Source organism: Malaclemys terrapin, chromosome 10 (genome assembly GCF_027887155.1).
Source record: "Malaclemys terrapin pileata isolate rMalTer1 chromosome 10, rMalTer1.hap1, whole genome shotgun sequence".
NCBI classification, from domain to species: Eukaryota; Metazoa; Chordata; order Testudines; family Emydidae; genus Malaclemys; species Malaclemys terrapin.
In genome coordinates this window covers 34,066,669-34,210,847 of record NC_071514.1, presented here as the reverse complement: position 1 = coordinate 34,210,847, position 144,179 = coordinate 34,066,669, and the positions used below count along the sequence as shown (strand labels likewise).

General features: G+C 42.8%; 4 protein-coding genes across 9 annotated transcripts in view; 1 reads left to right on the top strand and 3 right to left on the bottom strand.

The window, feature by feature from the left end:
* Nucleotides 1-39,073, top strand: part of CA12 (carbonic anhydrase 12) — a 43,464-nt gene extending 4,391 nt beyond the window's left edge. Inside the window, exons 3-12 of one of the 3 annotated variants that reach the window (XM_054041041.1) lie at nt 8,303-8,339; nt 10,214-10,393; nt 12,101-12,243; nt 20,536-20,631; nt 23,702-23,765; nt 24,980-25,137; nt 32,322-32,448; nt 34,815-34,841; nt 36,514-36,598; nt 37,547-39,073. In XM_054041041.1, the coding sequence (XP_053897016.1) occupies nt 8,303-8,339; nt 10,214-10,393; nt 12,101-12,243; nt 20,536-20,631; nt 23,702-23,765; nt 24,980-25,137; nt 32,322-32,448; nt 34,815-34,841; nt 36,514-36,598; nt 37,547-37,631 (1,002 nt within the window). In that variant the 3' untranslated portion in view covers nt 37,632-39,073. The remainder of the gene's footprint in view (nt 1-8,302; nt 8,340-10,213; nt 10,394-12,100; nt 12,244-20,535; nt 20,632-23,701; nt 23,766-24,979; nt 25,138-32,321; nt 32,449-34,814; nt 34,842-36,513; nt 36,599-37,546) is intronic. The other 2 variants (XM_054041039.1, XM_054041040.1) reach the window with 2 other exon arrangements.
* On the bottom strand, nt 30,088-32,338 carry LOC128843908 (myb/SANT-like DNA-binding domain-containing protein 2). The gene is made up of 3 exons (XM_054041042.1): nt 32,274-32,338; nt 31,323-31,894; nt 30,088-30,412 (listed from the first exon to the last, which is right to left on the bottom strand). Exons 2-3 carry the CDS (start codon nt 31,849-31,851, stop codon nt 30,327-30,329), a joined length of 615 nt encoding a protein of 204 aa, XP_053897017.1. The 5' UTR covers nt 31,852-31,894; nt 32,274-32,338; the 3' UTR covers nt 30,088-30,326.
* A 13,733-nt stretch (nt 39,074-52,806) lies between the features above and the next one.
* APH1B (aph-1 homolog B, gamma-secretase subunit) lies at nt 52,807-75,130 on the bottom strand. Of its 4 annotated transcripts, none has more exons than XM_054041810.1 (6): nt 74,819-75,119; nt 73,298-73,468; nt 71,252-71,325; nt 69,851-69,973; nt 59,289-59,416; nt 52,807-58,754 (listed from the first exon to the last, which is right to left on the bottom strand). In XM_054041810.1, the coding sequence occupies exons 1-6, from the start codon at nt 74,929-74,931 to the stop codon at nt 58,587-58,589; spliced, it is 777 nt and encodes a 258-aa protein (XP_053897785.1). In that variant the 5' UTR covers nt 74,932-75,119; the 3' UTR covers nt 52,807-58,586. The 4 variants fall into 4 exon arrangements, with proteins under 4 accessions (XP_053897785.1, XP_053897786.1, XP_053897788.1 ...); XM_054041813.1 differs by having other exon boundaries at nt 58,633-58,754; nt 59,294-59,416; nt 74,819-75,123; XM_054041811.1 differs by lacking the exon at nt 69,851-69,973 and having other exon boundaries at nt 74,819-75,121.
* A 12,308-nt stretch (nt 75,131-87,438) lies between these two features.
* RAB8B (RAB8B, member RAS oncogene family) lies at nt 87,439-130,068 on the bottom strand. Its single transcript, XM_054041761.1, has 8 exons — nt 129,904-130,068; nt 107,342-107,402; nt 101,867-101,927; nt 100,583-100,660; nt 99,438-99,527; nt 95,956-96,021; nt 93,397-93,447; nt 87,439-91,737 (listed from the first exon to the last, which is right to left on the bottom strand). Exons 1-8 carry the CDS (start codon nt 130,025-130,027, stop codon nt 91,645-91,647), a joined length of 624 nt encoding a protein of 207 aa, XP_053897736.1. The 5' UTR covers nt 130,028-130,068; the 3' UTR covers nt 87,439-91,644.
* Nucleotides 130,069-144,179: the final 14,111 nt, after the last annotated feature.

The following is a 144,179-nucleotide window of genomic DNA, read 5'->3' as shown; positions in this document are numbered from 1 at the left end:
GAAATTTAATTCTGTATTTTGTACTTGAAGGAAAACAGGCCAAATTCAACCTGGCAACACCACACTGGAATCCGTGTAGTTATAACAGGGTTGAATTGGGCCCATTGTCTAGCAACCTCCTACTTAGATGTCAGGGTTCGGCATTGGGAAGGATTGCTTAGCAATATTCACAAATGCCAGCTAGAGGGATCTGTGTTAACCTGCAAAATGACAAGAACTGCAGATGTTCCCCGAAGGTGCTGTCTTCATACCATTTACAAGTCTCCCTGTAGGGCTGTGGACAAACCTCTTATTCTCCAATCCAAACCCTAACACGTACTGGAGGAGAATTTTCAAGCTAAAGATATTTTTAAAATGTTATTAATCTAATGACTTTTTATTTTAAGGTAAAGAAGGCATTGTAAAACCAATTTTAAAGACTGGGATTAGTAGGGTTACCATATTTAGAGTGTCCAAAAAGAGGACACTCCACGGGGCCCCGGCCCCAGCCCCGCCCCAACTCCGCCCCCTCCCCTGCTTCCCGCGAACATTTGATTCGCGGGAAGCCTGAAGCAGGTAAGGTGGGGGGTGGGGGAAGGAGGCGCGGCCCAGTCTGGCCCCCCCAGTGTCTCCAGCCTGGGTCGGCTCGGGCCCTGGGGTGCCGGCCGCGGCCCGGCACCGCCGGCCCGGCCCCCCCGGCTTGGCACCGCCGGCCCGGCCCCGGCCCCCGGCTCGGCACTGCCAGCCCCCGCCGGCCCCCTGGGCCCCGGCTCGGCCCCCCCAGCCCGGCCCCGGCCCCCCCGGCTCGGCACCGCCGGCCCCCGCCGGCCCCCGGCCCCGCCCCGCTGGCCCCCGGCTCGGCACCGCCGGCCCCGCATGTCCCGATTTTCCCGGACATGTCTGGCTTTTTGGGATTTCCCCCCGGACAGGGATTTGAAGCCCAAAAAGCCGGACATGTCCGGGAAAATCCGGACGTATGGTAACCCTAGGATTAGCATAAAATATTAGAGTAGAAACTTTAATTTGTGATGAAATTTCATTTGAATGCAACTGCAGTAAAACCTGGTTAGAACACTGCTTACTGTGTTGTATGGAAAACAACACTATATCTATGTGACCCACATCAAAACAGTAAAGCATGTCTTCTGTGTGCTGGAAGCAGGGCCGGCTCTAGGTTTTTTGCTGCCCCAAGCAAAAAAAATTTTAGCTGCCCCTCCCCCTGCCAGCCCTGGGCTCTCTCTCCCCCCCGCCCCACCAACTGCCACCTCCTGCCGACCCAGCCCTAGGTCACTGGTAACTCGCTCCCAGGGCAGGTCATTCAGCAGGAATTTTGGATGTGCACAGAACACAGACAGGATTGGTTCCCATATGGTTACAGAACTGCAGTAAAGTGGAACAATTTTCAGCTTGTGTGATTGAAGGATATCTGGATGCATATTATAAGACTGTCCTATATAAATGAGGAAAAGTTGAGGTGCCTTTATTATTCTTTTGTTCCATCTTTGTTTCTATGGGGAATTTGCCAATGCAATATCACTGTCTTCCTTTTAAACAAATAAAACTAAAAAAAAAAAAAAAAGCAATGGCTGTTGAAAATAGCAATTCCATTCCTAATAACCACTGGGAAGCATTTCTTGCTCAATTTATTCTACTTTTTCTACAGCAAGTTACAGTGGATCAGTATATTTGATTTGGGAGAAATGAAGTAACAGCTGCCCAAATTGAGCTTGAGCACTCCTGAATTTTGAGGGTGTTCAAATCCGGAAGGCAGGTGCTAGATTCCCTTTCTGAATATTAGCTAAATCTGGAAAAGAAAAGTCAATTTCTGCTTCCATGGCTCAGAAGTGTAAATCCTCCTACGTTCCTGGTACTATATCTAAAGCTGCCCAGGTCCTAGTAGAGCCTCCCCTCCCTTACTTTTCATTTTAAATTCTAGTGGGATCCATGTACCTCCCTTGCTAGGCTTCAGATAGAGAGGTGCACTGTCCATTTAGTCCACCCAATTCTTTCTTTGGGGGAGAGCCCAGGGCTGGGGCGGCAGGAGGTGCGGGGAGGGAGAGGGGACCCCAGGGCTGGGGCGGCAGGAGGTGCAGGTGGGGGCCAAAGCTGGAGCAGCAGGGGGTGTGTGTGTGGGGGGGAGAAGAGCCCAGGGCTGGGGTGGCAAGAGATGCGGATGGGGGGAGAGCCCAGGGCTGGGGCAGCAGGGGGGTGCAGGTGGGGGCCAGAGCTGGGGCAGCAGGGGGTGTGGGTGGGGGAGAGTCCAGGGCTGGGGCAACACGGGGTGCGGGGGGAGCCCAGGGCTGAGGTGGGGGGGCGGCAAAAAACCTAGAGCTGGCTCTGTCCCTACCATTCACAGCAAGCTGCAGTGTGAGGTTTCAGTTCCACACTCCTTCCCCTTCCCTTTCCTGTTAATTGCGGCCAAGGGAATACTGGGAAATGTAGTTCTTTCCCTGCTTCAGGGCTGGCACTATAGGCAGCGAGCTAACCAAGGAACTACAGATCCCGGGGCTCCCTGTTGGTTCTCAGCTCCCATGCTGGATTCTTGCGCCCCTGCAAATTTGCCGCCCCAAGCAACTGCTTGCTTTGCTGGTACCTAGAGCTGGCCCTGGCTGGAAGGCATCTCCCTCCATCTCCGTCACTCTATCGCCTTTCACTATGTCAGACACTAAAATGAAGTCAGCAGCAAGAGAAAGGAAAGCAGTGCCATTATACCCACTCATGGTGATGGAGATGAGCATGCAGTTATAGGGGCAAGGGAAAAAACCATGAGAGCCATGAGCAGTGCTAGAGCTAGAGCTGCTATTAGTGACCAAAATCACTGTTTGTTAAATGAACACTGGATGGGACTGAATGCTGCCATTGCTACACCACTAGTGACATTAGAGCCCAGGGCTGTATCACAGGATACCATTGCATTTGACAAAGCATCACTTTCCAGAACAAACTGTGAACCTGACAGAACTAGGTACTTGTCTTGGATACAAATGGAACCTGCTGTATTTCATACAGTATCCTTAAAGGCAAAATTGTTCTACTATCTGCACTGTTCTTGTATAAAAGTGTAGCTCAACTGTGTTCTGTACAGCAGTCTTGTTGACATCATTAAGAATCGTATACGGTGTGATAGCAGAACATGCCTATTTGTGTAGGAACCAGTGCGGCTGAATGGATCACACGCTGAACTGGGACTTGGACCTGTGTTCCACTCCCAGCTCTGCCTATGGTCTGCTCTGTGACTTTTGGCAAGTTACTGCACCTCAGAGAGTTCCCCATCTGTAAAGTGGTCATAATGATACTTAATGACACACTTCTTTGTAGTGACTGGTCCCTGCAGGTGATGTTAGGGGGGAGCTAGTGTTCTCACCTATGTGCAGGGGAGTAGAAGAACAGAGATAGACTCCTGGTACCTTCCATCCTCTTTTGGCCCTGCACAGAGGTCTGGCACAGTCTAGCCAAGGGAACAGACATGTGCCTTTGGCCTTGTCTATACTGCCACTTACAGCACTGAAACTTTCTTCACTCAGGGGGGTGAAAAAACACCCCCCTGAGTGATGCAAGTTTCAGCACTGTAAAGTGGCAGTGTAGACAGTGCTCCCAGTGCTGGTAGCTATTCCCCTCGTGGAGGTGGTTTTATTACAGCGTTGGAAGAGCTCTCTCCCAGCGCTGGAGCCACGACTACACAGCCATGTTAAAAAGCTGTCACGGCAGCACTTCAGTGTCGGCTGTGTAGACATATCCTTTGTTACATACACAGAGGATATGTCTACACTGCAATTAAAAACCCGCAGCTGACCCCTGCCAGCTGACTCGGGATCGGGGGCTGTTTAATTGTGTGTAGATGTTCAGGTTGGGCTCTGCAGCCTGAGCCTGAACATCTACACCGCAGTTAAACAGCCCCGCAGCCCTGCCAGCCCAAGTCAGCTGGCACAGGCCTCCATGGGTGTCTAATTGCAATGTAGACATACCCTGTCACTTTTCTGCCCTAGTCCTACTGGGCTTCTGCACTGCCCAGCACTCTGCATAGCCAGACCTAAAGTCCCAAGAGTGGTCAGTTTTACACAGCATTGAGGTCTGAAGCTAGGGATAGACTGATTTGAGCAGCAAATTTGTGTTTCTCTCTGCTACACAGATTAAGCCTTATTATCCAAAAACCATTTCCCATTAGTGCTTATGTGTTTGCCTTTCCTTGACCACTTCTCTTTCCATGGTAAAGGTCAGAGAGTTAAGAGAAGAACTAGAAGTGTCAGCTACAAAAACAGTTTCAACTTCAGCTAGAAAACTGGAATTACAGGGCTGATTTAATCAGTGATAGTTTCCATCCCCAGCCCTGGAAAGAGGTGTTTTTATAGGACCTCTTTGTCAGCAGTGCAGTTTGGCCACGGTTTAAGTAACTGTTTCAATTCTTCTGCAGCTCCTCACTAGAAGCTGAAAGTCAATTGACCCAGTGCTCTTTGTATGCTGGCCCTCTACCTCCTTAATCATGAGTACTGGATATAAATTGAACATACAGAATTACTACTTTAAGGTGAAAAGAACAGGAGTACTTGCGGCACCTTAGAGACTAACAAATTTATTAGAGGATAAGCTTTTGTGGCCTACAGCCCATAAGATTCTTTCTGCGGATACAGACTAACACGGCTGCTACTCTGAAACCTACTTTAAGGTGGACAGCTGGCTAGAATGCAGAAAGTTAGCTGGTGTTCCACAAGAGTATTAAAGAAGAATCCCAGCAAGGTTATTAATGCACTTTAGTGCATCTATGTGGAGGGGAAGTGGGTACCACTGCAAGTAACCTTAAGTGTCATAAATTAACAACACTTTAATTAAAGCTGAACAATCTTTAGTTTTATTGTTGCCATATGTTTACTTCAGTTCAGCAAGGTGCACAGAAGCCTATGCTAAGAACTCTCACCTCAAGTGGGGAATGTGCAACTTTGATAACCTTGTTAGAATATTCCTAAAGTTTCCAGCACAATTATTAGGCCTTTAGTTAAAGGCTGTTTTTGGCAGTTCCCCAAGATGACCACTTAACAGGTTTCTCTCTCTACATAATGCCCATCACTGAGCTTCTGCATGTAACCACATTTATGACTGCAGCTTGGCTTTTTGGGTCTCGTTGCTACAATTGTATGCATGCAGGTCACAAGGTGGGGGCAGGGAGATGGCACAACCCCAACATGCAGCCCCAGTTTTGGGGTGTGCATTGCTCAGCTCATTACAAAGCTGTGCATCAGTATAGTTTCAAGTAATTTTTATTAATCATAATATTTTACTTACACGCTTCTCTTGTAATGCAGCCATGAGGGCAAAGTCAGATCTCCTTACGCTCATTCACTCAGGACTACTTACAGCATGTGAGGAAATGCATGACCAGGAGCTAGAAGTTATACATTAGAACAGGAGGTGGTCTATAGGACAGGTGGTCTACAGTAATCTGGGGTCCTAAAGACACCATGACAGGGAGACCCCATGGCCTCACCCTCCAGCACCTGGAACTGTGGAGGCAGGGGTCCCTTCTCCTCCCACAGAAGCAGAGGCAGCAGCAAGGGGCCTCCTTTCTCACATGGTAACAGCACCCTGCCTTCCTCTGGTAGATGAGATATGTTTTTGGGTGGGTAGTCCAGGATCATTGCACTCTTCTTCCACACGCAGAGTCCTCTGCGATCATAGTATATATCATATCATAGGTAGGGAGCAGTGACTTGTGGATAATCATCCATTGAGATGCATGGGACAGCTCACTCTTCCTGATCTATCTTTTGGCTGCAGCTGTCACTACATTGATTACACTTGTCATGTTTTGAAGTTTTCTTCACAACTATGAGCGCTAGAAACTTTCTATTTGGAAAACTACAATTTTACTGTAATAGCACAACCCCAGGAGTTGGGGCTCTCAGCACGAACCAGTAGTACCTATGCCTTAATCTCACCCTAACTTATATTGCAACTTCTTACACTCTGCTGTTAGTTGCTTTTCTTTCCCTGCTGTAGTGCTCACAGACACCCTTGATCAGTGGACTAAGGGTTGTGTGTACAAATGGGCTTGAACCTGAGTAGATTTAAGTCAGTCACACTAGGCCTTCTAGGGGCCTTGTCCACATTATAGAATCTTACATTTGAACACAATTGGCAGTATTAGGAGACAATGCTGAGCACAGCTTGTGCAGGTCCACCATGACTGCAAAGCCCTGGACAGTATGTCATCTAATTTGAGGGTTCTCCATTTTCAAACATAAGATTTTTTTTTTTTTTTTGCTGTAGACAAGTGCTAAATCAGTTTAAGTTTATGCAACATACATGTTGAGAGGATCTGGAAAAAAGGGTAAGTTCCAATACAGGCTCCCTAGATTTACCTCTGAATTTGACCCTTGTTCTGCAACATAGGACTCCTATTTCCATAGCAATCCATTCCCACTCTGTTGCTACCTATTCTTCATATCCATTGCACCAGAAGGAAGAGTACTAAAACAGCAGAGCTGTTCTGCAATGTCTGGCATTTAAATACCATGTAAACTTATCACTCATTCCTTGAGTCCATCCCTGATGTCCCTTTTGCAACAGCAAACTGCACTGAACCCTAGTACCATAATTTCATAACTGCCAAAGTGTGACAAGAGTCCAGCTCTTTCAAGTGAGTTCTGGTGCACTAAAACAAGGACGGCTACATGACAATATGCAGGGTTCTTGCAATGCCTGGAAAAACTGGTTATGGACAAGGAAACAAATTGATGAGTTAGCTGAAACTGATGTGGGGAAATAGACAAGAATCTCTGTAGTTTAATCCCCATTGGCTGTCATTCTCTTTGCTTACCAGAAATGTGCACATCCACCCTGATGTCATTGATGTGCCTAAAAATCTCAGTAATTGGCATATTTTACAAGAAAAAGAATTATCTCCAATCTCAACTGCTGACCAATTACTAATCTCCAGTAACCCAATCCCTCCAAAAAAGTAGGTCTGAAAAAGTGTATTGCACTTCATGATGTGGTTTCCAATGGCTGAAGTCAGATTTCTGTTTTACTAATCTTTAAAGACTAGCCATTTAGCAATCACGCGACTGCCATAATCTTTTTGGTACAAGATATTAATGTCTTCCTGGAAACCCTATACCTTAGCAAGATGCAGTCAGAGTTTGGGCCAGGCTTCTTGGGTTAAGACTGGGGCAACCCTTCCTCCCCTTTCCCAGCTCCACACAGAAATATAGTCCCTGATTCAAAGAAGCAGACATCCCTTTTTACCCCGCCTGCTGGGCCCTAACTGACTGCTGCCTGGTCCTAGCTCATCTAGCTGCTTGAGGACTGATTTTCATTGGTTCCACCTGCAATTGATCCTTGGTGGCCTCTCTAGGCAGCTCAGGAAGGTGCCTAAACTTGGTGCTCTTTTTCCCCAAAAGGACACCTCCTTCAGGCAGGGTGCACCAAGATGGTAGGGCCTCCAGCAGAAGCCAACAAATGCCTGGTACACTCTGTCAGTCATTAAACTACAGCTGCACTGGTGCTGGAAAACAGGTATGAAGTTTTGTAGTGTAGAGGCAAGGGAGAACCCTGGAAGTTTTGTCTGAATAGTGACTACAGGATCAGGCCCATGCCATCTGAAGTGCATGAATAAGATAGAAAGGGCTGAATTCTACTCTGTTAGACTAAAAGAACTTGTATTGAAGTGAAAGGGACGGCACTTGAGGATAGAATTAGTGTAAGTGCTTTAGGTGATGTCATACATTTGCGGGAGAGAGACAAACTAAACAGATTTTGTAGTATATTTGCCACTGTCAAATCTAACAAAAGTTGAAATACAGGTTTCACTTCTTGCACTAAAGCTTAATAAAGACTTGCACATCAAGTCTCAACCTCAAGAGGCCAATTGTTCTCATTTCCTGATGAGCTGGGTTATATCCTCAAAGTGTGTGTATTCCCATAACCCAGTGCCAAAACAAATAGTACATAGTTCAGATTTCTGGTCTATGTTCTGATGAATGGGTCAGTGTTTTGCTAAAACACATGCAAGACGGATAGCATTCACCTTTCAACAGTTTCGGTGTACCATTTATTAGCTCTCAAACCCACTAAAGAGAATTTAAATGCTGTTTAAGATATGCCATGAAAATCTGGGAGATAAAGAATCAAAGGGATTTGCAGTCAAATGGAAGCTAAGATAGAAGCTACTCCAGCACTAAGTGAGATCCAATTTAGATTATATTTGTGGAAGACAAGCTCCCAGATCACTGAACCTTAACAACATCAGCATCTATCAATAATTTTCATATTCATTAGTTTTCTTTTTTAAAACATTTGAACTAGTTTTGACATCAATTTTCTGATCTAGGGCAGATTTTGGCACCCACAGTTCAAGAAGGATATTGGTAAGTTGGTGAGGGATCAGAGAAGCGCCACAAGAATGATTAAAGGATTGGAAATCATGTTTTGTAGTGATAGTCAAGCAGCTCACTCTGTTTAGCTTAACAAAGAGAGGATTAACAAAGAGAGGTGACTTATTCACAGTCTATAAGTACCAATATGGGGAACAAAAATTTGGTAATAGAGGGCTCTTCGATTTAGCAGATAAAGGTACAACAAGATTCAGTGGGTGGACACTAAAGTGGAGAAAATTAAAATATAACATATCTGGTAAAAAATATACTCTGTTAGGGCCCAAACTTGCCAACATGTATGTAAGTGATTTGATTTGGTAGCTAATGGTGGTGCTTCAGTGAATAAACATTTTTAGCACTTCTTTTTAAAGTGTCATTGCAATTGCCTGGCTACAACACAAAATGATAAGACAAGACAACTAAAATCAGTGCATATCATCAAATCAGCTTTCTGTAAGAGTTTCAGACATTTTGGAGAACTCTAGTAAAATATTCCAGGCCCTTGGACCCACTGCCTGAACACCTGCCTTGATCAAGAGTCTGTGAGTGTGTCTGCTGTGCTTTCCCTTTTAGCTACAAGATTTTTCCCAGTCTTTTTGTTCTGTGATTACTTCATATATCTTTTCCTAGTGAGCCAAGGAAAAGAGTGTAGCATCAGGCACCCTTGGAGCTTCAAAAGCAACCCCATTTTGATGACTCTCAGGAAGGATATACCCACCAAATCAAGCTGACTCTCACACTTCATGTGTCTATCTCTTGATGCCATTTTAGTTACCTAAAAATAGATATTCAGTCTAGAATACAACAATGGCATGGAGTACAAAGTATGAGTTCTAATGCAATGGCTCAACTAAGAGACTACTTTTATAGCATTTAGAGAAGAGGTGTTTACTTGTAAAAATGAAATGTTTTTAATCAAACAGTAGAGCATGTTTGAAAGAGATCATCAAAATTATTATGACAGATTATGTCTGAGACAAATCAAGTAGTTTGAGGCTATTCAACCCAGGCATACGGCCTCTTCTGGGCAGCATCTGTGTGGATCCCCAAGAGTATAAGAGGCGCCCCTCTGCCACCACACATCCCAGCAGCAGCTAGCCAGATTCCACACCAGAAGTGTAGTTCTTGTCTCTCTCCTTCTGCCCATTGGTGCCTAGGTGTCTGAAACGGGCCAGGGAGGGTCCATAGCTGACCTTCCCCATAGTAGCCACTGGATGAGTACACTGCACCCTCTGCTACGGGAGGTGCAGTTCCTGGGAGCCCAGATTTCTTTCTGCAGATGCCAGCTGGTGGCATGGCACCTTTAGTTCTCACATTGCCTATGATAAATCCTATCCCTCAGAAAAAGGGCTGTTTTTATAGATAGTTTATTTCTATGGAAGTGAATCATTTACATATATACGTCAAGTTCTCTGAAGGCTTTTCCTGTTTGAGGGTGGAGATGACTAGATGCGAGTTCATGTATGTAGTGACTAATAAAATCATAGATTAATGTATATTTACCATTAGGATTAAATGAATTTGAGTCTTAATATATAAGCATTTTTTGCACCACAATTTCTTAGTAATGATGGGTCAAACTCAAACTACTCAGTCAAGGAAGTTACATGAACAGCTTTGATTGCAGGAATTTGGCCCACTCCTTCCAGTAATAGACTGAATGTATGAAACTGAGAAACAGTTTATCTCACCATTTTAAATAGAGAAAAGGACAGTTAGAGTCTGTTCTGGGTTTTGGGTGAATATTCAGGGAAACAGGGGAGTTCTTATATTATCCAAACCAGTTGTTACTAGCATGTAGGGAAAGTACCAATGAAGACGACAACAAAGATTGATAAACCTGTCTCTTCTGTTAACATTCCCAGGTCCTGATGGAGAGAAAACTTGGCCCAAGAAGTATCCATTTTGTGGAGGAGTATTCCAGTCTCCAATAGATTTTCATAATGATATTCTCCAATATGATACCACTCTCTTACCTTTAGAGCTTGTAGGCTACAATGTGTCCTCCACTGACCACTTCATGTTGACCAATAATGGTCATTCAGGTAAGGAAACTAAATGTGCAGCAAGAGAATTTGAAAGAAAGAGTTTCTGGACTTATATTTCATTTCTTATATTATTGGCAGTGATCGACCAAGCCCTTGCAATAGAATACAAACATCTTGGATAACTATCTAAAGAAACTTGTAATTATAAAACACACATCAGTATACCATAAATATAGCTGTTGCACTTTAGATTAACTTACGCTTGTGAAAAGTTTTTCTTATTAATTTGGTTAAAATACTCAGAAATAGGAACAGAATTTGCAGCTTTGTTTAGAAAGAAGTGAAAAGTCAGTAAATCTGGATGAAGTCACCCTTAATAGATATTGTAATCAACTGGAAAGATAAAAAGTGGTTCACTGAATTTAAGACAAAAATCAAGCAAACCTGGGAGTTTCAGCAAATGCCTCTACTACTTGAATGAAGATAGAGAACTTCCTTAAGTGTGAGACAGAAAGACATATATAACCATTAGGATCAGCTTACACACACGCCTAGCGCCCTCCACTGTAGCATCAAGGCAAGATACCCTACCAACAACAACAGGGATGAGAACAGAGATGAAGCAATCTCTTAAAACCTCAGAATATTTCAATGCCACAAAGTAGAATACTTATAAGCCAATTCCCCACAATTTTTTCTAGAAACAACTTAAAGACTTACAAACGAGAACAGCAGCAAGGCTCTCCTGCAGCACATCCTTCTCCAGTACGGCCAAAGCGTCAAAAAACCCTGCATTATAAAATACCTCAGACTTCACCCCTTCCCAGCATGCTTTGTTAAAAGGAGCTTGACAGGCAAGCCTCTCTTTTCTCACTGTTTCTGTGGGATAAACATGCTCTGTACCATACCCGTAAATAGCCAGGTCCCCCAAGGAACTGTACTGGAATCAGTTCTGTTCAACATATTCATAAATGACCTGGAAAAAGGGGTAAACAGTGAGATGGCAAAGTTTGCAGATGATATGAAATTCCTCAGGATAGTTAAATACAAAGCAGACTGTGAACAGTTACAAAGGGATCTCACAAAATTGGGTGACTGGGCAACAAAACGGCAGATGAAATTCATTGTTGTTAAATGCAAAGTAATACACATTGCTAAACATAATCCCAACTATACATACAAAATGATGGGGTCTAAATTTGCAATTATCACTTAAGAAAGAGATCTTGGAGTCATTGGGGATAGTTTTCTGAAAACAGCTGCTCACACAACTCTCCCAGTCAATTCACATTCCATGTATTAAATTCTACAAGAATATAGGGGGGAAATGTTCTAGACCAGGGATCGGCAACCTTTGGCAGGCTGAGGGATGTGCTGGCCACTGCTTCCCACCGCCCGCATTGGCCTGGAGCGGTGAACTGCGGCCAGTGGGAACCACGATCAGCCCAACCTGCGGATGCGGCAGGTAAACAAACCAACCCGTCCTGCCAGGGTGCTTACCCTTGCGGGCTGTGTGCCAAAGGTTGCCGATCCCTGTTCTAGACTCCCTTAAATTGCCTAGAGAGTTCCAAAGACTGCTAAAAATGATAATCTTCCAGATACTATAACATATGGCATGTGCTGGATTCCGGGTTAAGAGCCTGAATGGTTTATTCTGCTATTCTAATTCTCTGTATCCAATAAAGTCAGACACACTAGTTCTGTGAACCAAGTGCATCAACACAGCAATATAATCTTCTCCCATATTTTTTGGTCTACTTGCAGTAAGAATGAGTCTGTTTCCTACCATGCACATCAAAAACCTCCCTTTCCAATACACTGCAACTCAGCTTCACCTACACTGGGGAAACAGGAACAAGCCAGAAGGCTCGGAGCACACAGTCAGTGGAAGGCATTTTGCAGCAGAGGTAAGATGGTCTCAAGTCAGAGAAATCTGGAAGGGAAAGTTAGACAGTTCCCACTATTTCAAAGCTAAAATTTGTATAGGCAGTGGTTCATGTATTCACCACTTGTGTATAAGAACATTCTGCCAAAGAAGGCACACAGGCACTAATTTAAGCACTTATGCTCTTAATATTTAATATATCCTATATCAAGATGCTACAAAATGCTCTGGATTTAGGCTGGACTCAGTAAGTGGTATGGCTTTGTTGCTAAAGCATGACACTGGGAATCAAGAGATCTGAGTTCTACTCTCAGTACTGACACTGGCTTGCTCTGTAACTTCAAGCAAGTTATGTATTCTCTTGGCACCTCAATATCTCCACAACGGGGATAGTGAATAGCTGCAACAAAGGCATTTTGTGAGGCTTAATCTCACTGTTTTGACATGCTTTGTGATAGCTTTTATATAGATGTATCCATCAGACTAAGAATGATTTGGTAGGTCTTTTCCACTTCTACCTTTCCTGATTCTGTCATACTGATTTAGGAATAGATATTGAAAAGCAGCACCAACTGCTAAATCACTGAGAAAGCATTGAATCAAAATGTTTGGCTTTTCAAAATTGATCCAAGTGTTTTGCTTAGAGGTTCGCATACATGTAAACTTAAAATGTTTGTACCATGCAGATACTCTAAATTCTGCTGCTTAACACCTATCTATCCAACTGGAGACTAGAGATGATGCAGAGCACTGTTTAAGTAACAATGTGTAATTATGCTCTTTGTTGCATGACACAAGCTCAAATAGTCTCTGTGCAGTTCTGCTTGGGTTCAGTGTAGCAGATTTGGAAGTGCTATGTAACCATTACATGAATAGTGTCTGGATCCTGGTCGGCAACATAAGATTCTATATAGTTAAATTGATTTAATAGAATTTCCTGTATGAATGTATTAGTCTAGCTTAATAGGGGGCTGTTGGAAAAACAGCAGGGAAACAACGCAATGGATCTAGATAGGTCATACTCCAAAAATATTTGTGGGGCAATTACAGGAAAACGGCCTACTTCCAGGTTCCAATCCAAAGTTGCACTGTTGTTTTGCCAGTTCTGGACACTAACAGATCAAAGAGCTACAAAACAGTTTAAAACTGACACATTCTCTGAGAAGAGACTGAGCAGCTTGTAAAGGAGTCATTCCTTGAAGCAGTGGGGAGAAATGATTGGTGAGTTATGGGATGAAACCATCACATAGCCTATAGCGGTCTTTGAGTGCCTGTAGGATGCTCAGACCTACCAGAATCCTGACTGCTCAGATGGGCAGGCACCTGGTAAACTAGACATGCGCATAATCTGTTATTGTTTTAAGAACTTTTTCTCTGCAGTGGTTTTGTTCTAAATAAATAATGCTTGGCTTTAAGAAGGCTGTCTGATTACTGGATACCACCATCAGTGTTCTTGGCATTAACAGACCTGCAGCTATGAACTATAAAACAGGCCTGCTGAGGTAATCGCAGTTAGCACCTGGGAATGGCAGTCCAAGGCCTGATCTGAGAGTGGGAGAATTGCATGAACCCACCCCAAGAGCGGTGATGGCTTGAGGCCTGAGAGAGGGTGCATTTGCACAGACCAGGAGGGGTCTGTAATGGTGACAATCAGTTCTAAAAGCATACAGCACAATTCATGGAAATCTATTTCAGTAATCAATACTGGATTTAGCAATGAATAATTATATGCTCAATTTATTCAATTTATAATCCCAGAGTAATTACAAGTCTATCTGAAATTGAGGTAGGATTAAAGGTACAATTCTAGGCTAAGGACAATAGCCATACCCTTTGCTGAAGCTATTGGAAAGGCCATTTCTTTCTCACAGGCTAACTCCAACAGTGGAGACTTCCCCTTCTTCAGTGGCTGTGGGAAGGGGTTCTGTGCAGTTCAAATATTTTTCAGAATAAGTTTGTCTGTTACCTTAAATCCCTGCTCTACATACACCAAGTCATCGCAAGGGTGAAGTTGGAGAAATCCAGTCAAACATAATTCATTAATGAAAGCTCATTCAGTTGGATGTATATATGTTAGCTGGTTAAGGAGACTTGTTTCTAAAAGGAATTTAACCTTCCAATTTCCAAGATACAACTATACCTCAGTATCTTCACTTGCAGTCCTAAATTTAAATTCAGGAGTGCTAGAATGTTTGGTGCCTCTGTCTACTCTATTCAATATAGGTTCTTATACCATGCTTATCACTATAATAGCTGGGCATTTTACAGTAGTGCATTAAGCAATGTGACTAACCTCTCATGTGTGATTTGTTCTCTCATCTTCTCTCCATGGGGAGAATTGTATGTACAATGCAGTGCTTTGTTTTGGTAGGTTTTTTTGTTGTTGTCAGGGTGGGGAGCTAATGCCTATCTCAGGCCACTTCATTCATATGGTAATTCATAAGACTTCTACCAGGAAATTTTCTGGTTTGTAATAAATATCTTTGGGACAGGCACAGAACAATGCTGTTTGGCCCTAGGGTGGACAGGAGGAGATATGAGGCCAGAATCCTCTCACACTAACACCAGCATGACTCAAGATTAACTCCATTGACTTCAACAGAATTCCTCTGGATTTATATTGCTGCGATCTGGGTGCTGGCAGACGTGGGGCTGCATTGCTACACAGCAGAAGCCCCTTGCCTTTTGGCAGGAGATGGTGTATTACGACTGGTATCCGTCGTCGTCATACTGCCATTCGATCAGATGATGGCTAAAACTCCGTATGTCCCCCAGTCATATTCTGCTGCCTTCCTAATGGATGATGGCAGCTATCTGTCGTAGTACACTATTTTCTGCCAAGCACCCAGTATTTTCTGCCAAGCACCCAGAAGATGCCGAGGGCTATCAGTCATGCTGCACCGTCGTCTGCCAGCTTAAGATGTAAAAAATAGATTTGTTCTGTATTTATTTGCTTCCCGCTCCCTCCGTGAAATCAACGGCCTGCTAAACCCAGGGTTTTGAGTTCAATCTTTGGGGGGGGCCATTCTGTGTGACAGTTGTTTGTGTTTCTCCCTGATGCACAGCCACCTTTCTTGATTTTAATTCTCTGTACCTGTACGCCATGTCGTCACTCGCCCCTCCCTCCGTCAGACAATAGTTTCACGCCTTTTTTCAGACCAGACGCCATAGCACTGGGATCATGGAGCCCGCTCAGATCACTGCGGCAATTATGAGCACTATGAACACCACGCGCATTGTCCTGGAGTATATGTAGAGCCAGGACATGCCAAAGCAAAACCAGGACCAGCCAATGAGGCGATTGCAGCGCGGCGACGAGAGTGATGAGGAAATTGACATGGACATAGACCTCACAGAAGGTACAGGCTCCAGCAATGTGCAAATCATGGTGTTACTGGGGCAGGTTCATGCCGTGGAATGCTGATTCTGGGCCCGGGAAACAAGCACAGACTGGTGGGACCGCATCGTGTTGCAGGTGTGGGACGATTCCCAGTGGCTGCGAAACTTTCGCATGCGTAAGGGCACTTTCATGGAACTTTGACTTGCTTTCCCCTGCCCTGAAGTGCCAGAATACCAGGATGAGAGCAGCCCTCACATTTGAGAAGCGAGTGGCGATAGCCCTGTGGAAGCTTGCAACACCAGACAGCTACCGGTCAGTCGGGAATCAATTTGGAGTGGGCAAATATACTGTGGGGTCTGCTGTGATCCAAGTTGCCAGGGCAATCAAAGACCTGGTGATATCAAGGGTAGTGACTCTGGGAAACGTGCAGGCCATAGTGGATGGCTTTGCTGCAATGGGATTCCCAAACTGTGGTGGGGCGATAGACGGAACCCATATCCCTATCTTGTCACCAGAGCACCAAGCCACCGAGTACATAAACCACAAGGGGTACTTTTCAATGCTGCTGCAAGCCCTGGTGGATCACAAGGGACGTTTCACCAACATTAACGTGGGATGGCCGGGAAAGGTACATGATGCTCGCGTCTTCAGGCACTCTGGTCTGTTTTGAAAGCTGGAGGAAGGGACTTTCTTCCCGGACCAGAAAATAACCGTTGGGGATGTTGAAATGCCTATCGTGATCCTTGGGGACCCAGCCTACCCCTTAATGCCATGGCTCATGAAGCCGTACACAGGCAGCCTGGACAGTAGTCAGGACCTGTTCAACTACAGGCTGAGCAAGTGCCGAATGGTGGTGGAATGTGCATTTGGACATTTAAAAGCACGCTGGCGCAGCTTACTGACTCGCTTAGACCTCAGCTAAAAGAATATCCCCATTGTTATTGCTGCTTGCTGTGCGCTACACAATATCTGTGAGAGTAAGGGGGAGACCTTTATGGCGGGGTGGGAGGTTGAGGCAAATCACCTGGCCGCTGATTACGCGCAGCCAGAAACCAGGGCAGTTAGAAGAGCACAGCAGGGCGTGGTGCGCATCAGAGAAGCTTTGAAAACGAGTTTTGTGACTGGCCAGGCTACGGTGTGAAACTTCTGTTTGTTTCTCCTTGATGAACCCTCCGCCCCCCTCACCCGGTTCACTCTACTTCCCTGTAAACCAACCACCCCACCCTCCCCTCCCCCCTTTGAGCACCGCTTGCAGAGGCAATAAAGTCATTGTTACTTCACATTCATGCATTCTTTATTAATTCATCACACAACTAGGGGGATAATTGCCAAGGTAGCCCAGGATGGGTGGGGGAGGAGGGAAGGAAAAGGACACACTGCAGTTTAAAACTTTAACTCTTATTGAAGGCCAGACTTCTGATGCTCGGGCAATCATCTGGGGTGGAGTGACTGGGTGGCCGGAGGCCCCTCCACCATGTTCTTGGGTGTCTGGGTGAGGAGGCTATGGAACTTGGGGAGGAGGGCTGTTTGTTACATAGGGGCTGTAGCGGCAGTCTCTGCTCCTGCTGCCTTTCCTGCAGCTCAACCATACACTGGAGCATATCAGTTTGATGCTCCAGCAGCTGGAGCATCGACTCTTGCCTTCTGTCTGTAAGCTGATGCCACCTATCATCTTCAGCCCGCCACTTGCTCTGTTCATACCGCGATTCAGCCCGCCACCTCTCCTCTCGTTCATATTGTGCTTTTCTGTAGTCTGACATTGACTGCCTCCACGCATTCTGCTGTGCTCTGTCAGCGTGGGAGGACATCTGGAGCTCCGAGAACATATCATCCCGAGTCCGCCGTTTTCTCCTTCTAATCTTCGCTAGCCTCTGTGAAGGAGAAACATTTGCAGCTGGTGGAGGAGAAGGGAGAGGTGGTTAAAAAAGACACATTTTAGAGAACAATGGGTACACTCTTTCACGTTAAATTTTGCTGTTCACATTACACAGCACATGTGCTTTCGTTACAAGGTCGCATTTTTCCTCTTATATTGAGGGCCTGCCGGTTTGGTGTGAGAGATCACTCACGCAGTGCCAGGCAACAGATTTCGGCTTGCAGGCAGCCATGGTAAGCCACAGTCGTTTGGCTTTTTTAACCTTCTTAACATGTGGGAACGGTTTCAAACAATAGCGCCCTCATTTCCCATACCAAACACCCCTTGGGTTGGCCATTTAAAATGGGTTTGCAATGTAAAAGGAGGGGCTGCGGTTTCCAGGTTAACATGCAGCACAAACCCAACTACCCCCCCACACACACACACCCAATTCTCTGTGATGCTCACTTCACCCCTCCCCCCTACCGTGTGGCTAACAGCAGGGAACATTTCTGTTCAGCTGAGCAGGAACGGGCACCTCTGAATGTCCCCTTAATAAAATCACCCCATTTCAACCAGGTGACCGTGAATGATATCACTCTCCTGAGGATAACAAAGACCGATAAGGAATGGATGTTGTCTGCATGCCAGCAAACACCGGGACCATACGCTGCCATGCTTTGTTATGCAATGATTCCAGACTACGTGCTACTGGCCTGGCGTGGTAAAGTGTCCTACCATGGCGGACGGGATAAGGCAGCCCTCCCCAGAAACCTTTTATAAAGGCTTTGGGAGTACATGAAGGAGAGCTTTCTGGAGATGTCCCTGGAGGATTTCCGTTCCATCCCCATACACATTAACAGACTTTTCCAGTAGCTGTACTGGCCGCGATTGCCAGGGCAAATGAATCATTAATCATTAAACACGCTTGCTTTTAAACCATGTGTAATATTTACAAAGGTACACTCACCAGAGGTCCCCTGTGTGCCCTCAGGGTCTGGGAGCACGCCTTGGGTAAGTTCGGGGGTTACTGGCTCCAGGTCCAGGGTGATAAACATATCCTGGCTGTTGGGGAAACCGGTTTCTCCACTTCCTTGCTGCTGTGAGCGATCTACATTATCTTCATCCTCATCTTCCTCATACCCCGAACCCGCTTCCCTGTTGCGTGTTTCTCCATTGACAGAGTCATAGCACACGGTTGGGGTAGTGGTGGCTGCACCCCCTAGGATCGCATGCAGCTCCACGTAGAAGCGGCTTGTTTGTGGCTCTGCCCCGGACCTTCCGTTTGCCTCTCTGGCTTTGTGGTAGGCTTGCCTTAGCTCCTTAATTTTCACTTGGCACTGCTGTGCGTCCCTGTTATGGCCTCTGTCCTTTATGGCCTTTGAGACCTTTTCTAATATTTTGCCATTTCGTTTACTGCTACGGAGTTCAGCTAGCACTGATTCATCTCCCCATATGGCGAGCAGATCCCGTACCTCCCGTTCGGTCCATGATGGAGCTCTTTTGCGATCCTGGGACTCCATCATGGTTACCTGTGCTGATGAGCTCTGCGTGGTCACCTGTGCTCTCCTCACTGGACAAACAGGAAATGAAATTCAAAAGTTCGCTGGGCTTTTCCTGTCTACCTGGTCAGTGCATCTGAGTTGAGAGTGCTGTCCAGAGCGGTCACAATGAAGCACTGTGGGATAGCTCCCGGAGGCCAATAATGTCGAATTCCATCCACACTACCCCAAATCCGACCCACAAAGGTCGATTTTAGCACTAATCCCCTCGTCGGAGGTAGAGTAAAGAAACCGGTTTAAAGGGCCCTTTAAGTCGAAAAAAGGGGCTTTGTTGTGTGAATGTGTCCAAGCTTAATTCGAATTAACGCTGCTAAATTCGACCTAAACTCGTAGTGTAGACCAGGCCTAAGTACTGTCACCTGTCATGCAGTTGTTCTCTCTTGCAAATTACTATGCGAGTGCCTGATCCTGAACCATTAGAATTTTTCCATCTACTTTAATGGTACAAAAGTGGGTCCAAAACCCTTTTTGCAACTGTTTTAAAAAGTGATTATAAAAAAATCAGAATATTTGTTAAACATGAGTATTTAGAGGACTTAATTTTAAATACCCTTCTCTTCCAGGTCCTTTTTGTAGTTCTCCAATAAGCACAAATAACGGTGCTGTTGGCAGACCCCATTCCAGCTGTGTAACTAAGTCTCTCTTGCAGCCTATTTATTTATATTTCCACACTGACAGCTTCAGTTTCATCATGTTAACATTTCTTGTTCAAAATATTTACCTTTACAAGGCAGTTCTAAAACTGTTCAATTTCTGATGACAAAGAATCACAGGCCAGGTGTTTTAATGTAATTAAAGTACAATTAAAAAAATTCAGTGTGAATTTTTATGCACGATTGATGTGCATGTAAGTGTGTTCACTTGGCCATTTCAAGTTTGGTCTGGGATTATTTTAAAATGACTTGGCCTCTCCATGACCAGTCTTGGGGTCAGTATGAGGCATAGACACCACAGGCCCATGCCAAAGGCAGTAACTTCTGGCACTGTGTGATTAGATCACAATCTCATCTTTAATTTAAATAAAAAAGTTTCTAGTCCTCGTGGTCACAAAGAAAAGCTTGAAAATGTAATCCAGGGTAACTGATGCAGTGACAGCTGCCTGAGTCTGTAGGCAATCGGAAACAATAGCTCTTAAAGGGGTGAACTGTACCATGAGTCTCAATGGGGGTTAACCTCAAGAGCCACTGCTCTGGTTTCCACCAAATCCACCCCAGCAGAGGACTCTGTGCAACAGAAGAAGAGTACAGGGGGCCCATCATACCCACCCAAGAAGATATTTGATTACTGTGGCAAGTACTGGGGGTGGGGAGAACACCTGCTATTGACTCTGCCTCTCTGTGGAGGAGAGGAGATCCCCGCCAATCATGGGTGAAAGAAGGCAGCACCATAGCACTGCCTTTGCTTCTCTGAAAGGGGAGGGAGCCACCGGCCGCTGCTAAAGGGGAAGGTGCTGGGAGGCCTTATGTTGTGGTGTCTAGGGCCCTGGATTGTTTTATGACAACAGAAATGCTACCATGAGCCAGAGGTGATAATACCATTACTTCTCCCTCTCTGTAGCTTCATATTGTACATTATAACTCTGATAAATATCCCGATGTAACAGCAGCAATAGACAAATCAGATGGGCTAGCAGTTTTGGCTATTCTCATTGAGGTAAGATGCATGCCTTGTGCTTTTTTCGTATTTAATAATGCTATAATTAAAGCATCTGTAAGCTTTAAGTACAATTAGATGACTGGGATTAACTTGGAGACCATCAATATTGGCATGTCTGGCTATATGGTCTCTCTCTTCCACTTCACCTACACACACATATAGGGTCAGATTCTGCCCTCAGTTATATTTCTGTGAACTAGGTGTATAGTGCAGGAGAAAAGATTGAGCATTCCCTCAGATTTTAAAATGAAATAACATCAGGCATGTTCATATCCTTTTGAATTTGCTTTCTATAGACTAAGGAGCAGGTGAGTTTCTCACAAATGATAGTAGAAAGTGAAGATCAAGTCTGCACATTTGAATAGTCCCAGATAGTAAAGGCAGTTTTATATGTAACACAGAACACTTTTTAACACAGCAGGGGTCACCAGGCTGGCAGAACCCTGGCACAGGTAATTAATTATTGAAGACTAGGATATGACCATACCCTTCACAACTAGTACTTCACAGGCACACAGTTCCTTTGTATCAATGAAGCTGGTGGTGACAAAAAAATTATGAGACAAGTAAATTAGTGCGCCTTTCAACACAGCAGGGGGACAGGTTTTCACACCTAATCCTGACACAGAAGCAATTAAATAACCCAGTCAGCAATCTGATGGAACCTCCTATAACTCTGCCAGGCAAACATTTCCAATTACTTTGTGTAAATGTGACCAAAAAAGGCTAGCTATAAACTCAGCACTCAACTAATGAACTTCACAATAGAGCGGATTGAAAAATGTGTTTTCCCCCGACGAATATTTTGACTTTTTGTCAACAAAATTGAAAACTCCAAAACTTTCAGTTTTCCATTGAAAACCTGAAAGTGTTCAAGGAATGCAGACACTTTCTGAGAAAAGTTTTGTTTCTTTGAAAACCCAACTATCTGTCAGAAGGCTTCTGATTTCTCTATAAAATGCTTATTGTATAATGCTGCTTAAAAATCAAATAAGGACATCTCCAAATTTAACATTATTTACTTATTTCCAGCTGAGAACTTCAGAAACATGGTGGCTTTCAAAGTTGAACTTAGGATACACTTTTTTCTGGTTGCCAGATGAGTTGCTGAGAATCAGCTCCAAATTATTAAGAAAACAGGCATTGATAAGAAGCTATAGCAGTACGTCTCTTATTGGATATTAGAGTTATGACACTCATCACTGGTCGTGCCCTTTTAACAGTGTCATTCTTTATTTTGAATTGCAAGCCGCAGACTAACAATTTCTGGTTGGCAACAGAGAACCCAAAATATGCTACCTATGGCTATGACTAGAAACCTATGCATGATCTGAGAAGCCTGTCAGTGTAGAATTAGGATGTATAAAGTTCTTAAAGGAAACAGACTTCCACTTGTTTGCCCAGCAGGCTAGCCACTAAAAGGCTACCTGTTTTTCCAAACACACACCATAAGGTGTGTTACAGAATAAAGAATGTAGGTTTCATCTAAAACCTTCCTGGTCTGAAGTTTTCTGCTCCATAATGCTGTTCTGCAGTAAGGGACCAATCCTGGCTATATAAAGGATTGCAAGATGAGACCCTAAGAGGTTACATTTTATGAAGAACTGTGTGGAGTTTCAGCTAATGAGAGTTGTGCAGCTATATGCTTTGGAAATTTATGCTACAGTCAGATATTACTGGTTACTTAGTTTAAGACTACTGTTATTCATTGAGTCCAAGGGCAGAAGGGACTATTAGATCATCTAGTCCAGGGGTCTCAAACTCAAATGACCAGGAAGGCCACATGAGGACTAGTTCATTGTCCCAAGGGCCGCATCACTGACACACACCCCCTTGCTGCCCCCAGCCCTGACCCCACTCCATCCCTTCCATGAGGCCCCGCCCCTGCCCCCATTCTAATCCCTTCCCCGAAGTCCCCACCCCCAACTCCACCCCCTCCCTGCCCCCAGAGGGTGCAAGAGGGGTGTGGCGGGGGCTCAGGGCAGGGAGTTGGGGTGTGGGGTGCAGGATGGGTGAGGGGTGCGGCAAGGGGTTGGGGTGCAGGGTGTGGCAAGGGGATCAGGGTAGGGGTTCGGGGTGCAGGGTACAGAAGGGTGAGGGGTGCGGCAGGGGATTGGGGTGTAGGGTGCAGGAGGGAGTGCGGGGTGTGGCAGAGGGTTGGGGTTCAGGCAGGGGGCTTGGGTGCAGCAGGGGTGTGGGATGCAGCAGGGGGCTTAGGGTGAAGCAGGGGGGTGGGATTCAGGCAGGAGGCTCAGGGCAGGGAGTTGGGGTGCAGGAGGGATATGGGATGTGGCGGGGGCTGAGGGCAGGGGATTGGGGTGCAGGAGGGATGTGGGATGCGGCAGGGGCTCAGGGCAGGGGATTGGGGTGCAGGCAGGGGGCTCAGGGCAGGGAGTTGGGGGGCAGGAGGGATGTGGGATGCGGTGGGGGCTCAGGGCAGGCAATTGGGGTGCTGGCAGGGGGCTCAGGGCAGGGAGTTGGGGGGCAGGGTGCAGGAGGGTTTCAGGCTCTGTGGGCCACATGAGGCACGTTTGAGACTCCTGATCTAGTCTGACCTCCTGTTTGTAAGAGGCCTTTAAATTTCACCCAGTTATTCTGTAAGCATTAGTATACAGCTCAATTTAATTAACACATACAATAATTATTGAACTGATTTAATGCAAAATATTTCTCCTTGAACACTTTAGTTATTTAAGATTTTAACTTTCCAATTCATCATACTGGATAATAAGCCACAACTGATAAGCCATAATTATGACAATTTAATATTGTGTAGTGTGATAAAGAAATCAAATACCCCCAGGCTGCAGCTTATAAGTTTAGAGAGTAAGAGTGTACTGAAATGGAGAGGAAGGAGGGGACAGACTAAACAAAACAATCCCAAGGCACAGCCTTAATTTCTACATCAGCCTATGTTATTACATCAGTATTGGTGTTGTTGGATGGAAAATTTCACTAAAAGGTGACACTGTCAATCAAATGTTGAACATCAGTTGTCTGAAGAATTATGATTATGCATACAGAGCCCTGATTACCTGGACAGCTGTTATCAGTCTATTTGTTACAGATAGGCCCATTCAATCCATCCTATGAGAAGATCTTCAGTCATTTCCAGAACGTGAAATACAAAGGTGAGTGGCTGTTGTATGCAAAAGATCAACAGTGGGTGAATGTATCAGAACCTATCATTGATGGGATTCTTACAGGGCATGTCATGCTTTTGTCAAAACTGCTTCAGAACGGTTCCAAGTACAGTGCACTCCTCTTAAGTGCATCATACAGCTAGCTTGAGATAAATTTCTGTGCATTAGTATCACATGTTCCTAACTGGGTTGTATGACTTGCATGTGCTGTTACTTTGGCTACTTGCCCCTCAATTTAGTATGCAGATAGCTGATTTATGCAAATAATGATCACTGGTGTGCCCACTGCCAGTAAGCAAATGGTCAGAACTCACCGGATTTTTTCCTCAGGTATCTTTTTAAAAAAAGCTGTAGGTGGATGCAGTAAAATGCAGACAATGTTGACGAGATGTATAGAAACATGGTGTTGACAAGAAAATCTTCAGCGTAGTGGCAAAAACACTCAAACCATTATGAATAGCAGACAGCGTATTTCAAACCCGAGTCCTCTACACATAGGTCTACACTGTGGTTGGAGGTGTGATTGCAGCATGGTTTGGTATATCCATGCTAGCTTTAATCTAGCTAGCACAGCTAAAAATAGCAGTGAAGATGTGGCAGCATGAGCTTCAGCGCAGGTTAGCAACGTGAGTACATACTCAGGCTCATTGGTGTACTTGTACAGCTTGGTGCTGAAGCCTGCACAAGCACATCCTCTCTGCTAGTTTTAGCTGTGCTAGCTAAATTAAAGCTAGCACAGATACACCTATCAAAGCTGCAATCACACCTCTGATTGCAGTGTAGACAAACCCTAAATGTCTAATATTGGGTAGTTGTCTGCATTGCTTATAAAGAAATTCATTCAGTAGTGCTCCTGAGCAGAGTGCACTCAATAGTAAAGAGCAACTTTTCTCATTAATCACAACCCTGGTTTGGTATCCAGGTGTAACATGTCAGACTTGTATAAGAACAAATTTAGAAGTGGTTTAATGAACTACATTTCTATATTAAATTGGGTCTAGCATCTATCAAAGTAAATTTTTTCCTTTTCCATTGAGATCAGAATGTTTGCTGAAAACAAATTTGCCCTACTGGGACTCACCTGTGCAGAGATATACAGCAAACCAATGCAGTCCAGTAGAAAGTCATAACGATGCAAAGTAGATTAGCATTGAGAGAAGTGTGATTAAGAATACGGAATTAAAATGGATCCTCTCTTTCAGACCAGGTAGCTCTAGTCCCAGGTTTTGACATCCAAGAACTGCTTCCTGACCAACTGGATGAGTATTATCGCTATGAAGGATCCCTGACCACTCCTCCTTGTTTCCCTAGTGTTCTCTGGACAGTTTTCCGACACCCGGTAAAAGTTTCACAAGAACAGGCAAGTTTAAATAAAACAGATATTTTCTTATTTAACCTGTCATTGTAGCCTAAAGTCGGATATTAAATTAAATGCTAATAAATTAATCTGTTTGGTGTTTATTAAGGAATGTTAAATTTGTATTCTCATTTCCTGGATTCCAAATATGAAGTTTTCCATAAGGTCTCTCTGACAAAGCTCTGTCCTTGTCTCCATGGGTCCTGCGTTTCCTGGTGGATTTCGCTAGCCTCAGAGGCTCATTGTGACCCTCCACTTAACCCTTCTCTCTCTAGAGACACAGTCTACTGAGCCATTTTCATCATAAGCCAGCGAGGGAGGTGAGGAGAAGCTATCCTCCCTTGCACAGTCTCTGTTGCCTCCCAGTCTCAGAAATTAATCAGGGGGACAAAGGGGGGGGGGATCCCTGGCCCACCCTCTACTCCGGGCTCCAGCCCAGGGACCCTAATAGTATCAACTATGGTAGCTGACCTTTTAGGAACAGGACACGTACAATTCCCTGGGCTACTTCCCCACAGCAGCCCCCACTTCCTCAAGCTCCACTGCACCCTTACCTCAGGGCCTCCCTCTTTGTGTCGAATATGGTGTGTACAGCTCAGTCTCTCCCACAGCGCAACTTCTTCTCACAGCTCCTGACATGCACGCATAGGCGCCAACTTTCTCGGGCGCGGGTGGGTGTCCTCGCCCCCCGCCCCTTTCCCCACCCCAACTCCACCCTTTCCCTGCCCCTGGCCCCCATTCCAACCCCACTCCAAAGTCCCCGCCCTAACTCCGCCCCCTCCCTGCCCCTATTGGATCCCTTCCCCAAATCCCTGCCCCGGCCCCGCCTCTTCCCCCAGCGCGCTGCGTTCCCCCACAGCCCCTCTCCCTTCCTGCCCCGCGAATCAGCTGTTTCGCGGCGCAAGCGCTGGGAGGAAGGAAGGAGAAGCAGGACGCGGTAGCATGCTTGTGGAGGAGGCAGAGGTAAGCTGGAGCAGGGGGGGCAGAGAGCTGCCAGTGGGTGCTGAGCACCCGCCAATTTTTTTCTGTTGGTGCTCCAGCCCCAGAGCACCCACGGAGTCGGCGCCTATGGATGTGCACCCACCTAACTCGGAGGCTTTTAACTAGTTTCAGCCAGCCCCTGATTGGCTTCAGGTGTCCCAATCAACCTAACGTCCTCCCTGCCTTCTGGAAAGCTCTTAATTGACCTGGAGCAGCTGCCGTTTACTTATCCTGGTACCAGGGATTTGTTTAGCCTGGGGCTAATATATCTGTCTTCCACTACTTTTCTATAGCCATCTGGCCTTGCCCTGTCACAGTCTCATAAAACTAAAAGGTGTGATTATTCAAATTAATCTTAGAGTGGGAAAAAGAAAATTATTTAATCTCTTTGATCCATCATACTTTGTTTGCAATTGACATGCAAAGGCCACAGGACTGGAGACTGGATGGCTTTTAAATTCAGAATAAACACATTACAGTCCAAATTTTCAGCCCCACCTTAATGGGATCTTTATTTTTGTGCCCACAACTTTGTGGATAAAAATAACTGGTGATGCAGTTTAAGGTCACCTGAACTTCCAAGTACCTGACTGCCCCTGAAAATTAGATACAGGACACCTTAACTGGGTCTGCTATCCATCATAGGTGAAAAGTTTCACACACAGTTAAACAGGGACACAGAGAGAGATTTATGTTTGAAACTCGTAGTCAATTCCTTTGTTTCAGCACTTGCTCTCTACATGCAAGTATCTTTCATGAATTGCTAGTCCAATCCTATGTAACAGTAACATCCAGATAGGAACAACTTCTAGCTTTGATTTTGGTTTCATAAAACCAAAGCCTAACTGGCGACGGGTTATTTGGCAAAACAAAAGCTACCCTGGTTTTTACCCACCTCTAGTCTTCATGTGCATGTCTTAGGCTGTGGCTACACTCGAAACTTCAAAGCGCTGCTGCGGGAGCGCTCCCGCGGCAGCGCTGTGAAGTGTGTGTGTGGTCGCGTGCCAGCGCTGGGAGAGAGGTCTCCCAGCGTTGCAGGTATTCCACCTCCACGAGGCTGGGGCACTGTTTACACTGGCGCTTTACAGCGCTGTAACTTGCTGTGTTCAGGGGGGTGTTTTTTCACACCCCTGAGCGAGAAAGTTGCAGCCCTGTAAAGTGCCAGTGTAGCCATAGCCTTAGAAACTAATTACGTTTTTTCCCCCCTCTCAGGTGGTCAACTGATAAACTAGCAGGAAAAGAGAAGAAACATGTTCTATACTGAGTTATATAACCCCCAAACACCAGATTCTTCTGACCCACATCAGGTGGAGAGAGCTTAGCTAGTAACTTACAAATAAGAAATCCAAACTGTTTTATCACAGAAATCTATGACCAAGTTAGCAGCTGCACTCCTTTTGGTGAGCATTCATTTCTATGAAGCTCGCCACTGCGTGTGCATTCCTTACCTTACCAAAATATCCAGCTTATTAAGATTACTTCTATTACTTGCTTCAGACTTGGACTGTTTACGCTAATATTTCAACCACCCTTCATGGAAGGAAACTTTCCCTCTATAATAATTATTTTTTTCTTCGCTAGTCCTTTTATTAACTTAAAATCAGACCCATTCATGTGATACCTATTCCATTCCAGGTCAAACAGCAGGAACGAGGGGGATTGGGTACTTTTTGGGGGGTTTTGCATACACAGATGTTTGTTTGCTGTGTTTTGAGGTTTAAGAAAAACAAGCAGGGAACAAGTCTACAAACACTCGTCATGAAATAAGGGCTTCCTCTTCCACATTTTCCTGACAGCTACATATCAATTATTAGAGTTACTCTAACATAATTAAATTAAGTTCATATATGGACATGGAGAAGCAGCCTTTTAGACAATTGAGGTCACACTGTTTGCACATCAAATTACATTTGGCATAAGTGCTGGAACTAGGGGTGCTGCTAATTGCATCCCCTGGCTTGACATGGTTTCCATCATATCCAAGGTTTACAGTTTGGTTCAATGGCTCTGAGCATCCCATTATGAAAATTGTTCCAGCACCCGACATTTGGGCTTACACAGCACATTGCATTGGTAGCTACTGCATAACTGAACCCAACTCCTTCATCCATCTCTGTGTGTTGAAACAGTCCCTCTTTGGATGGAATTGATTCTGAGGGTATGTCTACACGACGGGATTAATCCGAATGTATATAATTTGAATTTTGGAAACAGATTGTATAAAGTTGAATGTATGCGGCCACACTAAGCACATTAATTCGGCAGTGTCTGTCCATGTACCAGGGCTAGTGTCGATTTCCGGAGCGTTGCACTGTGGGTAGCTATCCCATAGTTCCTGCAGTCTCCTCCGCCCATTGGAATTCTGGGTTGAGATCCCAATGCCTGATGGGGCCAAAAACATTGTCACGGATGGTTCTGGGTACATCCTCCCCCCTCTCCAGGGAAGCAACAGCAGACAACCGTTTCGCGCCTTTTTCCTGGGTGAACACTGCAGACGTCATACCACGGCAAGCATGGAACCCGCTCAGCTCATTGTAAACACCTCATGCGTTATCGTGCAGTTTATGCTGAACCAGAACCTGCAAAACCAGGCGGCGAGAAGTAGGCTACGGCAGCGCGGCGGTGAGAGTGATGAGGACATGGACATGGAATTCTATCAAACCGCAGGCCCCGGTGCTTTGGAGATCATGCTGTTAATGGGGCAGGTTATAGCCGTGGAACGCCGATTCTGGGCCCGGGAAACAAGCACAGACTGGTGGGACCGCATAGTGTTGCAGGTGTGGAAAGATTCCCAGTGGCCGCGAAACTTTTGCATGCGTAAGGGCACTTTCATGGAACTTTGTGACTTGCTTTCCCCTGCCCTGAAGCGCCAGAATACCAAGATGAGAGCAGCCCTCACAGCTGAGAAGCGAGTGGCGATAGCCCTGTGGAAGCTTGCAACGCCAGACAGCTACCGGTCAGTCGGGAATCAATTTGGAGTGGGCAAATCTACTGTGGGGGCTGCTGTGATGCAAGTAGCCAAAGCAATCACTGAGCTGCTGCTACGAAAGGTAGTGACTCTGGGAAATGTGCAGGTCATAGTGGATGGCTTTGCTGCAATGGGATTCCCTAACTGTGGTGGGGCGATAGATGGAACCCATATCCCTATCTTGGCACTGGAGCACCAGGGTACCCAGTACATAAACCGCAAGGGGTACTTTTCAATGGTGCTGCAAACACTTGTGGATCACAAGGGACGTTTCACCAACATCAACGTGGGATGGCTGGGAAGGGTTCATGACGCTCGCGTCTTCAGGAACACTACTCTGTTTAAATGGCTGCAGCAAGGGACTTACTTCCCGGACCAGAAAATAACCGTTGGGGATGTTGAAATGCTTATAGTTATCCTTGGGGACCCAGCCTACCCCTTAATGCCATGGCTCATGAAGCCATACACAGGCAGCCTGGACAGGAGTCAGGAGCTGTTCAACTGCAGGCTGAGCAAGTGCAGAATGGTGATGGAATGTGCATTTGAACGTTAAAAGGTCGCTGGCGCTCGTTACTGACTTGGTCAGACCTCAGCCAAACCAATATCCTCATTGTTATTACTGCTTGCTGTGTGCTCCACAATCTCTGTGAAAGTAAGGGGGAGACCTTTATGGCGGGGTGGGAGGCTGAGGCAAATTGCCTGGCTGCTGATTATGTGCAGCCAGACACCAGGGCGATTAGAAGATCACACCAGGAAGTGCTGCGCATCAGAGAAGCTTTGAAAACCAGTTTCATGACTGGCCAAGCTACGGTGTGAAAGTTCTGTTTGTTGAAAACCCGCCCCCTTGATTGACTCATTCCCTGTAAGCAAACCACCCTCCCCCCTTAAATCACAGCTTGCTTTTAAAGGAAATAAAGTCACTATAATTTAAAAATTATGTATTCTTTATTAATTGATTATAAACATAGGGAGAGAACCAACAAGGTAACCTGGGTGAGGTTTGGGAGGAGGATAGGAGGGAAGTAAAAGGCCACTGAAAAAATTCAATATAAATGACAGCCTTTTGGTTGGGCTGTCCACTGGGGTGGAATGGGAGGGTGCACGGAGCCTCCCCCCTGCATTCTTACACGTCTGGGTGAGGAGGCTATGGAACATGGTGAGAGGGGAGGGGCATCTTTCCTCTACTTAGATACCGTGTCCTTCCACTCATTCAAATGAGCTCTTTCATTGTGGGTGCATTCCATTATTTCCGAGAACATCTCTTTCTCCGCCGCCTTATCTGAGATAGCCTTCGGGACGGTGGAGGGAGGCTTGAAAAATTTGCAACTGCTGGAGGGATGAAAAAAAGGAGAGAAGTTTTTAAAATTATACATTTTACAGAACAATGCTTATAGTCTTTCATGATGAACAACACTATTCACATTACATAGCACATGTGATTTCAGTACAAGGTCGCATTTTCCATCTTAATATTGAGTGCCTGTGGCTTTGGTGTTAGAGATCACAGACGCAGGTCCGGGCAACAGAATTCAGCTTGCATGCAGCCATGGTAAGCCGTTGTCTTTCGGCTTCTGCACCCTCCTTTCCCACATACCAAGCAAAGCCCATTGACTGCTGCAGTTTTCCTGTTAACCTTCAGCAGCAGAAAACAAACTAATCCCCCGCCCCCCCCCTCCTGCCATCCAATTCTCTGGGATGATCGCTTTATCCCTCCCCCCACCTCTCCCCCCCCCCCCCACGCTTGGCTAACTGCAGGGAAGGATTTCTTTTCAGCCACAGGCAAACAGCCCAGTAGGAATGGCCACCTCTGTCCCCTTAATTAAATTCCCGTATTTCAACCATGTTACCATGAGCGATATCACTTTCCTGAGGATTACACAGCAAGATAAAGAACGGATGTTGCTTGAATGCCAGCAAACACCAGGACCATACGCTGCCAGGCTTTGTCATGCAATGATACCAGATTACTTGCTACTAGCATGGCGTGGTCAAGTGTCCTACCATAGAGGACGGAATAAGGCTGCACTGCCCAGAAATCTTCTGCAAAGGCTTTTGGAGTACCTCCAGGAGAGCTTCATGGAGATGTCCCTGGAGGATTTCCGCTCCATCCCCAGACACGTTAACAGACTTTTCCAGTAGCTGTACTGGCCGCGAATGCATCCCAAGTCCTCAGGGCAAAGTAATCATTAAAAAACGCTTGCTTTTAAACCATGTTTTATATTTTAAAAGGTAAACTCACCTGAGGTCCCTTCCATGGGGTCATGGTCTTGGGTACTGGCTTGGGAGGGTACTTCAGTCAGGCTGAGAAAAAGATCCTGGCTGTTGGGGAGAACGGAGTGCTGTGTGCTCTCCGCAAGCTTATCCTCCTCCTCCTCTTCCCCGTCCGCAGAATCCTCAGGTGTGGCTGATGAGATTACCCCCGCCTCGGAATCCACGGTCAGAGGTGGGGTAGTGGTGGGGGCCCCCCCTAGAATTGAATGCAGCTCACCGTAGAAGCAGCACGTCTGCAGCTCTGACCTGGAGCGACCGTTTGCCTCCTTTGTTTTCTGATAGGCTTGTCTGAGCTCCTTGACTTTCACACGGCACTGCTCTGAGTCCCTATTGTGGCCTCTCTCCATAATGCCCTTGGAGATTTTTTCAAAAGTTTTGGCATTTTGTCTTTTCGAACGAAGTTCTGCTAGCACTGAATCCTCTCCCCATACAGCGATCAGATCCAGTACCTCCCGTACAGTCCATGCTGGTGCTCTTTTTCGATTATCAGCCTGCATGGTTATCTGTGCTGATGAGCTCTCTGTGGTCACCTATGCTCTCCTGTGCTGGGCAAACAAGAAATGAAATTCAAATGTTCGCGGGGCTTTTCCTGTCTACCTGGCCAGTGCATCCGAGTTCAGATTGCTGTCCAGAGCGGTCACAATGGTGCACTGTGGGATAGCTCCCGGAGGCCAATACCATCGAATTGCGGCCACACTAACCCTAATTCTAAATGACTATCAATTTTGGCGCTACTCCGCTCGTCAGAGAGGAGTACAGAAATCGATTTTAAGAGCCCTTTATTTTGAAATAAATGGCTTCGCTGTGTGGACGGGTGCAGGGTTAATTCGATTTAAGGCTGCTAAATTCGAATTAAACTCATACTGTAGACCAGGCCTCAGTGTCACTTCAGCATAAGATGATGTCTAAACATACCCACCTTGCGTTTTCTATACACTGGATGCTGAATTGTATGCTTTGTCCCTAGCTGCTGGCACTGGAAACAGCTCTGTACTGCACACAACCCAATGACCCCGCACCCCTGGAAATGATTAATAACTTCAGACACATTCAGGAGTTTGATGAAAGGCTGGTTTCTGTCTCCTTCCGTCAAGGTAAGTAAAATAAATGCCTGTGTAAAGAAATAGTAAATAGTTATGCACGTGGATTTGGAATACTAAGTGCCTATAGCATTGCTTTGGTTTATTCAGGCACAAAGAGATCAGTAGGAGTTTTCACACAGTATCGTTTCCCCTTACATTGTGGTCTCCCTTTTTCTCCTCTTACAGTTGCTTATATGAGCAATTGTATGAGAATAAGGTGAATACAAAGTTCTTTTTGTCACCCATTAGGATCAAATGAGCAGATCCCACTCAGTCATTGTCCTTTGATCTTGAAGAGTAGAGTGAGGAAGACTGGGCAGGGGAAAGTGTATTGGGGAGCCCCAGCCCTTCTTGTCATGCTCAATGGGAGAAGAATTTTTTGATATTTACTCCAGACCGTTTTTCTCTCTAATTTTGAATCTTTTACTTCCAGTCACTGTTTCAAGTGGCATTATGATCACGTACATCCTCCAGTTCCATGTTGCCAAATTTTCCTCATTTTAATTAGCCTGTCTAAGCTTTTATCAATTAACTCTAGCATACTCCATAACTGCACTGCAGCCCCACATCTCTGGACCCCAAACATATTTAAAAACTTTTGCTGAGGCTCCAATCCTCCTCCAATCAAAGTCAATTACAAAATGCCTGCTGACTTCAACAGAGACAGGATTGGGCCCTTGGGAAGTTTCATGAGATATGCAATTTGATTTTAATACACAAAAGAAAGGGCAGAACTTTGCAGGGCATGTTACAAATTGGAAATCTAGTAATGCAGAGAATAGTTGCAGCATGACAGAAGGGACTTAGAATAATAATAATGTCAGCACCTTCACAGGTTAATGTTACAGAAGAGCAATATCCCAATACACTGCCATTATGATTACAAATACTCCAGTATTGCAAAGCCCGTCTCATCCAAAATAGACAAGTAGTGACCAATGTGTTTACCAGATCATCATAATACTAAAACCAACCTCTCAGATACATCTAAGCCAGTACTAGCTGTACATACAATACAAAGAAGAAAGCAAGTCAAACGCATGCAAACAGAGGTCTACTATAAACAAAATATATTACTCAAATGTCAGGAAGTAACTGTCCAAGTTTTGCACATAATGCCACCCCTCACTATTTGGCAACAAAGTAATTGTTCTAGAGTTTTTATCTTTGCCCTGCAGGGCAAACGTGCCTTTTAAAAAAATTATAAACTGTTAAAGAGAAGTAGTTTGTGCATTTTATTGCTTCTTTATTATATAAAAATACAAAGAGAAGGAAAATCTTTGATGTTTCCTTTACTTCAGTGTTAGGAATCCTGACTTCCCTCTCTTTTGAGGGGTGTGCGGGTGTCTTTGGAGGACCTGGATCATTACTATACAGGAAACTGAGAAGTGAGATGCAACTCGGCCAGCCACCAACTAAGGGAATATTGAGTCTTAGGCCTGGTCCACACTAGCCCCCCACTTCGAACTAAGGTACGCAAATTCAGCTACGTTAATAACATAGCTGAATTCGAAGTACCTTAGTTCAAACTTACCGCGGGTCCAGACGCGGCAGGCAGGCTCCCCCGTCGATGCCGCATACTCCTCTCGCCGAGCTGGAGTACCGGCATCAACGGCGAGCACTTCCAGGATCGATTTATCGCGTCTAGACAAGACACGATAAATCGATCCCAGAAGATCGATTGCTTACCGCCGGACCCGGAGGTAAGTGTAGACCTACCCTTAATCCTCAACATTCCCTCTCCTCTCACTTGAGGGCTGGGAGAGCTTAGCTCAGGTTTCAACTTCCTGTGACAGGTCAGATTTCTTTGATGTTCTGCTGAACACAGTAGTAATTCTTGCCATCATAGGCCATTCTGCCTCCTTAGCTACTTCAGATGCTGTGCTAGGGACTCAAAGTCAGACCAATGTATTTCCTACTGTCTCATGCTTTAGAGGATCAGATGATTAGCGGTAGTATACAATTGCATATAGTAGGAGTTTATGCCTTTTTTCCTGAAGCTTCCAGAATTAGTCATTGTCAGACACTGAATAACTGGTGTGCTCCAGTATGTTTGTCTGTGATCCACTCCAAACCTCTGCTCTGGCCAAACAATGTGCAAAGATTTTAAGGTGTCTATGAAGCAGCAGTTGCAATACTGACTATAAACATTTTCAGATAGCAGTGCTTTAAGTGACAGGCAATCTGCAGGGTCTGTCTTAAAAGCCACACATTAAAAATGACTACAAGACTAGTACCCAACCAGCACCATTTACCAAGGAGAAATAAAATGTTATGAGGAAAATACCTGATCTATATTTCTTTAATACTCATTTCCAGTGTAACCTTAGTGATTAACCTTTTACTTTTTCCCTCTCTGCCCCCTTCATTTTGTCAAGATTCAGTACATGGTGGACTGAGCACGGGTATGTTGTTGGATTGCTAACAGCATATATACACAACAGCGATCTTTGTGATTCAGATTGATTGAGCTTCTCATTCTATGCAATTTTCCATTTCTGTCTTAAAGTGACCTTTCAATATCTAATGTACCTCTTTGCTGTAAGTCCTGCCCTATGGTTAACACTAATTATATTGAATTATAATGCATGATTTAACTAACCTAAAACAAATCAAATAATATACTTTTTACCCATAATATCCAAGTGCTTTACAAAATGGCGTAAGCATTGTTATTACCATCTAACATGGAACATGAAGTGACTTGCCCAAAAATCACACAGAGAGTCAGTGTCAAATCCAGGAATAGAGTTTAGGTTTCCTGTCTTCAGTCCATCCAAACAATCACATAATTTAGCTCCTGTTTGTAAGCAACATTTCCTTTAAAGACATTCCGAATATGTACCCCACAGCCATCCTGCTGTTCTCACACCAGGAATGGTCTCTGGGGTTACAGAATCCATTGTTTAGGTGTAGTGATATTTTGATAGAAAACCCATTCAGTCTTTTGTTGCAGTTAATTGACTGGGTCAATGAACCAAAGCAAAGATTTCTAATACTAAAAAAAGGACCATTTATCAGCAGCAAAACCTCCCAAACAACTTTTAGGCACATTCCACCTGTTGTGGTTTTAAGTGTTCACTAACAGATGCAAAACACCCTCCCACCACCCAAAAAAACCAACAACCCTGCAAGAGCACTGTTAACATATGCATCTTTATGCCAGTTTAGAACAGCATGATGCAGGGCCTTTTACAACCACTTGTGCCAAGAGTAGTAGGAACAAACTTCAATTTGGAAGGTGGAGGAGATGGTGGGGAACTGTGTAGGGATGTGTTTTTATCCAGGAAACCACAGTAGAGCAAAACCTTATTGTGCACATCCATGACTGCAACAGCAGTAGGCCTAAAGAGAAGCCTTTCTGGCTTCCAGAGAGGCAAGAACAGAGGCAGCCATCTCTTGTTGAGCATAAGGGATGCAAGGTGGTATTATTGTGCTGTTTTCATGGAGTGCAGATATGCATGTCAAGTCAGTGTTTGCCCTTTGTTGTTGATGATTAAACTCACCCCAATTATTTACAAGTATTAGGTCTGCAGAATCTCAAGCTTGAGAGGGTTATCCAACACATCATCTCCAAAGTGCTTACAGACATGAACTAATGACATTTTTTAAATGTTATATTAATATCATGATTTAATCCGCTACCTCCTTTAACCTTTGTAGCAACACCTGAAAATAATATTCTCAATTACAAAACACACCATCTGCAGCAAGGACTACATTCAGCTGTGTTCTTTGGGCATAGAAAGAGCAGGAATTCGTTTGGCATTCTCTCTGATTTGGGCCTGATTCTTGAATTTTGCCTGTACTGAACAGAGATGTTAACTGACAACAGGCATAAAGAACCCTGATCCTGCAAGCTGCTCCATGACTCCTGTGCCAATTCAGTGCTCCTTGGGGCTCTGGGTGAGTACAGACTTATGCCTATGTGGATCCGATTTCAGGATGGGGTCTTCAGGTTTGCATCTTTTGAGAAGTATACCTAGTAAAGGCATAAGTTTGCCATTTTACTTCCTTTAAGTAGCTTTGTACATCAAAGAAAGAAAACAAACCTGTGCATTTTCCTCCTTTTCCTAGGTGTTGTCCTTTCAGTTGCGTTAGCCAGTGTTCTTGGAGTTATCATCATGCTTGTAGTAGCCTTTTGGCTGCTTAGGAAGAAGAGGTAAGAGATTTTGCTGTCCCACCTTTGTTTGTTTAAACATGGTAAATATGTTGATTCTCCTCTATGATTAGTGGACCTGAGCAGACGAAACCCATTTCATAGAAAATAGAGAATAAATATGAACTCATGCTGGTGTACCGGAGATGACTTTTGCCCCAATGTACCTATCCCTCTACCCTAACCCCTATAGAGATGCTCGTTTTTTTGCCAAAATACTTCAGCGATGCTCACATTAACCCCCCTTCCCCCGCCCCCCCAAGATATGGAGTTCAGAGTGAGGGAAAGCCTTGTAGCATGAGTCTATGGAGAGCAGACTGAAATGTTTTCTGTCCTGGACAGCTCCAGGGAGTAGAGGTTAGGGAATGAGCTCCTTCTTTCTCCTCCAACTCTGCATTCTAACTGGGGTGGACAGCTGGCTAGATGATGTGCTCTCTCCCAGCATTTGCCATCTCTCACCCCCCTCTATTTGTTCTTTCCCTGATCCCATTTCTGTTGCTTAAAATTTACCTGCTTTTAGCTGCTCTCTGAATCTGCTGCTGTGCATATGCAGTTGGAAAGGAAGTCAGACTAGAAGAGGGTGGAGTTTTAGAATAAATCCCTACCACAGGAATGGTTATGTCAATTAAGGGACGAAGTCCTATATGAGATATATGCTGAGAGCACTTGGCTTTTATAGCAATCAATCTGGGTTAGTTCTGGAGGAGAGACCAAGGTTGCTTACTTCCCCTTTGCCTACTCAAAGTTTTCCCTTGTAATGAACACTAGCTTTGTATGGTGCATAAACTGTTATCCCTACATATTTTTAAGTACTGGCCCCAGTGAGTGGTGCAAAGTGCACTAGTACTGAAAGTATCACTCCATACCCTGAAAAATAACGTGTTTTAAATAGTCATTGATGCTTTTCTCTCATTGCAATTTCACTTTGCTAATATAATTATTTTGTTATAGTTGCAAAAAGGAACGAGAAGACAACAGAAGAGTCATCTACAAGCCAGCCTTTGACAAAGAGGATGACAACACCTCTAAAGTATGAATTCCTACTCTGCCACAGCAGTCTCTTTTCATTCATGGCATCAAGAGAAGTTTGCCTTGGGCAACATATTTCTTGTCTCCAGCCAGTTATAAACCTTGGATGCACTTTTAAAACAAAGCAGCCAAAACACTCTGTGGTACTCCTTGCCCACCTGAACCAAACCAGTTTTCTCCTAAGCATGAAAAGCAGTCAGAGAACGTTTTTGTTTTTATGACAAATATGACAAAATGTCACTGACATGAAGAAATGTCCAAAAACTACACACCTGTTAAAGTTTGTCCTAAATTATCTGGCAATCTAACCAAATGCTTGTCTATTTGCACAAGAGCTTAGAGAGATGTAATCAGCCAGTATTCTGGCTGGACTTGAAGGCCATTTTCATAGAATCTTAGAAATGCCGGGCTGGAAGAGACCTTGAGAAATTCATGTTGGGCCTTTTTAATTTATTAATTAATGATAAACTTGAGCTTTATAGGCTGTTCATGCGACATATTTCCCACAAAACATTGAAGTCTAAAGACATTCATTAATCAGTTATCACTAACGTATGGGGGTGTCTATATCCACTTCCCCACTAAAAATTAGAATTGGGTGCTTCTCCAACAGTGGGAGGTTTAGCAGGAGCGGCACCAGGGTTTTTGCCACCTTAGGCAGCAGCACTCCTACTCTGAGCATTCGGCGGCAGGGGTCCTTTCACTCCACGTCTTCGGGGCACTTCGGCGGCAGGTCCCAGAGCGAGTGAAGGATCCCCCAACGCCAAATTTCCGCCAAGGACGGCAAAATGCCACCCCCCAAATCCTGCTGTCCTAGGTGACCGTCTAGGGTCGCCTAGTGGAAGCGCCAGCCCTGAGCTTTCATATAAACCAGGTCTCCTAGACCTGCTAGTGTAGATCAGCCAGTAGCATGGTTTATATGATAGTTGTTAATTGCAGTGGACAGTCTTCTATACTAGCACAGCCATTGGTGGAGCTGCAACAGTGGGAAATATTAGGGGGAAGAGGCTAGCATAGATATAACCAAAGCCTCTTGCCCAGTCAGTGGGGTTTGAACCTAGAACCTCCAGTGTTAGACATTTATGTCTCTCTACTACTTGTGCTAAAGACTCCTAAGCTAGTTGCTGTATAAGACTCATTACCTGTTATGTGTCAATTGCTAAAGGGTGAGGAAAATGATACTCTCCTTGTGTGATTTCCATAGATACAACCTAAACCCTTCCTCACATTTTATTGTGCTAATTTTATTTTAAATTTGTGCCTGAATGTTGGGGGGATAATGCAATTACTACTTTTAATCAGTCTGCTTTCCATTATAATCATGAAGCTGATTCTTTTGATTGTATGAAATGAGTATTGACTTAGTTGTCTAAATTTAGCAATTTAATTATTAGAAGAGAAAATGTATTTAATTAGAATTATTGTCTGAGATCTCATAAAATGCGTACAGTTAAAGTTTTCACTGGCTCCAGCATTATTTCCATTATGCATCTTCAAAAGTGTTTAGCATGGATTAACTCTGCTTCCATTGAAGACAATGGGAGATTTATCATCGACTTCAGTGGGAACAAAATCAAACTAATCTCAATCTCCATATATAGGGAATCCCTCTGGAACCTGTATTACTGAAATTTTAGGTGTGACACTGGGGTAACACCTCAGCAATTTGAAAGGCTCAGGCATGACTTGCCAGGCAGGAACTCAGTCATAGTAGAGATGGGCCTGAAACACAATCCCAGATCTGAACGCCAATGAACATTGGGGAAGTTCCGATCAGGACTTTGCAGCTTGGATCCATTTCCCTTCTGAAGTGGCTCAATCATACACTATTGTTGGCATATAGTACGAAGAATTAGCACTGGGAAGGAAGACAGTTATTAATACTATAATTACCAAGAATATGATATGTTTGAACTTTCAAATTAAGCACACTGATAGAAGTTATGCAGTTAATAGTCTGACTGGTATAATCATCCTTCCCCTTTTCCCTATTAATTATTTATTTGTTATGTCTTGTCAAGCTAGAGTGTAAGCTGCTGGGACCAGGAATTTTGTCTGCATAGCACCTAGGAAATCCTAACTGGAGCCCCAAAGCTCTATTGGAATAAATATTTTGTGGGCTCAGAGGTTCAGGAAACTTTCAAGAGATGCAGAAAGAAAGGTACGAAGGGAAGAGGGTTAAATTGAAGCCATAAAACTTTCTGCAAAGTCTAATTTTAATATCGATTGTCACTATTCTTCTTATTAATCACTCTAATAAACCTCATGATGCAACAGAGCAGAATGCCACTATGAATGGAGTTAGACCTGAAATCACTTTGGTCCAATACACTGTCCTCCCGGAATTCTTTTGTGCTCATCAGGATGTGCTCTTTTAAGGGTTAATTTCAAAGATCAGAGTTTGCTTTTTGTTCCGCTTAATCACCACCTTTTTCCATCTGCCAAAGAGACAACTAATTTCTGACAAAACCTTGCTTTGAGTGGCTCTATCCTGTCATGACAGGTGGCAGTCACACTCCTATATGGAAGATGTTAATATCAATGTGATATCTGCAGTGGCACCGGCAGAGCAGGCGGTTCAGCCTGACTGTCCTGACCCATCGATGGACGACTACAAAGGGAGGCCAGGCTGACGTATGACTTGCCACTGTCACTGGAGCGGGAGGAGCAGCAGCGCCGGCAGTGGTGCTGACCACAAGACTGTGATCACAACATGGAGGAATGGTACCGCCGGTAGCAGCTGCTCTGAGATTGGCTCCAGCGGGCAGATCCGCGATAGTGAGGCGCTGGCGATCAACGTCCAGGGCTGTGGAAGTGGTGCAGTAGTGGGGTCCTGAAGTGAGACAACGAACGGGAATGGCGTCGATGTTCGTGTCGCGACTGGCTACGATAGCCCCTCTTATATGAGGGCCTTCAGCAGCATCTGCCTCGGTCCCATCTGTGTCCGCTCTTCAAGGTGCGGCGGTGCCTGGAATCTCTGTCAGTTGGAACCCAGCCAGACAACCTGGTGAGGGTCGATGGTGACCTGCATGGACTATGCACGGGACGGTCGCCAAGCGGCAAACAGCGTCAGGAACATTCCCTTGCCCATGACCGGTACCGAGCCGGGGACGACTGCGGAGATCCCAGCGGCGCCTTGCCTCTGGACCGCAGGGTCAACATTGGCGGTGCTTCTGGTACCGGCATAGAATTAACATCCCGGGCCGCTTGCAGGGCTCCTGGCATGGAGGACATCCGGACATCCGAGGAAGTCTGCTCCAAATGGGACAGGCTACTCCACTCGATCTGAGTTGGAGGCCTAGAGGCCGATGGGGACCAACGACTTGCCCAACATGGGTCTAGCCTCTCCCCCAGTCTTGCTCCGGTGCCGCAGCGGCGAAGGCCTCTTCTTAGCCTTCTTGGCGTGCCCTGTGGATGGAGAGTGGTGCTGACGGGTAGACGGTGTCAGGAGGTCGCCTGGATGGCCTGGAGCCTAATGTCTCTCTCTCTCTTGGTCCGAGGCTTAAACAACTTGCAAATCTTGCAGTGATCGCTGAGATGGGTTTCACCCAAACAGTGTAAACAGTCCGCGTGCAGATCACTTATTGGCATCGGTCGCCTACAAGTGTCGCACAACTTAAAACCCAAGGCACGCCCCGGCCCAGGCGCACTAACTAAACTAAACTAAACCTAAGGTGAACAGACGTCCCGATAAAATTGGGACTGTCCTGATTTTAAGGAATTTGTCCCAATATTTTGTTTCGGGCCTTTTTTTTTTTCCTCGCCCACACACACTCACCCGTCCGGGTCTTTGGCAGCAATTCAGCGGAGAGTCCTTAAGTCGCTGACGGTCTTTGGCAGCAGGGGCTTCTATCTTTGGTGGCAATGTTTATCACTCGCCGCCAAAATACCGCTGAAGACCATCAGCAACCGAAGGACTTCTGCTGAATTGCCGCCGAGGACACGGACGGGTGAGTGGAAAAAAAAAAAAAAAAAAAAAACACACGCCCCCACCACTCGATATTTTCCCCTTACCCTCTGGTCACCCTAACTAAAACTAATCAAACTACTAACTACAGGTATTACTACACTGAACAAACAAGAGATCTGGGGAGAGCTGCAGCAAAGCTGGAGCAGAGCAGTTCCGAACCACCTTCACTGGCAGCAAGAAGGAACTGAGAGTGGGGGGAGCATGCAGCGCCCTTTATACAGCGCCATGGAGTCACCACTTTAGGGGTTGCTGGGGGCGCTCTCCTATGGGTACTGCTAGGGGGAAAACTTCCAACACCGGTGCACGCAGTGAGCACGCACACCTACTGTGGAATACACATGAGCAATCACTCGAAGAAGAATATTTAATGCAATACATGACATCGTGACACTGATAAAGCTTGAGCTGACCTCAAAAGTCGGAAATATTTGTAACCAGGAATCTGTATATAATTTAGAAAATAGCATCCTTTACATTAACATTTGAGAGTTCAGTGATGCAGGCTTTTTAAAAATTTATTTTAATAAATTATAGTAAGTCTAGTCCTTAACATAAGTTATGATTTCAAATTTAATTTTAAACAGGTTTAATTTGAAAAAGAAATGTATTTAAATAAAACACCTGATTTATATAAAATCATTTTTTTTTACTTTAAAAAAATCAATTATCATCAACCCTGATATAGGATTTTGGAAGTCCCTGTCTTCCAAAATATTAATACTACCACTAATTACCCTTGAAGTTGGCAGTCTCAGATGCACCAGTGATGCAACAGACCATGGAAATAATAAATAAATAATAACAATAAAAATCCTCATTCCAGCTAAAGGATAAAGCAGATTCTTAGGGCAGTGTTGGGGCATCTTGTCCTATTGCTGTCAGTACCGTGCCTGTGCCACACAGAGAATCTTTCAGTCTCGAGAGCTCTCACTCACTCCTCTAAATTCACAAACTGTAAAGGTGCAACTACTTTACTCCTGGGGGTATTCTGCACCCGCAAATCCAAAATTCTGCACCCAAAATGCAAAATTTTATTTGTCAAAATAATGCAATACAATCAGACCAGTTTCACTTATTTTGGTAATTTATTTAAACTACCATACAGGGGGGAAAAAAAAAATCACAGTTACTGTTCAGCATTTCCTAAACACATGAAAGTTAAGTTACAAATACTCGGTAACCAAAACCCCGCATTCCAGTTATAATCCTGGATTTTCATTTAAATTACATTACTTTTATTTTGGTGATTGGTGTTCAATAAAGTAGAATTTAGCTTTAAATTGCTCAGACTTTCACACAAGAAAGTCACACAGTTTTGCTAATCATTGTCCTAGATTTTTTTTAAAAATGGATAAGTAAAATAGCTCCTGAGCTGTAACCTAACCCCATTGTGCCTCTCTGGCACAGGAATAAAAGTGAGAAAGCACATAGACCTTCCTAGGTGAGGAGTATATTACTGTCATTCAGGGCATGTCTTCACTACCCCGCCGGATCGGTGGGTAGCAATCCATCTACTGGGGATCGACTTATCGCGTCTAGTGAAGACGCGATAAAATCGATCCCTGATCGCTCTACAGTCGACTCCGGAAATCCACCGCGGCAAGAGGCGGCAGCGGTCGACTCGCCGCCGTCCTCCCAGCCAGGTAAGTCGACCTAAAATACACAACTTCAGCTACGCTATTCATGTAACTGAAGTTGCGTATCTTAGGCCGACCCCCCCACCTCCCCCGTAGTGTAGACCTAGTCTCACAGTAAGGCTCCTTTACACCACTCTGGCAAGGTAAAGGAGCTTTAACTGACTAAGGCTAGGTCTACACTACGGGGGGGGGGAGGGGGCGGGTCGACCTAAGATACGCAACTTCAGCTACGTGAATAGCGTAGCTGAAGTTGCGTATTTTAGGTCGACTTACCTGGTTGTGAGGACGGCAGCGAGTCGACCGCTGCCGTGCCGCTGTCGACTCCGCTTCCACCTCTTGCCGCGGTGGATTTCCAGAGTCGACGGCATAGCCATCGGGGATTGATTTTATCGCGTCTTCACTAGACGCGAGAAGTCGATCCCCAATAGATCGATTGCTACCTGCCGATCCGGCGGGTAGTGAAGACATGCCCTAAGAATGGGAACAATTAATGAATATTAGCAGCCTGCCTGCTTAGTTGTTACATTTTTGCTCTGCCTCAGGGACAGCCTGCTTCACACAGCCTACGCCTTCAAGCCCAGGATGCAGCAACAGCGAGGAGAGGGACAGAATGAATCTCTCTCACTCATTCACACACAGGCAGGTGCCCAGCCCCACCCCCTTAACGCCTCTCCGTGGATCCACTCAGACCCAGCCTCTCTTCTCCCCTCCCGCGATCTGTTGCCTGCTCCCAGAAGACACGCCCGGGCTGTTGCAGAAGGGGCGTGTGTTTGCCACAGATTTCTTGGCTCCCCCATTTTTTTGCAGGGGAGCCAAGAAATCTGTGGAAGGTATGAATTCTGCGCCCCCCACCAGGCACAGAATTCCCCCAGGAGTAACTACTTCGACCAGTGATACTCAGACTGCGGCTCACAGGCCACAAGTGGCTCTTTAATGAGTCTCCCTGCTGCACGTGATATTAAGTCACTGTGTGATTTAATTATTAACCAATCAGGATACTTTTACTATGTTATTAACCAATTAAGTTATCAACTTGCACTAAGTTATTAACTTATTTACTGTGAGAATATATTACACACACAAATATTTCCCATCATACTGTTTAAGTATGAATAATTCTACAGTAAATGAAACAATGAATTCACACTACTATGGCTTTTTTGGGTAATGTTGATTGCTAATTTGGCTTGTGAACCACTGAGGTCTCTGTATCACTGACTTAGACTATGTCTACACTACAGCTTATGCTGGCATAATTTATGTTGCTCAGGGTGTAAATAAACGCTGGCATTGACGCTCATATGCACACCGCTATGTCGGCAGGACAGCGTCTCCCGCCGACATAGCTTCTGCCATTCATGGAAGTGGGGTTTTTATGCCAATGGGAGAGCTCTCCCCTGTCGGCACAGAATGTCTTCACCAGATGGGGGAGCTGTATTGGTACAGCTGCAGCGCTGTACGTATAGACATGGCCTTAGAGAGTAAAAACAAGTAATTAGCTGGCTGAAGCTCATTTGAGTTACTACATCTAAAGCTTCAGCCCTACCTAATGCCCATGGGCTCAGCTCAGCAATAAACATTCAACCATACCACATTATTTCCCAATTAAGTTTAATCATCTAATTTCTCTGGAGTCAAAATATTTACAGGCTTCTAACAAATCAGCAAATATAAAAGGCAAAATAATTACAATAATAATTACTATGAATCACCTCCTGAAGTTTCTCTCTACTGTTACTCACACCTTCTTGTCAACTGTCTGACATAGGCCATTCTCTTACCACTTCAAAAGTTATTTTTCCTCCCTCAGTATCCTGCTGTTAATTGATTTATCTCGTTAGACTGACCTTACACTTGGTAAAGCAATCCCCATCCTTTCATGTATTTATACTGCTCCTGTATTTTTCACTTCATGCATCTGATGAGGTGGGTTCTAGCTCACGAAAGCTTATGCCCAAATAAATTTGTTAGTCTCTAAGGTGCCACAAAGACTCCTCGTTGTTTCTCCTGAAGTTGTTCTTTTAAAAAATAAATAACAGGTTGCCCTCAGTAGCTACATATATATGCTTAGGATTTTAAACACTGAAATGAATATTTATATCTCTAAATATTTATCTGTCCAATATTTCCACTTACAAATTAATCGGTGACTAAGACTAAACCCAAAGTTTTCAATTCAGATGAACTGACTGCATAATAGAAATTTAGAAGATGGATAAAGTACAAGGGAAAAGCCAAACTGTAAATGAGGAAAGCATACAGTTGATGGATCATGTATGAACAAAAATATTACTTATTAGAAATTTTAGGGCAATATAAGGCATGCCCAGACACTTGGGCTACCGGACCTAAAACCAATCCAAATATATTATCAAGTAAATTGGATGCCAACAAAAAGTGTTTGAAAAGAACATGCTGCATAAATTCGGTTAATTTTGCAGTATGGAGAGAGCCTAAAACAGTTTTACGACACAAGGCTTGTATTCTACAAAGGTTAACTGATAGCCAAAAGACTTTGTATCCAGCCTCTGAGACGCTTCTAAACCAGTTTAACAATAAAATTCTAAATTATACTGAGTGGTGACCAAGTCATTGGCATCCTAGATGATGATCACCAAACATTAAAACTGAATCCAGTGCAACTGATACACAAGACTTTGTGGCAACAAACTATCGGGGAAACTGGATGAAAGGAGTGTGGAACAAATCCAGACAGGTCAATATTTGGTGCATGAGTATTTCATAAGAGGTAATGATGATCAATTCTCTCATGCAGCACTATGACAGAAATCTAAAACCAGAGAGCTGCTGTATTTTACCAATACCACCAAAGCAATTCTCTGACACCAAAAAAGGAGCAAATATAAGGTTAAAATAGAATGGAAACCTTAAAGATAGTGGCCAATATACAACCAGATTAACACGTGTATTGCATGCATCAGTAATTAATATTTGGTGATATGCATATGAATATTAAAATTATGAATAAAACTTTTCCTTTTAAGAATGAGCAGACAGTAGAAGGTAATTTTAAGTATAAAATGGAGCAGGAGGAAACTTACTCCATAGCACTTCTTCTCGCATATGGCTTCTGACGGCACAATGAATTAGATATTGAGTAAGTGATGTAGACACTATCATGGCAATATCATCTGGAGACATCAAGTGCATTAATCCACCATCAAGATGATAAAGAGGGCAATCCATAACTGTTTGTTCTTGAACTCTACAGTGGCATCCCATGCATGCTACTTGAATTACAATGAATACTCTGACTTAGTATGTGGAAGAGAGATTTCCTCCTGTGTACACTTTATAATTCATTTTCTTGAGCACACAGTTCCAAAGAAGGCCATGTAGCTAATCAAGTTCTAGCCAATATACATCTCCTTTGATGCCCACACAAGTTGGGAATATCATTTAGATCACTCCCCCCCCCCCCCCCACCAAGCTCCTTTTATAAAACACCATTTAAATCCTATTTGGCTCTTTGGAATCTTGATCGGTCTCAGAATTTGTACTAATTTATACAAATACATATTTCAATACTTACACAAATGTTGATACTAGCAAAATAAGGGAGGTGACATTTAAATATGTGATATGATGTGCTGGAGCAAATGATATCTCAATGTACCAAATTAAGTTCATTGCTGGTGTAGGTACTTCTACTAATTCAGTCATTTTCAAATATTAAACTTCATTAACCACACAGACAGAATCTGGATGATTTCTGGTGCAAACACAGGTTGAGAAATTCTATTGAAGGTCATCTACATGCAGTTGATCCTGGATGAATTATAAACTGTTTGGAAAAGTTTCTTAGTTCTCTAACTCACTTTTTCTGTGTGACACTCAAAACAAAAACACAAAATTCAATTTAAAACTCCAGTGCCTCTTTCACTTCCCTGAATTACGGAAGTATTTAAGGCCCTTGATAGCAAATGACAGTGTTGCTTAATTATAGATTTGGCCCCAAGTATTCCAAAGCCTTAAGCAAAACAACTTGTGTGGTCCACCAAGCTCACACCCTGCCTCACAGCTTTCCTTCCCATACTCCCATCTGTCTCAAGCCAACCTCCACCCCTTAGACTGTGCTAACCTCTCCCTTCACCTTTGCTGAGTCACTACAATCACTGGTAAAATCCTAAAATGGACCAAGAAACCAGGTTGTGCAGCCAAAGTACAATTTTCTGCCTGAAAGTATAACAGATAGGGCAATTAAGTATTTGAGCATATGCTGGGGTGAGCCCACTAGAGCTAGCCAGACAGGACTGTGGTAGGGAATTTAGAATGAGGAGCTACTAAACCAGGCCCCCTGAGACTGCTGCTAATTAATTATTATAGTTTAGCTAACAAACATGACTTCAACCACTTGGTAAGATAGGCTAATATCCCAGAATCTTCACTAGTAGCAACCACCTAGTGTTTAAAATATTCTTGGTGTCTCAAATGCTAATGAAATCATGTAAGTCTCAGCATTAGCACTGCTGTATTGTTATGGGTGGATCTGAAAAAATATCTGCTGACAACTGAGTCTAAGTAATTAAATTAAAAATCTCTATCAGGTGTTTGTCCTATTCTTGAGAAAACAGACTCGATGGAAGATACAGGCAGTGTGTCCTGTGAACAGGGCATTATACAGAATCTGAGACCTGCATTCTATTCCTGTCTCCACCACAAACTCATTGTGTGATCCTGGGATGATCACAGCACCTCTGTGCTGCAGTTTGCCCATCTGTACAAAAGAGACAATTATAATGACCTTCCTTTGTAGACCACTAAGATCTACAGAAAGTGAAGTGTTATGTAAAACCTACATTAATAACTGTCAACTCAAAGGCACAAAGAATACAGGTTTTCCACATTAGTTTCTAGAAACAAAATTTATCTAAAAATTAGGTTAAAACCACAGAAGTTGCATCACAGTTATATATATTTTAAGTACTATCAAATTTATCAAAATACTTCAGTAAATCCTATAGCTGCCAGGGCAGAAGGGCAACAATATTTATATAGTGCTTCTAAGGGTGGGATCCACAAAAGAGACTTGGGTGTTGCAACACTGATCTTCACAGTGCCTAACTTTAAGGTGCCTAGAAATTCACAGGAACGCACTGCAATCCACAAAGCCCTCTGGGTTAGGTGCCTACATTCCCTATACAATAAACAGGAAGAGACAGGTGCCAAAGAATGTGATCCACAAAAACCAGCATGCTAGGCAGGGAACTGCTTAAGCTAGCCAATCATTTTAAAGTTTTTATCCACAGTGGAACAGTCACTGAGCCAAAGAGAGAGGGACTGACTCTGAAGTCCAGAGGCTAGGGCACCCATCTGGGAAGTGACAGACCCCAGATCCAGTCCCTCTGCTCCAATCACTCTTTTGTTATTTATACAAAGTGGAGCAACTTCAACAGAAAAGACTGAAGTGTCCCACATCAGAATATCCCATAGCTAAGTGGTTAGAGCACCTCTCCTGAGATGTGGGAGACTCCTGTTCAAATCCTTTCTCCCCTCTGCATAAGAAGGGGAATTGAACCTGGGTCTCTCATGACCCACACAAGTGCTCTAACCACTGACCTAATAGTCATAATGTAGGTGGCAGTGACACCATCACTGGATTTTGAATGGGACTCTGTGAATGCCCTACTGAATTGGGCCATGCATGTGACTAAGGACTTGTCTACACTGGCACTTTACAGGGCTGCAACTTTCTCGCTCAGGGGGTGTGAAAAAACACCCCCCTGAACACAGCAAGTTTCAGTGCTGTAAAGCGCCAGTGTAGATAGTACACCAGCACTGGTAGCTACGCCCCTCATGGAGGTGGTTTTTTAGAGCGCTGGGAGAGAGCGACTACACAAGACACGTTAAAGCGCTGCTGTGGCAGCGCTTTAAGGTTGCCAGTGTAGACTAGCCCTAAGGCTGCTCAATGCCCATCTTCCCTCGGTTTGTAAATCTCTTTGGAGCTCAGGCAGGGAGATAGGACATATGCAGTGCTCCTCCCTCTAGGCATCCAGATGCCTGAGGAGGAAACATAGGCACCTATAGGAAGCTTTCACCCTGAAAACTCAGGCACCGAGTTAGGTGCCTACAGAGTTTGGCGGGAATTTTGTGGATTGCAGTGGAGCCAAAACCAGAACTTAGGTGCCTAAATCCCAACTTAGGCACCTAAGTACCTTTGTGGATCCCACCTAATATTTCTAGTTTGCACGTAGCAGCCTTCCTAGGAGTTACCTGGATTCTTCTGCAAAGACAATAGTCTTAGATGAGCAGAGAAATTCTGTATGTATTATACTGCTCATGCATCTCAACCCTCCAAAAACCAAATGGAAAACAGACAAAATACGTGCAACACTCAAACTGAGATACAGACCAAATGTAAACATGGAACAATGCAGAATTACATTAACATATATAAAGTTTTCTATAGCCTTAATGTGAATCATCATTGCTAACAATTTTCAATAACCAACAATCACTAGGTTTCCAAAAAGCCAGTTTAATTTAGGACTAAAATGAGTGTGATACACCTTTACCTCAATATAACACTATCCTTGGGAGCCAAAAAAATCTTACCATGTTATAGGTGAAGCCGCGTTATATCAAACTTGCTTTGATCCGCCGGAGTGCACAGACCCGTGCCCACCCCCACCCTGAAGCGCTGCTTTACTGTATTATATCCGAATTCGTGTTATATCGGGTCGCGTTATATCGGGGTAGAGGTGTACTTTTATCAAGTTCAGGTGTGACACTCAAAACTTACCAAGTTATCTCATCTCCCCGTTTCAATATTTGTATTGATCCCAGTGCCCTCCAATTCTCATGCATTATATTTATCATAATTTTGTTGTTCTGTAAAAAATCTGACACACTAATTTTAAAAAAACTGTACCAATCCCATACCAATTATTCCCCCATTTCTTTTCTGGATCATTCATTCTCTTTACTGACACATTAACAATTAACGCATAACAGTTTCACAGTTCTGCCAATTAAAGGTTGCAAGTGAGGAAATAAAATAGTACCAAAGGCAATTCAAATCTCCTTTTTATTTCTCTTTGATAAATACCAATGCTTAAATAAGAGTGTTGTCACAGTATTACATTTTAAAATCAACGTGACTTGGTAGTTCAGTATTGTTAAATGGCACAACACTTTACAGTTAACAAAGAGACCATTTTAACTGCTCGAGTCCAAAGTTAATATATGTTTAAACATATGTAAATATAATTGCAAAAATAAAAACCTACCCTCAAATAAAACAAAAATATTTCATTATTGTGATAAAACCTTACCATATGTTTTTAATCACACAAAGAGTTGCCTTTCACAATGTCTGTTCCTTACAAGCATTAGGGGACTTGGCAGCTCAGGGAATTAGAAATGGGTTATGGACATTTACCTCTAGGTTTGAACAGAGCCAAGGTTCATGATCTACAGAAACCATTGTGCCAATGTTCTCTGTTATACCAGCATAAATCCACAGTACTTCCTTTGACATCCAGTTTCATTCTGTTATCCAGATTGAGTAACTTCATTCAAGTCAAGGAGCAGAATTCAGTCTGATTCCCTGACAATAATTTAGATGCCTATGTAAAACAAACTGTTGATCCTAGTCCCATTCCTAGTGGACAAGAATCCACACACAGACATTGGCACCCTTGTTGGTAGTGTACCCAGAAAGGATAAGGAACGTCTAATCACCAAAAGTGAGTCATCAATGACAGGGTTGAGGCACCTTGGTTCAGTAGTGTGGGGCAGCATCCCATTGGATGGATACGGGGCCTTTAAAAAAAATACAAGTACAGTACAACCTCAGCATTATGGACACCAGAGTTCTGAACTGACCAGTCACAGGCACACAGAGCAAATACAGTACAGTACTGTGTTAAACAATGAAAGTTTAAAAAAATTGACAAGGTAAGGAAACTGTTTCTGTGCTTGTTTCATTTAAATTTAGATGGTTAAAAGCAGTATTTTTCTTCTGCATAGCAAAGTTTCAAAGCTGTATTATGTGAATGTCCAGTTGTAAACTTTTGAAAGAACAACCAGAATCTTTTGTTCAGAGTTACAAACATTTCAGAGTTACAAACAACTTCCATACCTGAAGTGTTTGTAATTCTGAGGTTCTACTAAAGTAAATTCACCTTTAAAATTAAAAATTAATTTAAAAAAAGCCATTTTCTTCTTATACTCTGAGGCAGACATCTCCAGCAACGTTCATTAACTCTAGTTCACAAACCTGCAACAAGGATTAAAGACAAAAGCTTCTTAAAACTTGTATACGGTGTATGAGAAGATACAAAGTAACAACACTGTAGTGTTAACCAGCTTTATAAAAATCTCTTCATTACTAGGGCCATGTTAACTTAGGATCAGAAAAGAACTTGAACACAAATTACTTTGTGATGACTCGTAACAAATTTATTTTACTAAGCTAATAAACTGGAAGCAAACAAAAGGAAGCTCTGGCACTGGGTTTAGAAATATCCAATTAACATTATGAAATATGCTAAATATTTTTTACATTTTTCAGTTGACAAATTTTTGAATTAGCAAAAAATTAAAAACCTCAGACACTAATTACTATTAACACAAAATTTGAGATTTAGAGATCATTTCAGAAAAATGTATTTCGTAAACACTTTCTCATTAATTGGTACACAGAAGTGCCATCAATAGAGGGCACCTGCTGTCAGTAAACACAAAATATGGCCCTGGAAAATAGGACTCTGTATAGCAGATCTCTTTGGAGGACTCGTGCTTATATTTTAGTTTTTCCTCCATAGAAAATGGATTAATGATAAAGGGAAGTTTTTTGGGTGAAGGGAGAAACAGGTTACAGACATTCATAATAAATGTTGGTTGTAGTGTTGCTGGATATTAGAGAGACACAGTGGGTGAGGTCATATCTTTTACTGGACAACTTCTGACAGTAAACGAGACAAGCTTTGAAGCTCCACAGACCTGAAGAAAAGCTTGGTGGAGCTCAAAAGCTTGTCTGTTTCACCAACAGAAGTTGGTCCGATAAGGGATACTACCTCACCCACCTTGTCTCCGTAGTTGCAATAAATGGCATTTGGGAGATTATTCACACTTGTTTTTTGACACATGACCTATATCAACCCCTAGTGACTCTAAACATCAATGACTGATGAGCCCCTTATGAAAGCTTGTACACAATTCTGATTTGGGAGTAAACATTTTGCAATTAGATTTTTAAGATTCCCTGGCCCTTTTCTTTCAGATACAACAGGCATTTTTCCAAGATGGAAGGGGAATGTCTTTTTGGAACGCATGTATTTACTTACAGAAGTAACTTGTGTGTGCCAATGGAAGAGTGAATTACCCTCCAAATACAGGTATTTAAGACAGGAGAATAAAGTGGAAAAAAGCATTTAACATTGTTATTTAAGCTTCTTTCTGCTCAGAGTACAACAATTTCAATCTTTTACTACTCTCTTCAAAAGGAAGGGAGATTCTGACATCACCAGTATATTTCAAATGTTGTCCAGCCACTTCATTTTTGTAAGTGAAGGCAACCTACCGTTGTCTTTGATAAGAGCATCAAAAAATTGAGCTGCCATTGTTTATTATGTCTCATGTCACCCGTCAATATATTACATATCAAGAGAGGAATGTCTTCATTTAAAAAAAGAGTCTTAAAAAACCCCAACAAAATGAAGTCTCATCCAAAGAGGAGGAATTCATTTAAAATCACAGTTCTATCCCCCCTGGGAACATGCTGAAAACTCCTTCTCACCCTGCTGAACAATCTAAGTAATATAGGCTGCATTCAAGTACTGTGAGCCCACCTCAGACTTTCAATTAAACCTACATTACCAATCTACTGTGCTACAGGATCCTGAGCCCAAGTGCCCCTAGTATTACAAATGTATTGTGCTGATAGGGTGCACCAGTCATTACAGCTATTCAAGCTGCTTGTCACTGTGTCTTGGGGCCCTACAAGGATGTACTGGTTTGTCATTTTAACATGCTTACATTTCAGACTATCATGTTACAAAATATAATTCAGGGAGGAATAAATTAGGATAAATAAATTAAGCAACTCACAAAACTGTAGATAAATCTTAATACACTAAATATTTTGTTTGTTTTAAACCAAGTAAACCAAAGGAACACAGTATATACTGAAATGTTGCTTTTATAATACTTATGTTAAAAAACTCATTACTGAAAACACCTTATTAGACCCAGGTGTGAATGTAGCTGTCTAACCCATTCACATTATCCATTGTACATTATACTGTAATGATATGGTAGATATACATGTGGGAAACAGACTCAGCAGCATTCATTTCATGTAAAAAAAAATGAGTATCAATTCTGAGGTGCCTTACTCCTTCTTTACTTCATGGTTTGGGTAAAACTTTTAACCACTCTGGAAGAAGTTTATTAAAATAGCAGCTATGTGGCTTTCTTCAATGAGAACTAACTCCAGGGTATCCCCTCAAAGTTTATATAACAGAGATGAAAGGCAATGTACTATAACTTCGTTTCAACGGGCAGCCTTCTAATGTAAAGCCTCAAAAGGACAGCTATATTAAACAGTATGTGTATTGGATTTGTTAAAAATTTGTTAAAATTTTTACCTTGTCTTCAGAAATCTAGCAGCATAAAGGACAACATATCTTTCAAGACTAAGACCTGGTCTACACTACAAAGTTAGGTCAACATATGCCGCATTAGGTCGAGTTAATAATTTATGAGTCTACACTACCGAGTCCCTTCTGCCGACCTAAAGGGCTTGTAAAGTCAACTTCTGTACTCCACCTCCGTGAGAGGCGTAGCGCTTCAATCGACATTCATGTGTCGATATGTGGATAGTGTAGACACTGCACCGTGTAATTCGAATGAATTGGCCTCCAGGAGGTGTCCCACAGTGCTCTGCTGTGACCGCTCTGGAGAGCACTTTCAACTCCACTGCACTTCAGTCAGTACACAGGAAACAAAACGGCCCCCTGTTAAAGCCCCAGGAACTTTTGAATTTTCATTTCCTGTTTGATCGGTGTGGAGAGCTCGCCAGTACAGCTGTCAATGGATGCTGGAGGCCACAGGAGGTAATGGATCTTACTGTTGTGTGGAAAGAAGAGTCTGTGCAGGCAGAGCTCCAAACCAGCAGAAGAAACGCTGACATCTATGCCAAAGACACACAAGGCATGGGGGAGAAAGGCTACACCAGGGACACACAGCAGTGCCACAGGAAAATAAAGGAGTACCAGAAGACAAGGGAGGTGAACAGTCGCTCTGGTTCTGAGCCACAGACATGCCACTTCTATAACGAGCTGCATGTGATTCTAGGCGGTGACCCCACCACCATCTCAAAATGCTCTGTGGATACCTCCCAGGAGCCCCGGGCGACCTCAGGCAACAACAAGGAGGATATTGTTGACAAGGAAGAGGAGGAGGAGGAGGAGGAGGAGGAGGAGAATGCGTGGCAGGCAAGCAGAGGATCCATTCTCCCCAACAGCCAAGAATTTTTTTTAAACTTGGGAGCCCATCCCCTCACAGAACCAAATTGTCGGCTGACTGTGATGCCGGGGAAGGCACTTCTGGATGAGCACACTTTTTAATCAGACTGTAGGGGTTACATGCTATTATTTTTAATGTTGAATCTGAATTAAAAAATTGGGATACAAGTTATCGGCGGCCACTCCAGTTATGCAGAGGGTGCGCTCTAGAAAAAACTGTTTATGTGTCCAGGGATGGCCCGGGAATCCTTCCTTGAGATCTCTAGGAAGCTTTCATGGAGGTACTCTGCAATCCTTTGCAGAAAGTTTCTGGAAAGACACTTTCCTACGTCACTCCAGTATTAACTCTTCTGGCATCATTGCGGCACACAGCATTGCAGCATAAGGACCAGGTCGGTACCCAGACACTTGTTGCATCTGCTCCCTTTCGGCCTCAGTTACCCTCAGGAAAGTAATATCGCTTATGGTCACATAGGGGAAGGTTTTAAATGCTAGTCCTTAAACTGCAAGCAATTCGATAAGTAACCCACCCATTTGGTGAATTCTGGATCACAGAACCACACTTTCCCAAGAGTGCCCTCCTGTGTGCTTGGAAGGGATCACCACGTATTACAGACAGCATTTAAAAAGGGGAGGGAGGGGCGACACTTCCTGTTTGTCTCCCTTCCACTCCAACCCGGTGCCGCTTTTGTAACAATCAAACTATTTGTGGGTCTTTACGCTAGTGCCTGTCCTCTAGCACCATCCAGGTTGCTACAGGAAAGGGGGTTGTGCTGAGGTTACAACCATTGATCCCAAGGATGTCTTAACAAAAGTTGCACCACAAGACCCATGCCTTGTGGTCTTACTCGCCATGGCTGTAGCAGCAAACCAACTCTTGCCATAGCTAGTGGTTCTCCTTAAGTTGTGGCTTGCAGGGAAGTGCATTGAGGGATGATTCTTTTATAAAAAGATTTAACCTTGCACCAGAAACAATGTATGCACTGTCAATGCTACCCTTGTGCTTTGTATTCTTTGCAGCTGAAACCTTGTCCATAAGCGCATCTTCCACGCCGGGACAGAGACTTTCCCAAATTAGAAGATGGAAAAAGACTACCTGGGAGACAAGTTCAATGAGTTAATGCGTGCCTCTGAGAGTGACAAAACGGAGCTCAGCACATGGAGGCTTGCACTGTCAGAAAGTCTGCACAATGACCATGAGGACAGAAGAGCATGCAGGGAAGATGAGCGTAACATGCAGGACGAGATGGTGTGGATTATGAGAGAGTAAACAGACATGTTGAGGCGTCTGGTTGAGGTTCAAGAAAGGCAACTGAACGCTAGAGTCCTGCTGCAGCCTACGGTGAACCTTCTGCCATCATCGCCAAGTTCCACATATCCCTTGCGCTCAACTCCAGGAGAGAGTACAAGGACCTGAAGGCGCCCATTCCCACACCTTTGATTGTTATTGCAGTGCAAATGTGTAAGCAAGCTGTCCTTGTCCCACCCCCCCCCCCGCCCCCATGTTATCAGCCCTTTTGCCCCAGGTTACCTTACTTTTCTTGCTGTCTCTCAGTGTTTGCAAACATAATAAAAATCAATGGATTGAAGAGAAAAGGTTCTTTATTCATTAAGCACGCAGCGGTTAGCACGGTTGTAGTTTACAGGGGAGTACATGCAATGAAGGGGACAGCTAGGTAAGTAACACATTGAGTGTCACATTACTGTGGGTCATTGATGAAACTAGTTTTCAAAGCCTCACGGAGAGGCAGGGCACCTCAATGTGCTCTTCTTATTGCCCTGGTGTCTGACTGCTCAAAATTGGCTGCCAAGCGATCTACCTCCACCCCCCATCCTGCCGGAAACTTTCCTCCCTTTGTTTCACAGATATTATGGAGCACACAGCAACAACAATGGGGATATTGCTTTCACTGAGGTCTAACCTAGTAAGCAAGCTATGCCAGTGGGCTTTTAAACGTCCAAAGGCACATTCCACCACCATTCTACACTTGCTCATCATGATTGGCATTTTAACATCACCAACGGTTATTTTGCAGTCTGGAAAGAAAGTTCCTGCTTGCAGCTTTCTGAACAGACCGGAGCTCCTAAAGATGCACGCGTCATGCACCTTTCCCTACCATCCCACGTTGATGTTGGTGAAATGGCCCCTGTGATGCACCATTGCTTGCAACACCATTGAGAAGTACACCTTTTGATTTATGTACTCTTTGGCAAGGTGGTCTGGTGCCAAGATAGGGATATGCATTCCGTCTATCGCCCCACCGCAGTTAGGGAACCCCACTGCGGCAAAATCATCCACTATGTCCTGCACATTTCCCAGAGTCGCTACCCTTCTTGGCAGAAGTCTATTGATTGCCCTGGCAACTTGGATCACAACAGACCCCATGGTAGATTTACACACTCCAAATTGATTCCCCACTGACTGGTAGCAGTCTAATGTTGCAAGCTTCCACAGAGCTATCGCCACTCGCTTCTCAACTGTCAGAGCAGCTCTCATTTTAGTATCACTGCACTTCAGGGCTCGTGAAAGCTCTTCACACAGTTCCATGAAAGTGGCCTTGCACATTCAAAAGTTCTGCAGCCACTGCTCGTCATCCCATAGCTGCATAACTATGTGGTCCAACCAGTTAGTGCTTGTTTCCCGGGCCCAGAAGCAGCACTCCACTGTGTCAAGGTGATACACAACTGTCACCAGAATCTGCGAATTGCTCCACTCCATGGCTTCAAGCAGGGCTGCTTGAGTGGCATCATGTTGTTCTGCGCGGCAGCTCCTGCTTTGGCTGAGCAAATACTGCAGGATAAGGCATGAGGTGTTCGTAATACTCACAACAGTGTACAGCTGTGTGGGATCCATGCTTGCCGTGCTATGGCGTCTGCACAGGTAACTCAGGCTTAGGAATAAAGGCTTGGTTTGTTTGCCATTGATTTCAGGGAGGGAGGGAGGTAAGTGCATCATGGGAGGCTAATGCCATGTTCCCATAACCTCCCGCGCAAATGTTTTGGTCCCATGAGGCATTGCAAGCCCAACCCAACATTCCACTCGGCTCCATGCACCATGGGATAGCTACCCACAGTGCAGCGCTCCGTGAGTCGACGCAAGCCCTGCTAGTGAGGATGCGCTCTGCTGACACAATGTGCATAGTGGGACATGCAGAATCGACTTGACACTGAGCCTCCAATTTAAGCAACTTAAATAAAATCGACCTAATTTTGTAGTGTAGACATTCCTGAAAATGCACTCAGGGTGTCAGAAAAAGTTATGGTCCTTTGTGTGTCATCTCTACTATACAAACAACGTAGTCCTGAAGGGATATTTCTAATATTTACACAGAGAAGTTAATGCCCTATGCTCTAAAACATATTTTAACAATTCAGAAAGCCTAACTATTAAATATTATAACTTTTTAAAATAGGAAACATCTTAACTTTAGCTAAACCACCATAGGAAAATTGCGTTTTTTCATTATTGCATCTAGAAGTTCATTGTGGCACAATAAAATGTTATCTTTATTAATTCCATAGCAAAGTGGATGTGTAATTCACAACTGAAGTTAGCAGATAGCCTTTTAGTTTTAAATCTAGTCTATCCATGTTTGATATGTGTTCATTTGTTCTATTAACTCAGCCCAAACTTAGTGCATAAAGCAGTAGCTAACATGTAAACTGTTTAATTTTTGGGTACTCTTAAGGAGATTTCATTCATTACTCACATATGCAGTTCAGACAGCTGCCTGAAAGAAGCCAAGTTACACAGGAATACATATATATCTCAACTTAGCATTCAAGAAAGGTCAAGAAGGCACTAGTTGTGCTTTCACTAAACATGTAGAGAGATGGATGGGTAAAATCCAGATGCTTAGAGGTTATCTGGGGCGCTGGTTGGCTAAAAGGAAGTCCTTGTCTCTGCACATCAGACACAGTTTCAGATTTCTAAGGGAGCCACCAGCAGTGAAGAAAGCCCAGGTAGCCATAAGCATCATGATAATATAAGATGGCACTAGGCTGCCTTCATACTGAGGATTCTGGAAAGTCTGCAAAAGGAAAAGAAAAATCATAGTTCAGTTGAACAGCAACAATTAAATTAACATCCAAAGTTCTTTTCATCAGATGAGATCTTAGAAATCCAGGCTGCCTGCTCTGCCTGGATACTAACAAGCCAGGGGGATAATTTTTAAGACATCAAGAGTTTGCCAAGTGTCTTGGCCAAAATTCTGCATTTGGCAGTGCTCTAACTGCAGCTCTTCATTGCAAATGTTGCTGCATTTCAACAGTTAGCCACTGTGCATCTTGTGGCCCCAGACTATTTTGTACCGAAAATGCTTACAAAAGACAACTTAAGAAGGATGGGGTAGGCAAATAATGCAAAGGACAAATATATCCCGACTGGAAAGTTATTGGAGTGAAAACACTTGTTTGGCTTTTACCCTACAAATAATTCATTAATTTGCATTTTTGTTTGATTATTAAAGCCATGATCAGCAGTCCTAATCAGAAATGTATTCCCTTCTACCCCTCCCCTCATATCAATCTAGCAGACTTTAAGAATATATAACAGGTGAACTCACCACACCTGATACCAGCAAATGGCTCAGGATGACCAGTGCCAGTGCCCACCACTTCTTCTTTTCACAAGCATCAAAAAATACAATGCCCCAAAAAATGTGCAGCAGAACAATGGCCAAAGTCATGAATGCTGAAAGACAGTATATCATTAGTCCTCACTACTGGTAAGGCATTACATGTACAAACACACACAGTGTTTTCATTCATCCCCACCACCTCAAACTGGTAGTATGAGTATCCATTAATACCTATACAGCAGTCTACACAAGAGAACACAAAACTCCATGTATTTTGCACACACATTAGCAACAGCTGTAAAAGTAATATAGCTAGGCAGCCAAAAACACATACATTTTTACCTAAACGATTGGTTTTGATGTGCTTATCCCAGGACTTATACAGCATCATAGCAAAACTATTCACACAACTGATTGGATCTACTGCTCCTCCTTCACATAAGAAATAGGGACTGTTTTCCTTGTCTTCCAGCAGAGGATTTCAAATCCATATTTTGGAAGATGTAGGAAAGTGGGTAAAAGTCACATTTACAACCTGAAAAACATTTATATCCTGAAGCAAAGACAAAGAAAAAAATAAATGGATTTTAAACTTCAAAACCAATTGAAAGAAAGAAAATCTTGCTTACTAGTATTGTACAGCAAAAAGGAGAAAGGAACTAAGGGCTAGGTCCACAAAAGAACTTAGGCACCTAACTGACAATGTAGGCACCTCAATCCAACATTTATGTGCCACCGAGATCCCCCAAATGTCTGCTCAGCTGCTGCCTAGCTCTGTAGGTGCCTAAAGCTGGTAGGCACCTAAATTTCCACCATGAAAGAACCCTGGGTGCTTAAGTTTCTGCCAGTGAGCACAACTGCCTCAGTCTAGGCACTTGGGCAGCTATTGTGCACCTCAGCCCCAGCGGATTCTCAAAATAGGCTTTCCCCCGTTTATCTTGCATGAGGGGACTGATATGGTAGGCATGCTCAGAGCACACCAAATCCCACACAAAAGGGGGGGGGGCAGAAGAGGAGGTGCCCCTGTCTTATAACTTTTATCTCAGTGGTTAGAGTGCTCACCCAGGATGTAGGCAACCTAAGTTCAATTCCCCCACCTCTGCCTGATGTGAAGAAGTGGTTTGAACTGGGGTGTCCCACCTCTTAGGAGAGTGTCCTAATCATTGGGGTATGGGGTATTCTGGGGCACGGCTCTCTCTCTCTCCTGTTGAAGCTGTTCCACTACATAAAAATAAATAGTCAATGGAGTTGGGGGACTGGAACCTGGGTCTCCGTTTCCAGGTGAGTGCCCTAACCGGTGGGCTCTACGCTCACTCCCACACTCTCTGGTCCAATTACTATTTTTAAAAATCAAATGTACTTCTTACAATTATTGCTGTTTATTTCTGCATTTCACGTAGCTTGAGCCATAATTATACAGGGGCAAATGCTGCAAGGTTTGTATGCCCAAACTGCAGAGGAATAATTTAAATGCAAATAACTATTTTGCTTTATAGTATTTAGGGTTTGGGTTTTTTTTTTTTTAAATAACCACATAGTATACATTTCTCTATATTTTTAGAAAATGTAAACTTCAGGCATAATCCACATGGCAACACCCCTTTAAAAGGAAGCCATTTTAAAATATTCTCAAGTTTAAGACTTTATAAAAGTGCTATGTAACTGGTACCATTGAAGGAAAATCAAACAAGACATCGGGTACCAGTGTTAGTTCCCAACTCAGTCAAGTAAACAGACAAGGACAATTTTTGGATACCCTGTGATTTAACTAAAACACAAGTAAAAGCAAATACAATAATACACAAACTACACAAAAATTTCCCGTGTTTTCCCCCCCCAGACCACACAAAAAAAATATCAGTAATGTGATGGACAGTCATATGCCACTTGAAGATGAAATTGTTCAAATGCCAGGAATAACGCAGGCAGGTGCAGGATGTCTGGTACCTTCTGCAAGACAACACACCACACTGAAATTTCACTTTGTTAACGTGAATGTTTGTTAAATGCAGAGAACACTATTTTTTCCTGATAAACAATAAGATAGCGAAGAGGTGGCTTGAAAACAAGGGAATCAAACATGCCAACTAGACAGTTACATAATTGGATGAAGTGACAGTTCTGGTTTCCAAAGGATTAGAAACATCACATATGTTCCTTTAGGAGCACACCATGCTTACAGTTTCCTTTCAGGGAAGGTAACTCAAATGGGAATGAGCTAGTGAAGAAAAATAGAGTTAGCTGTGTTTTGAGCTTCAGCCAGAGAGGAATAAAGCCTCCCTTTACAGCCCAAACGAGGAGAACTGGAAAGATCTTACTCCAGAGGAGTCCATTGACTTGGTCCACGTTACTGCATGCACAAAAAGCAAACTGATATAGGTATCAAGAGGATTTATTGTTAAATCTTTTGAGAGAACCCACAATAGTTATAGAGATTTGTGGGTCATGTATATTTGTTAATTTTCGAAGTCCTCTAGTATATTTTTTCACAGACTTTGCTCATATTTGTGTATAAAAAGGTGAAAATAAATCTTTGTTTTTAAATGTTACCTCTTGAATGTACTACTTAAAATGAAAAGGTACATTGATCATTGGTGATCATTGACACTGGATGGTAAACATGTTTTAAACAAACACACACACATCCACCATGTTACCATGAAATATTTAGACACTATTTATGTAGTACATAGCATATATTATGCTCTGCCTATGCAGTCAGGAGATATTGGGTGCTAAAATACACTGGAAAATTGTTAAATTTGGGAATAAAGTACCCAATTTGCTTTTTAACTGATGTGGCATTTGGTTTTCAGAGTTAGAGACCCATGTTGGATATACCTAGCTTCCCAATAGCTACAAGTGCCATAATTTAATAACCAAATTATGAACAGCAGAATTAGCAGTTATACAAGAGGCAGCAGCATTATTATTTGAAGTACAGAAGCATCTAGAGGTTTCAATTGGAATTAGGGTCCCATTATTATTTTATTATTTAAGTTTATACTGTAGTATCACCTAGAACTGCCAACCAGGTTGGACACCATTGTGCTAGGAGCAGTACAAACATACAATAAATGACAGTCCCAGCCCCAAAGAGCGAACAGACAAATAGTAAGAGAGAATTTCTGCCTCCAAAAGTTTTCAATCAAAATGAGGAAAAAGATGGGAGAGGAAAAGACAGTTACCTTTTCCATAACTGGCATTCTTCTAGCTGTGTTGCTCATGTCTATTCCACAATAGGTGTGAGTGCTCGCCATGTGCACCGGTGCCAGTAGTTTTTCCCGTAGCAGTACCCATAGGAGAGCGCCGCAAGCGATCTATGGTGCGGTATAAGGGGCTAGCACGCTCCCCCCACCCTCAGTTCCTTCTTGCCAGACAACTCCAACAGAGGGGAAGGAGGGCGGGATGTGGAATGGACCTGAGCAACACATCTCGAAGAACACCACTTATGGAAAAGGTAACTGTCTTTTTTTCTTTGAGTTGCTCATGTGTATTCCACAATAGGTGATTGCCAAGCTATACCTGTTGGAGGTGGGTAGGAGTTCACAAACTCTTGGGACGGAGCACAGTCCTGCCAAACCCAGTGTCTTCCTGGTCTGGGAGACGATCGCATAATGCGAGGTGAATGTGTGAACTGAAGACCATGTGACAGCTCTGCAAATGTCCTGATGGGGACATGCTCTAAAAAGGCAGCCGATGAGGCTTGCGCCTAGGGTGACCAGACATCCCGATTTTATCGGGACTGTCCTGATATTTGCTTGTTTGTCCCACGTCCCGACCGAACATCGGTCGAGACACTGGACAAACAAGCAATTTTGCCCTCCGCTCTGGCACACAGGCGGAGCCCGGAGGGGCTCTTGCCCCCCCTCGCCCCGACTCCACCCCCTCCTTTCCCCATTGGATCCCTCCCAAAATACCCGCCCTGTCCCTGCCTCTTCCCCAAGCACGCAGCATTCCTCCTCCCTCCCAGGTTTGCACACGGGCCATGGCCTGGGCCGGGAGTGCAGCGCGAAGACTGGTCCAGCCCTGCAGCCCCCGGGGCAGCGCAGTGGGTCTGGGGGCCGCGCCCGGGTAGGCGGAGACATGCGTGGGGCAGACACGCTCCTGCTGGGAGGGGCTGGGCCCGGCTGCCTGGTTTGCCCCCTGCCCGGGTGGGTCCCTGAGCTCCCCGCGGCCGGAGAAGGGATGCCCGGAGCTGTGGGGGTGAGTGTCCCAGGCGGGGCAGAGCGGAGCAGCCTCTGCTCCGGGGTCAGTGCGACTGAGCCCGGGAGCGGCGAGACTGGGAGCTGCAGAAGGGGCCCGGAGCACGGCTCGGCTGCACAGCTCGGAGCCCAGGAGCGAGGGGATGGGGCAGCTGGGGGTGTATCGGGGGTCGGAGCCTAGAGTTGGGTGGAGATGGGGCTGTGCCACTGGCGGGGGGAGGCGCGCGCGCGCTCCAGCTTTTTTTTTTTTTTTTGCTCCACGCCTCCCCCCGTGTCCCAAAATTTCATCTTTGTCATCTGGTCACCCTACTTGCGCCCTAGTCGAGTGTGCCCTCACAATTGACGGCGGAGGGATTCCCGCCAGGTCGTAACAGGTTCGGATGCACGAGGTGTTCCATTTGGAGAGCCGCTGAGTGGAGATCGGCCAACCCCTCATGCGCTTGGCCGAAGTGATGAACAGCTGAGAAGACTTCCTGAACCGCTTAGTCTGTTCCAGGTAAAAGGCCAGAGCCCGTCTCACATCCAGCATCTGGAGGCGGCGCTCCTCACTGGACGCGTGGGGCTTGGGGCAGAGGACTGGCAGGAAAATGTCCTGACTCATGTGGTAGGTGGAGATCACCTTCAGGAGGAACGAAGGATGTGGGCAGAGCTGGACCTTATCTTTATGGAATACCACGTACGGGGGCTCAAAGGTCAAAGTTTTGAGGTCCATCTAGCAGACGTGATCACCACCAGGAAGGCTACCTTCCACGAGAGGTGCGACCAGGAGCATGTAGCTAAAAGCTCGAAGCGGGCACCCGTCAACCAGGCCAGCACCAAGTTCAGGTCCCACTGTGGGACTAGGGGCCTAACGTATGGGAAGAGATGATCCAATCCCTTAAGGAATCGGCCAGTCGTAGCATGAGAGAATATCGTGTGCCCCTGCACCGATGGGTGGAAGGCCAATATGGCCACCAAGTGCACCTTGATGAACGAGGGTGCCAGGCCTTGGGTTCTAAGGTGAAGGAGTTAGTCTAAACTGAGCTGGAGTGGGGCAGCCACGGGGGAAACGTCCCGCTCAGCCGCCCATCGGGAAAACCGAGACTACTTTGCCAAGTAGGCTCGACACATGGAGGGTCGCCTGCTTTCCAAGAGGATGTGCTGAACCTCTTCTGAGCATGTCCTTTCCTTCTGACCTAACCGTTGAGCAGCCACGCTGTGAGGTGGAGTGCCGCTAGGTTGGTGTGGAGGCAGTGGCCCTGGGAAAGCAGGTCAGGGTGAGATGGCAATGGCCACGGTGGAGCGACTGCCAGGCTCATGAGGGTCCCGTATCAATGTTGCCTGGGCCATACCGGGACAATCAGGAGGCCCCAGGCCCTGTTCATCTTTATCTTTTCCAGCACCTTGCTTATCAGCAAGACGGGGGGGAACGCATAGAGAAACTGGCTGATGCCAGTGAGTGATCTGCATGCGGACTGTTTACGCTGTCTGGGGGAAACCCATCTCAACGATCGCTGCAAGATTTGCAGGTCTTTCAAGCCTTGGACCAAGAGAGAAAGGGACATTTGGCTCTGGGCTTTCCTGATTGAGTCGGTGTTGACCCCGACTCCGGTGCGCCGCTCTGAGTCGGCACCAGGTGCCGCGGTGTCGGTATGCGGCGACCCCTCAGTGCCACCTATCAGTCGGCACCACTCCCCATCCACGGGGCATGCCAAGAAGGCTAAGAAGAGGCCTTTGCCACAGCAGCACCAAAGCAAGACCGGGGGAGAGGCTAGACCCATGTTGGGCAGTCCACGGTCCCCATCGGCCTCCAGGCCTCCAACTCAGGTGTAGCCCAGCCCAGTCGGAGCAGGCTTCTCTGGATGTCCGGATGCCCTCCACGCCAGAGGCCCTGCAAGCGGCCCGGATATTATGTCCCTGCCGGTACCAGGGGCACCGACAACAGCGGGTCTCCGGTCCAGAGGCAGGCCACCGCTGGGATCTCCACAGTCACCCCCTGCTCAGTACCGTATTGTGGAATACACATGAGCAATCACTCAAAGAAGAAACAGAGGTACAGAGAGGGGAAGTGGCTTGCCCAAGGTCACATCGAAGGTCACTGTTAGAGCTGGGAATGGTATCCACATCTCTTGACTCCCAGTCCAACACCCTATCCATTAGACCACACCCACTCCCAAGCACAACTGACGATTTGTAACATCCACCTACAGAAGTCTTGTTTCTGGGCTCTCAAGGACTACCTGAGTTCTAACCCAGAACTGCCCCGGACCTACGTGGCCTTGGTCAAGTACCGGTAATTTATTCTCCATATCTTAATTTCAAAAGAATTTGACACAGAAGTTGAATGCTCATCTTTTTCAGCTGTCACTCTGTGTTGCCTTTACTGCACAGAGTTGTTTCTATGGTGTCTTAGGACAAGAGGAAAGCATGTATCTGAGTCAGTGCTCTCCCCACTTCATTAGATTGGGGTTTTTATTAATGTAGTTAATTAATACACAACTATCCGAGTTTAGAAAGCAGGAGGCAGACAACTGAAATAACTGAGCTATTAGTCTATTCCAACTGAGCACGTTCACAAGATCTCAAGGGGGGGGGGGGGGGGAATCAAACAAATCCATATTAAAAAACCTTGCCTTTTAATCAAAAAGATCTCATATTTCAAAAGTATAAGCTAAGGTCAAAAGCATCTGGTACAATTAAAACAAGTGCTCTCAAAGAAATCAAATATAATATTTCAATAATGCACTGTTGTTCTTTGAATAAAATATTTATATTTTGCAATCTGAGAAAAGTGGGACTTCCAAAAAGGAAATGGAGAATTTAATTCTTATCTTCTCTCTTAAAACAAAATTAACAATATATTTAAATTACATGAAATCACAACCATTTGAAGTCACAATGATGTGAGATAGCGCCATCTAGGGACTAAATATTGTAAAATTCAATTGGGATGCTTGGTTAAGAACATTTCAGTTTCTTCATAACACATCTTAACAGTTTGATTTAAAGTTTTAACCACAACAGGAAATTTAGGAACACCTGTTATGCAACAAGAAAGCTGGAAACTTTCTTGTTGTGTATTTATAGTTTACAGTTCCTTAAAGTGCTGTGGGGTTGCAATATACACCATATAAATGTATACTAAGCACAATACAAAATGTCTAATGCAGGGGTGGGCAAACTACGGCCTGTGGGCCGGATCCACCCCTCAGGGCTTTGGATCCGGCCAGCGGGATTGCCCCCCGTGGCGCTGCGGATGCCGTTCTCAGAAGCGGCCAGCACCACTTCCCTGCGGCCCCCGGGCGGGGGGGCAGAGGGCTCCGTGCGTTGCCCTTGCCTCCAGGCACCACCCCCGCAGCTCCCATTGGCCGGGAACGGGGAACCGCAGCCAATGGGAGCTTCAGGGAAGGTACCTGGAGGTGCGGCAAGGGCAGCACACGCGGAGCCCTTCACCCCCTCTCACTCCCAGGGGGCCACAGCGCTTCCTGGAGCAGCGCAGGGCTGGAGACAGGGCAGGCATGCAGGGACCCTGCCCTGGCGCGCGCCGCTGACACTCCGGAGCCGCTTTAGGTAAGCGACACCGGGCCAGAGCCTGAACCCCTCCTGCACCCTGCCCCCCAACTCCCTGCCCTAAGCTCCCTGCCTGCACCCTGCACCCCTCCTGCATCCCAACCCCCTGCCAAGCCCCCTCCCACAGTCCACACCCTACCTGCACCCCTGCCGAGTCCCTTCCTGCACCCCAACCCCCTTTCCTGAGCCCCCTCATACATCCTGCACCTCTCCTCTGCCCCAATCCCTTGCCCTGAGCTCCTTCCTGCACCCCACACCCCCTGCCCCGGCCCTCCATACAATTTCCCCACCCAGATGTGGCCCTCGGCCTAAAAAGTTTGCCCACCCCGGTCCAATGGTTGTTTTGAAGAAAAAGCCAAGGGCAGTGATACTTTATTCTCTCTCTCTCTCTCCACGCAAACACACACTTACATTTTGTAAAGTGGCAACAATAGTTAATTAAAGAGGCATCAGGAGATTAATTGTAACACTGTAGCCAATGAAGTTAGCTATACAACTGTCCGTTTTTGTAAAAAATGTGCATAATTTTGGACACATCTTACCTCAACAAGAATATAAATGTTTAAAAATGATGGAGCTTTCTATACAATCAATAACACACATATGGTGTCCTTAAATATGTCAGGATATTAGTCAGGATTTAGACTGACTTTATACATTTATGGATTCACATTTCTACTGTTCTTCCCAAGATCTTCTACAGGCTTCTGCCACTGATACGGGGTATTCAAAATCAATAAAATGGAGTCATATGTTGTGTACTTTTTCTGTGGTCTTTCAGCAATGGACCTACAACCAGCAGAGACTAGTGCTGACTTTTTTTTTCCCCCCTACTCTCCTCTCTCTCTGTGTTCTATTGGTTTAAGAAAAAGCACTGAACAGACACCTACCACATAAAGTGACTGAACCACTTATTTCTCAACAAGATATCATGCCATGTATAAGGGAATTTCAAGTAAGCATTTTACCCTTTGTACGTCTCTATGCAAAGAGAGGGAGAGGGAATAAGGGAATGTGTTGAAATCAAGACTTTATGTTTTTAACTTTTTCATTAAAATTTTTCTGCCTGATTCTTTGCTTTCTGCGTGTTTAATAAACAAAAAGAACAATTTATTGCTCTGTGATGTTCTACAAGCAAAACCAAGTCCCTGGCGACTCAAATTAATGTTAATGATTAGGAAGTAAGGCAATTAACAAATAGGAGCAACTTAAAATTTGTTAAATCTGATCAAACCTATTGTACCTCTCACCCTGTCATGTCCTACACTGCCAAAATTATTCATAAATGAGTGGACATTCCTTTAAAAACTCATGGGCGAACCTTATGATAGTCCAACAGTTCTGCTCTGCTTCTCCACTGTTCATGCCTCTATGGACAACTGACGCTTCCGTAACAGGGCCAGGAGTGATTCCCTTCCTGGCAACCTTTATAGAATCTGCTTTATGGTGGAAAGATTAAAAGCCATTAAGGAAAACAATAGATGAGTGAGCTGGTATTTCTGCAAAGCAGAACAATATTTGACCCTAACAGAGGCAAAGACCTAGCCAAACCCAGTCAGTGCTGCAGTCAAACAACCCAATTTTTCCTACCAATTTTTAATGTACCCAGTTGAACTTGCACAAAGAATCTATTTCTCTCTACCAACCACTACACCAGCAGAGAGAGTTTATTTTTCTCTAGCAGAGTCTAGCAGCGAGCAGATGTTTAAACAGTCTGGTCTAAAGTATGGTCCTTTAATTCAATTCCAGATGAAATGTCTGCCTTACAGAATGGCGAGTTTTAATGAATGTACACTGCTTGCATCCACTAAAAGAAAGAATCCCCTAATCAGTCTCTTTTGAAAACACCACCAGAGACCATGGATAACGTAAAGCATATACGCTTTTCAAAACATAACGTTTTGGAAATCTATCTTACTCTTGTTCTATTCTTCTGCAATAATTCAAAGTTGATGTTTTCATATTACTAGGGGTATTATTTATGCACGATCTGGGTGATCTGATTTACATATCAACCTTGAGATAAACACCCGAGGTGTCCAGAAAAATGTGTTTTCCTTAGCTTTGCATTACCTAAAGAAGTACTCTAGTTTTGCAATGATCAAGATCAGAATGATAAACAGATCTGACTTCAAAGAAATAGTAAAATAAGAAAGAACAGTGCCAAAGTCCTAATTTGTGTTATAGTCCTTTTAGACTTTCATATATGGGAGGAATACCCTTAAAGGAAAAGGAATACATAAATAAATACAAGTGATTTACATTCTTTATAATTTGATGTCATTGCAACCTCTATTTTATTACACTGAAACTTTTTTCCATGTCAAGAAAGTAGCATATTTTTAAAAAGCCATAAAGTACACCAAAATTAAAATATTTACAAGAGAATTTTAAGTTGCAGAAAAGTAACACACCGAATGCTGGGATGTTTACCAATGTGAGATTGACTTCCAATCAGTTGGTGGTTGGGACCCTGAATGTCTAGAGGCAAAACTAGTAAAATATTTCTTAAAAAGCTGAATTCTTAATTAATCTTATGCTTCATGAGCCAAAAATTAACATAACTGTTTAGTGAAAGTTATGTTTATTAAAATGTATACTAAGATCCACACAAATATCTCACAGTACAATTAGAGCCCTCATAATGGGTTAAATAAAGTTTTCCATGGGCCACTTATACCAGGAAATGTTAGGACCTTTTCAGAAAAAATGACTGAATAAATTCAGTTTTCACTTGCCCCTCAGTCCCCACAACAATCACCAGGCCACACTCCCATGCACAGATTTACCTACCAGAAGACAGGAAGTACTGAGGAGAATCTCCATAAATACCCACTGTGCCTGGTCCTAAGGAGTCAGTCAGGATATTCACAAGAGAAAATACTCCACTCATGATCCCAAAACCCAGGCCAGACACTATACAAAGAACAGACACAAACACACAAAAGACTAATTACAAGTCTTTAGACAAATCCTCACATTACCTGCAGGTGGCAAGATTTTATAAGTGAAGTCATTCATATTCATAGTCATATTCAAAGACAAAAGAATCTCTCCATTTCATTCCTACATTATATTTTTATTGGAAACCAACTAATTCTTTGGTTGTGATGGAGGAGGAGAATAATACTTAGAACTTACAGAGGACTTTACATCTTCAAAGTGCTTTACGAACATCAATCAACACTCACAATTCTGCTGTGAAGTGAACAAATATAATTATCCCCATTGCCTCAAGATGGAAGTAGGAGAGGAGGTTAAGTGATTTTTCAAAGACCATAGAGCGAATCCATGTCAGAGCTAGAATCAGAACTCAGATATTATTGTCTCCTCTCAACTGATGGCAGTTTTATTAGAAGAGACAAGGACAAAATGGGCTTGGAAGCACCATCTTACCCCAAAAGATAAGTAGTATGTTGGAAGATCAAGGTTGAGGTATGCTGGCTGGCTCATGTGGGCACTGACATTGCCTCTATTATATAACACCTCTTCCGTAGAGAGAGAACTTCATTTTTCAGAGCTGTTAACATGTTATCTTTCACAAGTGCTAAATCCACATGATTGTTTAAAAAAAAGATAATATTTTTTCTGCAAACTATAGAGACTGAACTTTATTGAAAGAAATATACAGAATTAACATAATGTTTCATGACAAAGTAGAATCATAGTTTTACTGAATCTCATATTTCAGCACAACCCTGGTCACCTTCACACAAATTAACTGAGCTCAAAAATAAAAAAAAAGATTTTGAGAAACAGTGTAGCCTAGTAAATTAACCAGAGAACTGAAAACATGGAATTCCTGAATTCTAATCCTCATTCTCAGTAATTGCCTCTAGGATCTTGGGCAAGTTTTTTTTTTTTTTTTAAGTCCCATTTATGAAGTAGGGATGAAAATAATTATCTAGCTCCTGGAGCGTTTGTAAGAATTAATTAGTCAATGGTTGTAAAATGGCTCTGAATTTGAGAAAATAATTCTTAGCAACCTTACGTAAACTGAACATCTATAAAGTAAGTTTTTACATGCCTGTTGGAGTCTACAAGACTTTGTGAAACAAATAAAAATGGAGTAACAAACACAGTCTGCATGCAAAAGTTAACATTTTCTGTGGCTATAACATTTTACAAATGATTTTTTTCTAACATGACTTTTTAGAGTACATGTTAAATAGTTTTGACTGCATTTCAACTTACCATAGGACAATTGTCTGACGGAGATGGGTAGGGTTTCCTCCTGGCTTATAGTCATTAAGCCCTTATTAGCTTTTCTGAAATAAAGACAATATTTTTAAAAAGTAGTATTTTAATGTCCATACGTTCTATTTTTCAACTTTGCTACTTCAAACTAGTCAGATCTTATTTTTAAAATGTCTAAATGAAACAAGAAAGCCACTTAAATAATTATATGCAAAGGATGGGAGGAGGCTTTTCAAAGCAAAGGTCATCAGAATTTTTCAACATGGGCAAAGCAACTTATTTTCTCGTAGTCTCATTCTCAGAAATGGCTGAAGTATTTTGGCTGAAATTTCTTCTAAAAAAATTCACCCTGTGGTAGACATCCAGCATGGAAAATTTTGGACCATATGGATGAAGATAGGAAAAGTTATACACAACTGAAAACAGGATATTATAATAAGTATTGTTGGGCAGCCTTCATAATAGATGGTGTTACCAGCCCCTCCTATAATATTTTAGTTCTGGATAAACTTAAGCCAAACATTTCAGCCTGTTTAGCAGAATTCCTAATGGGGTTTTTTAGCTTTAACAGTTACTATATCTTGGTCCTGATCCTGCAAAGACTTACTCATATGCTTAGGTTAAATAACTTAAATGGGATTGCTCACAGTGCATAAAGCTAAACATACGCTTAATTCTTTGCAGGATCAGTGCCCATGTCTGCATTCTTTTCAGGGGCTCAAATGTTAAAACCTCAAATTAATGCCAAGTACCTTAAGAACCTTTATCCAAGCAAAATTCAGTTTACTAGTGTAATAAGAATTTGGAAAGATTTGTTAGAACTTGTTACAGGGTTTACACCAATTATTTTGATGCCAAGAACAAAAATAAAGATTTTCGTCTGGTTTACCTACCCTCATTCACTGGTCTTTGAAATAAAATTGCCTAAGCAGATACCTTGATTATTTTGCAAATATTTTTAGCCAACACCTAAATATTGTGAAGCCACTTGTAAAAAAAGAATTTGATATCTGATTCTTTTGCAGAAATGGTAGCATTGGAGAGTAACATTTGTGTCACATGAAATGATGCCACTTATATCATCATGAAATGCATTTCTTATCGAGGTCAGTGAGACAAGCTGTTGTTCTTGCAGTCAGCCATGTTCACTCAACTGCTGTTTCTACAGCATTCACAGGATGTAAATTATCATGATCTAAAATGCCACCTTATGACACTGTTACTCAGTTCCCCCAGTTTTCCAGCCTGTATTAATTTTGTATTCAGACTTAGATGGAATTTAAAGAAATAAAAACATTGTATTTTAAAACTTTTTCCTAGATGCTATATTTCTCAGATTTCATTTTGCTTAGGGATATAGGATCAAAGTTTTAATCTGAGTTTTTAATTACTAAATTACTGATATAGCAATGAGGAATCAGAAATTCTGGAAAACTCACAAGCAGGGGACTACAATAATTAATGAAAATGTCAACATATAAGGCTGAAACACTGGAGTTTGTTCTAATTAACAATCAAGATTTTTTTTTTTTATGGAGATCCTTGACAGATGAGACCCAAGTTATTTATTTTTAAATTCTTTCTATACCCTTATTATAGAAGAGAAAACAGTCATACATTAATGCATCTATTAGGCCTGTTATTTTTATCTGAATGCATCATATAATACAACACTTTCAAATCTGATTTTCAAGTCACGTTTAGAAAGTTTTTTTTGTAACATAAGGACTTCATACTTCTTAATATATCCCCAATTATGCAGAAACTGGTGAGGCTGTAAGAGGAGCGCTAGCATACTACAGGCTACCTATTCAGTATGATCCTCGAAAGAGTAAGGGTAATGTCTTCACTCCCAGCACTGTAAAAAAAAACACCCACCCCACCAGGGGAGTTGCTACCAGGTGCACTGTCTACACTGCCACTTTACAGCGCTGAAACTTGCAGCGCTCAGGAGTGTGTTTTTTCACACCCCTGAGAAAGTCGCAGCACCATAAAGTGGCAGTGTAGGCAAGGCCTAAGAGACACAAGAAACATTTAACTTACTTTAACAGTTTGTAATAGGCAAATCGGAAGACTTCCTGGAGCAGGACAGAGACCATCACTCCAAAGATGAGCAAATTTTTCTTTACTGATGCATTGTTGCTCCCACCAATCTGCACTGCAATGAACCATACAAGGGAAGAAAGCAGCAACGAGACCAGCCAGAAGAAACCTCTAGAGTTTAAAAAAAAAAAAAAAAAAGAAGAAGAAGGAAGAAAGGGGAAGCAGGGGAGAGAGGAGACAACCCATCATGCATACTACCAGACTATTCAATTACATAAATAAATAAAAAAGATTCCATAGCTTGTGTTTAAAAATCTCTAATATGGGACTCCTCAATGTAGCAAAGGCATTGACAAGGAAGACCTGGCTTGAAGTGGGTGACAAAGCAGACACATACTCTCCCACAAACCCCATTTACCATGCTAATACTATAAACTATTTGAAAAACTAATTTTAAAAACAGCTTAGACTAACAGTTTTACCCCCAAAGTAGACAGAGTATACTGTGATTAAAATGGTTTCAGAAAACCATTTGAGAGCCTTGACTACACAAGGAAACTGAACTGTTGCAGGAAGTGGACTGACCATTCTCAACTATGCTGCCTGAGACAACAGTGAAAAGGTTTTGACTGGGCTACGTTATTTTCAATATGAGTTATGGGGGCACTGCTGCTAAAAACTATTTTTGCTGACATCTATATTTCTTACCATAGCCAAAGCATTTGGGAATGGCTGCTAAATGTGGTTTTAATCCTGTCTTTTGGGAGCAAATTCTTGTTAGCACAGGATTGTCATCATGGCTATGTGGTCTAAAGAGCACCCAGGAGTTTGCCCAACTTAGAATCACAACTGTCCGGACGCTCACCCCCCCCCCCCCTTCCCCAATCCTTATTCTCCAGTAATATCCCCTACTCCTGTTGCCTGGTTAATATAAACATGACTAGGGGCTATCACTGGAGAATGTGATCCTTTAATAAGGGTTGGTCCTCTAGTGCTGCCCACAGCTGGAGTGGGGGTTGGGGTCCCCCACATGTGACACTAAACCCAACACCCTGAGTTGGGGGGCTCATGCCCTAGTACTAGGCTGGTGTTCCCCACACACCTAACTTCTCCCTAACCGGGATGTGTGCGTCAGACCTTTGCCGGGGGCGGGTGGGTCCTGCTGTTTTACAGAGATGTTACCTCTCTCCAGCTTTAGGGGAACAGGAAGCTCATACACTCAGGTGGGATCTGAAGTCACAACCTCAAATACACCTGGGGCTGGGGGCTTCTCCCGCCGGGAGATGGGAAGAGAGGTTCGTGCCATGGGGTGGGGGTATCTCCCGTCGGGAGGGGGGAGGAGGGAAAGAGGGGCTGACACCCAGAGTGAGGGGCCTGGGGGTTACTCCGCCGAGGGGGGGGGGAATGGGCTGACGCCCGGGGGAAGGGGGCTCCTCCCCACCTGCCCCTGCACAGACGCTGTATGACTGCCGAGCGGTCTCAGGAAGGTATCGCTCCCCGGCCCAGCCCCGCCCGGCTCACCCAGCGATGAGGAAGAGGAGGCGCAGCGGCTCGGCGGCGATGGTGCAGACGCACAGGGCCAGTGCCGGCCCGAAGGCGATGAAGCTGCACCCAATGAACACGGCCGCGGTCATGGCGGAGGAACCTGGCCCAGACCCGGACACGCCCCCATCCAAAGCCCACCGCTGCCACCGCCCTCTGCTGGGCTGGAGCCCGAACCAGGGCCTCGGCCTCCCGCTGGCTCTGCGGGCGCCTGGTCACTGGCGGGGGTCTGGCTCCTCAGAGCAGGGCATTCTCCCCAGGCCCGCAGCCCTATTGGTGGGACCAGGGCAAGTAGCGGGAGGTAGGAGACGTGCACGTGGGGCGGGCTCAGGGCGAGCCTGAGGACTTGACACAAGCTCTGGCTGTGTTACAGGAGTCAGGCTGAAGGAGGAGGGCGGGACTAGCCCTTTCTGTTACAGGCCTCACCACCTGGGGCTTGAGGTGCTGTAGGCTTAGCACCCACCAGCTCCTGCAATAGTCCATTGACACTAGGAGCTATCCCAACTCCCTTCCTAGCAAGCTGCTGGCTATAAAGCCTACAGGGCCAACTCACTAAGTCCTAAAGCCAGACAGGGTTTTTGCTTACTAGGTAAGATGATCACTAGGTGCTAGTGGATGACCCCCACCAGGGACAAAATTTCTCTCCTCTTACAGCCTTCCTCTAGCCTCCTCCTGAAATTATGCTTCCCAAATCATACTATTCCTTGGGTAAACATTTAAGCACAATGAACAAGAACACATCTTTGGCTTTACAGAAGAGATAAATAGTCTCACGGGGCGCTAGGGGCCCTCACACTGCAGGATTTCACAGTACATACAATACATTGCATAGCCTGTAGCATGTTTCTTAGGGCTGGCATTACATATCCACTTATACATAGAAGCTGTAGGGGGGTAGAGAAAGCCTATCAGTGGTTCTCAAACTTTTGTAGACGTGATTCCTTTCAGATAGCAAGCCTCTGAGTGTGACCCCCCTCCCCCAAAATTAAAACACTTTTAAAATATATTTAACACCATTATAAATGCTGGAGGCAAAGCATTCTTCAGGGTGGAGGTTGACAGCTCGCCCCCTTCCCCATGTAATAACCTCATAACCCCTGAGGGGTCCTAAACCCCAATGGGAGAATCCCTGTTCTGTGTACTGTAACCCTAATTACAGTACATTAAATGATCCATGCTAGAAGTGACCACAGAGCACAAAAACATAAGGGGAATCATTACAATCTGTGTGTCACCACTAAAAAAAGCACTTATAGCCACATTATCTCCCTGCAACTTCAAGAGCTGTCAAGGATCCTGAAGTACTCAGACTTTAAATGGGGGGAGGGATAACTCAGCAGTTTGAGCATTGGCTTGCCAAACCCAGCCTTGTGAGTTCAATCCTTGAGAGGGATCTGGGGTTAAATCAGTACTTGGTCCTGCTAGTGAAGGCAAAGGGCTGGACTCAATGACCTTTGGTCCCTTCCAGGTCTAGGAGATAGGATGTCTCCATTTATTTATTTAAGCCAAACAACATATACCTCCCCCGCCAAATGAGGGGAAGAGATACTTTTCTCTCTAAGGAATGTTTTTTTCACAAGCACCACCTTTCTACTCCTCAATTTTCAGCCAAAAAAGTTTCAGTTGTGTCCTGTTCATGAGGTGAAGTTCTCCAGCCACAGGCCCCATAGGGCCAAGTTCGAGTTGAATCTATTTTTCTTGTCAACTAAGTTGGTTTAGTGCCATTCCTCCCACTGAAAAGGCATACAGTGGGATACCTAAAAGGCACAACATTCAACCTTTTTTAAAGGTTGAAGGAGACTTAAATAAGGAGCAAGATTGTCTTCAGTGACTCAGATTAGAGATCTACAGCATGAAGACTTTAAAGTATGTTAAGATGATTTGGAGTGAAGTAGGTGGAAGAAGAGACTACTTGAAATTTCACACTTTGCTATGTGTTCACTTAAATTAGAACTATGGCTTCTTTGTTGTTGATTAAGACTTTAGAACAACAATCCCTGACAAATCACTAGTAGCTATATGATGAATATTATAAATCTTGACATCTGATTTATGTCCATTTATTCTTTTGCAGAGAGACATTCAAAAACCAGTCGGAGAACACTTTGACCTCCCTAGTCACTCACTTACAGACCTCAAAGTCGCAATACTCCAACCAAAAAAACCTTCAAAAACAGACTCCAACCAGAAACTGCAGAATTGGAATTAATTTGCAAACTAGACACCATTAAATTAGGCTTGAATAAAGACTGGGAGTGGATGGGTCATTACACAAAGTAAAACCTATTTCCCCATGCTAATTTCTCTCCCATACCCCCGTTACTCACACCTTCTTGTCAACCGTTGGAAATAGGCCAGCTTGGTCATCACTACAAATTTTTTTTTTCCTCCTGCTGATAATAGCCCACCTTAACTGATTACTCTCGTTATAGTTAGTATGACAACACCCATTTTTTCCATGTCCTCGGGATATATATATTTTCCTACTGTATTTTCCACTGCATGCATCCGATGAAGTGGGTTTTAGCCCATGAAAGCTTATGCTCAAATAAATGTGTTAGTCTCTAAAGTGCCACAAGTACTCCTGTTCTTTTTCTGACACAGACTAACACACTACCACTCTGAAATACAGAGAGAAAACTTTAAGTGACCAGAGTAGTTGATTACATCCCATTTAAAGCCCTATGCTAAGCAAATCTATGAAACTAGTTTCATAAAGACCCAGCTAGACAAGAATGGTACATTTTAATGCAACTGGGATTCACTAAGTTTTAACAAAAGCATATTATGGTAATTCTACATTTATTATGCTTGGAGGAGTTCCTGTATGTGTACAGTCATCTCTGGCAATTTAACACTGATGTGTCCTTCACTGAGAATATGCCAAATGTATTTTTAGACAGGAAATTAATATGTAGTGCATCATAATAGAAGGTTGAAAAGTAAACTCTATATATAGTAAAAAGCGGTAACTTTTAGTGGTTGCGATTCCATGTTCCTTCACTAACCAAACACCTGGCTAGTGGATAAACAAACTTTATTCAAACTGGTCTTGTAAAAGAGCTCCATTTATTTTTGTAGTGTCTTGATGATAGTTATTCATTAGAGTATAAATAGTGTTTAGAAATTGAATGTCAACACTGTGTACAAGATCCCTACGAAGTATTTTAGAGTTTTTAAACCACAGTAGGAAAATAAATAAGGGGGGGGGGGAGGAGGAAGAGGGCTTTACAAAAAGTTTATCCAATTATAAAAACTGGAGAGTTTTCACATAAGAAGTTACCTTGTGCAGTAATGATGTTTCTTCAAGATGTGTCCCCCTATGAGTGCTCCACTGTTGGTGTGTCTGTGTCCCTGCGCTGTTGATTGGAGAAATTTGGTCAGTCTGTACTGACCATTAATGAACACACTGCTCCCACCTGTCATGAGGCTAGCCAGAACCCACAGGCAATCCCTCCTCAGTTCCTTCTCTACTGCAGAGTCAACTACTAGAATTCCAAAGTAGAGGGGTCCTGGAGCACCCATAGGGACACATCTCAAAGAACCATTGTCACTGCACAAGGTGAGTAACTTCTTTTTCTTCAAATAGTGTCCCTATGGGTGCATCCCTGTAGATGACTCCTGAGCAGTCCCAACCACTGGAGGCTAGGGCTTCAGAGTCAAGTCTGTTATAGATGATAGCATCAACTCCAAATCTGGCATCTGCAGCCAAGTTCCTGAGGCAGATGACCAGATAGAAATCTGCAGATTTCTGATATAGGGATATCCTTGGAGAAGGCGATGGAAAGGAGACCAATCTCGTAGAGTGCATACATATTAAAGACAGGGGTGCTACATTATGCATCTGGTAACAGAGCTTGATACAGTTTGAGACCCATTTGGAGAACCTTTGAGCTGAAATTGCTATACCTTTTGATCTATCTGCAATGGAGAGAGAGAGAGTCTTGTGATTTTCTGAAAGCTCTTATTAGTCCAAATAGAAGGTCAAGGCTCTCCTCACACTGAGTGTATGGAGGATTGCTTCTCTGTTATCCTGATGAGATTTAGGATAAAAGGTTGGAAGTTGAACAAGTGTATTTATATGAAAAGCAGAAGTCACTTTGGGAGTGAACTTCAGACGTGGTCTAAAAAAGTGACATTGTTGGAGAAGAACACAGTGAAGGCAGAGGATGTGCCATGAGAGCTGCTCTCTCCCCTATGTTTCTTGCTGAGGTAATGGCGATCAGGAATGCTGTCTTTATTGAAAGATGAGTTAATGAACAAGTGGCCATAGGTGCAAATGGTGGTCTAGTCAGTCCTTTTAACACCAGGTTGAGATCCCACTGAGGAGTGTGATGTCTGGATTGGGGAAAGAGGTTCACTAGGTCTTTAAGAAACCTCTTCATGGTCCAGGGCCGGCTCCAGGGTTTTAGCTGCCCCAAGCAGCCAAAAAAAAAAAAAAAAAAAAAAAAAGCCGCGATTGCGCTCTGCGGCGGCAATTCGGCCTGGGGTCCTTCGCTCCGAGGCGGAGTGAGGGACCATCTGCCGAATTACCGCCGAATACCTGGACGTGCTGCCCCTCTCCGGAGCGGCCGCCCCAAGCACCTGCTTGATGAGCTGGTGCCTGGAGCCGGCCCTGTCATGGTCAGATGACAAAAAAACTGAGTATCCTTCTACCTACTGGTGGAAAGTTGCAATTGCTGCTATGTGAACCTTTACTGAGCAACTCGATTTCTTTAGAGTCAACAGATAGTTCAGGAGCATCGGTAGGGTGGCTGCATTCGGGTCGATACCTTTGGGCTAACACCAGATTTGATCTCTTTTCCATTTCTGTAGGTAGGTATGATGAGTAGCTCCTTTCCTACTGTGTAACAACACCTCATGGACCACCTCAGAGCACGATGTCTTTATGTGCTGGAACCATGAAAGAGCCAGATATCGGAGTAGCAGAATTTGCAGGTTGGAATGGAGAGTGCTCCCCTCGTTCTGTGATAACAGGTACTGAGTGGTTGGGAGAGTTATCGTTGGACACAGTGTTAGCTGTGACAGGTAAGGGTACCATATCTGCCTGGGCCAGGTGGGAGCAAATCAGTATGATGTTTGCTTTCTCTCTTTTCACTTTCAACAGGACTTTCAGAATTAGAGGGAATGGGGGGAAGAAGTGTAAAGAAGACCCTTGTCCCACGGGAAGAGAAGTGTGTCCCCCATGGAGTGTTGTCCAATCCCTGGTCTGGAGCAGCAGTACTGAGGACATTACTTGTTCTGATAAGTAGCAAAACAAGTCTACTGTCAGTGTCCCCACATTGCTAGAATATGTCACGTAGTAAAATCAAATTTATATCCCATTCATGGTTGAATGGTAACTTGGGGTTGAGATTGTCCGCTGTCTTGTTGCATACTCCCGGCAGGTAGGCTGCTGATATTAAGATATTGTGGGAAATGCACCAGTTGCATAACTTTAGTGCTTCCATGCACAGGGAATGTGATCTGGTGCCTCCCTGATTTATGTAATACATGCAGGCCAGGCCACATTGTCAGTCATGACTTTTCCGTGTGTGTGTGTGTCTGATCAGCGGGGGGGAAGAGAGCTCACGCGTTTGACTGTTCTGAGTTTGAGCAGGTTGATGTGAAGGCACAACTCAGATAGCAAACATTTATCTTCACTGTGAGACCATTGAGATGCACACTCCATCCTCTGAGAGATGCACTGTTGGCAAGAGTAACAATGGGGGGAGGATGAACAAATGGGATTTCCGTACATATGTTCACTGGATCTTTCCACCACCACTCCAAGGACTGATTGACCTTGGTGGGCATTAATAATAATTTGTTTATGCGGTCTCTGTTCGGCCTGCAAACAGAACAACCAGGCTTGGACACATCTCATGTGTAGTCTGACAAGCTATGACTGATGTGTCAGTGGCCATATGCCCCAAGAATTGGAGGCAGTGTCTGGCCAAAATTTGGGCGCTGATTGTACTATCTCTAACAGTGTGGAGAGGCTGAGGAACCTGTGATGTGGGAAGAGCACCTTTACCTGAATGGAGTCGAGGTTGGCTCCTATGAATTCTAGTCTTTGTACCAGTGTTAATGTCAATTTTTGTGCGTTGATTTGTAGGCCCAGATTCAGTGTAGCCTGGATGACTTGCTGGCTTCTGGTGAAAGAACATGCCCCAAGAAAGCAGTCATCCAGGTAAGGATAAATCATGATGCCCTGAGAGCATAAGTGGGCCGCCACTACTGAAAGGACCTTGGAGAATGCCCTGGTGGCCGATGAGAGGCCAAAAAGGGAGTACTCTGTACTGATAGTGGTCTTGGTCTAGCGTGAATCTGAGGTAATGCATGTGACTCGGTATGATGGAAATTCGGAGGTTTTGGAGGTCGAGGGCCAAGAACCAGTCTCCTTTCTCGAATGCTGGAATAATTATTGATAGGGTGACCATCTTGAACTTCTGTGCCTTGATATATCTGTTGAGTGCTCCGAGGTCCAGTATGGGTCTCCCTTTTTCTTTGGTATTAGAAAGTAGTGAGAGTAGAAGCATTAGTCTCTAAGATGGGCGGGCACAGGCTCTATGGCTCCTACGCTGAGCCTGTCCATGACTTCTACTATATACCCCAACTAAATCTTGGGGGGGGTGTGGCTCGGGAGTGCCCGGGGAGCGGCCCAGGGGAGCGCAGCCCAGTAGCCCTACTGATGTAGCAGACTCATGAGAAGGGTCCCTGAAAAGGAACAGGGAAGAGTGTTTGGGAGGAGGGAGGGAGGAGAAATGGATGATGTATCCATCCTGGATGATCTCCAGCACCCACTTGTCAGAGGTTATCCGTTCCCAGGTGCTGCAGAATTGGGTAAGACTATCTCCGAAGAGATGGGTGGGGTTTTCCAGCACGAGATGGCAAGGAGAATGTTCTACAGGCACCTCACCAACCCGTCAAAAACTACTGTTTCAAGGTGGAGAGGAAGTTGGCTGAGATCCTGACTGCTTTCATCTGGGGAACCTAGGCTTCTTCTTCTGTAGCTCATAAGATCTCTGCGACAAGTATGGAGATTTGCATTGTGATGTACTTTCTTTTGTAGGCAGGAGTATAGATCTTGAGGGATTGAATAGTTGCCCTACAATCCTTCAACGTGTGAAAGGATGCATCAGTCTTCTCAGCAAATAACTTCATCCCTTCAAAAGGAAGGTCTTCCGCTGTAATTTGGACCTCTTTAGGGAAGCTGGATAAATGAAGCCAAGAAGCCCATCTAATCATTATGGCCGTGGAAATCAAGCATGCCGCTGTGTCATCTGCATCTAACGTGGACTGACGGGACGTTTTAGCCTCCAGTTAGCCCTTGTTGACTATGGCCTTGAATTGATCCTTGTGAAAAATCAGGAATTTGCTCAATAAAAGGTGCTGTCAGTACCGATGGACCCGAGGAACATTTTGGCTTGATCAGGGCTCACTACAGGGACTAACAGACCTTTTATTAGTGGTTTGTCTCCCTGGGCTCACCGCCCTTCAAAATAGAGGGTTGTGGTGAGAGTTCCTGCTGGGGCTCTGGCAATTGAAGGGCTGACTCTAGGAGTAGGATTTTGAGTCCTAGCGCTCTCTCTTTCCTGGATCTGGGCTTCAGTTGTTGATGCAAGGCACACTTTTGTGAAATATACTCTCCCAGACAGCGAACACTCTGCAAGTGTCCATCAGTCACTGGGATAGATTCCTTGCAACTGAAGCACTTTTTGAAGCTGAGCATACTCTTGTCCGGGGGGGGGGGGGGGGGGGGGAGGGGGAATCACCCCCCAACAGGGTGGGTGGAAGACAAACCCTCTTTTTTTTCCCCAAGCACAGCCAAATAAAAATACAAATGAAGTAACAAAGAAAAAGCTTCAAGAGAAGCTAAAGTTAACTATTCTAAAAAGTTTACTCTATGGACAGCTATAACTCTGTCTCTAGCCAGGGGCGATTCAGAAGGAATTAAGGAGGGATTGTCTGCGTGCGCTGGCTAGTCTCGTGGCAGGTGGGGAGCAGCACATGTGCAGGCAGGACAGACTGCTACCAAACGTCTCTGATCAGCAGCACGGGGATGCAAACACACCTACAGTGGAGCATCCATAGGGACACTACTCAAAGAAGTCATCTTTTTTGGGACAGATGAGGCACTAAAGTGAAACTAATTTTACCCAAATAAAGATGAGAATTTACACAAATTTTAATAAAAGCACCATTTTCTTTAAATGAAGGGTAAAAGTTTCTATTGGAGATGGAGGGAAAATACTAGAATAATTGAATACACACAAAATAAGATGCTGTTGTAGGGGGAAAATGAACAATTTATTATTATATCTCCAAGACTTGAGACAAAGGGCTCAATTAACAGAAGTGCTGAGCATCAAAAACCAGTTCAAATCAGGAGCTGCAAGTTATCAGCACATCTAAAAACCTGGCCCTAAGTCTGCAGTTCTCTAACCAGTCTTTAGGTGATTCACAAAAAGTAACAGTGTGAATGAGCAATGGGGACAAGAAAGTAGTGGTCCATGACTACTCTTATGAAGTAGTTCTCAGAATGAAGAGGTTGGATATCTTCTTGTGTTATGCTATGCCAAAGGACATATAGAAGGAAGATTTTAGCAACTGTTTAGGCACTAGTTGCATTCAATGGTAAAGATGTAGTAGTGATATGTATTAGCACTGTGTCCAAGTGAGAATCAAACTGGGAGGCAGGGTGGATAAAAATCAATGATAAAATGCTTTGAGGAACAAAACCTATCTAAAGATAAAGATACATTATAGCTCAAAGATATCTCATCATGGAATAGGGATTATAAATTATAATTCTGTAGTATGAGACAATATATTCATGTAATATTTAAGAAAAGTTATGTAAATGATAGTTCTGATAGTTCATGGATTAGGGACCCAATCTTATGGGGTTCCAGAGGCTTCTGTATAATTATTTAGGTTAATCTTTGGGACTCAGTGCTCAGTCTAGAAGATACCATCAGAGATGCTTAATTTTGCAATTCTCAAATTGTGGATGTGTGCCTCCAGAGTAACATGCTTGTTAACAGCAAAAATGTTTAGAGCTGGACAAGGAGAAGAAGACTGGAGATAAATGTGAAAAGGGAGGGACAGGGAAATAGCTGTTTTGCTGCTGACACTGAGATTTGGAAGGAACTGAGTGAGATCTTAACAAGAGAAATATGCAATGACAGAGTTAAATTACAAGCATTAAAAAACGAATGGGACAAGCACTATCTCCGGCTCATTTTCTTGCAAATATTCTCAGTACTAGGTACCAGGTGTGACAGTCGGTGCCCCCCATAAGGCTTTATGGAAATATTCTTATGTGTATGTATATAACGTAACTAGAATGTGTTTTATGCTGCATATGCCATGTAACATATCTCTGTAAAGGTTATGATCTACTGAACCTATTAATCCGATTTGTAGGCATGTATCATTTTTGTATTTAAAGTTATAAATATTGGCTGCATACTTGTTTGATTCTAAGTAGGCTGTAGTGAAGCAGTTGGTCGCTTCCTGAGAAAAGACTATTCTCAGTAAGTGCCCATTCAAGAAACACTTGAGCCAACAATGAACTTGGAGACACCAATCCACATCTAGGCTTTCCTAGGAATGTGGCTTGGCTGGTAAGGAACTCAGTCATGCATGGACATATGACTTGCCCAGGTGACTCCAACACTCCATTTTGTAGCTGGACTTTGCATAGGAGAGAGGAGGGGATCTCCACCCACAAGACAAAGTCTATTTAAGGCAGGGGAGACCCCTCCATTTGGTCTTCAGCTGGCTAAAGAGAGCCTCTCCACTCCCAAAGATACCTGAAAGAAACTGGAACAAAGGACAGTGACTGCAAGGGGTGACAGTGATTGCTGGACCCAGACTAACAGATTAGTCTGTAAAAGGAAGCATTCTGGAACTGGTGAAGATCTTATCTGTATTCAGTTTGATTAGACATAGATTTGCACATTTTATTTTATTTTGCTTGCTGACTTACTTTATTTGGTCTGTTACTACTTGAAACCACTTAAATTCTACTTTCTGTATTTAATAAAATTACTTTTTAACTTATTAACCCAGAGCATGTGTTAAATACCTGGGGGGGCAAACAGTTGTGCATATCTATCTATTAGTGTTATAGAGGGCGAACAATTTATGAGTTTACCCTGTACAAGCTTTATACAGGGTAAAACGGATTTATTTGGGTTTAGACCCCATTGGGAGTTCGGCATCTGAGTGTTAAAGTCAAGAACATTTCTGTTAGCTGCTTTCACGTAAGCCTACAGCTGTTAGGGGACGTGATTCAGACCTGGGTCTGGGTTTGAAGCAGGCTAGCAAATCTGGCTCAAACCAGGCAGGGCACTGAAGTCCTAAGCTGACAAGGCAGGAAAACCAGGGCAGAAGCAGTCTTGGCACATCAGGTGACGGCTCCCAAGTCAGGGTTCTGTGATCTAACCCGTTACATCAGGGTCAAACCTTAACTGCTAAAGAAGAGGAGTTGGCTATGATATGGACATCCAGCAATCATCCCTCCATGATGCCAACTATAATAAACTTCTGAGATAAGAGTGAACCATTCAAGAAATATATGTTTGATGATGATGTTTTAAAGAAAGTCACACCAGTGAACTGGTGGAAGTCACTTAAGCACTTGGATTCAGAGACTGTTGAAGTGATAATCTCACTTTTAACAGCAGTAGCTTCTTCTGCCCGTGTAGCAAGAATATTTTCTTCCTGTGGACTAATTCATTCCAAATTGAGAAATCCTATGGGACCTGAAAAAGCAGGAAAGCTTGTTTTTCTTTTCCAGATTACGAACAAGCAGGAAAATGAAGGTAACGACGATTGAGTTAGCTGCAGAAGCCAATATTTTAAGTTTCTCTTGTTGACCTGGCTGTCATAGTCTATTTAATTTGTTTTTTTTTTTTAATATTTCATTTAACAGTTTTAGTTAAAAAAATTTTAAGAAACAAACCCTGATTTTAAAAAACTTCAATTTAACTAAATGCAAACATTCATATGCGTGTTTTGTTAAAATATTTTGTTTGCCGTTAAGAAAAAAATCCAGAATATATAACGTTGTTTTAGTTAAATAAAACAATTTACATGTCTGTCTGGTGATGTTCTCCTCCTAATACAGTATGACAAGAAAATCCTCCAAATATTAATGATTAACCTGTTGAATTGGAGATATTTATGAAGTCATTGGGAGGTAAACTATCTGCTTCAATTACCTTTGGCCAATTAAATAACCGAACAATCATTCATTTTCTGATATAGCTATAAAACTAATCTGAAAAGTTTCAAAATAAATTACTATAAAAATGTAGTGTACCTTCTAAAAATGAAACCTACATCTCTGAGTTGTGAAGAATATGTATTGAGGTTATAACAACCAACAAGAATGCACTTTTACGTACAAATCCATGATTAAATCAAGTCTTCCTGACTAGTGATTGAAATCATGATTTCAATCAATTTGATTTACCGTATATACTCATTCATAGGCTGAATATTTTTGGTAAAAACGTGACACATCAAAGAGCGGGGGTCGGCTTATAAACGGGTCTACACCAAAATTTGATGATTTTTAACTCTGTGGAATCATTGAATTGAATATCAAACCACGGCCACTGGGAGCGGAGGGGTTCCGTGCCGGTGAATGCTCCAGGTAAACAAAACGTCCAGGCTGGCTAGAGGCTTACCCTAACGGGCCAGGAGCCAAAGTTTGCCAACCCCTGAAATATAGGGTCGGCTTATGAAAGGTCGTACAGTTTTTGCTATTTTTACCTAACCATCTTATCTTGGGGGGGTGGCTTATAAACAAACGGGCTAATGAACGAGTATATACGGTAAATCAAATCCACCCTGCTGGGAGGCAGAAAAGTTAGATAAGTGGGTATGTTATGATGCCATTGGCAGACTCTGAATTCAGTAGAGGTTTTAAGTTTGGAGACCAGAAGTAACGGCAATGACTTCTGGGGAAGATAGTTTTAAAACTAAGGATACGGATATTATAGAAAAGTGTTAAGACAAGATGTCTTGTTTGTTCATTTTCCCATTTTGATGCAACAGATTCAATCCTTTCCCAAATAGTCCCTGTTTAAAATTACAAGTGATACGGGTGACAAAGTTAACTGTATTAATTGCCAAGTTTGGTACTGCTAGTAATGCAATTGTTAGCAATTACTTTTGTCAGACACCTCAATACTCATTCAGCATTTGAATTAGCCTGGGCAGTCCTAGTATTTGCTGGGGGCAGTCAATTGTATGTGCCTCAGAATGCCAAAGTCTATTGGAGAATGAAAGACTTTTTTCCCCTCTCGCATAAGCTTATTTAATCACAAATGTTAGAGATTGACTAGATGGCCCAATACTTTCCACTTCTTCCCCACCCCACTTGTCTCTCTGGTAATGCAGGATTGCACCCCACTTTACATCTACTAGTGTTCGTCTAATCTTGCTTTCAACACATGCTTAACACGGATCTTTAAGATACTCAAGTGTTCCCTCCTAGTAATCACCTTAAAACTTCCCCTTGTTCTGATGCAGAAGGAATTAGTATAGGGATAGAAGTTCTTGAAGAAGCTACTCCCAAAAGAGTCAATTTCAGAAGCAAGCAAGTTATTCAGGAAGTTTATTGAAGTTAAACAAAACCTTTGCATGAGTTATGTTGGACCCTCCCCAACATAATCGTGTGTTAGAATAGAGTGGAAATGCAACTTGCATAAGATTGATTACATGGAGTTACTTCATAGAAGAAGCTGAATATTTTTCATTATGTAATTTTATTTGAGATGCACATTATTGTAAAAAAAGTTCACATGGAATAATAAAACCATTCTTTTTTTAACACAGTATCAGTACACAATTAATGATTAAGTTTACAAGTTAACATGACAAGTTCACTTTATATCTGCAGGATTTTCACATTACGCCTTTGGAGCAGTGATAAAATGTGCTTAAACACACACATGGTAGAACAATTCTATTTGAAAATTAAGCATTTTCTTTAGGGCCGTGCTTTTTAGTCTGAATTTAGTAACTGTATATTGCATTAAAATAATTGTAATCCCAAGTAAAAGTGTCATTTGCAAAATATATGTTTATAAGGCCATAGGAATGCACTAACATAATTAAATTCACTGGAAACAAAGAAAAAGTGAGAAGTCCTGCCTTTCCATGGCATTTTGAAATACAAGGTATATTAATAGGAGTAATGTGGCACAAGCAGCTTGGGGGCAGTAGAGGGAAGGAGCCAGTATCTTTAGCTTGTTCTTAAACTTTAACATGGCAAATTTCACTTAATTACATAATCAGATGATAGATGCATTTCCACAAATTAGCAACAAATTTATGCATTTTATATACTATTGATGTATCTTCCAAGTTGTTACCCACCAAGAGTTCTTCTCAGAATTTCCCTTCCCTCCCCCCTCAAAAATACACCCCCTCCACTTTTGGCTTGTGAAAATAATGTGATTTCACTTGACAAACAAAAGACAAAGAGGAAATGCACTTGTGACAGGAAATACCTCATTTATAAAACTGCACTTTTCAAAAACCTCGACTAGTACTGTAGAAACCCCCACATTCAATAAAGGTAAATTGCATTACATTTAATATGTGGTTTCGAAGTTTTAACATTAATTAAACTTTAAGAGATTTAATAACTAACCTCAAATCAAGTATTCTATATGTTTACTCAACAAGAACTAAGCATTGTATGTGCATGGTTTGCTGATCACAGGATTGAAAGCTATAGAAAAAGAAGCATTGAGACCATATATTTTCCAGGTTCTATTTTCTCACCATTTATAATAAAAAACAAAACAAAACAAATAATAATAATAAAAAAAACAGAACACACTGCACAAACTGGGAGGGAAGAAGAGAGTTGTGGGGGGAAAAAAACCCCAACTTGACAGCAAGTAGCTTCTATTCCTAACAAAGCCCAAAGAAATGCCTGCCTTTCCTTAAAGGCTAATGGAGGTCTTTAGAGCAAGGCAGGCTGCACATTTTCTGCTTTGTATAATGAATAATTGGATCACCTTCATTTTAATGGATATTAGAATATTAGTCAGCTGAGGTATAGTTAAAGAGTCTTTCAAAATTAAGATTATAGTCTTGAGTAAAGTTACAACAAAAAAGACTGCACAAAACAATCATACTGGTATTCGGAAAACCTGCAGCACCCAGCAACTGATGCTCAGATATAACAGTTATTATTTGTCTGCTTGCCTAAAGCAAAATATAGCTAGAAAAAGTTCCCAGTGAAACATAATCAGCTGATTTACATGCTAAAATACAGCACATTTTTCAATGTCTGACAACAGACTGTATGAGTAAATAGGTCTATGTTGACCATTATCAAAAGTTAATATACTGATAAAGTGCCGCCCCTCAACCACTTAATACTGCTGCAAAAAAAAAAAAAAAAAAGTGTTTTACCTTATCCATAAGACCATAATGTTTTCACATGAAACTGGATTTCTTCAGTTTCAGCAGGGGACTGACAAAATTACCTGTCACTAAGTCCTTCTACAAATAGAGAAAGATGAGCATTATATGAACATTAAGCAAAGTGAAATATTTACTGTATCATTTTATCATGCATAAAGTGAATTTCCTATGGTCTTACCTCAAATTTATGTACAGTTTAGCATAGCTAAATGTAAGAAAATAGCAAGGATTTTTTTCTTTTTAATACAACAGAGCAGATACCCCAATTTGCTGCTGCGTCAAGAAGCACTTTATAGACTCTCACTTACAGGCTCTTTCAAAAGGAAGTTCATGGAGACTAATCTTGTTTATACACAGAACCAAATAGAAAGAAGACAGAGGAAATACAACATAAGCAAAGCATTCTGTAAAAGTTGCTAACCACAGAACATGTCAGTTTTGGTTTGCAGACAACCCCAAGATACAAATCTGTGTGTTACGACACCAAATAAGTCAGAGGTAAATTACTGAAAATTAACATTCATAACTGAAGTCATAACAGTTGCTGTATAGAAAGCACTTTGTTATCATACAGAAAACTTAACTGCATTAGCCTGTCCCAGAAAATGCAAAGTGTAGGCCAAAGCAGCTAGGGTTGTTTTTGTTTTGAACATTCTTGCTACCTCAAATATTTTGCTGTGCCTTCTTACTGAACTAGAATAGGAGATTGTGATTCACAATCTAATTACAAGGATCACTTTAACTGTAATTAAGTAGTGGTGTGCGGAGAATGTGTAGAAAGCCACTGAATTAGTTTCAAAATATTTGAGATAGACCCCAAGATGACAAAGTCAATATCAGACATCCCAAACTGAAGCAGAGTGAAACATTAACATATTAACCAGTGGATTGGTTGTTACCACAAAGTTAAGTGACTGTAGTGAAACAAGCAGACATGTCAGAAAAGTTAGCAGTTTGTCAACAAGACAATCCATCTGCACCTTATAACCAAAGTGGTGGACTCTGTTAAATTTGTAGTTAAAGCTAACAATGGGTCGAAGTTTGGCACAACAAACTAAAGCACCAATTTTAATCATTCATGGAGAGAGATCTTTGAAAAACAAATAAGTGATAAAATACATAAACTAGGTTGCAGGTGTTCAGAGGAGTGAGAAAGGCAATTAAGTTTCAACTTGGCTTGTAGCAGCCTAAATCACTGCACCAGTTTCTGATGATTAACTTCTATAATTGCCTGTGCAGACTGAACACTTTACACATTCAGTATCAGCTGCATAATATTGCATCATAAGCCTTGGTGTGCCATTTTCTTTACTGATGGGACTTAACTATAGTGACTACACAGGAAGCTAGGGTCAAGGTTTAGAGGTATGAAGCAAACATCCTCAGCATCACTAATTACTCTTCATACACTGGAGAACAGAATCCAGGAGTTTTGAATACTCTCATTCAGCTTAGCTAGCACAAGTCACTTAAGTGATAGCTAGGATGCCCACCTGTGTTATGTTGAAAATTTCAACTCAAGTGTCATCAGAAACAAGAACAAAAACAAAGGAGCAGATGAGTTGGGCTAACAGAGGAAAACTAGGTGAAAAATGAATGACCACTGGGGTTCATTCACATGGTTTAAGGGTGCATTCAACAAATGAGACAAAAGCTACATCTATTTAGAAGACAACTCTGCTCTAAAAAGATTCTCTTAAGTTTGGTAAAAACCAGTAAAAAAGAAACATCCTACATTCAGAATAGAAAACGCAGTAGTTTCTGTATGAACGGATTTGTGCATTTGTGAGAAAAACTGAATAAAAACCTATACAAGTTCTTAAATGCCAATTTGTTTTAATAAGCCCCATTATGTTAAACATATCCATATGGCAGACATGATCACATGTGTAGAGTAAAGACTACTGGAGATGTGATTTAATCTATTCCTTCTGGCTTCTTAAAATAAAATGGTAAAAAGAATGCACAAATCTGTTAAAGAACTTACTTACAGGACAATAAACTGTGCAAACACAAGTGTTAGATTGTGCAGTAACAGGCAATAAAAGGCTAATATGTATGTGCAAAGTTAAAAGAAATGTAGCAGCTTTTGCAACAGACATTAAAACAAAGTAATGAAGAAAATTAAGTCCTGCATTTGTGTGTCTCCACTTCATTGCTTCCACATTTGAGAAAAAGGAGCCTGACAGGTCGATGGACTTAGTGAGCAAAATCCACTTGGTATTTTGTTTAACGCAGTCAACGTTCATTGAAGCTCTCAGCAGCAGCTTGGTGGTATTATTTCTGAGGCTTTGTGACCCTGTGCTTTCAAAGAAGCAGAAAAGGTTCTTCTAAGTGTGTTGCAGTCTATCATTAGGAGTTCATCAAAGTAGCGTGCATCGAAAGAAGCTGCTCTTCTTCGATCGATTTTCAGTTATTTTCACCGGCCCACCAGCCCCTGGTGAACTATTGTCATTCTGAAAAAACAAAACAACTATGTTATGAATGGAGAAAAGCATTCCCTTTTCCTTCACTCCACAGCCTCCAAAGCATAAGTGAAATATTTGCAATCAGAGGGGCAGTTTTACTGGGTAATTGACAATTAATCTCTTGGGAGCTGGATAGTTTGGAAACTCAAATTACCACATTACTAATGCATCCATATGGAAATCCCAGCCTGAAAGAATAGCCAACTGAGTTCTTAAGACAGTTTAGTGGGGCAAGGACCACCTTTATGATTTATGAGAAACCTGCAGCACAATTTTAGGACTTTTAAAGTATAAGTGTTCACTTTGTGTTCTAAGATTTATAAATATAAATTCAACAAGTACTATGCACCTCTTAGCAGGAGATGGTTGTTTAATGATGGTTAAAGAGCAGAGCTCAGCAAGCAGGTGCTTGGGGCGGCGGCACGTCCGGCTCTTTGGCAGCGGGTCCCTCACTCCCTCTCGGAGCGAAGGACCTGCCACCAAAGAATGAAGCGGCGACGGTAGAGCTGCCGCTGAAGTGCCGCAAATCGCAAGTTTTTTTGGGGGGGGGGCTGCTTGGGGCAGCAAAAACCCTGGAGCCAGCCCTGGTAAAGAGATCCCCTATATAATCTGTACATAAGATGTAGACTGCTATGGGATCCACAGAATTTATCACACAAACATTTTTTGTTCTGAAGTTTTATTTAACAAGGGAAGATATCTGAGGAACAAAGTTTGCAAAAAGGGTTTGCATAACATTAATAGGATATAGCTAAATTCTTGTCCACTGATTATTTCAATTTTCAGTATTTTGTCACTTAAGTAGTTTACCCATAAGGCTTGTCCAAATGTCCTTTTTTAGAAATAGATAATGATGACTAATCATTGTTCTATGTATCCTGTCCCTCATATATAGAGAGGACCACTTCTTACTGATCATGTTAATTTAGGGTCAATTCCCAAGCCTCTCATGTTCAAGAATCATTAAAGCAAACTATAGCTGAAACTTTAAGGTTAAACATTTTCCATGTTAAATACCTCATTGTCAAATGCATGTAGCTTTGCAAAAAGTTATTTTTTAAAACAAAGTTTTTCAGGCATGATATCTGCCTGAAGGTGTTCTTTATTTTTTTGAAAGTGAGCAAAAGAGGGTCAGCCACTTGTGTATGAGAAGGAAATTGAACACTTACTGAAGGGGAAAAAAATTTCTTACAAATAGCACCATAGTAGAAACTTGTACAACGTAATATATTTTGCATAGTCCCCTAGTCTTAGCAACAGAAAGAGCAAATGAGTTGTATCTGAGAAATGTGTGATCATACAATAAAGACTGCTATAATGAATGCACACAAGGGGGCAGAATGGAACCTTAACTCTGGCATTTCTCATTTACAGAAAGTTTCTGTGCAACTTTGATGTTCTCTACATAGTTTTGAAGAGAATTTAATCACAAGTGCTGAACAGTAAGAGCAGCATTGCCTGCCTTCACTTGTAATCACAGGTCTATGCAGAGACTGCTTCTTTTGCCAGTCACAAAGCTGCTGGTTAGAGTACCGTAAAAACAGTGGGTTTTCCTAGAAGTATAAAACTGAAGTGTTTTAACACCGTCCTCGTAACAGCCTGCACCATGCATAAAAGTTAATGTATTGCAAAGTAAAAGGTACAAACCATTTTTCTGTTGAGTTTTGTCATTATATCCCGTGCAAGTGTGAAGAATGCCTAAAACCAAGGAGAAGGGAGCATTAGAGACAAACTAGATTGAATGGTCTAACATGTTTAGTAACAATGGTCTACAAAATATGCAATATTAAAAATTATATCAAAGGCACTAAGAGTGCAATGGATACTCTCTCATTTGGCAATAGTCATGTTTTATAATCTGGTGTTTAGGTCAGCATCCTTCACCTCATCTTCTGCTGTTGAGCAGCTCTTCTGCTGAGGAAGATCACTGCTGTACATTACACTGCTTTTCAAAGACTCAGGGCCAGAGTCCAAATTCAAACATGCAGCATGTGTCACATAGTATCAAGTTGTGTGCTAGGGTTAGAATCTAGCACTTCAGGAGCACCATTCAAGGTGGAAAAACTCAAACGTTAGATTGTAACAGAAAATTCCAAGCTCCATTTCCTTTTATCCCTGCCAATGCTTTGCGCATGGGTTCCCAGTCAACCCAGTTCCTGAGCCCACAGCCAAAAACCACTTTGGCTTATTTGTGCCACGCTATGTTTGACAGTTGGGCTAATCAGACACGGATACAAGTTGAGTGATGGTCAGAGTCTATGTTTTAAGGCAACAGAAATCCTCGATTGAGAGAACTTGAATTCTCAGGGACCAAAAGGAAAGTGGAATTTCAGGGGAGGGCTTAGAATTGGAGACAAGGTTCTCAAGGGAAGGAATGGGAGTGAGTGAAAGCATACATTTATAAAGGAAAAAAATGACAACACCACAAACTGAGTTCCATACATGATTCACTTATTAACAGAATTAAGTACTGACTTCTAGAAGTTAAGTGGTTGGAAATAAGATTCAAGATTTACACATTACATTTGAGTCTGACCTGTCTAGGCCAGCTATGTAATAAGGATGAGAGGAAAACATGAAAATTCTAAAAGTTACTCAGGCAGCTAGCTTGGAGCTCTGGCTCTTGGTGCCAACGTATTCCCTGCATTTAATTATGCAGGGTAGGAATAATGATAAAATTGCAGGATGCTCCTGACAATTAAGCAGCCCCCACCAAAACAAACAAACAAAAAAAACCACAACACACCATAGTGAGTGAACAACTGGAATAAGGGATATGCTTTTATCTAAAGTCCACTTCTTATTATCCACTATTAATATTAATGTTACTTTTATTCTCACAATTCTGCAGACCATTACAAACAGAAAAGCACTGGTATAGTGATAACCTTAAATAGGTCAAACGCTATCCCCGATGCAGGACAATGAAAACAGAAATCCATTCTAGCTATAAACTATATATACACACACTGTATCACAGATTTCTTACTTTAGTGGTATCGTATATCAGTTGAGCTACTTTTTTAAAATGCACATGTCAATTTCCACAATTGTGAACTCAATGCTTATTGAAGCCTTTTTTTTTTTTTTTTAAATAAAATGTACCCTCCCTTTTCATATACTTTGGAAAGCTTTTAGAACACAGTGGCCTCCAGAAGAGAGCATTTATCAGCTGTCCTGCCTCTTATGCTATTTTTTAACCTTCAACCAATATTAGTTTTAAAAAACACTCTAAAAAGATTGCTATATGTCATGCCTGATGGCTTAAATGTACAGATCTGTTAATGACTAGACATCTTGAATGAACTGATAGCTTAATCCTCCCTAAAGAAAGCACCAGAGTAACTGCTCTTGGAGTCCTTACTAATTTTCCTCTTTTAGGTCATTTTAAGGTAACTTATTTTGTGTGGGTATGTATAAACACTATTGTGTGGGATTCTCCGGCAATTCAGCATTGACAGACTCAAGCTTCATTTCCTTTCCTCAGACCTTTATTGGAAGAGGGTATCAGTGCTGGTGTGGTCTACTCAGCGAGTTCAGCTCATAACTCTATTTGCAGCAAAATATATAGTTGTCCTACAGGATGGCAATCATAATTTAAAAGTAGGAAAAAATTATAGCAAGTGAAGCTATATGACAGCCTGACTTACTTTGAGCTACTCTTCACTACTTAGTGAGCAGACCATCTGCTAGCCAAGATATATTTGGTCCTCTTGGCAAATGACAGGGAGAAGTTGCATATGTACGGTGTATATCCAATAGTAATATGAAATCTATCTCTAGGAAAAAGAGAAAATACTAGTGTACTCTGGTAGCACCAAGAGTCCAGGACCCTACTGTACCCTAGTACAGTTTATACACTGTATAAACATAAAAGTCTGTTCCAAAAACAATTTAAGTATCTAGACACCTTTTAGTTACTAGTAAGTGTATGACTATACTATCTGCAACATTAATAAAAAGTCACTATTAACACCCATCTACAAATGTAGAAATATTACCAGAAGACATCTGGTGTTTTGGATGCTACAAAGACATACTCAAATAAAGCAAATTTGACAGCACATGAAGACACAGGAGCGAAGTGGTCAATACCACATTATGCATCAGGTCAGAAAAGCTAATAGTTAGAAATCACATTGCAAGCAACACTATGTAACAGTATTTAAGTTTTAAGACAACAAAAAAATGGAAGTCCAATCTTACCTCTTCCACATTTATGCTGGATTTTGCACTTGTCTCCAGAAACTTGATTCCATAATCTATTGCTAACTGGAAGACAGGTTTTAAAAAGTTTTGGTGTTTATAAATTAAATTTGCAAAGTGACAAGACATTTTTAGGTCAGCTAATAATGGAGCAGTGTCTCCATTAAGGGTATAACCAAGTTTATATCATGATCCCAAATTTACTTTCTTTGTCCTGGAAAAGTGTTAACATTACCCTTTTACTGAAGAGCTATTATAGCATTTAATGAAGGACTAAATCAACAGTTGCTATAGAAGTTTGAATAGCTCTTACAGAAATTGAGAGAATAGCTTAAGGGTTTTCTGAACATGGTGGACCAGACCCTCTGTGGGTGTAAACTGATGTAGCTGCACTGAATTGTATCCCCACCACAGAATACTCCTAGAGGCAGATCCGGATGTAAATCTCGTCTATTCTGTAGCTTTTTTTAATTATTGTATGGAAATCACTCAAGTTAAATAGGACTTTTCCTATGGATACCAAAAGTTTAATTAAGAGAAAAAAGTCTTAATAGTAGTCCAAGACATTCGTATGCAGGTGTAGAGAATCCTATCAGTGACCCGCTTGCCAGTATCATAATACTTGGATTGTGTAAACTATAATTTCATGTGTGCAGCCTTACTTCAGGATCCTTAGAAAAAAAGTGTCCCAGAACGTCAAAACAACTAACTTTACCCTTAATATGGCTACTTTAACATATTCATAATTCACCATTGCAAAAAAGAGTCTGATTCAGAAAATAATCAACCACAATGTACTTAAATGACATCCTGATTATCAGCCCTTTCAGGTTCCCTCAAAGGGAAGAATTGTGTTATCATGGGGAAGGCCAACATTTAGAACATCTCACTTGAGAAGAGTACTGAAGCTCAATTGGAGTCCATATATTAAGTACCATCTTAAAAAAAGGTTGACATCCTAGGATGTGTAGAAGGTTCTAAAGCATAAAGGAGTTCAAGACCCATTATTTTGTTTGGTGTTGCTAAAAGGAGAGTGTGACGGGTTGGATCACAGAAACCCCCTTGGGAGCTGCCACCTAATGTGCAAAGACTACCCCTGCTTCTGTTTTCCCTGCCAGCTCAGGACTCCAGCACCCTGTCTTGCTGAGCCAGACACTCCCATCTGCTCCAACAAATATGCAGGGAAAACTCATAAATTGTTCACCCTCTATAACACTGATAGACAGATATGCACAGTTGTTTGCTCCCCCAGGTATTAATACATACTCTGAGTAAATTACTAAATAAAAAGTGATTTTATTAAATACAGACAGTAGGATTTAAGCAGTTTCAAGTAGTAACAGACCAAATAAAGTAAGTCAGCAAGCAAAATACAATAAAAATGTGCAAATCTATGTCTAATCAAACTGAATACAGATAAGATCCTCACCAGTTCCAGAATGCTTCCTTTTACAGACTAATCTGTTAGTCTGGGTCCAGCAATCACTCTCACCCCTTGCAGTCGCTGTCCTTTGTTCCAGTTTCTTTCAGGTATCTTTGTGGATGGAGAGGCTCTCTTTAGCCAGCTGAAGACCAAATGGAGGGGTCTCCCCTGCCTTAAATAGACTTTGTCTTGTGGGTGGAGATCCCCTCCTCTCTCCTATGCAAAGTCCAGCTACAAAATGGAGTGTTGGAGTCACCTGGGCAAGTCACATGTCCTTGCTGCTGTCAAGGCTCCCTGTGTAGGGTTTCATGAGCCACGGCATTAATGGGTAAGCAGGATCTCCAAGGATCACAATGGGCATTTCAACTTCCCCTACTGTGATCTTCCACTCTGGGAAAAAAGTCCCGGCCTGCATCTTCCTGAACAGCCAAGTGTTCCGAAAGATGCGTGTGTCATGCACCTTTCCGGGCCAGCCTGTGTTAATGTCAATGAAACGCCCACGGTGATCCACAAGCGCCTGGAGAACCATAGAGAAATACCCCTTCCGATTAATGTATTCTGATCCTAGGGGGGTGGTGCCAGAATAGGAACGTGCGTCCCATCTATCGCCCCTCCAGTTAGGGAACCCCATTTGTGCAAAGCCATCCACTATTTCCTGCACGTTACCCAGAGTCACGGTTCTTCTGAGTAGGATGCGATTAATTGCCTTGCAAACTTGCATCAACACGATTCCAACAGTCGACTTTCCCACTCCAAACTGGTTTGCGACCGACCGGTAGCTATCTGGAGTTGCCAGCTTCCAGATTGCAATAGCCACCCGCTTCTCCACTGGCAGGGCAGCTCTCAATCTCGTGTCCTTGCGCCGCAGGGTGGGGGCAAGCTCCTCACACAGTCCCATAAAAGTGGCTTTTCTCATCTGAAAGTTCTGCAGCCTCTGCTCATCATCCCAGACTTCCATGACGATGTGATCCCACCACTCGGTGCTTGTTTCCCGAGCCCAAAAGCAGCGTTCCACGGTGCTGAGCATGTCCATGAATGCCACAAGCAATTTCGTGTCGTACGCATTACGCGGCTCGATAGCATCGTCGGACTCCTCGCCCTCACTCTCACTGTCACTTTGGATCTTAAGGAATAGTTCGACAGCCAAACGTGACGTGCTGGCGAGACTCGTCAGCATACGCCTCAGCAGTTCGGACTCCATTTCCCATAGACAGATCGCGCTGCACAGAAACCGTTGAAAGATGGCGCCAAAGGTGGACGGAAACAAAGGGATTTCTGGGATGCGAAGCGATGCATCACGGGGCATTGGGACAGGACCCAGAATCCCCCGCACCCACGCCCCCTTCCCACAACCCACGACGCCAGAATGGGAAAAGGTGCTCTGTGGGATAGCTGCCCATAATGTACCGCTCCCAATAGCACTGCAATTGCTGCAAATGTGGCCACGACAGTGCGCTAGGCAGCTGTCAGTGTGGGCAGACTGCAGCGCTTTCCCTACTCAGCTGCACGAAGTCAGGTTTAACTCACAGCGCTGTACATCTGCAAGCGTAGCCAAGGCCTTTGTCCCTCTGGGTTTCCACCCCCCCCTAACTGGAAAAGCACCAGGTTAAAGATGGATTCCAGTTCAGGTGACATGATCACATGTCACTGCAAGACTTCATTACCCACTTGCCAGCACACACATATACAGGAAGACTAACAGGTAAACACAGCCATCTGCAGACAATGGGAGTCATCAAGATTTCAAACCACCATTAATGGCCCACACTTTCCATAATTACAATAGGCCCTCAGAGTTACATTTCATATTTCTAGTTTTAGATACAAGAGTGGTACATTTATACAAATAGGATGATAACTCAGTAGACTATAAGCTTTGTAATGATACCTTACAAGAGACCTTTTGCATGAAGCATATTCCAGTTCCATTATATTCACTTATGTTTTTATAAAACCATATAGACTGCACAACGTCACAGAGTAACAAGCATCATTAGGAACAGTAGATCAGAGAAAATATTATACCTTTAGTAAAGAATTTAGTAGTCCAAAAATTTACCTTCTCTCCTTTTTCTTTTGAGACCTGTCTCTTTTCATTCATATCACATTTATTACCCAAAATCATTCTTTCCACATCTGAAGAGGCATGCTGAAGGGAAAAATAAGCTCTTGTAAAAGCAGCATAGAGTTAAAGATAAATCTTTACCTATCAGAAACAGATCTATACATTAGACAATAAGAACTCGCTCTAATAAAACCCTAATAAGGGCATCAGTGGGGAAAGAGAAGCAAACTTTTTGAAAGGCTTAATAAAGTATTTTTCTTAATTTTGAATGTCTAGGGTATCAGCACGTAGATGCCTTGCTTGACTTCAAAATGAAGTTATTAAAACAAGACTGAGGTTTACTGGCTTGCAAAGTGGTCACAAATTGCCTGATTAAATCAATGTGCTTCCATTCTTGACTAGAGTGGAAGGCTTTTCTAACCCTTGTCACCAGTGACCAGTCTGATGTGATGGTATAAGAAGTCTCCTTGGGATAGTCCCTTCTTTGCAAAGTCCAATAGTCAAATGTAACCAGAGAATGGTGGCAGGTTTCTTTTTTTGAGATCAAGTAGAATAAATTTCTGTCACCACCAGATTAAGCCTTATTTTGCTTGGATCTAATGCTTAAGGCTTCCTATTCCCAATTTGTCTAGCACTGCCTTCAGATTCAAGTATGGTCAATGTATTTGCTATTCAAATAACTTACAAGGTGAGGGGAAATGAACACACAACTGAAGTTTAACATAAGACCAAAGGCAAAATTTGGACAACCAGGTATTTAATGTACACAGGCAGGTAAATCTACACTTAATACTACTCTGGTAGCATTAAGCATTTCTCAACTTCACAAAGAGATACTGAAAATAGTTCTCCTTCTTGTCCCTTCAAAGCAAAGGTTAAGCTAAAGGCACTCGCTGGAAGCAAGCGGTTTTGAAATCCTTGCTCTGCATGATCATTTTTGCATGAAAGTCTCTAACTTTCCTCTTTCCAGCCCATGGTAAACCAGAAAGCCACCCTGTGCTCTGGTTTACATCCATTTTAACTTGGCTACGTATATACACCCCTCTGTTGAAAGAAAATAAAATTGCTTGGATGTTGGTCATTGTTTTGGAGAAGTTTGAGAATATCAACAGATGCAGCTTATTTTCCTAATCACCTACCTCTTCTATGTTCCTTATCCAGTTTTTAATGTTGTCAAAAGACTTCTCATTTGTGATGTCATATACCAGCATAATTCCCTGTGGGTGAAAACGAAAACAAAACAAAAAAAAAGCTAATCTTAATATTCGTTTAGATTTGATGTACACATTGCTTGTTTGTGGTTAAAACTCCTAAAATGTAAGTTAGCCACATGTACCTTTATAATTAACAGACCTTTCTGAAGACTTTATATGATCTCACTTAGAATACATTTTGAATGGTCTTGACCCAATATATATCCATTAATTGTCACTTATTTTTTTTTAAGCATAGCATAATTATACTCTTAATATTAAGTTAAAACTATCTAAACTATGATCAACAAGAATTTGTAAATTCTATAACTAAAAGGCAGCCAGCAGTCAGTCTTACTAGAAAGAAAAATTGTGATCACCATAAAGTAATCATGACCTGATATACTGTTTGTCTTAAGTAAGCCATGTTTACAACAAGTATTTCAGTGTTCATTATGCATCACCCCACCTCTCAAAGGGCCTAGGAACAGCTTTTGTAAGATTCTGCTTGTCTGGGGCAAGTAGCTCTACTTAACAAATGAATAGAGTTTTACAGCAAGGCTGATGCTGAATGCTGTCACAGCAAGTCTGCTCTTCCATAGCTGTGTGTATGCACATGCATCTCCCTAGAATATGGTGGCAGTAAAGTAAGTAAAACCAGACAACAACTGCATTAATGCCTGACCTAGGATGTCTCAGTCATGGTATGTTGTGAATAGCTCTGTCACATATGGTGTGTCAAAATGTAAGGAACTATTCAGAAGTCAAATAGTTGACTAACTAGAATCAGTAGCAGTTGCACTAGAGACAGTTTATATACTTGATCATGTCTGAATCTAGCTGCTGCATTCTAGAGCTGCTGAAGGGGACACAGCAGGAAAACCAACTCAGTCAAATTCACTTTTAATATTAGCAGACATATCACCTATCCTACTATCACTTGAAACAAGGAAAGTGTTGTGACTGTATAAAAACAAGTTTCTTAAACAAAACTTGGTGAATTAAGCCTCTTATGTCCACAGAGAGATTGTGACTATATATACACACACACACAAGATGGAGGGGCAGAAAACTGGAGAACAAGACTTCACAAAAACAGCAACGGCCCTGAAATAATCTGTTATCCCCTACCTTTGAGTTATAATTTCTCTCTAGCAAGACAGCTTGAACCCTTTAAACTTAAGGAAGCAAACTAATTATGATTTTAGTCACACCTGAACACTCACTCACCATGGCTCCTCTGTAGTATGCTGTTGTGATTGTGCGGAATCTCTCCTGACCTGCTGTATCCCTAGAATTTGGTGAAAACAGACACTTGTTTGTTTATTGTTTTTAAACCTTGTTTTCCACTACTTTCAGAGTTCATAAAAAACAAAAAGGTAATGAATGTGTTGATACTCCTGGATATGAAGAAAAGTACCCTTTAAAAGTTAAACAAGTATATCTTCCTCCTTTGCGCTCAAAAAGGTACCAACAAACCACTATACTAAGATTGATATTTATGAGGGGAAACAGAGTGGATAAAGAAAAAAAAAAGAAGATTTAAAAAAAAATTGATTTTTTTTATTTAAACTGGATTTTTTTTTGATAAAATGCTTTTTGAGGAAAAAAACTTCTCTAAAGATAGTTTTAATTAAGATACATTATAGCTCAAAGATATCTCATCATGGAATAGGGATTATAAATTCTAATTCTGTAATATGAGACAATATAGTCATGTCATGTTTAAGAAAAGTTGTGTAAACGAGTTCCAATAATTCATGGATTAGGGACCCAAATTTACGGGGTTCCAGGGGGTTCAGTATAGATTAATCTTTCTATTTACCCAATGGGACTCAGTGCTCAGTCTAGAAGATACCATCAGAGATGCTTAGTTTTGCAGTTCTCAAACTGTGGATTTGTGTCTCCAGAGATAACATGCTTGTTAACAGCAAAAAATATATTTTAACTAACTAACTATATAGAGGTGAGAAATAACAGACCTCAACCCTATTGTCCCTCTGCAAATTTGTATACACAGAGTCAATCCTTTACCTCTCTCTAAAGGTAGAAAGTTTCTTCTACTCATTGAACTTTTTGATTGTTGGGGGCCGAATAGATCTGGACAAGAAGAAGTCTGGAGATAAATGTGAGAAAGGAGGGACAGGCAGTAGAAACAAAAGTGAAACTGTTTGAGCAGCATATTCCAGAAGTCTTGAGGTCTTTCTGAGCGTAGCCTTCATTGATTTGAGATCTACCATACCGTTCTCTCACTAGAAGGGAAGACTGATAATGGCAGCAATCCATAAGAGACACCCAGTTTGGGAATATTTTAATGAAGTTCCTCTATCTGTGGGTAAGACAGGCATGCGTGCAAAATGCAAACAGTGCAACAAAGGAAAGCAGGGCCAGTTGCTCGAATGAAACAACATCATGAGAAGTGTTCCTTCTCAGGAGGAAGCTGTGTTGAAGATGATGAAAGGAACATGTCTGAACATGCAGGATCTTCAGGTTGGCAATTTTTTTTATTTCATACTTCTTTCTTAAGGACTGCCTGTCTTCCTTCTGAACTATTCTTGAATTCTCATGTTTGAGCAAAAAACATAGTTGTTACTCTATGGTACTATTTTAGATGCAGTTATGATAAAAAAATAAATAGTTAAAATAGGCAGATCTTCCTTTTACAATTTCACCTTTAAAATAGTACTAAGTAATACTAAATGAGCAGTATGGTAATAATAATTAAATAACTGCATTGACGTATTTTGTTTAGGAGAATCCATCATCAACATACAGGATTCTGAAGACTATCCACATTCAAGATCACCATCATTTTCTATAGTTTCAGAGTTATCTGCCAATGATAGTATTTCAGTAATATTATGTACATCACATAGCCACAGTATATCACCTGTAGCAAAAAGAAAAAAAAATCTCCATCATCCAGAAACAACCATAGATAAGTTTGTGATAAGAACCAGATTACAAAAAGGGGTAATTGATGAAAAAATTGCCCGGTTTGGTTATGCAACAAACTCTCCTTTCCATATGATTGAGAACCCACACTTCATTAACATGATTCAGTCATTAAGACCAGGATACAGTCCACCCAACAGAGCAGATGTCACAAGCAAATTGCTGGATAAAGTGTATGAAAGAGAAATTGAGCAGTGTGCAAAAGGTCTAGAGGGTGAAATTGTTAACCTGAATCTTGATGGGTGGAGCAATGTCCACAATGATCCTGTTGTATGTGCTTGTGTAATAACAGAAGAAGGGAAGGTCTTCCTTACAGAATCAATTGATATATCAGGAAATGCACACACAGCAGAATACTTACAAGAAGTAGCAGTAAAAGCTATAATAAACAGGGGGGAAAAAAATCAAATGTCTAGTAAGCAGCTTGGTCACAGACAATGCTGCAAACGTATCCAAGATAAATTATTTAGAGGAGAGTGAAGAGTCCCAAGCTAATAACATACGGTTGCAGTGCTCATTTGATGCACCTCCTAGCCAAAGACTTCAGTGTTCCAGAAATAAAGGCTAATGTTGTGGAAATTGCAAAATACTTCTGTAACAACCACTTTGCAGCAGCTGCTCTGAAAAAAGTGGAAGAAACCAAGCTAACTCTCCCACAAGATGTACGATGGAACTCAGTAGTGAACTGTTTTGAGCACTATATCCAGAACTGGCCTAATCTGATGATAGTTTGTCAACAAAATCGTGAAAAAATAGATGGCACTGTCACAGCCAAAGTTCTTAACATTGGGCTTAAGTGAAATATTGAACACATCCCGAGGAGCCTGAAGCCTATTTCTGTAGCCTTGACCAAAATGCAGGGAAATAGCTGTTTTATTGCTGACGCTGTTGAAATTTGGAAGGAACTGAGAGATCTTAAAAGAGAAATATGCAATGACAGAGTTAAATTACAAGCATTAAAAAACCAAATGGGACAAGCACTAACTCCAGCTTTCAGAGTAGCAGCTGTGTTAGTCTGTATCTGCAAAAACAGGAGTACTTGTGGCACCTTAGAGACTAACAAATTTATTTGAGGATAAGCTTTCGTGGGCTACAGCCCACTTCATCGGATGCATAGAATGGAACATATTGTGAGGAGATATATATACACATACAGAGAACATGAAAAGGTGGGAGTTGTCCTACCAACTCTAAGAGGCTACTTAATTAAGAGAAAAAAAACTTTTGTAGTGAAGCTTATTTTCTTGCAAATATTCTCAATACTCGGTACCAGGGTCAAACCTTAACTGCTGAAGAAGAGGAGTTGGATATGACATGGACATCCAGCAATCATCCCTCCATAACACCAACTATAATAAAGCTTCAGAGCTAAGGGTGAACCATTCAAGAAATCTATGTTTGCTGATGATGTTTTAAAGAAAGTCACACCAGTAAACTGGTAGTAAAGTGCAAGTCACTTAAGCACTTGGATTCAGAGACTGTTGAAGTGATAATCTCACTTTTAAATGGCAGAAGAAGCTACTGGCAGTGTAGCAAGAATATTTTCTTCCTTTGGACTAATTCATTCCAAATTGAGAAATCCTATGGGACCTGAAAAAGCAGGAAAGCTTGTTTTTCTTTTCCAGATTATGAACAAACAGGAAAATGAAGGTGAAGACAACTGAGTTAGATGCAAAAGCCAATATTTTAAGTTTCTTGTGTTGACCTGGCTGTCATTAGTTCATTTAAATTTTTTTTTAATTCATTTAACTATTTTAGTTAAAAACAAATTAACAAAAAGAACCCACCTCATTTAAAAAACTTTAATGTTTAACTAAATTCAAAAATTCATATGCCTGTTTTGTTAAAAATATAGTTTGCTGTTGAAGAAAAGAATACATGATGTTGTTGTTTTAGTTAAATAAAACAATTTACATGTCTGTCTGGTGATGTTCTCCTCTTAAGACAGCATGGCAAGAAAAGCCTACAAATATTGATTAGCCTGTTGAATTAGAGATAGTTCACCTCCTAATGACTTCATAAATATCTGCTTCAATTACATTTAGCAAATTAAATAACCAATCATTCATTTTCTGATATAACTGTAAAACTAATCTGAAAAGTTTTCAAAATAAATCACTTAAAAAAAAAAGTATCATGTGTACCTTCTGAAAATGAAACCTACATCTATCTCCGAGTTGTGAAGAATATGTATTAAGGTTATAACAACCAACAAGAATGCACTTTTATGTAGAAAGCCATGATTAAATCGAGTCTTCCTGACTAGTGATTTAAATCAATTTGATTTAAAATCAAATACACCCTGGGAAATAGTAAAAGGATAAATCAAATTTTCAGTTAAGAAACTGACACAGCATCAGTCAACTGAGACTCAGTACTGCATGGCCCTGTTTACAGTAACAAGTGTAAGCAATTCTTCTGAGGCAGTTTCTATACATTTTAGCCTTGTATTAAACAAAAAAGTGTGCCTCAAGAAGTCATTAAAAACAAATACAGGATAGGACAATTTCATGCATAATTAAGTATTAGGACCAACCACCATAGGATAGCAGTCAGTAAAGTATCTTGGATGCTACTTCAAAGAACCTAGCCATCTGAGGATAAGACCAATTCTGACTAGTGAGATCAGAAAGTGTATGAATGTCAATTGCATCCAGAGACAGCTAAATCCCAGATGTCTGTGAAAGTCTGCTGGCTGATTTCTCAACATTGTATGGATATGGATAACAGTTGGATACCAACAGATAAAAGAAGGTTTAGCTATTTAGTGATGATGATTTTTGATTACATGCAAATGTTAAACCGGTGATACTCAGAAATCAGTGTTTCAGGAGCTAAATTAGCCATCAACATTACCCAAGAGACACACAGTAGTGTGAATTCACTGTTTCATTTTCTATACTACTATATATTTATATTATTCTCACAGAAAATAAGTTAACTAATTACATTATCAACTTGCATTAAGTTAACAACATAGTGAAAGCATCCTGATTGGTTATAAAAATCACACAGCGTTTTAATATCATGTGCTGCAAAGAGCCACAGGCAACACATTAAAAAGCCACTTGCGGCTCACAAGCCTCAGTCTGAGTATCACGGTGTTAAACCAAGTGTCAGAAAGGGCTCCTTCCAGCCTTGCCCCCCTTAAAATATATCAGCAAGCACCTGATATTTTAAGTGGGAAAAACTGTTGTACTATTTAGCAGGGATCATCTGTTAGATGGGTGCAGGCAGACTTCTGACAATTCCCTGTGATGGCATGAGACCAATACTGGTGGACACCAGTCCTTCCTTCCCCCCAACCCAAGAACATTTGACAATCTTCATTTCCCATTATGCAGTCCGACTCTAGGCACCAATACATTCAACATCCAACCAAAACAAATTAGATTAAAAAAAATAGCAGCTCTCACTGCTTAGTCTATGATGATGCAGTTAGGATCTCTCTTGCCTCTGGAGTAGCAAAACCCTTTAAATGCAGTTTTAACAACTTCCCTTTTTATCAGGAGCTGTCACAGTCATAACTAAAGACAACTGACTCAATGTATTTGCACACGTACAAATGCTATGAGAACCTTTGCTCCAAGAACATGGTGGCAGATCGCTATCGTGCTAGAGCTTACCACAAGTTTTACAGCTTCTCCATCATTATCATACTGTACTGCCCATGAGTAATTTAGCCTGACTGCAAACTTCTTTTATTTAATTGTATTTTTTTAAGTGTATTAATTGTATTGTAATACTTACCATATTTGTAGCTTAATTTTCTTTCCATCTAGTTCTATTGTTCTGATTTTAAAATCAATTCCTGGCAGAGAGAAACATATATTAAGTTTAATGACAAAAGGAAATAAATATTCAATTTGCTATTTATTGCTCTGAAATAAAGTACAGGTCATGATAGGCAAGCAGTAAAGATTCTGAAGCTGTTGCTCTCACAATTACTCTGCTGAATTTGTACAGAAAACCAGACACTGAAGTTAATGGCGCTATGCTAGTTTACACCAGTTCAAGATCTTTCTACTTATTTATACTGTAGGACCAAAGCTTTCAGAAGTAGCCACTAATTTTGGGTGCCCAATTAGAAAGGCCCAACTGTCAGAAGTTCTGACTACCCTGAAGTTTAACCAAAGACCATGAGAGTCCTGGGTGCTCAACGCCTCTGAAAAATTAGGCCTTACAGTACCTCAAACTGGCTTTCTAATATTAGTGGCTACTTTAGAATGAAATAAGCCCAAACTTTCAAATCAGAAGCTGCAATAGAGGGGAAGGGCACTTCATAGCCAAACAAAAGGAAAGTGTTACTCTTATCTGCAGACCAGATATATAGGCTGGTCCATAAATGAGGCCTACTGCAATAGATCATGGATCTCACACACACACACACACACACACACACACACTCTCTCTCTATAAAAGCACTCATAGCTCACTTTTCAAAGTTTTACCGCAAGTCTTGTTTTCTAACTTAAGTCATCTCACAAATGTAGTAAGGAAATGCTACATGTTAGTTCTGTAGTTACAAAAATAAGTAAGTTGCATACACTATGAATAAAACTGGCAGTAACTCATATATAACTTATGGGTAGAATTTTCAAAATCACCTATTAGAGTCTGAGAATGTAATCATGAAAACAACGGATCTAGGCGTTAAGACCATGATTTCCAAACTGATTTGGGCATCTTGGTTTTTGGATGTCCAACCTGATAACTTAAGATAGAAGTGACAGGATTTTTTATATTGCAATTGAATTTGAAGATGACACATCAGTATGCAAATACATCAAATCACTTGAATTTTGACTTACATACTCAGGAGATGGAAACATTTTGATTTAGTGAAGATGCCACCAAATTTCAGCTGTTCAATATCAGATGTAATGAAATGAGGATATGAAATTTAAAGCAACACTAGTTTGTAAGAATGTATGTTGTCACTACAAACACCACATTAATATTTTGATATTGCATGAACATAATGTAATGACTCTAGCTATAGTCAACTCCAGGTATTTTTTATTATTCATGATTCATTAACAAGTTTCAAAGTTATTGAGAAAATTAGATTAGTTCATGAACTTCATTTTTATGTCAATTTAGTGGGGCATTCCTGTTACTGATTTTCGTGTCCTTACAAGTTACGCCCAAGATTACGATAAGTGAAAATATCTATCTTTTCTAATTTCAGTTAACATTTGATAGCACTGTGCGTCATGCACCCTGTTAGTTTCTATAATCAGAGTCTCTTGTTTATTGGAGAGGTGTGTGTTTAGAGCAACAGGAGAGAGAGAGAGAGAGAGAGAGAGAGAGAGAAAAAATGTTAAAAATATGAATGGATTTTTAAAAAATTCAAAGTTTCTACATTTGGAAACATTCTGAATGCCATTGCAAAGCCCTTCACAGATGCTGGAATTTAAATTTAATGTTTTTACTAAAAGTCAAGACAAATGCAATATCCACTTCTCTTCTAAAAAATTGCTATTGTCCATAATATTATTTTAAGTCAGAGGGTTTTAAGAGATCCTTATTCATCATCTCTAGGCCTGAAGTTTTAATGCTAATTATAATACCTGTTATGCAAAGAAAAAAAGGTTCTGAAACTAGTGTGGTTTAAAATCATTAGTTCATAATGCACAAGAAACAAAGACCATACCAACAAGAGCTGAGTTTGACATTTCAAATAAAGCCCCAGAAGGGGCAGGTTTCCTGAGGAATGGGCATATGTTACACGCTCAAACCAAGCACACTGTGTGCCCAGATCCACTCTGGTGAACACTGGTTATTCTCTTATGGTTAGTATTTTCCCATGTACTACGAAAAGATTTATACAACCATAATCTGACCTACTCTAAAACTCAGGATTTCTTGGCACAAAACAGCTCTACAGAATAAAAAAAAAAAACAAAAAAAACAACCATGTTAAATGTATCTGCACTGAAAGTGAAAAATGTTAATAATCTAAAAACAAGGAACAGGTGGTGAGAAAAACCATGAGCCTCACAGTTACAATGAGAAGTACATAAAGAAAATCAAATAAGTGACTACAGCATTCTGAGAAGCTTAAGTGAACTAGACACTGACATTTCCTTTGTTCTTCACTACAGTAACAGGAAGTGGTGAGCTGCACCCATTTAGCGCCGATCTAATGACATGTGCTACCACTTCCTGCTGTATACATTGCATGGCTAAGCATGTGCAGCACTTTGGTTACTGAAGTCAGGTTATGGCATAACATCTCGCTGAGGCTCCAACAACATTTCATAGGTTGACATACCAACTTGTAAAAAGCCATTTTCATTTCAGTAACATAGCAGCTTTTTACACACACACACACACACACACACACACACACACACACACACACACACACGTTTCCATCCACTGGAAATAAAAAACCTCTTTGGAAGATTCCCTACACTTTTTTAAACTGTAACCAGAGATAAAAAAAGCAATGCTGCAACTGAAAGGGGGCTTCAGCTCTAAAATACAATATGTAACGTTACACAGCCTTGAAGGAAAAACATGTTTGGATATAAACATGCCACTGCTCTGCTGGGTGATCTTGGGCAAGTCTTCACCTCCAGGCCTGTTTTTCTCCTTCTATCAAATAGGGTTAATGATCTTTGGAAAGTGCTTTGAGATTGGCAGATGAAGAACTCCATCAGAACTAGGCATATCAACTTTTCCTGTAGAACAGGGTAATAATTGCAGGAATAATAAGCTCCCTACCACACAGACCAGCCAAAACTTAACTAGAAGAAAATCCAACACATCTGGACAAGCAGAAGCCTTTCAGATTTGGAGCAGAGAAGAGTGAGGATTGATATTACTTTGGGATTCCATGCCATCATATTTACCCCAAGTAGGGGATTAGAAAAGTAGATATCTTGATCCACTGGGCCCAAGTTCAGCTAGAGGTTTCAGGCAATGTGGTAACATCCCTTTCCTTCCTTTGGGGAATTATACAAGATTTGGGGGCCTGGTTGACTTTGATAGCATCATGCTGAATCAGATATATTTCCACTCAGCATCTTTCAAACACAATGATGTGGATGAAATTGAGCTAGGCACATTGGAGAGACCATGACTATGAGAGCCTTGCTGACACGGTGGACGTGGGGCTTAGGGAGCCCTGTAGAAGGTCTTGCCCTCTAGTAGTTAGAACCTGTGGATCTTGTGGTCTTTCGGTTTTGGCACATGAATAAGTTGGGATGGTCACATGACCTGTCTGGCAAGCCATATTAGGAGGATGTAGATACAAGTCTAAAACTATCAAAACCTCAGACATCTTAGCCAAAAAAAGAGTAATCAAATCAGTTACTCTAGGGCACTTTAACCAATTACGTAATTTCCCAGTACAATTGATTGCGTATCAGAAATCAGCATACAACTTCTTCTCACCAATGCTGGTATAATACTTGAGCACCTATTTAGCTATAATACCCAACAAACAGTTAGCAGAAAAGTTTGTTAAAAACCAAAAAAACTCCACTGCTTCAATTATTAATTGAGAAAGCTTCCCTCTAGTTGAGGTCTTTCAAGGAAGATCTATCAAAAACACAGGGAAAGTTAAAACCCCCAACTGCCATACTGAAGAAGCCTTTCAGGCCTTCTTACTCCATCAAAGTGAAACAAGGGGGTACAATTCTTTTTCCTTTGCAGTTTATCTTTAAAGACGTTGTGTAACGCTTTCAATGGGGGTTAGGTAGTGAAACAAAAACAGCCAGCCTCAATCCAACTCTTTCTATTCAATAAGTTAATCAGAGTGGAGAAGGCTTTGTATTAATTTGTCATTACTATTACATGAAAGATAACTTTTAAGTGCTAGTCAAATCCCATCATTGGGAGAATGTAACTCCATAAATGACAAAGGCTGAACTCTTGTTTCACTTGATACTGCAGACACGCTCCAAGTACAATAGACCAGGTCTACACTATAAACTTACTAGTATAGTAATGTCATTTGGGGTATGATTTTTATGACTTATAGCAACAAAAGCCCTAATGAAGGTGTAGTTATTACCCCGCATAAAAGGGCTTGTGCCAGTATAGCTTATTTCACTCAGGGAATGAGTTTAAGCTGCAGGTACAGCCGGCAAACCTTTTCTAGGTTAGCACCTGCCTTAGATCTGCACGCAGCAAGAGGAACTGCAGGAGCCCAGTCCTCAAGTAATCAAAAAGAAAAATCAGATGAAGTTCACACACCCCCTCCAGCAAAGTCACAGGGGTAGCAACATACAACATTTGGGGTTTTACATTTGTGTGGATCAAAGCTAACTAGCTAGTAGCTCATGCTAATATTTCATATAGTTCACCATTAGCATCACAGCAGCCGGAGCATATCCTGTGAAAACGCCACATCAGTTTTCAGTCTGCTCTTTACTCAAGCTGATTTAATCCTTAGTTTCCTATTTCAACAAATCTACAGAGTATTCACATTTAGTAATCACACATTTACTATTTAGTGCAGTCTTTATAGGAAGTCAGTACTGTCAGGAAATTAAACCTTCAACGATGCAGGGAAACTGCACCCATCTATCATGGTGTATGCTGACCTACACGCTACACAGCATAAACAGTCACAATGCTTCCCATTACTAGCAGTGGGATACATGCCCAGTAAACTCCTAGCACCTAATGTGTTAGAGATTTAAAGAGCCAATACTTACTTCTTGCCAAGTTGATCTAGCAGAAACATGTGTCCATGTAACTACCAACCATCTGCGTGGAAGTAGTGAGGAACCAGTTTTTGATTTACGGATTAAATACTCAAGGCTCAACTACTGCACAGTGCTTGCTCAAAATCCTAGTATACAGCAAAATTGTAAATGGCGGAATATGACATAGCTATTTACAGAGTGGTAACTATTTCCAAGCTGCCTGGTCAGAAAGGACTATGAAAGCATCCTTCGTTTAAGAGAAATAAAAGCCTTGGACAGTGACAACCAATAGAATATTGGAACTACAGCATATGTGAAGATGGCATTTTATTTGTTTTTGGATGAGGACCTCAACTGCATAAACACACAGCCACTGTTGTGGAAAGGAAAGGGAAGTTAGGTTAAATATCTACCAAGTCCTGTTATCAGCGGTTTGCCATGAACTGCTAGTGCCTCTGGGTACAGCTTTTATGGGATGCTCCTGTGAACTCCAGCTGCAGCAACAGCAGTTCCAGTCAAGTAGCTAGTGTAACTCAATATATTGCTGTTACATAATAGGTGTATCATGCAACATTTAGGATGGTCATCGTGGCTAGGCTAGAAACTCAGTTAAGAACTTCCCTTTGGGATTTCCACAGATTTACAATGTGTAGGTTTAGTGCTGAATTAAATATAGTTTCTACATCCCTTGCACAGCTAACATTAGGAGTTGGTTATGGACTTCATATCATTGCTTCTCCAAGTAAAATCCATTAGATCTTTGTGTATGGTATGTACATATAAATGCAACCATGGCCTTTTAAATAGATAGTTTGACAATTCTATTGGGATTCTTGTTATACATTCTCACCAGACCATTCTCTCCTTATTTTTCTGAAAATGTCAATGGAAAGAGACTACAGACCAGAAAAACCAAGAGGATTTTTCAGTGGGAGTTTCCCCAGTATGAAGGGCAGCAATGCTCTACTGCCTATTACCAGAGAATATGTGGGCTGCAATAAAATGGGAAATTACAAGAGGGGAACAGAGTCTCAAAATAGAAAGCTGCCTTCCCCTTTAAGGGATGTGACAGCACTAGGATCTAAGTCCACACAGCAGCCTCCAAGTTAACATTGTTTCACCTCTAAGGTGTCTCTGGTCTTTGTATAGTCTTGCCCTCAAGTGTGTGTTTTGTTTTTTAGGACAGGGTTGAGAGGGCAGAGGAAGACAAGGCTTGCTGTCTCCTGTTAATAAACAGGACAAGCAGTCACTTTTGGGCCAGAGGAACACAACAGGAGGAGAAACTGAAGCAACAGCAAACAAGGGATACCTACACCAGCAAGTTTACTGAAACAGGAAATCAGAACCATTAACAAGAGGAGAAATATCCACTGTTGTTTGACTGGAAGGCAGCAAGCCTTTAGTGATTTTTTTTAAAAAGCTGTACAATTTCCTGAACATACAAAATTTCCTTACCACTTAGATCAGGAGTCTCAAACTCAATTTACCTTAGGGCCAGTGCCAGTCCTCAAATCCTCCCAGAGGGCCAATGTCACTCATGCTGCCCAGAACCCACCCCCCCAAAAACTCCACCCCCCAAAAAAAACTCCACCCCCCCCACCTGCCTAAGGCTTTGGGACGGAGTTTGGGTGGGGGAGGAGGTGGTTTGGGATAGGAGATTGGGGTGCAGGCTCTGGGAGGGAATTTGGGGGCAGGATGGGGTATGTGGGGAGGGAGTGCAGGTCTGAGAGGGGGTCGAGGGTGCGATGCTTACCTGGGGCTCCAAGGCAGGGCAGACTGGGCGGCCTCCGCGCACTTCTGCCCCCAGGCACCGCCCCAGCAGCGTCCCATTGGTTACAAGGGTGCTCAGGGCGGGGGCAGCACGTGGAGGTACAGCCCTGCCCCGCCCCTGGGCTGCAGGGAGGGGCTAGCATCCACTGGAGCGAGCAAGCACACGCTGCTGGGGCCTCCTGAGAGAGAAGCGCCCGGGGGCGGCAGGTGGGACCCAAGGGAGAGACCCGGCCCCAAAACTGCTGGAGCCCCACAGGCCACATTGGGGAGGCTCGTGGGCCACCGGGAGTTTTGAGACTTAGATCCTGACTTAGATCCTTGCCAAAGAGTCCCATCTTATTTGTATAGGGTACAAATGAAGGCTTCAAACAGAATTTGGGCTCTAGTGAGTTACATTTCCATTCAACATTGGAAGTTTTCACTTAATTTTAAGTTTCAAGTATTTGCACTTTAAGTCAGCATATTTTTACTGGGGGGGGGGGGAAGAGAAGAGAACATGCTGCAACTAGCATAGCTGTCTTGTGTTCCTTTGGTTCTTGTAAGCGGAGTGAAATTTACAAAAAAATTGTTAGAGCTCTTCAGGAGAGCAAGATTGTTAGCTTGTTGTATGGGCCTGCTCAGAACCAGAGCATAGTATGAGAAAAGGTACATGCACACTCAAACACTGCACTCTGAAGGATTCTACCCCCAGCTTTTGTATGGCATCAAGTTACAGCTGAAGAACTCTACCACTTGTAGTACAATATTGGCAATGTAAAAATTAAACAACTTTTAAGATAGACCTCTAAGGAAATTAGCTGGGAAGAGGGCTACTGAGGATCTATCAACCTACTACAGTGGCAGTGATAGACAAAATCCACAAACTGGTTTCTAAGTCAGCTGTTCAAAGATAATTAATTATGTTCTCTTCCCACCCCTCTCTTTTAAGCTCCCAATAGATTGGAGACAGAATATTGATGTAGAATTCCTGATGAAAAAATACTTTGAGGATATATGCTCATTACAGGTTTTGCCTTTTGGTGACAGCGAGCAATTGTTAGATGTGCACATAAATCAGTGCTATTCAGCAGTAATACTAGTGATAGTTTAGATTCTTCTGAAAGTCAAAGTATGTTCACAATAGTTAATATGTTTTTGCTGATTCTTAAGTGGGCAGGTTTGAATTCTGAAAGACTATTGCACACTCCAAGATATTACTAAGCATGAATCTCAGAACAAACTGCTGCCAGTGACATTTGCTTTTAATTATACTTTGAAGAGTTGCAAGTAAGCAATGCTAAACCCTAAGCAGATTCTAATTTACATGCCTTGCTCAGTGCATGAGTACTAATCACGTGCAGATGTATTTACAGGATTATATGCACATACAAGTCTTTTGGGAGACAGTTGAAAAGTTCTAATACCTTCCAATCAGATTCCAAGCACCAGACAGCCAGTTGTGTTGCTCTCTGGACAACAAGATATTCAAGAACTCATTACTTGCTACATGTACTCCTCACACCATTTGTAAAGAGTTGAGGATGTTTGCTTCATTCCCTTAAGGGGAAATCTGTAGGTAAAGAGTACATGCCTGCTCCAATTTAGACACTCTGAAGCAGATATATATTATCCCTAGTTTTGATACATTCCTAGAAGCATCAACTAAGTTGCATTAAAAGGAAAGTTTTAGGGAACATCTTACTCTGCCACATTATCGGACACAAGATATACTGGGCCTATAAAATAAAATAAAAAGGTGGCACCTCACAAAAATTACATTTATATTAGATCCTCTTAACAGGGCTTTGAGCAATGAAGTGGTATGTAAGAAAGTTACAGCATGGGAGGCATGGTCAGAGTATAACAGTGAGGGTGGAGTGCACTTGCAACATCTTAGCATCATACAGTGCTGAACGCAAAAGAGCGAAGTCTAATCATTTTGAACTTTAACATTTGGGTTTATTCCCAAACATCTGCAAGACATTTGAGACACAAATGCAACCAGTTATTCAGCCTTTTGAAAGTTAGGGACCCATGTTTTTGGTGGGTTTTTTTCTTGTGTTTTGTTTTAAAAGAACAGTTGTTACTTCCATACTCTGGAGGACTCAGTAAAATGCTCTTCAAATGACTATCAGCACTAGTCAGCCAAGAGCAACTCTAGGCACTCCCTCCCCTTCATCTCACTTAGAGCTTGGGCAGCAAAAAAGTCAGGACAAAAACTCTGGTTTCCCACATGATGGTACATGGAGCAGCTACCACCTAGCCAACACAAGAGAGGCCCAACGAAGCTGATATTTCAAGAGCCCTGATCATGGCCCTGGTTCAATGCCTTGAACCCCTCAATGGAATAGTTTTTCATGAGGGCAGCCTACCTCCCATTCAGCCATATTTATCTCACCTTGCAAGATACTATAAAACCCTCCACTTCATGGAGAAAAAGGTTAAAGGTGGAATAGGGGGGAGACATAAAAAATAGATATAGTTGAGGCCAACTTAGATAAGATGACAAAGAATGCAAGAATGTGTACGTAGAATATGAAAATATTTCCTACTCTGAAACACTTGAGACTCATTAACCACATCAGACCAATGCTTACAATGGAGTAAAGCTAGCTGTAGCTTCCTCTAGCACCTGTCTCCTTGGCTAAGAGAAGCTATCCTACTATGGTTTGAAAAAGGAAATAACCTATCTTCAGTGAAGGGAAGTGACATACTTTCTGTGTTAAGTCTATAACCATCAGCACAGAACTAGGATTTTCCCCTACGGTATACTTTGAAACTGTTAGTCTTTTACATGTCAGTGACCTACAGCATAAACAGGTCAGAATACCATGATCTCAAATCTAGTGTTCAGTGGACTGTCTCATGGTTCAGCTTCTTATTTACATCAGTGATCCTGTCAGGACCACTGCCAAAGGAATGCATGTACCAAGTGTGCTACTATGAAGAACAGGAGAGGCCCACCCAGAACCAAATTCAGTTTCCAAGCAAGGAGCACAGCCAGGGAAACCTCCCCAAAACCTCCTCTGCAAAACCTTTTGCAGAAAGCAGAGCTCACACTCCATACCTCGGAGTGACCTTTGCACTAAATAATTTGCGACACTGAAAGCAAGCTGAGTCCAGCTTTTGAATTGCAAGCCACAATGGCAGCAGGAACTTTCATTTGGTTGTAACTTTGTTCGACATGAGTCAAAGTTCACTGTCCCCCTTCAGCAACACTTTTTAAAACATGTTTTAGGGTAAAAGTGGTTTAACAAACATGTACAGAATACAGGTTTCAGAGTAGCAGCCGTGTTAGTCTGTATCCACAAAAAGAACAGGAGTATTTGTGGCACCTTAGAGACTAACAAATTTATTAGAGCATAAGCTTTCGTGGGCTACAGCCCACTTCTACAGAATAGAAGTTTCATATGAAAAAAAAAAAAAAAAACAGGATTTCTGGCCTCTGAACAACTCCCCATAGTGTCTGCAACCAAGACACTGCAACATTATGCTAGTGCATTATAAAAGGAAAAGCAGCCAGTCTGTTTTCGCTGTCTATTTTCATGAGCAAAACAGAGTAAGCAAACAGCAACTGGAGAAGTCATCTCAGCTTGAAATTTTTATGTTGTAATAATTTAAGAAAGCATTAGCAACAAGTAAGTGTTTGCTTGTTTTGGGTGTATTGTTTTTAGCTCAATACCCTTTAAGATGGCATCACTAACTTAATCATTTAGAGAAGTAGTCCCTACAAACGTAACATGCAATTTTCATAAGACATTCCAAAGTCAACCAGCTTGCTTCAAACAGTTAATGTATTGTTCAAATAGAATCATGCATGCAAGTGACCTCTCATTAAAATGTATGAAGATTCCACTCTGAGAAAAGCCCATTGCGTAAGCAGGATGGCATGCAGCATATGAAATTTTAGGTCTTGAACATATGACACTTGAAGTTTAGTTCTGTAGAAAGTAACTTTCGCTTCAGAGAAACTTTAAAGCTTTCTGAATCAAGGATTTAACCACATCCTTTAGTGGACATGACAACAAGAACTGGCCTCTTGCATCAGAATGGCATATATTGGACCCCAAGTCACCAGTTAATTTGAGACTCCTCCCTCTAAGCCAGCTGAAGTCAGGATCACTGCAGAGATAGCAGCCTGTGTTTTATTTTTTTAGGCAAGTACTCAAGTAGAATTGCTCTGAAGCACCTTTTGGTAACAGAACTGCTTGGAAGTCCAATCCACTCTTCCTATTCCCTTTTCTGCTTCCTCCCTCAGCAGTAAAGTGAGGCATTTAAAAAGCACAGGCTAAAAGTCATTTTGAAAAGCTGTTTTCTTTGCCTATGGTTTCAGTGGTAGCTGTGTTAGTCTGTATCAGCAAAAAAAACAACCAAAAAACGAGGAGTCCTTGTTAATTGATTTATCTTGTTAGACTGACTTAACACTTGGTAAAGCAACCCACATCCTTTCATGTATTTATACCTGCTCCTGGATCTTTTACTTCATACATCTGATAAAGTGGGTTCTAGCCCACAAAAGCTTATGCCCAAATAAATTTGTTAGTCTCTAAGGTGCCACAAGGACTCCTTGTTTGCTTTGCCTATGTTACCCACATGGTTTCTGACTATTACAATCTACAATTAATTCTTCAACATTTATATTTTTTACTCAGTTGGGAGGATGAAGACAGCATAATGTTTCAGCTTTATCTAGTTAATTTCACTTCTGGATCTCATTCTCCTACCAAGTTGCAGAGTTTGCAAACGCTGCAGGGGAATGTTTAGAGACTATTTCCATGGGAACTTTAGTTTCACAGTAACAATCCTGCCTATGTCTGGTTCTGAGTTGTTAGGTTTTTAGTTTTAAATAACTCACTGAAGCAGGTAAATGAGGGCAATATAAAGAGAAGAACCATCCAAACCATCTATAGACTTAGCTGAGGTTATAAAGTATGTCAAATTGAGGGTATGAAAATCTTATTATTCTATATCCCACATTTGTAAAGGTCAAGCTCTTGTCTAAGAAATATACGAAAACATATACAGTCATATAAGAAAACATATTGATAGATTCCTGACAAGAGGAATTTAAAGGCTTGCAGTCTTCAGTGCATAGCCATGATTAGTACATACCAATGAAAAGTTTTATGAGGGCTTTTAATAAGGCTCAAATAAAATTAGGACCTCAGAAGACAAAATGCTACCCAAAAAGAGGCCAAAGGATCATCACATATTATAATTAGACTTGTGATATTAAAGTGATCCTGGAACACCACAGGTGGCACAACAAAATCATTAATCTGGTTACAGACAGCCCCCCAACCTGAAGCAAATACTCACCAGCAACTACACACCACACAACAAAAACACTAAACCAAGAACCAATCTCTGCAACAAACCCCGTTGCCAACTCTGTCTGCATATCTATTCAAGGGACACCATCATAGGACCTAACTGCATCAGCCATCATGTGCCAGCAATGCCCCTCTGCCATGTACATTGGCCAAACCAGATAGTCTCTATGCAAAAAACTAAATGGACACAAATCTGACATCAGGACTTATAACATTCAAAAACCAGTAGGAGAACACTTCAATCTCTCTGAACACTCAATAACAGACTTAAGAGTGGCAATTCTTCAACAAAAGAACTTCAAAAACAGATTCCAACAAGAAACTGCAGAACTGGAATTAATTTGCAAACTGGACACCATCAAATTAGGCCTGAATAAAGACTGGGAGTGGATGGGTCACTACAAAAACTAATTTCCCTCTGCTGATACTCACACCTTCTTGTCAACTGTTTGAAATGGGACACCTTGATTACATTGGCCTCATTAGCACTACAAAAGTGATTTTTCCTCCCTTGGTATTCACCCCTTCTTGTCAACTGTTGAGAATAAGTCACTTCCACATTAATTGAATTGTCTCATTAGCACTGATCCCCCACTTGGTAAGGCAACTCCCATCTTTTCATGTGCTGTGTATTTATACCTGCCTTCTGTATTTTCCACTTCATGCACCTGATGAAGTGGGTTTTAGCCTACAAAAGCTTATTCCCAAAGGATAAAAGAGACATCCACAATTTGGAGCCAGCTAATGTGAAGATGTTCAGAGGAAACATCATCCCTTTTATGTTTCAGTATCACATTGAACAAGCTATTGCTCTGGTTTATCTTCAGATAATGTGAATGATCATCAGTAGGACTTTAAAAGTTTACCTGACAACTGTAACCCAAAGACAAAGCCTGCAAGTCGGGGTGAAAGATACCCATGTCACCAAATCTCTTGAAGTTTAAAAGGAATAAGCCTGTTTGAAAATGTATTACAATTAAATACACTACTTAATTAGCTCTAACAGCCTTTTAAAGGAGTAGCTCCATTTTTCACTGCATCTCCAAGAACATTTCACTGGAAACTTTAATTTAGCCCTATGCTCATCAGAGTGTCCTACTAGGGTGTACAGATAAACCATTCATGTAAAAAAGCAAAGCCATACAACCCAGCTGTTGGGAATCACATCAGGATTGACCTTGGAGACTACAAGTGAAATCCTGCTTTATTGAAGTCAATGGAAGTTAAGTTATGGAGCCAGGGTTTCACAACTTTTCTTTTGGAGCCTTCAGCTAATCAGTGAGATAATTTTACAGCCTTCCAACCGCTTTTGGCAGGAAGACGACATTTTCTAATCCCTACCACCAATGGAAACACTTAGTTCTTGCGAGAGGTTTGTGCAAGGCACGTCTGCTACTTTACCACTCTCCCGTGGCCTCCATTTTCGGGTACTAACCCCAATGAATATCAAATCCTGCATTTTTAGATAGATCTTGCCAAAGCCACAACAGACTGAAACTGATAAGAGTGAAGTCAACAGCAATGGATTCCCAATAACAGTTAAGAACATAAGAATGGTCATACTGAGTCAGAGCCATGGTCCATCTAGCCTATTTTCCTGTCTTTTGAAAACAGTGGCTAGTGCCAGATGCTTCAGAGGGAAAGAGATCCATCCATCCCCTGTCATTCAGTCCCAGCTTTTAGCAGTCAGAGATTTAGGAACACCCAAAGCATGGGATTGGCTATTAGCCAAGAGGGTCAGGGATGCATAATACTTTTTAGCCTTCACAACATCCTCTGGCAACGAGTTCCACACGTTGACTCTGCATTGTGAGAAGGAGTACTTTCTAATGTTTGTTTTAAGCTTGCTGCCTACTAATTTCATTGGGTGACCCCTGGTTGCTGTGTTATATGGATGGGTAAATTCCTTATTCACTTTCTCCACAACATTCATGTTTTATAGACATCTCTTTTCTAAGCTAAATAGTCCCAGTCTTTTTAATCTCTTCTCATATGGCAGCTATTCCATACCCCAAATCATTTCTGATGCCATTCTCTGTACTTTTTCCAATTCTAATATACCTTTTTTTTTTGAGATGGGATGACCAGAGCTGCATGTATAATGCATGTATTATGATATTTTCTGTGTTATCTATCCCTTTCCTAATGGGTTCCTAACTTTGTTAGCATTTTGCCTGCTGATACACATTGAGCAACTAATACCAGTCATTTTATATTCTGCTATTTCAACCTGGGAGAAACAAAGGAGCGAACTTTACAACTATGGGAGGTTTTTTGTTTTAAATTGAGATCTGATTGTATAGAATTTGACAGCTGTTCATGAAAGCTTCCTACAGGCAGGGCTGGCTCTAGGATTTTTGCCGCCCCAAGCTAAGACAGTTTTGCCCCCCCCCCCCCCCGTTTTTTTCTTACCCCGGCCCCGCCTCAACTCCGCCCCTTCCCCAAATCCCCAGCCCTGCCTCCTCCCCTCAGGCTCTCAAGCCTGGGAGGGAGGGAGGGAGAGGGAGAAGCAGCGCGTGCGCTGCGGCCACTCGGGGTCTCCCCCTCCCTCCCAGGCTCTCAAACCCGGGAGGGAGGGGGAGATCCCAAGTGGCCGTGGCGCGCGAATCAGCTGTTTCGTGCGCCGCGGCTGCTCGGGATCTCCCCCTCCCGGGTTTGAGAGCCTGGGAGGGAGGGCGAGCAGGGCGCGCAAGCCGCAGCAGCGGAGGTGAGTCAGGGCGGCCGGGGCACATTTTTAGGGGCAGCATGGCCCGCGCCAGAATGCCGCCCCTAAAAATGTGCCGCCCCAAGCACCAGCTTGTTTTGCTGGTGCCTAGGGCCAGCCCTGCCTACAGGCCATTATGCAACAGGGTTATCTGTTGTTAGAAAGCTCTAGGGAAAAATACAAGTACATACACACACCCCAGGACCACAAAGTCCCTTACTACATCCTCCAAGGACAAGAAAGAACACCTTCCAATGTGAGGATTTTGGTTTTTTTTATTTTGAGTTCAAAGTCAAGAAGCCAAAATGAATGAGGCTTAACTCTATATTCACACACAAGCTTTACACTCATGTAACTTCTTAGAAAGAAGAAATAAATAGAAACACTCCCAATTTACCCCAAGAGAGAACTCATCTTTACAAACAGGATAATTTAATCTAACACTGAAAAGTTTTGAAGATAAAAGTTAAAAGTGACAGTTTGTCCTTGGATGCTTCAATGGGAAATTTTAGATGTTTACATAAACAAAGTTAATTTGTACTGCAATCTCAAAGATTAAAATCAAGCAATACCTCACTTTAAACACAGAATGTGTTCTTCACCATGTGAATCATAGTATGAACTTCAGCCAACTTTTAAAAAAGAAAGCCAGGTCAAGACAAATACCACCACTAAAAAGACAGCTTAAAGTGACAAACTGCAGAACTGTTATTTTCAACTCTTATTAAAACAGGAACAAGACTGTTAAGGAGCCTAGATAATAGTAATCACTTTTTTAAATGCTTTACAATACTTTCCTGATAGCATATACTAACAAACTACAATTTTCACATTTGTTCCTAAATTCATTAAGTGTTAATCTATTCTTAAACAAAAATTGTTTATTCAGAGCAGGCTACCAACACTGCTTCAATCTGCCCCTCTGTTGGTCAAATAATCAGGCAATACATAACCAAGACAGCTCCATCTGCCAGTTAAAAGTGGGGATGAAACAGTTAGACATCTGTCATGTTATTTCAGGGTAACACGCAAAGACAAAGCGACAATATCATTTTTAATACAAACCAAGCAATTTCACTCACATTGATTTGCTCTTATTGTAGACTATAAAAAGTCTAAGTAGTATCATTTTAATAATAAAAAGGGTTGCAACCTAAGATGTCCCCTGTACTGATTAATGTACAATGTGGAACATTCAAAGCTGAAGTGAAAATACTCTATGTACCTCAATTTGTTTATTCACCTATAACGTACACAGAAGATTGGTCAAGAGAAACAAGAGAAGTCTCCTAACACAGTGCCATCTTTCCTGCGGACTCAGGCCTCACATTTGTCTCTGAAGCTTCCTCTTGCCATATATTTGCCTATTACCACCCCAGTAATGTTGTTTGCTTCTCCCAAGCAAGCCTTCACCTCCTCACACTTTGACCTGTCTTCAAGTCCCACTCCTCAGGACTCCGGCACACATAGCCCACTAATGCAAAGCAGCACCACCTTGTCACCCCCTCCAGACAGTTTCAATGTCTCCTTCATTTCAAAAACCCTAATTTTAAAGAGAAGTTACAAGTTCTTGTCACCAAGCCACCCCTGAATATTCTTTCCCTGTTCTTCCATCACTGTCTCTTTGCACCATCTCACCAGCAATGAACTTTCCATCTATAGCTCCTGCCATCAAGAATAGCCCAACTGAAATTTTCCTCTTCATCAAAGCTTCAGCACTCCCTCTTTTTGGCCTATGACAATTCACTCTCTCTTTACATAACTCTGCCTCACTAATTTGTACCAGAATATTCAGTCTGGTACTTGTACCAGTCTGGTATAATTTAACAATAAAATGTGTTGAAATAGTTTCTATTAAAGACTATTACAGAGGCTGAAGTTTCATTCTAGGGAGAAGTGGATCATTTTGTATACTTTGGATTAAACTAATTTGACAAGTCAGCATACATATGCTTATTTTTTTCTGGGTGGCCCTGTTTTTCAAGAATGAAGCCCAAGAAAAAAGTGAGGCAATTTGTTCTAACCATCAGATACAGTACACTCTGGATGACTTTTTGCCACATGTTGATATCATCTTGGATAAGGAACCCAGAGAAATCTAAAGAATAAGCTTTCTAACTCTAAATAAAACGGATCCCATTCTGCTAGCTAGCACTACTCAAAAAGCAAGCTAGAGAATTGCAGAATATTAGACTGTCATTCAATACTGTGCACAAGTAAAAAATTAAGCAGGACTGTATGCACTTTAGGGCCGACTTTAGAACCAGTAATTGATAGGACCAGCAAAGTACAGATTCTATATTTTGGATACATTATATTTTATCAGCTTTAACAGGAATTTAAGTTCTTTTATATTGACTTGTTGGACTGAGCAAACTGGCTCAATTTATTTGAGTTTTACTTCCCTTTTAGTTCTGTATGAAAGCAAGAGTTTCCAATCAAGGAAGCAGTAGTGACAAGTCCATGTTAGCAATAAGTTTCTCCTGCAGGAAAAAGTTTTAAGTTGTGAAGAGTGGAGCCCTACTAACGATTAGAGTAATTGAGGAAAAGGGACCTCTTTCTAAGAGGGAGAATGACAAAAACGTAGTTAAGTAAAGAGACAGCATGAACACAATTGTAGTCAGGGGGAGAAAAAGAGGGGGGGGCAAGAAATCAGGGGGACTAGTTGCAAGCATCCAGGCAAACACCTGTATTCAGCATGAAGTATATTCCCCTCCTCCCACCCTATCACCAATGTGGACAGGGGAAAGAGAGAGAGGAATCCATAAAACCAAGGGTTGAGCACATCAACAGAGCACCGTGAGTCTTGAAAGGCCCACACAAGGACACAAGCATATAACTTCAATGGTTATTTAATTATACAATTGGTAGAAATAAAATTGACGGATTACCACATTCCCCACCTTCTTCTCAGCTACTAAAAAAAAAAAAAAAGATTGGACTGGATAACTTCCAATGCTGTGGTGACTGAAATTACTAAGTGACAATGCAAGTCGTGATTGGGAAACAGTAGGAGCAACCAGAGAAATGTCTTGCAACAGTACAAGGCAGGCCTAAGCTGCTATGACACAGAGAAGGCAGAATTCCATAGCTAGGAATGAGGCTGAAAAGGAAAATTTAAAGAGTAACACAATGCAGTCAAAACCAAAAACCCACACAAACACCTCACCAACCCCTCTTCCACTCACCCCCACACAAATGGGGCCTAGCATAAGGTTAATTTGTACAGTAAAAAGACAAGATATGTCAGATCTCAAAAATTAAGCCAGTTCCAGCTCAGTACTTGAATAGAAACTAAGTAAGGGTATGTCTACACTCAAAGCAGGAGGTGTGTTTGTGTGAAATTCACAGCTTGCAGGCATGCACTCAGAGCAGATAGCCCCTCCCACTAATTAGGCTATAGCAGCTACATTCTGATGAGAATTAGCGCAAGTATGTCTCCTTGAGCTGGGACTCACACCCCCACCTCAAAGTGTAGACATATCCCATTTCTCCTAAGGGTGCCACCAAGTAGTATTAGATGGTGCTCCATGCACAACATGATGCTAGGGGACACCATGTTGTTGGAGACACCATCTTCTGGAGGTCACGTGAAGCCAGTATTCTGACACCTTCAATTCCTGTAGCTAGATTTTACCCGATTTACTCCCATTTAGATACAGCATTGTATTGTTCCACCCTTGAAATAGAATTATTTCTCCCATGATTAAAATGCAGCTATCTATTATACACTGCAGTCAAGAGCCTTCAGGATGGACAGCACTACATGTATGATGTGTTAATCAGTTTTACAATGCTAACTAAGTTAGATCAGACAGCAAGCTTTGAGGAAGATACCATCCATTTAAGTAGAAGTCTGGACATTGTTCTCAACCAGTGGTGGGCAACCTACGACCCATCATGGTAAGGTGCTGGCGGGCTGCCAGACCATTTGTTTACATTTGCATAGTCGCCCACAGCTCCCAATGGCCATGGCTCGCCATTCCCAGCCAATGAGAACTGCGGGAAGCGGTGGCCAGGCCCACACTGCTTCCCCGCAGCTCCCATTGGCTGAGAATGGTGAACTGCAGCCATTGGGAGCTGTGGGCGGCTGTACAAACACACACACAGTCTGGCAGCCCGCCAGCAGATTACCCTGACGGGCTGCATGTGGCCTGCAGGTTGCCCACCACTGTTCTAAACAAACAAACAAGCAAAGACCACACGGCATACACCCACGTGTTAGAACACTGACCTACAACTGAGAATAGAGAATACTCCATTTTGTGCAGTCTCTCTGTTTGGGCATTTGTCAGCACTTTGCATACAGTCAGTTTCCCCTAGAGTAACTCAGTTTCCCTCTGTGAGGTCTTCCATAAACCAACAGAGAAGGAAACACAATTACAAAATATTGGAAAATGTGATTGTAAAAGCCCAATTAATTGGGGAGTTGGGGCAGATCTTAAAACTACCATTAACTTTGTCAAATTGATGAGACTTAAAGTTAGTATCCTTTTAAAACACAAAATAAAAAACAGGGAGGGAAAGAATAGTGAAACCAAAAAAGTAACACATTAAGCTGAGGTAGGCAAGATAGAGAAAAGTAGCGTCATATATACAAAGTATCTTTAAAATCCAAAGCAGACCAATGAAATTGCACTTAAGTTTTAAGGAACTAAGCAGAAGGTCATGAAGTGTAACCAGGAAAGGTGGTGGGTGGGTGGGGGGGGAGGGTGTGTGTGAGTGAGTGTGAGTGTGAGTGTGAGAGAGAGAGAGAATCTGAATGCCGCTCAATTTACTTTATCCAGTTCTTTCTGTAACTATAAACACAGAAATATGTTCAGTGTCTAACCTGTACATGGGTTTTTTGGAGGTGGGTATGCTACTTGTTAATAACATTTCTATGACCAAAACTTCTTATTCAACTGAATACACAATGAAAAAAACCTTCAGAAAAGCCACTAATCAAACTGTTATTGGTAAACAGAATTGTTGAGATTACATTCTGAAGATGGCTGCAGAAGAAACAAGGAATTTTTCCCCTTCCTCAAATAATTTAAAAAATATCTAACCTTGGTGCTTTATTTTAACCTCCCTCCCCCTTTATTTAAAAAAAAAAAAAAAGCCTAGACATGTCATAGCGTCAAGTCTAGTCTTCCATGGAGAATTCCTGGGACTCTGATGTGGACTATCTGCTCTCAGTCCTTAACTGAAAGGGTAGAGTTTTAATCTTTAAAAGAGACATCTTTTCTCCCAAATGGTAGTTAATTAGTCCTAACTCAAAAATATCATTCAGGCTACTTCCTATCTTAGTCAGAATACACTTCCTCCATAGCCAGCATCTCATAACGCCAGCAGTACATCAAGTCTCCAGGATAACAAAACATGAATCATTAGAGTAGAAGACATTTCAGGTCTTCTTTACTCACAAAACACAAGGAGTACAAACCTTGTTTCTCCACTCCAGATCACCTTTACTTATGTCTCCATAAAATAAAAAGTTTTAATCTTTCAGATGAGCATGGATTTCATCGTGCCAAGCACTAGCAATGTGCATAAAGATTTAGTCTTCAGTTGTAAAGATATTATGCACATCTTTGCTTTCATCATGCAAGTAGCATCAACAGACTACTTAATACAGTTAAGCATGAATGTAAGTGTTTGGAGGATTGGGACATAAGCCTAATATTTCAGTAACAACACAATTACATCTAATACAGTAAAGGTCTTATAAAAATTCTCTTTGCTCAATTTAAAACTGACAGTCAATGTGGAAATGTTTAACATAATAGTCTGTTGTATTAGATAATTAAGTCATGCATAGCTCAGTAGTTTTTAGGACACTACTGTTGCAAAAGTATCTGTGCTTTAAAAAAAAAAGAAGAAGAAGATAATGCCTTGAGAAGTCTTATTACATAAAAAACAGTAACTTTAATCACAAGAAAAGCCACTCCAAATCTCAGGAACTCAATATACACATTCATATGTACTCCACTTTTATGGAACTAAAGTCTAAGACAATTATTAATATTACACATAACTAATAAAATCAACTCATCTTCAACTATGACTACTAATTGCTAACATTGTTTACTCCCTGTAATCAAGTAGTTTTTTTTTTTTTTTAAATACAACTTGAGCAATACCCAGTTTAAGCAGTTTGAGTCTTCTTCCATTTCCTGATAACTTGCATATGCACATCACAAAGAATTTAGCAAGCAACAGGGAAACAGTTATGAGGACAGCTCCTGAACAGCCTAGAAAAGGCCTCCCCCAAATCCATTAGTGTCATGTCCTGGATTTTGTTTTCAGTTCAGTCTTGGGTCAATAGTTTAAAGAGCATTTTTAAAACATCCTAACCCATTAAAGTGATTTCCATTACTGGGAGAGCAAAATGGTCCGGGGAGTTTGTACAACTGTCAACAGTTGGCCATTTCTCAAGTCACATGAAAACATTTTACATTCAAAACTGAATGATCTTATTGAAGAAAGAGTTAGGACTGTAAGTGTCAGAGAAACTGCTTTGAGGAAAAAAAGGTGTAGCTATTTAGAATCATAGAATATCAGGGTTGGAAGGGACCTCGGGAGGTCATCTAGTCCAACCCCCTGCTCAAAGCAGGACCAATCCCTAGACAGATTTTTACCCCAGTTCCCTAAATTGCCCCCTCAAGGATTGAACTCACAACCCTGGGCTTAGCAGGCCAATGCTCAAACCACTTGTTTTCCTGCAAGACTGAACTATGATAGTTTATATTTATCCATCATGGTCTCCACTGTACACTCCATTTAGAGAGCCCAACATTTGTCCTGAGAATTTAGCTCCTTTGGGGTAAAGGGTCTTTTTGTTCTGTATTTGTGCAGCACCTAGCACAATGGAGTCCTGATCAATGACTGGGGCTCCTAGGTCTTATTTTCCTGACTTAACAACGAAGCAAGCAAAGTTCAATGTTTTGAGCAGACTGCCAGTCACTGCTACAAGGTTTGGGCTGAGAGCTCAGCAAAGGGCACCTCCCTAATGACTTGTCAAGTTGCTAAACATGGGGGAAATGCACATAGCGATCTCGAAGCCGCAGCCGGAGATGAGCAAGGCAGCCCGCGATAATGCACTTCGCCAGAGATAATGCGAACCGCAGCCTACAGCCAGCTCCGAGGAGGCGGCCGAGAAGGTGCTGAGCAGCTGGGAGCCAAGAAAAGGAGACTAGGGAGGGGGAGAAGTTTCACTCCCTCTTGCCTCCCTCCGACAGGCAGAGCGCCCCGCGGCCACAGCCAGGCGGGCTTGCGCGATGCCGTGGAGAGGGGACGGCCCGACAAGAAGGCTCCACGGGGCCAGAGGAAGTGCCCCGGGCTGGCATATCTGCCCCAACCCCCTGAGGGGGGAAGGACCCGGCTTCCCCCGCACTTGACTGGCTCCGAGCGAGGCGGAGACACACCTCACGGGCACTCGCTCGCTCCAGGACAGCTGTAGCCCGACGGTCGGGCCAGCACGAACCCGCCCGTCCCCGCGCGGAACCAGCGCCAAGAGGGAAACCCCAGGCCGCTTCCCCTCCCACTCGACTCTCTCTGCCCAGCCCCCACAACGGTAACGGGGGCAGGCGGCACTCGGGCAGCCAACCGCGCTCCCCCGTCTCTCCGGTCCCCCGCCACCCTGCGAAGCCCCTCACCAGAAGGAAGAGGACAGGGGTGAAGGGTGGCAGCCCCGTCCCAGCTCTCCTCGCTCGGGCTCCTCTCCCCAGCCCAGCCCCTCACGATAGGTGATCGGGGGAGGGGGGTGCCTAGGCAGCCTGTGCCCCTTTCCCCTCTCGGCTCCCCCGGCCCGGCTCCTCGGGAAGGGATCGGGGGGGTTCCGGGGCAGCCCGTGGCTCCGTTTCCCGCCCAGCCCCTCACCGATGGTGGAGATGAAGGTGGTGTTGAAGGCGTCCTCGCTGAAGCGGAACAGCAGGCAGGTCTTGCCCACGCCCGAGTCGCCGATCAACAGCAGCTTGAAAAGATAGTCGTAGGTCTTCGCCATCTTCGCTCAGCCAAGGCTCTGGTTTACCGGGAGCTAGGGAGGGGGAAACTCCACCGCCACTCCCCGCCCACAACACTGACGCGCCGAAGCCGGCATCCAATCACGCCCGGCAACGCCCCGAGAGTCATCACTACGCGCCGGAAGTGCGCATGGGGCTGATGGGCTATGTAGTCTCCCGAGTAAAGGCCACCCCAGACTCATTTCCGGAACGCGGGACAGTGGCTCTTATGCTGGAGCAAGAGGCCTGGGGCTGCTCGGGTAGCGGCTCTGGGGCGGACAGGGCCGTGTAGTGCGAAAACTCGCTCAATTTACGGGGAGGAGGGTAGGCACTGCTGCAGTGAGGCGCCTTGCGGCCAGGGGTGTTGGGGCAAGGCCCCAGTGATGTATGGAGCCTGGGTGTGCTGAGTTGAGTGGCTCTGGGGTGGGGAAAGCCCCCTGTAATTTAATATTGCCTAACTCATTAACTGAATTAGTTCTAATGAATGTTACCTCGTTGCCAGAGGACCTTGCCTAAAGATCAGCTTGAAACACCTAGACTCTGTCTCCTTCCCCCACAGGGCTGTCACTGCCTGGCCACTCCACTGCCATCAGGGGAAGTGTTAGAAACGGTGAACATGGGGGTTTCTGCCCTACTCCTACTGCATCTGCCCTTCATTTGAGTGTAATGTTTCCAACACATTGAATAATTTGATGTTAGTGGCATTAGCCAGGGTGAACGTTCATGGTTTGGTAGCTGTGAAGACACAAGCTATCCTTCTCTTTTCAGAATATGTGTAGTAGCATAGATTGTGGTGGTGGTCCTGTGCTGCAAACGTGTCTGTGGAACCACTTAAAAAATGGAGAGTTCAGTCTCCATGATCATTCAAACCTTAATCTCCCTACTAGATTTTCCTGGTAATATGGATCCCTTAGCACTAGACTCAGGACAGGGATCAACAATACATTTCACATTGACACAAAACGTCTGTGAGGTGGTAGTGACTTTCAGTTACTACCAAGCTTATTTTTAACTAATGGATCTTTGAATACCATGTGATGGAGCACTGCAAACAGATGTGTCCATTTCATCATATGAAAGGCTTTCTTTGCATCCAGTGGCAGAAGTGAGCCAACTGCAGACTGTGGTTTGGGTAAATACATTTAGATACCTACACTTACTTATAAAACCCATGGCTTCCTTTTATAAAGCATATTTGGTTTGGCCATGAAAAATTACATCCATACAGACTCTCGTAGCAATTCTGCATCCGTTATCTAATTTTATTTTTATAACAGTCATCACTCTGGTATCTGAGCACCTGAATATCTGCTATGTACCTAGAGTTCCTATGTATACAAACGTTACAATGGCTGCTTGTAAACCATACATTGCACAACAATACTGTATTAAATAGCTGTGGCTATATTTGTGTATAGCAATGTTTCACCAACGGCCTGTATATAAACTTTAAAAAGTACTGCACCAGATATTTGTTTTTATCTGTATATAACAAGCCTCCACAAAAATTGTTTTTAAGGTGATGCAAAGGTTTCAGGCACATGTCAGTGTTTTGGATGTGTATTACCTTTCATAAACATTAAAATTTAGAAAAAAATTAGAAACCCAGGAAATGCAGAGTAGGAGTTTTACTTCTGAGCTGAGGCATCCCATAGAGATACCAACATGTACAGTATCAAAAATGCGCACCAAGAACATGGGGTTTATCAGTTCTTTCAATACCTATATATCCCTGAGACTACTGGGTAAGCATGATGACTTGTCAACATACTAACCTTTGTTCTTTTTATGTAAGTGCTCTGATTACACTTCCCAGGGATATGAGGTTTGTACATGGAGACACAAGAACTCAGGGTTTAATGACACTTGGATAATTGGCTGCCACCTGGGATCATACGGCTTCATCCTGGGAGGTACTAGGGTCAATTTTGCATCCACAATTTCTGCCACTTGGAAATCTAAATATCTAAATTAAATTTGTGGACATAATCAGGTATTTAGATGTTCAAGTGATAGAAGCTATACCCACAAATAAATAAGGACATAATACTTCAGTTATATGCACATAAAATTTTGCGGTGCAAAAAGAGATCTGGTGAAAGCTGATTTAATTTTGGCAGTAAATGTTTCATTTAGCCACCTTAAATGGTGATATATCTGTGTAAAGTGAGATAAGAATTGTAACATAGATTTTTTCCCCAAAGTCTTTTCAGTACTGTTAATATGTCAGTATTTTCTTCTTTCATTTGCTACCTGTAATGTTCTGGAGTGAGTCAGCATCATTATGCACTTCTACAGTGTCCTTCACAGGATGTCACAGGGTTCTATCAAAATAAACAAAACTATAAAAACAACTGACAGCAATAGGAAAGAACTACTGCTTTAATTTAGTTTCAAAAGCTGTAACAAAGTGAGCCCTATGAACAGAAAGAGAGAGTTGTACAATTGTAAATCATTGGGACAGATTGTTCTCTCCCACGGGCAATCCTACAGGAAATGGTTTTGGGACAGTTTGCTCCAAATTATTCAGTTAAGGATTGCCCCTTAACTGGAGGGGAAGAGTCTGGCCTTAAAGACCCCGGTTTCCCTTCCAATTCCCTATGAGCTCTCCCTCACTTTCCTGTAACTATGGCTCCAGTGGGGCCCTGCTGACAAAGCAGTGGTGCCTGGTACTCTTCTTAAAGGATATTCTGCTCAATAGTTAATCTGTACTAACCTCTGAGTAGGCCTTCCATAGTACTGGTGGAGGTTGTGGAGATGACGTGCAACCATGACCCCTCATCGCATACAGATTCTCAAGTCCTTTGCGGGGAGAAGACGGGTTCCAGAAATGTGGGGGAGAGGATGGGGAAAACCCTCCCTAACAGGTAGTCTAGGGCCAATCTGTGTGACAAGTGTTCCAACTGCACCAAGATTACAGGGCTAGGACCTGGCCCATAGTTGCTAAAGGTCCTTTCTCACAGATGTACATTAGGACAAGCTATGTTACCTGCTGATTTTGAACTAAGTAAAGAACTTGAGATGCATGGGGTTCAGTCATACATAGATAGCCAACATACATCATATGCATCAAACATCATATTCACTCTTTGAAATTAAATCATAATTTGATGGGAGAACCAACGTAGGGGTCTTAAAATAGGGCCAAAGCATTCTATTAATTGGCCTCCTACAAGAATATGGATCGCTGCATTTGGACAAAATATAATCAGGAGCTGCCCCAAACAATGAAATACATTAATAAGAAGTCTTGAAGAAACAAATGCAATCAGCATAATTCCAAACCTTTCTTGTTAAATAAAGGTTTAAGCATGGTAAGATTCCTGACAAGGGAGCAAGATGTACTAGTTACAAACTATGAACACAAATCCAACGACAAATCTGGTTTCAAATTCTCTACAAGTTGGAAGTCTATTTCAACAAGAACTTGGAACTAACCTTTGGTTTGCTATATTAGGATTTAACTTTATATGACCTCCATAACTGGATATCATGTCAACAAGTGGAGCAGAAATCTCAGTCTGTTCAGCTGACAAACACCTCAGGGAGATCAGGATATCATTAGCAGAGCCAAGCCAATGGAGCAATACAAGATTTTTTTCACACTCGTAACCTCAGCATTGTTCAAACTGAAATTCTGGAATATGGTTGCTTAGTTTTTTTCTTTCTACATCAATGGTAGTGGGCTGTGTGTGTGTTATTAAAATGGGCTCTTAGGTTATTTATTGCAAGATTTAAGATTATAAATGATGACAGCCTAATCTGGCACTGAAGGAATAAAACTGAATAGGTTAATTATTTCAGACTAGCATGAACCATCAGATTAGGGGAAACTACTAATGAAAAACTAATCACTGAAACATTTTCCATTTATTTTATTTTCTGAGGCCTGAGTGGCTACATAGCCTAATGAGGGCCTTTTTAAAGATTACCACATCAGCTTAGTTTAGCAACGAAGAGAGTCACTGAGGCTTTTATGAAACAGATAGGTTTTCATATGTCTCTGGAGCAACACATTTGTGTTCACCATCTGCTACTCAAGGGTAGTTTTATAGAAAAATAATGCAAATTACTTCATTCTTTAATTACTGTGGTGCTTTGCAATATTGTACTCAGTTCTGAATGGGAAAAGTGCCAGTTTGCTAGTCTTGCAAGACAGATGTTTATTTAACCACCAACTTAAAAATTACCTTAAAAACAAGTCGTGAAAACTCACTGATATTTACATTTTTTCCTGCCTTTGTTTAGTATGTAAAAACTGCGACTGTACAAACTGTATACTTCACAAAGCTCTTAAAGCTGTTAGGTCTTAACAACTACCGTGACGTTTGCCCTATAAAAATTCCACTCCTTCAAACCCAATCTTTGCTATAGCATTACATTTTTTTTAAATGTTGTGCATCACATGCTAGACAAAAGTGAGCAATGACAGAAAATTTTATTTCTGTTTGACAGATATATTTCTATCTACTAATGGGGGACTACAGGTTTTTTTTTGTTTTGTTTTTAGGGATGGTGGGAGGTAGAAGAAAGTTAATATTATGAGCCATCTAAAGGGTTACACTTTCATAGGAACAAAATAGAAAAGATTATCTGTAGTGCTGATTTGTATGTTGAAGGAATGGTAATGCAGTCTTTCTTAAACCCAAATCATATATTAACCCTAGTCAATTTCAACTTTAAACTAAATTCCCCTGGTCATATCATCTGATTATAAATAGGTTTAAGTTAACCCATATCTTTTTGTACTGTTAAACAGCTGCTAAGTCCCACCCAAGAGATGGCAATAACTCATCGGGGGGTGAAGTAATACATATGTAGCCCTTACCTTCCTCAAAGAACTGTTGTAAGATTTAATGAAGTACAGATGGTTTGTAAAGCACTAGGGTGGGGATCCTTGGATGAAAAGCATGAAAGATGTGCATAGCAAAATAGTCCTTTGATGCTCACTAATATCATATAAAATGTCACAAATATAAAATCTAAATAAATGATTTTATGTACAGAGGAAAAATACAAAATATTTGTAATTGGTCTGCACATACTCGAATGATCTGAAATCCTTATGAGAGTAATGCATCTAATTCAACTTTCATTCCCATTTCTACTGTCTTCGTTGGCAAATACCATCACTTCCCAATTTTCAAAAATCTCTTTCCTCTTTGTTCAAGGGAAAGCCTGACTGGATACAAAACCACTAGGCCCACTGAATGCAGAACTTGTTCAGTAGTGGCAAAACTCAGAAAATCAAGATCTTTTGCTCAAGGGGTCAGAAATTCTGGGAGCTTTTAATTCTTTGTTGTAAGACTATAAGATTTCAAACACCAACAGAATGGTTTGAAATACAAGGGTAGCTCTTGGACCCTTCTAGATGCTGTTATTTTAAACACTTGTGGAATCCACAAGTCCCAGAACTGCTTCAACCTTCCACAAACACCTTCTAACTGCACATCATTATGAGCTTTGTTCTCCAGCTTTTGGACTCTGCTAACTAAATATAATAGTATTCTGCACTTAAGAATGACTGGTTTGGGAAGATACTATTATGAGTTAAAACCAGTTGGTAGCCATCACCTGAAATTGTTACATCTATTACTTCAAAATAATCTGCCATCTTTTTCTCAGTTGTAGTAAGCAAGTCCTGCATTGCATCTAGGTGCTTCTGGATTCATTCTAGGCCTTGTGACAGTGCCTTCTGTAAGGCCTGCTGTTACTTGCAAGTGGATTTACCTGTATTCTTAATTTTTTGGTCTTTAAGCAGAGATGTGCTCTTCATTACACAAATGATGGGCAAGTGTGAACTCTTTTCATATGCATATTAAGAGAACTCTATCTACGAAGATGTTACATGGACTCATTTAGTAATGCAATGCAAAGTTAATTAAATATGCACACCTTACAATCTGCCCATACCCCAAGAAGGAAAAGCATTACTTTGAATCTTATAAATGCTACAAATTGCATGTGTGTGTGTGTGTGTGCTACTAAATCAGTTTAGTTAAACCAGTGCTATCTTTGGTGTGCTACTAAATCAATTCAGTTAAATCAATGCTAACTTTGCCTGGACACTCAAATAATTTTTAATCTGCTTAAAATTTCCTTGACAATTTAAGTTAAATCAATATGACAAGTTAAAATCCATTTAAGAGTCCACTTAAAATCAATCTAAATACAGATTTTTCTTAAACTGTTTCAACTTGTAATACAGATAAGACCCCAGGCCAGCAGTCTCTAGATCAAACATGCCATTTAAGTGAAAAGACAGTTACCTTTTCTGTAACTGGTGTTCTTCGAGATGTGTTGCTCATGTCCATTCCACAGTAGGTGTGCGTGCTCGCCACGTGCACCAATGTTGCAAGTTTTTCCCCTAGCAGTACCTGTAGGGGAGCTCCCCTAGCGACCCCGGAGCTCTGAGACCCTCCTAGCAGATGTGATTGTCAGAAGAAAGGTGGGACCATGAGCATGTGGCAAGTGGCTCAAACAGAGGTCCTGTCAGGCTGGCCAGAACCAAGTTCAGGGCCCCTGTGGAACAGAGGGCCAAACATAAGGAAAGAGGCAATCCAAGCCCTTAAGGAATCGACCAGTCATGGTGTGAGAAAATACTGTGTGGCCTTGCACAGGCGGGTGAAAGGCCAATATGGCTCCCAGATGCACCTTGATGGACGAGTGCACTAGGCTTTGGGCTCAGAGATGAAGGAGGTAATCCAGTATTAACTGGAGTGGGACAGCCCATTGAGAGAACCTTGACCATTTTGCCAGGTAAGCCTGATGCGTGGAGAGCCTCCTGCTTTCCAGTAGGACTCATTGTATGCCCTCCGAGCAGGTCCTTTCCTCTTGGTCTAACAAATGAACAGCCACACTGTGAGGTGGAGGGCTGCAAGGTGGGGTGGAGGAGGTGACCTTGGTCCTGAGAGAGAATGTCTGGGCAGCTTCGCAGCTGCCATGGGGGGGTAATGGACAGGGCTGTAAGAGTCCCATTCCAATGTTGTCTGGGCCATGCCTGGGCAATCATGAGGACGTGAGCCTTGTCCGTCTTGATTTTTTCCAGGACCTTGCTGATCAACGGAATTGGGGAAAAGGCATATAGCAGCTAACCCAACCAGGACAGAAGGAAGGTGTTGGAAATTGCGCCCTTGCCCAGGCCCCTTCTATAGCAGAACCCGGGGCACTGGCAGTTCTGCCTGGCTGTGAAGAGGTCCACTTGGGGAGTGCTCCACGTTCGGAAGATCATGTGAGACACCTCCAGGTGGAGCGACCACTCGTGCTGGGAGGAGAAGTCCTGGCTCAGGCGATCCGCTCAAGAGTTCCGGATGCCCAGTAAGTGGTGGGCTTCCAAGCTGAGAATGTGGGCGATATTGTGGGCTTCCAAGTTGATATTGTGGGCAGAAATCCCACCGCCAGAGGGCTTCCTGGCAGAGGGCTGTGGAGCATGCCCTGTCTTGCCTATTCATGTAGAACATCAAGGCTGTGTTGTCTGTGAGAACTCTGACCACCCTTCCCGTAAGGCACAAATGGAAGGCCACGCAAGCCAGACGGACCACTTGGAGTTCTTTGATGTTTATGTGCAGGTCTAGTTCCTGTGCGGACCACTGGCCTTGGGTCTGGAGGTCTCCCAAATGGGCTCCCCACCCCAAGTCGACGCATCGGACACCAATTCTATGGTAGGGGAGCAGCTCCTGAATGGGACCCCTTGGAGCATGTTGTCCGGGGAGGTCCACCCAGGGGGGAGGCTAGTACGGACTCAGGCATGGTGAGGACTTTGTCCAACCTGTCTCTGGACTGGGAGAACATCGAGATCAGCCAGAGCTGAAGGGGCCGCATTCTGAGCCTGGCATGGCATACCACGTACGTGCATGCTGCCATGTGACCCAGGAGTTGGAGGCACGCCCTGACAGTTGTCACAGGGAACCTGGTGATCACCCTTATGAGATCCCTCAAGGTTTCGAACCTGTCCAGCGGGAGGGAAGCTCTGGCCGATGTCGCATCGAGAATTGCGCCAATGAACTCTATTTGTTGTACCAGTACCAACGTGGATTTGATGTTGTTTACTAGCAGCCCCAGCGTGGTACATTTGGACAGGAGGAGTGTTACGTGGTCCTGTACCTGAGACCTGGCTGGAGCTGCCTTCGACCAGCCAGTCATCGAGGTAGGGGAAGATCTGGACCCCCCGACCAGGGTCACCTGTAGGCCACCACCACAGACATACACTTTGTGAAGACTCTGGGTGCCGTCAAGAGGCCAAACGCGAGGATGATGAACTGGTAGTGTTCCTGTCCTACCCCGAAGTGGAGGAAACACCTGTGCCCCTCGAATATGTGAATGTGGAAGTACTTGTCCTGGAGATCGAGGGCGGCATACCAGTCTCCAAGATCCAGGGAGGGAATAATGGAGGCCAGGGAGACCATGCAGAACTTGAGTTTTACCATGTACTGGTTTAGGCTTTGCAGGTCCAGGATGGGCCTGAGGCCCCCTTTGGCCTTCGGGATAAGGAAATAGTGGGAATAGTATCCTTTGTACCTGAACTCCGCAGGCACCACCTCCACCGCTCCCAGGTGCAAGAGCCACCTGACCTCTTCCTCGAGTAGGCTCTCATGAGAGGGGTCCCTGAAGAGGGATGGGGAGGGAGGGTTGATAGGTGGGGTAGAGAGAAATTGGAGGGTATAGCCCTGGGAGATGGTGTTGAGGACCCATCGGTCCGAGGTCAGTCATGACCACTCCGGGAGGAATGTTTAAGACGGTTGGAGAAGGGTAGGGTGTACAGATCCCTGGTGCAGACTGGTAAGTCGTCCCTGGGCGTCCCATCAAAATGAGTGCTTACCTGCCTGCTTGCCCTTAGAGGGGCCAGGCTGGGGGGCAGGCTGATACTGCCGTTGTGGACGCTTCTTATAGTTCCTGGATTTTTTGTAAGAAGGTTCGTATTGGGAGTGGGTGGCTTGGCTGGGGGCCTGTTGAGGCTTGAACTTGGTCCTGGCTGGGGCATAGAGGCCAAGAGTCTTTAAGGTTGTGCGAGAGTCATTGAGACCGTGTAATTTCACGTCTGTTTGCTCCACGAACAGGGTCTTGCCATCGAAGGGGAGGTCCTGCAGTGAGCTCTGTGCCTCGTTGGACAACCCAGACAAGAGGAGCCACGACACCTTCCGCATGAACGCTGCAGAGGCCATGGTTCTTGTTGCCGTGTCCGAGGCTGCCTGAAGGGCTGCTCTGGCAGCAGTGGTGCCCTCCTCCACCATGGCATTATACTCCTTCCTATCACATTCAGGGAGGGAGTCCGTAAACCTTGGCATTGAGACCTGAGTTTAAAATCATACCTGCCCAGCAGGGCTTGGTGGTTTGCCACCCTCAGCTGGAAGCTTGAAGAGGAATAAGGCTTTCTACCAAACAAGGCCAGCCTCCTTGAGTCCTTATTCTTAGGGGTGGGAGCGGGCTGGCCTTGGCGCTCTTTATGGTTGACCGCCTCAACAACCCGGGAGTTGGGGGTGGGGTGAGTGTAGAGATATTTGTGCCCCTTAGTGGGCACAAAATACTTATGCTTTGCCCTTTTAGAGATGGGGGGGCAAGGAAGATGGGGTTTGCCACAGGGCAGTGGAGATTTTTGCCACCCCTTCATGGAGAGGGAGGGCCACCCTGCCTGGCGCTGTGGCTGACAGAACATCAAAGAGGGAGTCCGAAGGCTCCTCCACCTCTTCAGCCTATAGATTGAGGCTTGAGGCCACCCTCTTTAGGAGCTCCTGATGGGCTTTTGTGTCCTCCTGGGGAACAGGAGGAGGAGGTGCCGTGATGGCCTCATCTGGGGATGATGAGGATGGAGGCATGGTGCTTTGCATTCCCACCGGTGCCGCAGTCCCCAGCGCTTGGTCCCCTTCTGACTGCGGGGCCAGGGAGGAGCGCTCCGCCTACCCTGGGGGTCTGGAGGAGGTGCCTGGGGGGTTGAGAGAGGGAGGCTGATGGTCTGTCTGAGGCCCTGCCTACCGAGCGAGCCACCTGCGGGGGCTGCGTCGGGGCCCATGGGGTCCACTGGTACCAAGGCACTGGCCAGGGAGCCTGGTGCCATTGCACTTTCTGCGGCACCATTGGGGCAGGCTGCCCTGCCAGACTCGTGTGGACCGCTGACTGCCACCTCCAAGGGGAGGCTGGGTTGGCATACGAACGACTACTATCCCGGGATAGGGACGAGTAGCGACGTTGTGAGAGGTGCTGGGCTCGAGACCGTGAGTCCGGTGTAGAGGAGTGGGAGTGCCATCTGTAATGGTTGCTCCGCGAATGGGTCCGTCGGGCGGATCTGTGGCGTCCCATTGCCGGTGATCTATGCCTAGGGCTGCGGGAGTGGTGCCGTGCTGGGGACCTTGACCGGGGCGAAGAGCGTGAGCAGCGTTGACGTCAGTACTGCGAGGGGCTATGGTGGCTTCTCGGAGTTAGCAACCTCCAGTGCTGTCGGACCCAGTCCTGGCGGGGCATGCTCTGACCTTGAGGCCTACACTCCCCAGATGTGGTGCGGTGCCTCAATTCCCTGTTGCTCAGCACTCAACGAGAAAATCGGGTGGGGGTTCACGGAGACTGGTGCGGGCTGCCAGCGGGTGGTCACTTGGCGAAGAGTGGCATCGGGAACCTTCCCGCGACCGGTACTGCCCGGGTGGTGGGCTTGCCTCTGGACTGGGGAACTGCTGGGGTCGGTGTAGCCGGTACCAGGAGAAACATTATATGTCTCGAGCCGTCTGCAGGGCATCGGGCGTGGAGGGCACCCGTATGTGGCCACTGGTGTCTGGGAAGGTTGGCTCAGAGTGGGCTGGGCTACTCCGCTCTGCCTGAGTCGGAGGCCACGAGGCCGAGGGGGATCGAGAGCTGCCCAGCGCAGGTCTAATCTCACCCCCAACCTTGCCCCGGTGCCTTGACGGAGAAGATTGCTTCTTCATCTTCTTACAGTGTCCCGTGGAAGGGGAGCAGTGCTGGCGGGTGGAAGGCACCGCTGGGCTGCTGTGCATCAATGCCACAGTGCTCGGTGCCAACTCGGCATTGCGGTGTCGGGGTGAGGGCTGACTCCATCGATATAGCTCAGAGCTGTATATCCTGCTCCTTCTTGGTCCGAGGCTTAAATGATCTGCAAATTTTGCAGCGGTCACTGATGTGGGTTTCCCCAAGACAGTGTAAGCAGCTAGTGTGCGGGTCACTTATGGGCATAGGCCGTTTACAAGTATCACATGACTTAAAGCCTGGGGCACGGGGCATGCCCCGACCTGGGTGCGGTTCTTTTACTTTACTATCTATAGTTGTTGTTTTTTTAAACTATAGGTACTAACTATCTACAAAACTAAATGACAGTCCAACCAGGGAAAGCTACAGAGCAGAGCTGGAGCACAGCAGTTCTGAAGCACCGTCACTGGTGGCAAGAAGGAACTGAGGGTGGGGGAAGTGCGCAGCGCCCCTTATACCACTCCATGGTGGCGCTACTCCAGGGGTTACTAGGGATTTTCCCCTATGGGTACTGCTAGGGGAAAAGCTTCCGGCACCAGTGCACATGGTGGGCACGCACACCTATTGTGGAATGGACATGAGCAATCACTTGAAGAAGAACTTAAGTATTAATTGAACTTAGATCTACAGTGTGGAAATCTGCCTGTAACATCAATCTAGTTACACCTGTATAAATTTCCCTCTTTTAAACAAGCCATTAGAAATTAAATTATTATTGTGAAGTCATTTTAATGATCACTCAATAAGTATTTCTTTGGAGGGGTTTGTCTACAGTACAAAATTAGGTTGACTTAATTTAGGCCAATCTGCTACAGCCACAGCAGTAATTTAATTGGCTGCTGGTGTCCACACTACCCTCCTTCTGCCAGTAGTGCATGTTCTCACCAGGAGAGTTTGCTGTGAACACCACTCAATTTCACAGCAGGAGCCTAGAAGCTGTGAAATTGATATTCTAGTCAATTTCACAGCTCCAGCTAGGAGCCCCATGCAGCTCTTAGCCAGAGGAAGCCCTGACACTGTCAAGAATGACAGTCAACAGCCAGTGTAAGTAAGGCAGTGTCTACACGGACACTGCATCACCCTAACTACACTGACATAAGCACTACACCTTTCTAATCAAAATCCACCATATACTCTGACAATACCAGGGAGTGAACCTCAGAAAAATATCCCAGCTCCAGAAGGCAGTGAATGGAGCAGAACTGAGTGAAACGGGGTAAGTTCTGCCTTGTAACTGCAATGGAGAAGGATTCTATGCAAAAAGGGATAGTCCAGAAAAAGGACACTATGAGGCATGTATTTAGAGAAGTTCAGTTTCAGCTGTTAGACAACAAAAAGTTTTCAGTCACCTTTTCCTAAACAAACCTACTATTATACTGGGCCTTGATGTTTCCAGTCCATCTTCAGGAATCTTTCAAGTTATCCCTTTACACAGTTGCTGTTCAACATCTTTAATTTTCTGTTCCTATTCTATAACAAAATTAACTTGTATTTTATTTTTTTAACGTTTGAATTGCAACTGTAGTCTTTGCTTTTAAGGGGGTGCACAGAGGGATCTATGGAGACATTCTGAGCACCGAGCTGACAGTGGCAGGCACTCACACTTTCACACAGTAAGCAGCGAACACTACAAAATGAAGCTCCAAATAAACTGAAAATAGAGAACCAGGTCAACCATGGTGCAGACATCCTGCTTTTGGATCATGCAGCTTTGCCTCTCCTTCCCTAAAAACCTCTATTTTTAAGGTAAACTCTAACTCAAAAAATCTTCATTCGGCAGTAGAGTGTCCTAGCAGGAGAAAAATTATAAGGGAACGGTAATGTAGGAGGGGAAAAGGAGGATATTTCAAATGCTTTGTCATTCCTTTGGTGTGTTATGGATAATGAAGGTATTGTCTTGGTCGAAGGATTTTATAATCCTCCTCACGAAACTGAACCATCTGGTTGTTACATTTTTATTTTCAACCTACAGGTAAATAGGATACATTTGAAGGCAAAAGACCGGAAGAGAGAGGAAAGAGTTACAAAGCAAGAATTGGAGTCAGCTGCTCTGTACTGATAACTAGTAGGACAGTAAACAGAGCAAAGTGTTAGCTGAGTCTTTTCAGATTAAAGCATTTATAATGCAATTTGTATTATAAGTGCTTTAATCTAAAAATTATACAATAATGTTTAAAATGCCCCTACCATCAACACATCAGATCATTGAGAAACAGTCAGCTTAATGTTATTGTGTCATAACTCAATCTGTGTGCCCTAGAGAAGAAACTAACTATTAAAAGTGGAAAGCCTATATAATGGCCTGAAACACTACTACAGTGTTTCTCCACCAGGGGCATGCATACCCCTGGGGGGTACATAGAGGTCTTCCAGGGGGTACTCAACTCTTCTAGATCAGTTTCTCAACCTGGACAGGTTTAGGGGGTCGCAAGTGCAGGGCCAGCATTAGGGGCTGCAAAGTTAAGTTCCACACTTCAGTCCCAGGTGGCAGGGCTTGGGCTTCAGCCAAGGCTCACAAGTGAAACACAGGTTTCAGAGTAACAGCGTGTTAGTCTGTATCCGCAAAAAGAAGAACAGGAGTACTTGTGGCACCTTAGAGACTAACAAATTTATTAGAGCATAAGCTTTCGTGGACTACAGAAGAAGTGGGCTGTAGTCCACGAAAGCTTATGCTCTAATAAATTTGTTAGTCTCTAAGGTGCCACAAGTGAAACACAGGCTCAAGTATCACACTGAAATGTAAGTACAATATTTATATTCCAATTGATTTATTTTATAATTACATGGTAAAAATGAGAGAGTAAGCAATTTTTCATTATTAGTGTGCTGTGACACTTCGCTATTTTTATGTCTGATTTTATAAGCAAGTCATTTTAAGTGAGGCGAAACTTGGGGTAGGCAAAACAAAACAGACTCCTGAGAGGGATACAGCAGTCTGGAAAGGTTGAGAACCACTACAGGACAGGGTCCTGGGCCACTTCCTACAGAAGGAGGTGGAGGTTTTCTTGAGGCTCGCCTGCTGTCTCTGTGGGACTGGCTTGGTCACCGCTGAAGGGCTAGCCTCAGCGTTGCGTGGTCTCCGCAGGGGCGGTCAGGCCTTGGGGCCAGTGGCTGGCCATCCATCCCCGGAGCACGCCATTGGCGTGGGTCTGCTGGGATCAGGGCTGCGTATCAGGCCGCGAGCCC

Coding starts and splice junctions, on each gene's coding strand:
- LOC128843908 (XM_054041042.1), bottom strand. CDS start 31,851: ATGCAGGCTGATAATCGAAAAAGAGCACCAGCATGGACTGTACGGGAG. Junction 30,413..31,322: donor CCCCATGGAAGGGACCTCAG/GTGAGTTTACCT, acceptor TCATCCCTCCAG/CAGTTGCAAATTTTTCAAGC.
- RAB8B (XM_054041761.1), bottom strand. CDS start 130,027: ATGGCGAAGACCTACGACTATCTTTTCAAGCTGCTGTTGATCGGCGAC. Junction 107,403..129,903: donor CACCTTCATCTCCACCATCG/GTGAGGGGCTGG, acceptor TCTCTCTGCCAG/GAATTGATTTTAAAATCAGA. Junction 100,661..101,866: donor CATACTACAGAGGAGCCATG/GTGAGTGAGTGT, acceptor TTTCACCCACAG/GGAATTATGCTGGTATATGA.
- APH1B (XM_054041810.1), bottom strand. CDS start 74,931: ATGACCGCGGCCGTGTTCATTGGGTGCAGCTTCATCGCCTTCGGGCCG. Junction 73,469..74,818: donor CTCCTCTTCCTCATCGCTGG/GTGAGCCGGGCG, acceptor TTTAAACTCTAG/AGGTTTCTTCTGGCTGGTCT. Junction 69,974..71,251: donor CGTCAGACAATTGTCCTATG/GTAAGTTGAAAT, acceptor TTCTTTGTATAG/TGTCTGGCCTGGGTTTTGGG.